The sequence below is a fragment of the Lontra canadensis genome, unplaced genomic scaffold (assembly GCF_010015895.1).
Source record: "Lontra canadensis isolate GAN:19392208 unplaced genomic scaffold, GSC_riverotter_1.0 scaffold22, whole genome shotgun sequence".
Taxonomy (NCBI): domain Eukaryota; kingdom Metazoa; phylum Chordata; class Mammalia; order Carnivora; family Mustelidae; genus Lontra; species Lontra canadensis.
Window position 1 is genome coordinate 3,005,495 of NW_022631016.1, and position 144,179 is coordinate 3,149,673.

Consider the following 144,179-nt stretch of genomic DNA (forward strand, 5'->3'; position numbering starts at 1 on the left):
TCTGCTAAGTGGAAGCACCTGCTGTCTTTAGCCTGGGGTTCTCATTCCTGATTTTAATTTCAGATATGTATTTTTATTATCATTCAAAGGAAAGAACAGGACAGTTGTTGATGTGGAATATGTGGAAATTTGGGCATATCTAATTTAGATCAACAGTTTTTAATGCAGACTTATATTTCAGTAGATAAATCTAGATTAATATGGCAAAAAATAGAGTGCTTTTTTGGGGGGTGGAGGAGTGTTCACTGTTTGCACGTTGTGTGATGTTATCCATGTTCTACAAACTTGCCCTCATGTTGCAGACTTTATGGGTTGCATATAATCAGATGGAAAGCCTCTGTGCAGATTCCTGAATGGGATGCTACTATCCAGCTCCAAAGTGCCTTTTAAAAATACTAGAAGAAAAGAACTTATTGTGAATTGAGCAGAGTATCCCATCATTCCCCTTTAAAGATGCCTGAAGTGACCTCAACAGGCCAGGGTACTTACAGAATCTTCATGGAAACAGGCAGAGTTTGGCCAAATAAAGCTACCTTAAAAAGCATACCCAAAGAACGCAAAAAAGTGTTATACCTTAAATTAACTTTAAAAGGGTAACCTAATCAGAGATGATCAAATAAGCTTCTTCCGAAGCTTGAGCACCAGGTCCACAAGGATGTGAGAAATACACATCAGGCATCACACCACCTAGATACAGAAGGTCTTCTGTTCCCAGGGCAAGTTTGAGAAACTGCCTTTTAGAAAGCACGCTGAGTAACCATAGTTTAGAAGATGAAAAGTTGAAGTGAAGAGCTTATGAAATGTCTTGATTTTTAGTGACATCTTAAAAACGACCGGTCAAATAAGAAGAAATAATGATTTGCAAATGTGAAGAGACAATACTGTTGGGTAGGTCTTCATAGGGACTCATCCACATCTTTAAGGCGTGACCATGTCTGTCAGTCTTTAATCTAGATCTTCCCTGAGAGCAAAATGGCCAACTGGGAATTATGGAGTCCTAGAAACAGAGAGGAGTAAATGCAAAGGTTGTTCATTGGGCAAGAACTGGGACCTTCAGCTCAAGTGTACAGCCAGGGAAATAAAGGTCTCATCTCACTAGGTTTTCTTCTAGTCTCTCTCTCTGCCTCTGTCTCTCTGTCTCTCTGTTTGTCTTTCTCATCTTCATGAGCTCCCCATGGACCAACACCCAAAACCAGTGGATGGTGAACTCCCCTAGAGGTCAACTCCTAAGGCACAGAACATAGAGGAGGATGGATGGTGGAGGTTAAGGTAAGTGAGGAAAGTTCATGTTCACCAGCCCACACCCCAGCAACTTCGCTGGCAGTTCATTGGGTCCCTCCACCTGCACAGGATTCCAGGATGGAGTGCATGCTGCCAAGACGCAGTGCCGCCATCAATTAAATCTGATTCCATTAAATTATGAGAAAGAGAAAGGTATTAGAAAATCAAGTAACATTGTCTGCACAACACAGTTTTATCCAGAAAGCTGTAGAAGACAGAGAAGACAGGAGCAGAAATGAATATGGACGGAAAGTATTTAGCCCCGTATCACCTAAGGTATTGAAAGCCAATGGAGATAAAAGTTACAGAGCAATAAATTGAACACATAATGTGCCAATTATAATTCAATCAGCCAAGTAAACACATTTTCAGCTTTGCCTAAACTTGGATATAAATAAAGTATGAATGAGGAAAATTAATAACTCTGTGAATAAATTATCCACCGGTGGGAGAAACAATAGCCCACAAAACAAAACTAGGCACATGCAGAGAGCATGGTCACTCTGTTGTTTTAAGTTCGCATGATTGAATATAGACCGTCTCATCCTGATATCCGTAGGAAAGAGTCATGAGCGCCACTGCTGGACTAAGAACTGTAGTCATCAGGATGTGTGATTGGGGTCAGAAGGAAGTGAGGCATGGAGGGCGGGATGGGGACACTGGGAGATGCTGGATATGCGTCAGTGCCTTGGGCCAAAACAGCCTGTTAGCTGACCAGTCCCTTGGAGGGAGGAATGGAGAGGACTTGATCTAGTTGGCTATTTCTTCCTCAGGAATCCCCTTGTTCAGTGTTTGTTCCATAAGGGAGCTAACTCTGCCACAGTCCTGGGCTGCCTCGTCTGGAGTCTTTAGCAGTCACTCAGAAGGCGAGTTAGAGACTCAGCGTGCTGTCAGGCAATCAGCCCCACAGTGATGGACATAGCTGGGCAAGCATGAAGGGCTGAGCAGACTTTTGAGGCCAAAAAAATTGGAGAGGGCATATCAAATGTGCCCAACGTATAAAGTCTTAGAACACAATGATTCCAATGAAAATTCCGAATAAAAAAGAATCCCACTTTTTAAAGTCTAAACTCTGACCCAATTTTACTAGCAGCAATTTATTTCTTATCCTCACTTTTTTTTAGAATGTTCTTATTATCCTATTATTTGTTTGCAAGTGCATAAATAACATGTGTTACTCAAAGATAATACATTTGTCTTGGTAAGTAATAACTTAGAAAAATTCTATTACACAAAGTTCGGATTTTAAAACGTCCTTACATAGTTTTATTCATAAATATGTTTGAGGGCTAATATAGACAGATTTAATTATGTCCCTAATTGACCACTTCTCATCATGTCATTTATACTATAAATTTTAGTATTACTGCAAATGAGAGCTAAATTCACATATCCCAGATCAATTTTCTCCACAATCATCCTAATCATTGTGATTTGTATCTTTATTCCATTATGAATGTTGATGAAAACTAAGACTATATGATTTATAAGGTCTTTTCCAGGAGCGTTTTAGTCTAAGACAAAGCACAAACTTTATTTAAGCCTTTACTAAATTTCCATGGCTCAAAAACCTGAAATATTACTCAGCCTGGATAAACCATTCCACACCGGAAAAATGAGTTTGGTTCGTGGTTGCCTTAGAGATCAATGATTCAGAAATATCATCATTCGAAATCATCCCTCACACAGCCACCGGAAGGAATGATGATAATTCAGAAAATCAAGTAAAATGAAGGATTTTTTTAAACCTCTATAGGAAAAAAAAAAAAAAAGAAAGAAAGAAAGAAAAAGAAAAAAGTAAAAGGTCCTTAGAGCCACAATGACCTTGGTATAGGGCATTTTCTGGGGAATTGATGATCCCCCTTGACGGTCAGCTCCCCCAGATGACCATTAATCCCCAGGCAATGCCCCTGTCGGCATTGCTCTTGCTTAATTCAATTATTTGTGGTTGTGGGCTTTCCTTTGTGAATATTTTATCGTGCAGTCAGGCTCCCTGACTTCCCTGTCTCCCTGCTCAATTCCATTTCTCTGATATAAGCCAGCCCAGGTTTGCATTCATCTCACACACCCCAAACCATATCTAATTCACAGAGAGAAAAATAAAATGTGTCTCCACAGATGCAGATGTAGTTGTGTGGGTCTTCGGGGCAGGGGGATTTATAAACCAATTCAAACAGACTATCAATGGGCATGCACACTAGTGTCATAAGAGTGAGTTTTTATACCCAAATGATGCAACACCTGTGATTTTCACTATAAGGCAAAATTTGAAAATCACAATTTAGATAAGGTTGGATTTTAGGAGTTGAATAAACATTTATAACCTTTTAACCTACAACTGGGCTTTAAACATTAGAAGCAAGGACAGAAAAAAATAAAAAAAGAAACATTGTGGCTGTGGATGGCTGTGCATGCATGCGTGTGTGTGTGTCTGTGTGTCTGTGTGTCTGTGTATTTGGGCCAGTATCCACAATGGTTCAAGACCACGTCCATTTAGACGTAGAGGCAGACAAGCCCAGTAGCTAACACTCGGGCTTTGTGGTCAGAGAGATCAGATTCAAATCTCAGCTCCACCCCAAGGCCAGCATGCTTTGAATTAATCATCTCTCTCCCCTGTTGGGAACCTGGGAAGGACGAGCTACATTCTCAGTGTTCTTGGGAGGTGAACAGGAAGCCGTCATGTGGCTCGTTCTTGTGGCTGGTTCTCAGGTGTATTATAAGGGGATGTATAACTCTCGATTGTGGATAAATATGGATATGCAGGGAATGGCTTATTATAACCACACTATTCCACTTGCAACGTTTGTTTCTGTGTAAGATGTTGTTCTAATAGTAAAATGGTTTATTGAATTATAAACTTCTAACCTCATTAAAATAATAACTGAATTGAAGCACTTTAAAATTAATTAGACATTTAAATGTAACATTTGAAATTTATTAATTTTATTATATTTTATACACGTTGCCTATACTTTATTTGTGTATAAATTTTATATAATCTAATTTTTATAAGCGTGACCATATTCCTACACTTAAAGAATGCACACTTTCAGTAAGTATATAATTAGTAGATGAACAACTGGGTTTTTCCCTACGGTGTTTCTGTGTCCTACCAATATTAAAACTCCATTTTTGGATTTTTTTCCCTTTCAGTATAACTTCCTCAATAATGATATACATACATTAGCACACATTCCAAAACAATTGATTTATTTCTTTATAGATCTATTACTTTAAACAACTAATATCAGACAGGCAGATAAGCCTTCCTGCAGAATCTATGGAAGGAGGATTCTGAGAGCCACTTGCGTTTAGTCCATTGCCTACATGCATGAGAACAGCCTCTTTCCCCTCCCCAGGAGAGAAATGCAGTTGCCTCCATGCACATTAAACACAAAAACTAATAAAATCCAACCCAATGATAAATGCAAGAAATATATTTCCACTGAGATATAAAATTTAGATATTTCATGTGCATGGAATATTGCCATCAACGCACACATCTTATAATCAGCATGTAATATAGAACTTTGTTGAAGTGATGAGTTTTTAGTAAGTGCATGTTAATCAGATGTATGAAATGGGTTAATGCAGATGTCATTCTGTTGTAAAATCCAGACATCATTAAGACAATCCAGGCATCGTCACATGCTGACAGAAAGACCGGAGCCTTCTCTCACTCGTAAAATTTGAAACTTAAAGATATTTCTGTTCAGGTTCTGAGAGTCCGGAAAACAAAGTGTTACTTCTGCCTTTTTATTGAGTCTCAGTTTAAATTACTGAGGTTTTGTCCATACTGAGATGTTTTCTCAATTTGGGGATTTATTAAAAAAGAATTTATCATCTAGATTGTAGATGGAGACATTACAGTAATGCTTAAGCAGGTGAACATTAACCTGGGAAGGATGGGAGCTGCCCTCCATCTTGACACCCAATGGACTCTTTCTTCTTTCTTGAATTAGATCAGAGACAGTAAATCAAGCATGAACCTTAGATTAGGACCCGCAAAACCGTACATGCGGGCCCTTCTGTAACCTGGTAAACAAGACTTGACTATACCACTATACCACCTTTGGGTTCTCCAAAGGCCAGTGAGACATGAATACTTGTTTAGTCTAATGAGATCTGTGGAATCTTGAGGGCTCAACTGCCACATGGCACTCACAGAACATGACTCTCTTGACCATGCCTTGTGCCACACGAGGAGAGGGGCTGCTAGCCTCATTCCCAGATGAAAGGTAGGGTCCTTGATTAAGGAGTAGGATGCCCCTAGACCCTGCACTCCTAAACACTACAGCAATTTGCTGCAAGAGAAAAGCTGAAGTCTGCCATATTCAAACTAAGAGTAGGATTTAGGTCCCACAGAAAAGAGGTTCTGTTGAACTCGAAATTTTAGAGAAACCTGGTGTCCAACACATGGCAAAGCATATGTAGCATTTGGATTATTAGATAGAAAAGCAGAATCACGTTCATGAGAAGTAGATAAGAAGTAGATAAGTAAATAAATCATGCTTAGATGGCAATCTTCGTTTGAACATCACAAAAGGTTTAGAGAATTCTCTTCTGTGTTGGCACAGTGGGTGCTTGGAATAACAGAGAAAACATTGAAGGCGATTTTGATATATTTGTTTATAGTTTCACACATTCAAATTTTTAAACTCCTAAATTCTCTCTTTTGTGGATAGCATGAGTGCATATAATAGTGTGTCAAGGTTTCCACTACAAATATTATTTCTCAGGGATTTATAACTTTCTCCATAAAATGTGACCCCAGGCATTAACTATCTTTTCTCAACACAGAGACTGACGTTTTTATGTGTGACTTTTCATACGCTTGCTGGGATAAAGCTAGCAGTTGAGCTGTTTCTAAGCCACATGTAATTACTGAAAACATACTAGTATTGTAGCTCAAGATGTCTACCTGAACCACATTTGCTGCAAGTTAAGAGCATTCGTAAAATGGCAGTTAATTAGTCTGTAATAGGGTCTAATCATATTTTATTTGAAAACACTTACACGTGCCTTGCAATGGTCTGGGTGTTACTTTTTTTGAGAGATATGAGCCCTCGCTCCCGGCTCTATCTATTTCCCCCTCTACCCTCCTCTCCTTCCTTCACACGGGACTTAGCTCATTATGCACAAAAGTGCTTTGTGGCATTACCGGTTTATGAGAAAGGAAAATATAGGCATCGAGTGCTTCCTATGAGAAATGAACATTGACTTTCTCTGAAGAAAATATAAATGGATTGACTTAATTGGACTTCGGGCATTGGAGCAATTAATAATAGATTGTGTCATAGTGAGGGCTTTGTTTGTATTTAAAGCAATAAATTACAAGTATTAAATGTATATTTATTTCAAGTTAAACTCATTTCTAATTGACATGTTACTTAGCCTAAGGCTTTTAAGATCTTTTAGTATAATTAAATTAATAGAAAGCTATAGATCACAGTATGATAAACAAACAGCCCAGACTTTAATATGACAGATATACAGAACAGGCTGTGTAAGTAGATCATTATTATCGGTTTAGGTTCAGCAAAAAAATACCAGCAGAATGAAAAGAAAAGAAGGAGAGAAGCTGTGGCTGACGCGAATGACATTCTTGCCCATAATCTGACTGGCCGGCCTCAGAAATCCCAGGCTGGGGAGCAACTTCATTATGAAAATTTCTTGGTTGGATCGATGCCTTCTACCAGAAGCTCTTAAAACCTCACATCAAACATTTAAAGGTTATTATGATCACCCCAGGCTTTGGGCAGCCAAATAGCATAATAATATTTCATGGATCAAGTGAAGCCTCCTCTAGCTCTTATTATTTTAAAAATCTTCATATTTTAAGTATAGTCCTTAGTCCGAAATGCATATTGTAAATACTATTGCCCAAGAGGAACACTGGCTTCAAGTTTTACAATCTCATGCAAACAAAACACTCAGCATGTTTCGTGACATCTGGCTTGCTTTGTTGTTGTTGTTTTGACAATATGTTGGGAAAGAGAGCTATAGTCTTCTCTAGTGAGAGGAAAAATTGAGATTTAGCCCATGTCTGTAGCCTGAATTGTTTTATTTCTAAATTGGAATGGTTTACTGCTGCCCATGATGTGGACACTGGTGCATTTTCTTGGCAAGAGGGTAACTCATCTCTGAATGTGTCCTAACGGCACGTCTTAGGTCTCCTGCTGCGCTGAGATCTGTCAGGTTCTTTCTCTGTCTTGCACACTGGACTACTTGCCCCATGAGGCTAGGAGGCTTCTTATTAATCTTTGCATTCCCAGACTTCATGTTGCCTTATATATAGTAGGGGTGTGATGAACACCTGTCTAATGAAGGAACACACTGCTCTTCTGGATTTTCCTACCAGTACCATGGTTCTTCTCCATGGAGCAGATGGGGCCTGGAGAGGAGCAAGGACCTCTTTGGGATAAAGCACTCTGCATGGTTGTGGATCCTTGGTGACATTCTACTGTGGGGGGGTTCTAAACTGGTTAATTACTTCTCAGCTACAATCAAATTTATGGACCCTAATGACTAAACCAGCATATGGGCTTGTCAAAACTGAACGTGAGTATTTAGTGAATGCTCATTTACATTTCTGAGTTTATGGATATCACCATTTTTAGTCCCCCAATGCTGTATAGACAGTGTTTTATGGGGTGGGCAACATTGAGTATTGTTGCTCCTCGTTTTTGATACACTAGATGCTTCAGTGGAGATTCAATCCTAACGTATAACTGTAGTTAGGTTTTTATGTATCCTCTGGAAGAGGGTTTTGGACAGTCCTGCTCAGTCCCACCATCTCCCTGTGTGGCAGCCTGAAGAGTGTGGTGTGCTCTGTGGGATTTTCCTATACCATGACAACTTCCTGGGGTAGTTTTCTTGAGTAAACTCTTTCTTTTAGAATAATTTTATATTTACAGAAAAGTTGTGAAGTTGGTATAGAGAGTTCTCACATACTGTGTATACAATGTCCCCATCGTTAACCTTCTACTTCATCAGGGAACATTTGTCACAACTGGGGGACCGACAGGGACACATTACTCTGAATTAAATTCCAGAATGTGTTCAGGTGTCACTAATTTGGCCACTAATCTCCCTTGGTTTTACCAGTATCCTCTCCAAGGAAATGTTGTGTTTTAAGGTGCTTGACCTTCTGAATGTTCATGGAGATGATCTCCAGGATTTCCTGACAAATCACGGGTGCCTCCCACCTCGCCTCACTTCTTGCTTCGATTATCAGCCCCCTAGTGCAGGGCAGGAGAGGTCCATCTGGGTGTTCTCAGAGCACTTGCTCTAATAATCTGTATCACTTCCACCAAAATCCAACAAGGCTGTTGTGACAGGCAAGTTAATAGGGATGGATGTTGCTTCTAACAATTTTTCTAACTTTGTACCAGCACAGAAGGAAAACCCACCTGGAAGCAGCTTAAACAATTCTAATCAAGCTATTTGTAAGGCACCATAAGGCTATTTCCGTGATTCTAATATAATGACTTTGCTTTGCTTTCTTTTTTATGCTCCATCTCAACAGGAAAGAACGAGGGTGCAGCCTCTCTGAACTGTAAATGCTTCTCACCAGGAGGAGTCAATTAAACACATCGGTACTGGCTTAAGTCAGGGGTTTCACATAATCGACCAAAAAGAGGGTTCCTAAGAAACACACTCTGTGAAAAGTCTTATACAAGGGCCATATTTCTATAGACCCAAGTTATCATAATTTTTTTAAAGATTTTATTTATTTGACAGAGAGAGAGAGATCACAAGTAGGCAGAGAGGCAGGCAGAGAGAGAGAGAGGAGAAGAAGCAGGCTCCCTGCGGAGCAGAGAGCCCCACACGGGGCTGGATCCCAGAACCCTGGGATCATGACCTGAGCCGAAGGCAGAGGCTTTAACCCACTGAGCCACCCAGGCGCCCCCCAAGTTATCATAATTTTATAACATGAATAATTAAAAATAACTTAAATATCTGTTTGTGAAGGTTTATGCCGTTAGTTGGGACATACTCTTCAGTGTGAGAGTGTGAAGTCCCTCATCACAGAGGTGTCCCTGATTCAGCCAACACGAAGTCTCACTCAGTGGGGGGGCAGGGGGCTAGAAGTGATAGACATCTACTCTTCTAATGAAATGGGTCATTAAAATTTAACTGCAAATATAGAACACAATCTTGGTTTCTAAAACCTTACTCAACAATCAGGAAAGCATTCAATTTACATCTAAGACTTTAGAAAGAGATACAGAAAAACCGTTGTGAAAGACTGTCAGATCCATCAGTTATGCCAATGTATATGAATCTCTTATTTTCTTGGTCTATTTAATTTTGTGCCTGAGGGCTTTGCAACTCGCTATTCTAGAGAATAAGGCCTTTATCTGGGAGTTAAATAGGTCATTTAAAGTTATTGTTATTCTGCACAATGATTCTAAATCCAATAATCTCTGGTAAAATCCTCAAAATACATCTCTAAGTCCAATCACTTAATTATGAATTAAAAAGCACACAGAAAAGTTTAATCTCTACAATTACAGTACTTCCTGGATGCTCTTTTTTTTTAAGTTATAAATCAATTAAAATTTCAAAATTGCTGAATATTATAATCTACTTGCATTTATTTATTTTTTATTTTTTTTAACTTGACCAATTTAAGTGTGTCTAACTACTGGTGGGAATTAAATTGGAGCAGCCTCAATGAAAAACTATATGGAGATTCTTCAAAAACTTAAAAATAGAAATACTACATGAACAAGCAATCCCCTTCTGTGTATATATCTAAAGGAAATGAGAACAGGATATAAAAGAGATACGCACCCCTGCCGCGTTCATTGCAACATTGTTTACAACAGTCAACATATAGAAACACCGGAGAGAGCCTCAGAGGATGAAGAGGTGACGCACACACACACACACACACACACACACACTCACACACACACTGGAATATTATTCAACTATGAGAAAGAAGGAAATCCTGTCATTTGTGACCACATGGATGGACCTTGAAGGCATTATGCTGAGTGAGGTAAGTCAGATAAGGAAAAGTACTGAATGATCTCACATCATGTGGAATCTTAAAGAAAATTAATCTAAAATCAGAGACTAGAAAAGTGGTTTCTTGTGGCTGGCAGGTGGGAGAAATAGGAAAATGTTGATAAAAGTCATGAGGTTACAGCTATAAGACGACAAATTTCTGAGGAGCTATTGGAAGATATGGTGCCTATTGTGATAACACTATATTGTATCACTGAACTTTACCAAGAGTAGTAGAACTTAAATGTTCTCATCAAGGAAAAATAAAAGGTAAATATGTGAGGTGATCATTGTGTTAACTAAATAAATGATGAGGATCTTTTTCAAAACATATATATTTATCAAATTACCATGACTTACACTTCAAATACCTTAAAATTTTATGTACCAATTATATTTCACTAAAATTAAAAAAAAATGTGAAAAAATGTGACTGAAGCAATGTAATTATAGATTTTCTTCCCAGTGTTTACTATCTGATACAATTATAAGTGCTTGGCGACGAGCGGTTTATAGGAGACATGGCTTTCTGTTGACTATCCCTCACGACATAGAACTTAGAATCAATGACACATTTTAACTGTTTTTATTTAAGAAAAGCATGGTGGCACCCTCGAGTTTTGACCTGCTCCATAGCATGAGGACATTGTGATGGTCAATCCAAAGAGATTCAAGGGCGACTAAACTGTATCGTACGATTGTAATTGAACGCAAATCATACATAGACCTCAGTTAATAAAGTTGGTTCAAGCAACAAAATAGATTTGCCTTGGGTTCTAAACAAAATAATGGTTTGGATTTTTGGATTGGAATAAATGGGTTATGTGGGCTGCTTCTTAAATTTCCCTGTTGGTCAAGGATGCCATCTGGAAAGCTGCCTAATGGATGATCGTTAGCCACAGGTATTAGAGCTTTTCAATGAGAGCCATAGATGACTGAAGCAGTCGATAAAAGAAAAGTACGGAGAAAATATGTGAATGAACTCTGTGTTCAATGGATTAATTGTCTCATTTATGTAATTTGTGGTTAACCTCAGTCGGGATTCTTAACATTGTTGGGTTTGTGCTTAATTCTGCAGTATTCTGCAGATCCCCATGAAACGGCACAAGAGAATGAAATCGTCAACCCCCCAGATCTTTTATCAAACACAGAATACAGTTCCTTTGCCCTCTCACTCCACATAGTAAAACCAAATGGCTAGAATCCTTTCAGGAAGGTGTGTCTGGAGACACAACATCAAAACGTTTTTCTTTGTGTTAATCTCTAAACTAAACATATATTGTTCAAATTTGCTCTTAAAAAAAAACTCTTTAAGTACTAAATACATAACTAAAACTGGTTTAAATGAGACAAGGCAGTTAGAAGGAGTTTTGTACTTTTTCTAAAACAAATGTTGGATTTTTACTCATCATTTCAATTAGTATAAGCAACTAAGATGACATGACATTTTTTAAAGTTCATAAGATGGGATAATTTTGAATTTTGAAAGAAGTTACAAAGCTAGTACAAAGAGTCCCATGTACCATTCCTTCAGATTCTCCCAGTGGTAACTTTTTATATATCAATGCTAGATCTATCAAAAGGAAGCAAATAATGTTTATATAATACTCCTAACTAATGATGAAATATATTTGGACTTTACTTTATTTATTTATTTTTTTACTAATGTGCTTTTTTTCTGTTCCAAAATCCCATCTAGGTTTCTATACTGCCTTATTCAACATGTTCATCAGCTTAGGTATGTCTGATGTTTTCCAGTCACTGGAATAGAGTTGTACATTTGGGAGAAGAAGACCATAAGGCTGAGGTGCCTTTTCATGACTTCCCATCAGGGGGTTCACAGTGGTCCCATGGCACTGCTGGTTGTGTCCTCCTCAACCACCTGGTCCAGGACATGTGGCAAGGTTTCCCCCCTGCAAACCACTCCGCTTCCCTTTCCAGATTCCTGCTTGGGAGAAAGTCAGCGAGTCTGGTCCGCCACAGTCCAGGAGAGGAGGATTAAGTCTACCTTCTACAGGGGATGTATTTACACATTTTGGAATTCTTCTTTAAGAAAGATTGTGACACATTATTTTAAAAAGAATTAGCACTTTTAATATTTTTAAAGACTTTATCTATTTATTTGTCTGAGAGAGAAAGGGAGAGAACCCAAGCAGGGGGAGCAGCATGCAGAGGAATAAGGGACAAGCAGGCTCTCCGCTGAGCAGGGACCCCGATGCTGGACTTGATCCCAGGACCCCAAAATCATCACCTGAGCAGAAGGCAGATGCTTCACCTACTGAGCCACCCAGGCGACCCAAGAATTAACAACTTTTATGTAGAAAGGATTTTGATGATTTGCCACCAGCCACTGCAGCACACACTTCCCAAACTCCGCTCTTATAACCCCTTGCAGGTGTCCTCCTTGTCGCACAGATAATTACACAGGAAAGCCAGTTAGTGACAAATCTTTCAGAGATAAAAATAGGATTCCTTTATTTTCTCTACCATGTACGTTGTCAGCATAAACCAAGATAACTGAGTAGAAACATCATTCTGAGGGAAACAGAGGTAACATGAAAATCCCTTCTGGTAGGATGAGAGCCGAGTATGGGCTTAGGCTCTCCATCAACTAACTGAAGCAGCCTGGTGTTCACCTGATTCCAATACAATAATTCTACAAACCGATCCATTAGTCTCATGAAATTTTCTCTGGGAAAGTGTGGTATCTATGAAGCCAATGTTGGCTAGTGATATTAAATCATTAAGATTTTTTAATTCAGAATAGTCAGAATAAACATTACCATACGGTATAATTTGATAAAATTTTGCCTGAAATCTCTACCAGTCTTTGAAGGGCACTACATTTTGTGAGTTGTTTTTATAAAAAAAAATAATAATAATAATTGATTTTAAATGAAGCTAAGATAAAAATATGGTATTGTATTAGTTATCTATGGCTGCATAGCAAACAATCACAAAATTATGCAGCTTAAACAACATGTATCCATTTCAGCCTTTTGTAGGTCAAGGGTCTGGGCATGCTTCCTCTCGTTTACCTGCCTCATGTACTCTCAAGGTGATGGTCAGGACTCAGACCTCATCGGCACTCACCTGGAGAAGAGATTGCTTCCAAGCTGATACGCACAGTTGTCGGCCATATTTATTGTCTCGTGAGATATTTGAAGACAAAAGTCTAAGTTCCTAGCTTGCCGGTGGCAAGAGGTCCATCAGTTCCTCAGCTTGTAGGTCCTCTCAACAGGCCAGCATGAGAGAGAGTCTGCTAAAAAGATGGATGTCATAATATTTGTAGCCCAGTCGGAAAGAAAAAAAAAAAAACAAAATCCCTCGATACCGCCAAGTCTGTGAACATCAGGAGGCAGTGGTCACTGAGGACCATGCTAGAGCTGCTTCCAACACGTGGTTTCATAAGAAGTGAGTTCTCTGCTTCGTTAGCTACCAAGTTCTGTGTTACAATTATGCATAGCTCTTGTTCTGAATAAACTCCATATTTAAAATAAAACTTTCAAACTTAGTAAAGAAGAACAGTGATTTATTAAGGTTTCTCAGGGAGGCTACACATGAATTATTATGGAGGAAGTCCATTATAAACAGAACAGCAGTAACCTTGTTTCGTTGGATATTGTAAGTCGCTCCCTGAAGAAAGAAGGGGGAGGCCTGAAGAAGTTTCGATGGCATGGTCCAAGGAAATCCAGCCAGGAGGGAAATGCCTATGACTCAATAAAGCAAAGGATGAGACAGACAAAGGTCTAATTGAGAGGGGGGAGAAAAGAGGGAAAAGCATCTTCTGGTAGAGAAAACAAACTCACCAGCAGCGATTCCCTTGCATCCCACCCGTTCCTGCAGCTGCCCCAACACTCCCCTCTGAGGAAGAGCGGGGTTTGTCCTGTTGGGCCCTGAGGTCGTGTGAGACACTTCCAGTATTTCTTCCATGGAAGCCCCGCTTACCAGGACCTCAGAGTCTGCGTCTAACAGATGAAGAGAATGGGTGCATACGGGCCTTTTCTTCGTAGCCTCTGAGCCTGCCCACCATGGAAGGTCTGTCAGAGCTTCCAGAGAAAGAAGATCCTTGGGGAGGGGCCTGGGAAGACTAAGCGCAGCTATTCTATGAGTGTTCAAGAAGTTGCTGTTGGCTCAATTTAGCGTAGCTGATTCCTCTGACGCTACCAAGTCCCCCTCCTGAGAAACACTATTCTTTATTGAGGTTTGGTTTGCACGCAGGTCCTGGCCCTCCTCACGAGACTGGACCAGAGAGCGCTCTCATGATCCCATCGCTGTGTCGACTTCAAGGATGTGGTTGAGAACACGCCATCATTGTGGGCTCCCTTTAAGAAATCTGGACTCATCCTCGAACCAGAATCAGCCGTGGGCCTCCTTAGCACCCTGTACTTACCGCTGTTTGTTTTCTATTGCACAAACACTGTGGGAGGACTGAGCAGGCTTTCCTCATTCTCCTGGCTATGGAATACATCAGAATAAACCCATGCCCATGCCTCGCAATTTTATGGATATTTATGAAATGCATTTTTATATTTGCTTTCTTCTTAACTCTTAAATGTATCATATTCCAGTTTCATCTCCTTCCATGTTATATGAATTGCCTTGCTTTAGAGTATGGTGCCCTTATAAACTATATTAATATATTTTGGCAGTCCATTGAGAAAACAAGATTATTTAGTTTTAATTTTAAAGTCAGCAGATCTCCAGCTGGGATTGATAAGATGACCAATTTATTGGTCAGGTGTCCTCCTTGTCTGGACAAGCAGAGGGGTCTGGACAAGCAGAGTATGAACAGTGAGCATATAAAGAAAAATAGTATCAATTTATATCTGTTTTTGTGTAACAAGTTATATCCATATTATTTATAGAACTAAAAAACAAAATCTTTAGAAAAAGGACCCTTGGGGCACCTGGGTGGCTCAGTGGGTTAAGCCTCTGCCTTCGGCTCAAGTCTTGATCCCGGGGTCCCGGGATCGAGCCCCACATTGGGCTCTCTGCTCAACAGGGATCCTGTTTCCCCCTCTCTCTCTGCCTACTTGTGATCTCTCTCTCTGTCAAATAAATACATAAAATCTTAAAGAAAAAGAAGAGAAAAGAAAAGAAAAAAGGACCTTTACTAAGCTGTGGAATCCAGTATCCTCATTCTCTACATAGTGTCTAGAGGGCATAACCACATGGTATATCAAGGAAGATCTGTATGTGCAGATTGGGCGGGCTTAATATATCTCAAAAAATATTAAAAATACACGCAGACTTTTTTGTGCTGTCTTTGGATTTCAAAGATTGAAAAATACTAGAAACATCCATTTAACAAAATAAATTAAATGATACTGACATGTTCTGTCTGCAGACTTCTCCACAGAGGAAAATGAAAAGAAGACACAAAGACAATGCACAGAGTTTGAAAGTAAACATTACATGTTTATATTCTGCCAAGTGTGAAGACAAGAGAAATATGTTTTAAGGCATGAGCAACCTGAGAATACAGCTGTCCTGTGTAATCTTCTTGAAAAGAGTTTCTCATTCTTCCAACTATTTTTTAAAATCCCCTGATTAACAATTCTTCCACATTACCCAGACTTCCTCACCTCTGATCCCTTGATGTTGTCTCTATAAGAGATGATCCCATGGTCCAAAATTATAATCCTTAAGGTCACACACAGCTCTGCTTCTTCTTCCTGGGTCAGCTCACAGACTCTGGGTAAGTCCACAGCTCTATCCTCTCTGCTTATGCTTCCCCATTAGAAATGCTTGACAAACTATCACATAGCCAACTTGATGAGGCTTTCATGCCAAGCGGGGTGAGGAGACAGCGCGGCACTGTCTAGGTTGAGAATATGGGGACCGTAGCCAGCATCCAGGATAGTGGACCCTGTGTATCAGGTAATGCAAAGTCAAACCACAATGAGGTGCCACTACACACCCACTGAGATGGCTAAAATGAAAAGACTTGGCCACACCGAGTGTTGGCAAGGGTGTGGTGGGGTCTGGACTCTCATTCACACACGGTAAAATGTAAAGTAACACCACTAATTTAGAAAACAGCTTGATAGTTTCTTCATAAGTGAGAAATACCTCTCCTATACCCAGCGTCCCACTCCTAGCTCTCTACCCAAGGGAAGAGGCAATAGAGCCCACACAAAAATCTACTCGTGCATGAATGTTCCTAGCAGCTCTATCTGTGAGACTCAAAACATGGAAGAACCTTGAATGTCCTCCAAAGGTGCACAAATAAGTTGTGGTATGTCCACACAACAGACAACGGCTCAGCAGGATACAGATGAATCAACTAGGGACGCATCCAGACTATGGGTAAATTACAAAATTTACCAATATGAGTGAACAGAGTCAGCAACAAAGACCAATGCATTCTCATTCATTAATGAAACCCTGGGGAGGCAACCTGATTCACACTGACAGAAAGGAAATTAGAGGTTGCTGTGGGAGAGTGTGGGGATGGACAGAGGAAGGAGTAAGTAATCACGAGGAAAGCTAGGAAGCCCTGCATGTGTTCACAGGTTGGAGTCTGGTGATGCTATCATGGGCATCGACATATATTGGAACGTATCCATTTGAGAGCTTTAAACGTGTGTGGTGACACCTACATAGAGGTGTTAAAAAAACTGGGCAGCCTATAGTTTTTAACCACAACCTAAAATCATTAGGATTTCAAAACAAAGCATTAAAATTTTAAAGGTGGAAAATAAAATGCTGTCAAGAAATTATTGTCAAAATAAGTCACTACCCCTTGATCACTGAAAAGCGAATTATTTCAAAGTTTCAAGCCACATAAAGAATAAGTTCCCAACCTACTGACACGCCTTCAGAACCATCAATAAACAGACCATATGCTGCCTGACCCCAGTGTCTGGAAGCTAGAGAAACAAGGCGTGGCCACGGAAGAGAAGCAGCCGGCCACAGTTATGAGGGACAGTGCAGACTGGACACAATACTATGAGGTCAAAGACAGACATCAACACTTTCAAACACCCTCAAAACCAACCACTGTATTCTTCAGAAATGAAAGCACCACTGACTTCAAAAAATGACTGCTTGGGGCCCCTGGGTGGCGCAGTCCTTGAGCGTCTGCCTTTGGCTCAGGTCATGATCCCAGGGTCCTGGGATTGAACCCCACATTGGGCTCCCTGCTCAGCAAGCCTGCTTCTCCCTCCCCCCTGCCTGCTGTTCGCCCTTCTGTTCTCTCTCTCTCAAATAAATAAATAAAGTCTTAAAAAAAAGTGACTGGTTATGTTAACATACAAGTAGACTAAATGAGAACCATGACCAGGATCATAAAGTCCTGAGATTAAATATCCAAAAATGTAACTTCTACTTCTGCCTCAAAATCAAAATCAATGTCTTAAAACAGCATAGTACAATGTAATGTAATGCAAATAATAATTTTAAAAATATGACAAGGAGTATCTTTCTTAAACCAGAAGCTATTAGATACTTAAAGATAAATGTTCAGGTATTCTTACTACAAATATTATCTAAAATGATTTTGAATGTTTCAGTTTATACTATGAGAAAATTAAAAAAAAAAGTTACAAATGTTACCCATAAAAATAAATTATTACTTATGAATCATTTAAGTGAGTGTTTGAAAAATTCAAGAGGATCAACTGGTAGGATTAAGATCCCTGGTTGCAAGATAACTAATATTATGCAAAAAAAGCCCATTCCCAATAGTGACAAAAATATGTACACATAGAAACCAACTTAACCACAGGAGTGAAGGACCTGTAGAAATGAGACAGGGTATGCCAGCAAATTACAGGAAAGGAGGTGAATCCACATAAGAAGCTAAAATGAATATTTCTAAATGTCAATTATTCCCACATGAATCTTTACTGTAATACAAATACAATACAATGTTGAACAGGATTTTACATGAAACCTGGCAAAATAAACATACAACTACTTCTGTAAGAGAGGCAAGGAATCCATACGACAGACACAGTGACTGTTTTCTGTATTCCCCACCTCCTTAAAGTAGCACCAGAATCAGAGAATTTGGAGAAGTGGTAAAAACAAAAAATCTCTGGGCCAAGTAATCTTTCATTTTCAGCTGTTGTAAAAAGAATGAGTTCTGACTCTTTTTGAAGCCAGCGTAACTAGAATCTCAGGTATTGTCAAAGAAAAGCACAGACCATGCTTTCGTATAAATACAAATTTGAAAACACCAGCAACAGATCAGTAAGTTAAATATAAACACACTATGAACAAGTAAAGGCTATTTCAGGAAAATATTTTACTATCCTAAGAGTTGACATGGGTTGGAGTTTCTTGATCTTGCTAAAAGATGAAAAAAGATACTTAATAAATTACAGTATTTCTTTCTAATAACAAAGACTAGTGCAGAAAGAATCTTTTATTACAATGAACAGGTGAACACATTGAAATTCAGCATGAACCATACTCAACAAGGAAAAACCATGACATTCGAATTCAAGTAAAGAACAAGAAAACAATGCTTATTTCCAGGCAACCCTTTTCGGTGGGTGTGGGGGGGGTGGGGGGTTCTTAGCCACTGCAGTGCAGCGGAAAAGGAAAGAAATCACCCGCATGTATTGGGAAAAAAGGCTTCAGGATGGTCATCATTCTTGTGGGATCACCAGGTGGAATTCTGAAGATACTCAAGAGCTTTTGGAAATGAGAGAGCTTAGTTGTGCGTCTGACAAAGATAACTAGCAACAGGGTGTGGGGATCTGGAGAGCTCGGTGGGTGTGGAAGGTGAAGCCCTTGCTCAACCAAAAATAATAAGCAGATTGAGGAAAAAACAACACAAATCAAAACTAGAAAGTGTGGACAAGAAGCAAGAGGGAACCAGGCCAAGGGAGTGTAGGCCAAGGGAGAAGAAGGGGGTTGTAGAAAAGGTTGCAGAGAGGTCGAGAGAACATTTCAGTTTGCAGAGGCCGTGAGAAAGCTCCTAGCAGAGTCCCGGGCCGGCGGGGCTGCAGGGGGTCCCTGAGACCTGGGGCCTGTGGTCCTGTGGCTGGGACGCCCAGCCAGACCCTTCCTGGTGGCGAGATTTGCACACAGGGCAGGCACCCAGGGAAGCCTGCAGCGGGTGTTCTCTAGCAGCGCTGACACCCCAGCCCCCGCTAACCCCCACTCCATCTAACGGAGCCTTCCTTGTCCACCCCTCTCGGGGTGCCTCTCAAAGGACCTGGGCTCGCACACAACTACAATGATCTACTCATATTCCAATCTGACAAAAAGGGTACGTGTTTCCAGACAGCTATGAAGGTGCCTGAATGTCACCTGTGGGCGGTCCTCTGAGCTGCGCACTGCAGAAGCGGGTGCCTTCGGGGGACCTGCTGAGCTGCTAACGGCACCACTGCTAGGCGGACCTCGCCAGGTCGTTGGCCACGGGGAGCCCCAGAGGGAATGCATCCTGTCCTGGGGGACTCTGGGTGGTTCTCCGTCCCTGAGTCACTGAGGCCCATGGGCTTAAGGGCCTCACCATCCACATAGCGCAGCGCAGGTGCCGATGGATGGGAACGCAGGTGTTCTGGGCTGGGAGGTCTGGCCAGCGCCCTGGAGGCTGTGGGCGGAGCCACTTCAGAGAAAGACTCTGCCCATGGTAGGGAGAGCAAGGCCTGTCTGGGTACAGCCACGAGGGACAGACAAGAGATGACGGAGGGTTTTGCGGAAGACCCAAGGCAGTGAGGGTTTGGCAGGAGAGGGCTATGAGGGAGTCTTGCGGGCTGGATCACCTCCTTCCCCAAGTCCGGGCACGTGGGCCCTTCTGGATGTGTGCAGGGAGCGCAGGGTCCGGAGGCAGGGCCGGTCTGGCCAGTGTCCAGGGCTCAGGTTCGCGCGCCGCCACCTCAGCCACCACGCAGGTACCCTCAGCCGCGTCATTTCAAGCTCAGGGAAGATAGTGGCAGCTGAAGATTCTGAGAAAATTTAACTCTATGAACTCCGATAGCGCCTTGTCCTAAAGCTGGGTATCTGGCTCCTTTGTATGGCGGAAGCTAGGGCAGAAGGAGAATTCTTCATGTAGGCACAAACCACCAGTCTTGGAGACATTTCTGAAAGGTGCATAAAGGAAAAACACACTTTGGTAGCACCACACTTGGATTCATGAGGTTTTTGTATAAATAAATAAATAAATACATACATACATACATACTTATTGATATATAAACAAACTAGGGCCTTCAACAAAATATTTTAAAATCCAACAAAATAATATTTTGAATTCCCTTCCAGAAGTATCTAATTATTTTTAAAACCATAGAATCTATGAAAATTTGATGATTTTTGTTTTTTTTTAAAAATTCCATTAATATAACTATTTATATTATAGTTTTCCTGAGTCTTTGAGCCAGGAGTAAATGCACTCCTGCTTCCTGAATGCAAATATAATCATTAATTTCAACTAAAATTTATACAACATAGAAATGCAGGGCAGTCCAGTTCCCTGCTGAAGGAAGAGGCTACCAGAAGGAAAAATTAGAAGTCCCTGACCTAAAGCACCGTTAAAAACATTTATTTATGCACCTAAAGATTTCACTGGCCTTATAATTGCTTATAATCTCCTGAAAGGGAATGAAGCTATCCTATGCAGATGGCAGGATTTTGCCCCATTTTTCACAAAATAAATGCCTCTGAGAGTCACCTTCATGAGTTCTAGAACATTCATGAATCAGGAGCAGCTGATGCTGGACAGGCAAGCAGACTTCTGTCACCTTCTGATAAATGGATCGAAAGGGAATGCTAGGTCTTGGAGATGCTCCTCTCCTCCAGGTGCAAACCAGCTCAGAGGTCGCTCAGCGTTTCATGCAGACCAAATCCCTGTGTTGTCTTTCCTTTGGCTCTGCAGAGGTCTGGACTCTGTCCAGCAGGTCACATTGCATGGGATGTCACCAGGTCTTCATTATCTTGTTCTTCAATCTCAAAGGCAAAGTGTGGTTTGGTGGAAAGGGTCAGATGGCCACCGGAGCTGAGTCAGAGAGCCAGCTGAGAGGGCCAGCCTGTGCCTTGAGGGGGTCTGAGAAGGACATAATAGCGAAAGCCTCCTTATGGCTAGCAGCTATTTTTAGAAGGAGTGACATGTCTCCCTGGAATCATAGAAAGAGGGGATTTTCACCAAAAGGACACATGGAGGACAATGTCTTGATTTTCAAGAGCCACTTGCTGCTAGAGGTGTAGGCTGCATGGCTTGAGACGGAAAGGTAATCTTGAGTCTTGTTTGGCAAGGATGCTACCTGCCAACCAGTGGTCTGGGAGGGAGCTGGGCCTTTTCCTGTCGTGTGTTGCCAGGATAACAGATGGATCCATATAAGGAGGAGAGCCATGAAAACAGCACTAGAACGCTGTCCTGGTATCTCCACCTTTCTTCCCAGGAGTTGCTATGAAAAGGAAAGCCCACGGGAGCCAGAGCTGGGTCTCCACAGAACTCACGGGTGAAGCTAGCTGGAGACTGAATGGTGTGGGCAAAGGGTCATCTCATCTAAAGAAACTCGGCGTGCCGCTGCCCATGCCACAAGGCTGCGTAGTCCCACATCTTTCCTTCCGACTCTGTTTCAGTTCCCCTTTGATTGCCAATGTACACAGCCTTACAGCATCTAATGTGCTTTTGTTTTGTTTTGTTCTGTGCGAAAGGTATCTTGTGCTTTCTCCTGGGAAGGCAGGAACGTGCATATTGCACCTTCCCACAACCCCGCTGGCTCCTGACTACCTTCTGGATTGAGGGCTGCCTGGTCCATCCAACCCACCACTTCCTCTTTGGTCCAGCCACCTCCACAGCCTTACTGTCAACTCTTACTCAACACGAACCATTCTTCTGTCTAAAGTGAGGGCAGGAGTTTTGACTGTGTCCCTTTGAAAGTCCCATCCCCCATGCCCTCTGCCCCACAAGTACTTCACTGTAGCAAAGTCATATTCTCCAGTCAAGCTTGGGAGAAAAGAGCTCCCCTTGAGTTTACAGGGTATTTGACCGGCCCTTTCTTCTGGGCCTCAGCCCATCAGGAAGTCCCATACTCCTGCTTGAATCATCTGCTCCATTATCTGGTCTTTCTGGATTTGATGACACAAAGAATTACTAAAAACATGTTTAAGACACTCCTTTGAGTCATGGTTGTTGTTGTTTCAGAAACAGGGCCTGTAGCAGTTTGCTAGACATTCATCTCTACTGATGTGGACCCATTAATATTCTTTGAGAACAGTTTTGTAACTAGCAACAAGTTCTTCTAATGAAATTCTGATTATGACTCTTATTCCTTATTCATTTCCAAATGATGTCATGGGACTATGTCACATGTTTTGTAGAAGTCGGCACAGTTGTGTCCATAATATCCACCAATCTATGCTGTAATGATCTCATGGAAACACAGGCTGGGCAGGACTCACTCGTGCGGAATTCACACCAGTCTTTGGAGACTTCTGACAGTTTTCTACTTGCCCTAAAGTGATCTACCCAACAATTTGTTCTAGAAACTTGCTGTGAATCAGTGACAAGAATACCAGTCTACAAATACTGTGATTCACTTATTGAAATGGACATACTTGCCCATCTTAATTTCTTTTGGCCCCTCCGTGTTTGAAGGGAGAATTCACGATACGACTTAAGCCGGTCCTTTGCAGTAATTTTAAGCAGCTAAGAGGTCTCTTGTGATCTTCTCACTGCAGATTAGGATACAGATTTACGCTTTCCCTAAATTCTTTCTATTTTTATTTCTAGAAAAATAAATACAGGAGATCACATCTTATTTTCCTGACTTACATTAACAACAAATCATATTCCTCTTTATTCTTCCTCTTCTTCCCTATTTAGATGGAAACTCAGCTAATTCTGTCCACTTGAGTTTGAACTTTATCCCCCTGACTCTTGCGAGGGGTATGGCCCATGCTTTATTCCTTTTCGGAGATAAATGACAGTGCGGTATGTTCCCGGGGGGTCAGTGGTCTCTGTCTGTAAAATCAGACTTTGATTTTGCTCCAAATCTTTCAAAATCTTACTAATTATTTTATCTGTTGGATGGATTTGCGTTCCCTGTTTCACCCAACAGGTCTGTTCTTAAAGGAAACAAAACAAAACAAAGCAAATTGGGAGGGAAAGTTTGAGGAAAATGCAGCTGAAGAGAAAAATGTTAATCCGTAAATCGCATTGTTTATAACTAGAACCCGGAGGATTTGGGGATTCCCAGTGCCAGGCTCTGCGTTCGGGTCATGCGCTGGGCAGCACACCTCTGCTTTCTCAGTCCTTGTTTTCATGTGGCGCAGCTTTCAGAGGGCGGGGGGATGCTCTTTCCAGGGGTCACCCTGTGCGCCCTGCCTCTGTCCTTCTGCCTCTTCCCCTCCCACAACCGGTCACCTCTTTCTTGCTCCCCTTCGCCCCTGTTGCTCACAGAGGTCCGAATTCATCTCACATATGGCCTGCCTCCCCGCTGCGGCGTCAATTCCAAGAGGCATCTGTTTCGCTAGTCGCTGCTTCCCCGGGACCGCAAAGAGTATCAGGCACCCGGGGGGATGCTCACAACTTAGCCGGGTCTCAGCCGGGCCTCCCTCCCAGGCCCCCGCGCCATGCGCTCCCTGCGTCCTCACACACACTGCGCAGGCGCACACTCCCGCCTGCGGGTGCACCTGCCAGCGCCTGCCCACCACGGAGGAAAACAAGGGACCGCCACCCACCAAGCGGCTACAGGCTCATGGTCCTCTGTGCTCCCGACCCTAAAGGTGCTATACTCAGCAAATGGAATGCTTGTAGGGCACCAGTGTTTAGGTAGCTGGACTCACAAGCCCTTATTCGAGTTTATAGTACCAGGTCTGGAGTCAACGGAACTCAGCAAACCATTATCTCAGTTGAGCCCCTCTTGCGCAGGGGGAACCGTTACACACCCTGGAGCTGACAGCCTCCTCGGCTGAGTCATTCGAGAACACGCAAGGCTGTTCTCTCTATAATCGCCATCACATTATATGGGAGCTTGGAGGCTGGTTTAATTAAAGTTATCTGAATAGCATACAGTATGCCAGATGCTCATAATAAATATAATGTAGCTTATGTAATGTTATGCCATCATGGAATATATTGGAATGGTTGTGATTATCCATTATTACCCATAATAAATCTAAATTTATTTCACTGTTTTTAGACATTAAGCTTTTCTCAACCACTATAAATTAGCTAAGTATTTGAACTTTGCCTTTTGCTGAAGTTTTTCCAATAGAGATAATTAAAGAGCTCTTTTGGCAAAATTAGTTCACATTATTTCCATTAGAATTAAACACACACACGGGAGACTACATTCTATGATACTGATGTTTATGATTGACATTTTAAAGTGCAAATGTCAATTAATTTTTTTTTCTTTTTATATTTTTTGTAGGGTTCAAAGGTAAAAATTCTTAATTTATTTCTGCATACTTTTATCTTCATGATCGAATGTTATTTTAACACTTTTTGAAAATAGTTAGCTGCCTAATATTTCCTGAAGTAGAAGTGCTTGGCTTAATCACAACTAAGCATCTGGAGAGCAGTCACCTTTCCTCCCACAACTGTCACCGGCACCTGCCGTGGATGTCTGGGTGGGGAACACTCACACGGAAGGACGGAGTAAAGTGGGGATATCATTGGTAGAGTGCATGCAGAGGGCAGTTGGCTTTTCTTAAAGGTGTAATTTCATAGGAAGCACACATGTTTTTAGGTTTGTTTTGGTGTTTGGAGGATTATGGCTGTTATGGGATGAAGACGGAAATCCTCTGTGCCTGTATGAATTCAGACTCCTCTGTCTCTGAAGTAGACTCACTGATTGACTCACCCAGAGGGTCTTGCTTCCCAGACTTGGGGCAGACCAGGCCTAAATCTCTTTCTTTAGCATTAGCTTCATATTAAGTGGCTTTTTGTTAAGTTTGAGATGCCAATCAGACTTTGGAGTGTACATATGAAGGCGTTTTGGTTAAAGGGTTTGGAATTCAGGGATATGGATTTAGGAGATGGATTTGGGAATTCAGGGATATGGATTTCCCCACAGGTGGTTTTTTCACCATGAACCAGGATGCGGTCCTCATGGCAGGGAGCATTTGGGGAGATCAGGTTGTGGTCAGTGAGGGGAGAGATGGGATGCGGAGAGAGACAGAGACAGTTGCACTAAAAGACACTTATTCACATCTAGGAGCAAACGGTGGGGCCTAAGTGAGGTCTTCACCAGGTATGCAAACACCACAGGTGTGTGTGGACCCGGGTATCACCGAGCCAAATTTCTATGACACCCCCTAACTGTCCAACCCCAGGGAAAGGAGTTTGCAGACACAGTGTGTTTTTCTCTTCTTAAAGCATGTTCCTTACAATCTACTGTATTTCTTAGTGACTTTTTTTTAAAGATTTTATTTATTTATTTGACAGACAGAGATCACAAGTAGGCAGAGAAGCAGGCAGAGAGAGAGGAGGAAGCAGGCTCCCCACTGAGCAGAGAGCCTGATGTGGGGCTCGATCCCAGGACCCTGGGATCATGACCTGAGCCAAAAGCAGAGGCTTTAACCCACTGAGCCACCCAGGTGCCCCGTGACTTTATTTTTTAAACACCCAGATAAATTAGCTGGAATATATTTTCCCCTGGAATATTCAGCTGGAATATTTCACTATCAGAAATTATTGATCTTCAATGCATGCTTCATATTAACTTTTAATTCAGTGACATTTTCAGTAGTTTCATAGTCATTTTCCAAGTGAACACATCGCCCAGCAGCTAAATCTTCTTGGAACTACCTGGAAAGAACCCAGCTTGTACCTGGTGGGTTCTCATGGAGGCATGTTTGGCTGGAGACTCGCCAGTGTTTCTGGCCCACAGTGAAGAAAATGAATGACACCATGAAAGATGTACAAAGGAAATGGAATTGTGAGCTTATTTTGATACACATCATTTGGCCACGGTGAGACAACACTTCTGATGGGAAGAATATGTCACAGGAACGTCTGCTGGAATCTGATACTGATGCTGGTTTGAGGATGCCTCCATTAGATGAGATAGAAAGGCTGCAGAACTCCCCTTGCCTTGCAGCGCACGGCACGCCAGCCCCTCCATCTTCTCTATGACTCTCCTACTTGTTTCTTACAAGGACCCTCGTGATGGCATATTAATCATTATATATTGTATAATACATATTATGTATTCAACACATATTCAATCAATAAAGTAATAAGTTCCTATATTGTGATTACAAAGACCATCCAGGATGATCTTCTCATTTCAGCGTCTTTTACTTAATCCTATCTGCAAATTTCCGTTTGTGATGAAATGTAACATAGTCCCATAATTTTGGCCTGTTAAAATTCCCTTTAATTATTTTCTTCCTTGTAATTTTAAGCTTAAAATTCAATGTAACTCTTGGGATCTTTATTCCACTGAAGCTGACTATCTATTAATGAAGTTTTCCAGATATTTAGGTATGTGGGGCATGGCTACCTTCTAGAGATAGTACAATCTTGGATATGGGTTTTTTTGATTCCATCTAGGACCTGACTACTACTGAGCTGGTGGAGAACGTGGTGTGGAACCTTGACTATGCACTAAGGAGGAGTCTAAGTCCCTGTAATCATCACGTGTTCACTCAGCATATCCTGATGGAGGGCCCCCTACTCCGAAATGGGCTGTGTTCCAGGGGCTCAGACCCATCCCCGGAACAACATCCTAGTGTGTGGAGGCTGTTGATAAACAATCAACATAACTGATAAGAACTACATTGTAGGTATATTTCAAGGATTGATGAGAGCTCTGGAAAAGAGAAAAAGTAGAACATATGAAGGATGATCGAAAGAAAAAGAGAGGAGGGTGATTTGCACTTTTCACAGAGTGGCCGAGATGTTCTCATTGAGAAACTCACACCTGGGCAGCTGTGAAGCCCTGAAGACATCAGGAGGAAGTTTGAGCAGACCCAGGAGTCGGACAGTGCAAAGGCCCAGGAGCAGGTTTCCAGCTGACATCCTCCTCAGATATTCTGAGTGTGGCCTCAGTGTCCTGCCAGCACCTCAGTGAGACAACTGATGAGTCACATTATGGGACTTTGACTTTCCTCTGTGGGACTAGGGGCCATGTCCCCTACCTGAGCACTGTCTGAGGTGAGGATCCTGGGGCCAGGGCAGGCAGAAGGTGGTGGCAGAGGATGGGGTCAGCAGGCCAGGGGTGGTCCCGCTCCGGGTGTTCTCAGAAGGCTAGCCAACAGGATTCCGACTGGGTTTAGGTGGGAGGCACGAGAAACAGGAAGCTGGGCCCAGACTTTGGACATGGGCAGCCAGACGGACGAACTCGCCATGGAGAGGTGTGGGAAGGCGGGTGCGTGGAGCAGCTGTGAGTGGGGAAGACTATGTGGTGCGGGCTCAGGCAAGGTGCCACATGCGTCACCAGACGGGTGCACTGTCCCTGCAGCCCCCCCCACCGCCTCACCGCTGCACAGCCCCACACACCTGCTCCGCCCAGACACGCTCCCTCTTGGCCTCGCTGAGCCCGCCCCTGCATCCCACGCCGGGCCTTTGGAGTTCCGCTCAAAGGGCACCTTGTCACTGTCACCTCACTGTTTCAGCCTATTCAACACTGCCTTCTCCTTTCAGACCTCTCAGGTCTCACCCCGGCTGACGTTTTCCTGTAACTCACCCCTGCGTAAGACTGGGCATATATTTTACTGTTTCCCTGTGCTTGTTCTCTCTCTCTCTGTGCTAGAAGGTGAACTCCATGAGGACAGGAGTTTCTGTGTTTGGTTTTGTTTTGTGGCACTTTTCTTCATAGCTTGATCCGTAATGCCTGGAGAAATGGCCAGGCGCATAGTAGATGTTCAATGAATACTGGCTGAAGAAAAGAGCAAAGGCTGTGGCTTTCTCATTTGCAGTCTTCTGAAAGTGTAGACACTGGTGAATTGCTCAGGGACGAGTCCCACGAGTGCCCCCCAGGCTCCAAACAAGATGTGGATTCTCGCTCACAGATCTTGTGTTCAGTCTAAACATGTTCAAGAAAAGGCGTCCAGTGAGACTGCCTTAAATTTTTGTACGTCCCTTTGATTCTTCCAGGCTTCATCTGCCTGCTAATATTGAAGCCATGTGCCTTCAGGAGAGAGCTAAAACTCTCCCCAGATGTTCTTGTCAATTTTGGCGGCAATCGTATTTTTACCCGATTTGAACATATTTTTCTTGATTAATACAAGAAGCCCCAAGTAGAGGGTCTTCAGATTCACTTAACAGCTGCACAGTCTTGTCAGATAAGATCATGAGCTGAATCTGCTTCTTCCAAACGGGAAGATGACATACGCTTCTTTCCCACTCACCTCCTGTATCATGTCAGTTGAGGTTCAAAGCTTTGGGTTTTAAATTCTTAGCTGCTCCCATTACTGGTATGACTAGAATGTGGTCAGAAATGTACCAAATGTGCTTGCCAATCTCAGATGTTAGGAGAACAAAACTTTTGCTTGGTGATTTTGTGTTGGGGTTTGCATCAGTTAAAGAGGGCGTTTGCCTTGACTGGGAGACCTGCTGGAGGAGAGAGGGCATCCGTCCCCCAGCTTGAATTTGAACCATTCCCAAGTGTGACGCTAACTAAGTAAGGAAAATGTGGATATTACCTCTCCCCCAAAAGTTCCCAGGGAATAAATACATATTTGCAGATATATATAAAAAATAACCAAAATTATTTAAACTGGCATCTTTCTGCTTTACCATCCAAAAACCAAGAATCACACATTTATTTACCAGTGAATTGAGGTTCTTCTGCCTCCTTCTGGGCACCACCTACAGCAGAAATGACAGTAAGGACACCACTTACAGCCATACTGGGGGCTGAGTTACTCGTTGGTGGTCCCATTTCACAGCCCAGAGGAACTGGGCAAACTTCTCAGAACGTATTGACAGAAAAAGAAGGATATTTGAGCTGGACCTCCTGCACTCCTCCATTCTTTGAGAGGTGAGCATGCTGGCAGACTCTAATACATTTTTCCTCAATTGAGAATATATAGTGTCATTTGCGAATATCTTCTCCCATTCTGTGGGTTGCCTCTTTGTTTTGTTGACTGTTTCCTTTGCTGTAGTAGCTGCATTTTCTCTATACGATTAATGAAGTGAGTTCAAGCAAAGGTTATATATTCAGAAAAAACCTGGAAGGAAAATCGGGAACATGTTTAACGTTATTTGTCATTAAAAAATTACACCCTGTCTGATTTTCTGATTGCTGAGTTCTGACTGTTGAGTTGCTTGCCAATGAATAGAACTCAAACACTGAGAAAAAAGAAAAAAAATGAAGAAAAAAGTCTGTTCCATTTGGATAGACAGAAAGGGGAATGTAGAAATATAACACCTTTAGTAACTATTTCATAAAAAAAAGTTGTGAAAACAGCTATGATATGGAACTATCATTGCAATGGAAAGAGCAGATACTTGGAAATAGGTTACTGCACCAGTGGCTGGCAGCTTATACAAGAACCACATGGCAAAGTGTCTGTTGTCATGCAAAATTATTATAATGTGAGTGACACATATTTATGTTTTCAATTTTGCAGTTAAACCAATAAAAAAAAATACAAAACAGCTAAAACTGGAGCTGAGAGGAAAACTAAGACATTGGCATGGATGGCTGATGTTCCCATTGTCAGAGGGCCATGCAGTGAGAATGATGACAAGAATCCAATAAACAAACATGGGGAAAAGACCACAGTGCACCATGACTGTGAGCACCCCTCCGGCTTCTGCTGCAGGACAAGTGCAAAGACAAGGACATACCATGGTGGTGAGCACCCCTCCAGCTTCTGCTACAGGACAAGAGACAAGATTGGGCACCATTTGCGGAAAGTGCAGTAATCTGTGTTCTCCATTATTTTGAAGTGCTGTCTAGGGCAGACCCAATGTAACCCATCACAGGGTATACGTTACAGAGAACCTTTGCATGATGAAGCCTCAGCATCAGTTTTAAAATGCACATTTTGCTGGTGTCCAGAGAACATTATTGATCTAAAAATATAACGAATATCCTGCTATGCTTTTTAATACTTATTCGAAAATAATGCTTGTGCTTTATTAAACCAAAATAGAGTAAGAGCAACACCTGAGGGACAGTACCTTTAAGTTACATTTTCCAGGTTAATATTTTATCACGGATTAGGTTACTTCCCACAATTTCATGGGCAGATGAGTAGAGACAAGCTTTGCTTTTGGAGATGACTGTATTTCCAGCTCCCCTCCCAAAGCCCAGCTCTCTGAGTCCCTTGTAGCTTCTTACACATTCTCCCATGACAGAGCCTGCTTTGCCTTGTGGGACTGCTGAACAAACTCGAACCTCAGTCATAGGTGATGTTTGCTTCCTTTCCTGTCGGACACCCCAGATTCCATGGAGACGTCAGCTGATTTTCCTTCCAAATGGGCCTTCTGGTCTCATTCTTTTGTTGTGGGTTGAAGGGTACCTCAGAAAGGAATATGTCAAAGTTCTATCTTCTGGTCCCTGTGAATGGGATCATGTTTGGAAAAATGGTCATCACAGATGTGATCAGGTTAAGATGAGGTCCTAAAGGATCAGGGTAGGCCCTAAATTGGAAGCCTTGTGTCCTTCTAACAAGGGCAAGTGTGAAGACAACAGGCACACCGGAAAATCTCCACGGATGACAGAGGCAGAAATTGGAGGGGACGCAAGCCCCACACCATGGAAGGACAAGGACTGTGGGCACTTCTAAAAACTGGGAGAGGCACCGGGCATTTTCTCCCTCAGAGCTCACCAGAGGAGTCCACCCCAGAACTCCTTGATTTCAGACTTCTTGTCTCTCACATGGGGAGAGGAGGGTGCTGCTGTGCTCACAGACGGTCCTCCGCCCCCCCCCTTCACCTCCCCCAAAGACACACCAGACACCAGAGGGGCTCCGTGGTGGCCTGGCGTCCCAAGTGCATCTCCCCCAGGCTGAAGGGGACAGACCGAGATGCAAGGATGGAAGTCTGGGGAGGAAAGGAGCAAACTGTTCCCTGGCTGATAGCAAAGGGAAATGGTGTCATCTGGACATGTTTGCAAGTGGGAAGACGTTGCCCGTGAAATAGAAGGGAGGACAAATTTACAAAAGGAAAGCAAAGCTTTCTTTTTAAGTTGAAAAATAAGTTTAAAAATAGATGTCACGTAACTCCCATAAAATTTTAATGTTTTATAATCTAACAAGCAAAGGAGAAAATAGGGGACATAAGGATTATTCTTGGATTAAAATCATAGGTGTTTTCTAATTTCCACATTTTTTATTATTATGGACGGGTAAAACTTTCTAGGAATTGTGTATGGTGGATTAGCTTCTATAGCTCCATCACAGTGAGACACAGCGAATCCAAAACCTGAGACTGGAACTTGAAAACTCAAGCACATGTCAAATATCATTGAAAAATAAGGCAGATTTTGTCCCTCATATTCCCCTTCTTAAAACATCCAATGTGGAGCTCGCCTCTGAGTATTTCACAATGTGATTTTTACAAATTAACGTAAATGAAAACAGTATTAATGACCCTCTCTTTGCCTGTGCTTGCCATCAGAAATCTCTTTTCTAATTCTGATGTCCCCCGTGATTAATGGGCAAAGTGCAGAAATTCACAAGCATCTCCTTTCCTCAAATCCCATCTCTGGCAAAGAGGGAAAACGGAGCCTCCCAGTGGTATTTGCATCCTGCTTCTGCTTGGCCAGAGATCCTGAGAGGATAAAGTGATCACACGTGCGAAATTCCTGCTGCTCCTCAGAAGTAATCTAATTTGCCTACTTTGAAGCTTTATTGAGAGGATAAAGGGAGCTCAAATTCCTGTGAAGTGTTGTGAGTGTCTCCACAGAAAGAGGCGTGTATGCTTGGCTTCTCTCATCCTGTGTATTAAAATGCAGGCGAGTTCAAGTCCAGTGAATTTTTCTTTATTTTGAAGCAATGAGAAAAGTTCTTCCCCTCTAAGATAGTAGTTGGTCTTGTGTGCTTGTGCCAAATAAGTTAATCCTCTGGTTACTGATATCATTAAATTTCCATTTGAAATAGAGGTGGAGAGGCTGGCTTTCGCTTTGGATTTGATAGCACTGCTATCAGAATTTGTTCACCAGAGCCAACTAAAAATAGAGACCAAAACAAATGCTTATTTTTTTTTTTTTTTGCAACATTGTTGTCAAAGAATCTGCCAGTGTGCCCTGCAGTTCCTTGTCTGGGTTTTTAAGTTGAAAAAAAAAAAATTTTAAAAACAGATGTCAGGTAACTCCCGTAAAATTTGTATTTTTTAATTAAAGCCTTGGGCTTTGCATGGTCATCTGTCCAGGAGGAAGACAGCCTTCATGTTCGCTTCTGGGGCACATCCCATCCTGAATCTGTCCTGACCTTGAGTCCTAGACTGCTTCTAGATCAATCCCAGCCTGGTGGCCAAAACTCTGCCAGTCTGTTCCCTTTCTCTTTTCATTCAACCAACTTGAGAAAGTCTTGGCACATGTCTCTCCTTGTACGTATTGTCCGAAGTCCTACCCAGCCTCTAAGCACAGCAGGAAATACTCAAGTCTCTCTCCTGGAAGGTTGATGTGCCTCCAGTCAGCCCATTCCAGGATTTCTGCACGGGAGCCGGCTTGAGCCCAGTCCCAGCGGAGGTGATCATTCAGGCGACCCAAAACTGCCTGTTCAAGCTCTCTGCCCGCAGGCAGCATCCTCATGGGCACACCCCACCCTCCTGGGCCGCACCCCTTGGCCTCGATCTCATTTCAGGCAGTAGTCAAATTCTGGTTTTACATAGTTTGGGAAATTCATTATAAAGATAAGAGCATGGGGAGGTCATAAAGATGGGACCCTGTGGGTTTGAAGGCAAGGGGTCTTCTTCCCTTCCTGCCACAGAACACAGGCGTGGGCTTTTCTTTACCAGAGTTTTGGTCGTAGGAATCGATACCTCATAGCATGGAAGTGGACTTTCCGGACTCTTAGCAAGTTCCTGGTATAAATTATACCCATCGGGTGTTACATTCTATTGCAGGGGACGTGGAATAGATGACAAAACATGCAAAATAATCATTAAGGGAGCAAATAATTAAATAGACACAGCACTTACCTATAAATCTAGAAAATGAAATTCCACTTTCCCAGTGAATTTCTTTCTTAGTGTTACTATACTTAATGTATTCCTGAACAATGTATAAGTTGAAACTCATTTTTTTATAAAATTAAATATACAGGAGTATGAACACATACACACACACACACACACACACACACACACACATAATCAACCTTCGTGAGGAACATTGAAAAATACTGAACTTGGAAAGCACAACTTAGAGAAGATGGAGACCCCTGGTCTGTGGTGTATGCCGCTCGGGATGGATGTCCGGGCTAGTCTGAGGGAAGGGTGTGAAAAATAAAATCAAAACTGACTTTTGACACTTGCCACCTTTCTAATCAAAATATTCCTCTTTCCCCGGGCAGGTCCTGCTGCTTTATTTCTTCCTTCAGCTATTCTGAGAAAACTGTTTCTAAGGAACCAGCATCATGGATCTCCTCCCCTTTCTATCCCTGTTTGTCAGATTTTAGGCCAGGCTCCTGGGTCATTGGTTATAAAGTTTTGTTGCACTCACCTCCCCGAGATACAATCTTGTTTCCTTCTCAGCTCTACCGTGTCTAACAAGAGAATCTCAGAGGTAGAACAGCATAATGGTTAAAACAGGCCCTTTGCGGTCAGGCTGATCATGGTTAAAATTCACATATGCACCTTACACATACACACAGCCCCCCCTTGCCCCAGTGAGATGAGCCACTGTCTCGAACTATGTGTGCTTTTATATTCCCAGTTGTAAATTGCATATAACAATGTCAAGTTTAGACAGATTTTATCACGATTATGTGAGGAAGGATATATGAAACATTGAAGGTGTTCCCTGATATATGGTAAGCCCTCAGTAATGATCTTATTATCATTATTGTCATTGTTGTCATAAATATTTCTCATGCAAACTATAATTAATTGTTTCTCTATTCAGATCATTTTTATTGGACTATAAAAAATCTTTGAAAACAAAGCCCTGGGCTTGCTTTTTCTTTTTCTTTCTTTCTTTTTTTTTTTTTTTGTCTGCCTAAGAATGCAGTCATTGCCTTTTGACGAGACAGATATATGTGTAACATGGTATAAAATGAGGATAAGAGAATGTCCCTACTGAAGAAATTCGTAAATCGAGACCTGACCATCCACCTCCAAGAAGCTTTTGTTCCTGATTTAGAACCATGAAGTGTGAACATTCCAAGCATGTCCTAAGGGTTCCCTATTGAGAAGGACAAGTCTTATCTGCGTATAGACTATACAAACTTTATTACTCTAGCCAAAACTGAACAAAAAAGAAGCTAATTCAAACTTTGGCATCCTAAATGGGTTCAGATACCCCCCCTCTTTTTTTTTTTTTTTCCTGGAAGTTACATTGTTTGTTCCAGACTTGTCATTCAGAATCACTAATTTAGTCCTCCCCCCACAACACTGCCACCTCCGTCACATCCATCCCACCCATGAGTAAGGGGATAACCTAAGGAGGGTTTGTAATGAGAGGATAGACAGTTGAGACCTGGTATCATCAAGCTAAAGCAGCTGATCATTGGTGTATAATGCCGTTTCAATGAGCTATTTCTCTGTAACCACCCATCTCTCCCCAAAACTCATTGGTTAAACAATAATCATTGTTTGTGGTTCATGAGTTTGGGAGTCACTGACAAGGACCGGACTCAGCTCACTGGATCTTTTGTGGGCCAGGAGGGTGTGGTGTGTCCCTGTAAGTTTGGCTGAAGTGAGCTCCAAGCCAATCTTGGGGACAGGCTGAAAGGGTGGTAAAAATCCAGGGGTGATTTTCTTGCCTGACCTTTGGTAACATCCCAGTGACCCAACCAAGTTATTTGGGCACCAAATCATGGAGAAGGGAAGCATACTCTGTCCACCATATCAGTCCTTTGTGTTAAACCAACACACATGGCAAACAAAACCCAATATAAATTGAATGTAAGAGTTGGAAGGGGTAGAAAGTGTGACTGTTTCTGAACATTCTAACCTACCACATGTCTGAAGATTCTAGCGAACTGTGCAAAGGCTCAGTCCTATCAGCTCTGAGCGCTGGGACATGCCAGAAAGCTTCCTGTCAACCAAAGGGCTACTTTCATTAGCAAGAGAAAGAATGTCTTAACGAATATACACCCTAATCTTACACCTTTAGTTTATTTATTTTTTTTCAACTATTGAACGAGTTCTGAATTCTATTGTTCATAATATAAAGAGGCTATAATTCCATACTATCTCTTTCTTTTTCCATTTAGTTTTCTACCTCCTTTTTTTTTTTAATTCAAAAAGAAGATAATGTTCAATGGACTTGAGTTTTAAGTAAGGAGATTAAGTTCTTTTGCGTTAAATATTGAAGCAAATTCATTTGAATCTTGATTGAGACATTTTGAAGGAGAGTGGGGAGTTGTATACTGCAAGGTTGGATTAATATAAATTGATTTGTCCAAGGTTATTTGTTTAGATAATGGAGGTAATAGAAGGAGGGCCTCAGGTCTCAGGGAATGGATGCTCTGAGACGTCCCATCCTGTCATCATGTTCAAAGCAAGTTCACATCAGGGCAACTCCATTTAGGCAGGGAAAATTCAATTAGGATCATTCTGTGGACTGAAGATTCCCAGTGGGATCTGGGTAGAATATGGAGATCTCGTTGTCTTAACAAACTCTTACACTAACAAATGACATTTTTGGCCCTGCCTTGGTCTCCCTCCCAGATGTGTGTGTGTGTGTGTGTGTGTGTGTGTGCATGTGCATACATGCATTTGTGCTTTCTGGAATATTGCCACGGTACTGTTCATGAATCAAAGTGAAATGTATTTTCATCATCTGTTTTATTCATTTTTTGCATGCCTCTTTCCATTTAGAAAATATAAGGAACTAGGTCTCCACTGTAGGTCTCTCCTTCAGCATATGTTAGTGTACGATCCTTGCTTCATGGACTGAGATATATGGGGTTGGGTTGTGTGGTCCCAGACTTCATGATGTACAGAAGTGTCTACTATCGCCATGTGATTCCGACATGGATAACAAGCTTGCTCTGTAATTTGATCATTTCGAAGTTACTTTATTGCACATGTGTATACACACATACATACACAGTATCAATCCTAAAGCAAAAACAAATTTTAAAATACATGCATGTGTTTTCCAATATGGGTGGATGGGTCCTTGTGAGGGAAAACAAACACCTATACTTTATCATAGTTTCTGAAAACAGGTGAAAGAAAACAGTAAACCAGCAAGAATGAAGTATATTCTTCCTCCCGTAATCTTTGGTTTTAGAGACCACAGAAGGTTATTTTTTTTTTCTCACTCTTCAGAGGAACAAATAGAATCATTGATTAAAACTTCACAAATAAATAAAACCTCTAACAAATAGTATTCTGGAGACTTTTCATTTTGTTACTTTGACTCACTATAAGTCACAATGAAATAATACTAAGTGACGATTGGGGACTTACTCTAAGGGAAATAAATAACACAGAAAATCAAAAGGCTTTCAACATGATTACTGAAGTGTGCCCTAATTTCGCGATGGAGGGGCGTGGTGGGCGCATGTGGCCTGGTGTGACTGGGGCGTACACAGCCTCACTGCAGAGGGCTTGTCCGGCTGACCCAAGTGGGTTCTTACCACCCCAAGCACCACCTGCCATTCAGTTGGCTCAGACCCCAAACTCAGACGGTGAGGCTCAAAGCCCACCACCCGTCTTGAGTATTTATGAACGACCTCCCAGGTCCAGAATTGTCAAAATCCAAATAATGCCAAGACTAAGATTACAGAAAGTTACAAGAATAATCAGGCATCAACAGCACTGGTCTCGAGGGTTTCTTGGTAAACTTGCTCGTGGGCCAGACGGGTCTTCCTTTGTAGGTCCTTCTTTGACTGGAAGGAAGAGGCATGGGCACTGCAAATTCTAGGGCAGCAGTGGGACGTGGCCACATATCTGCCACAGCAGGAAAAAAAAAAAGTCCGTATATCCTTCCGCCACTTACCACGTGCTACAGTTTACTGCCAACTGTCAACTACAAGCACCGATTGATTCCTCCTAAAATATGGGTCATCTCCAATCCTCCCAGCCGTGCTGCCCAGAGCATGCATTCCCTGACTTCATGTTCGTGTGTGTGTGTGTGTGTGTGTGTGTGTGCATATGTGCTTGCATACGTGTGTGTGTTTGCAAGACTTCCTCTCCACTCGGCTCCAGAGCTGCTCAGGTACCCCCAACCCCCGCACAGAGGGAGCACCCCTGACACTTGCTGCTGTTTCTCTAGGCCAGGCACTGCTGGTGACCTTGGACTCCTGCCTCGGCTTCCTCCTGACAGGGAGGAAGGAATTTGAAAGGACACCCTTTCTCTAAACTTCTCCCTTAAACCCCCACAGCACCATCTATAAGGGATTATGGGTGATGAGAATTTGCTCAAGTCCTGAGTGTGACTGGCAGGAGTTACTCCGTCTGTTTAAAAGGGTTTTGGGATGTAAAACTCTCGACAGGCCTGATTGTTTTTATGCTCCAAGCATGACAAGTCACCTGGTTTCCAGTCTTTTCTTGACTTTAACCTCTTCCTTCAAACCTGCACAGCGTGAGTTTTCATCTTCCTTTAGGGAAGGGGCTTGGGCTTAGACTTGGATCTGCTCTAGCTCTGATGTTGAGGATCCCTACGAACAAATTATTCCAGTGGATAAGTGTGTATCCAATAACATATCGTGTCAGTGGACTAAGACGACATGGTCATGGACTAGAGGAGGAGGGAGTCAGGAGCAGAATGGAAGAGAACCACAGAAGACCCACTGAAGCAGCGGAGTGGGTGGTGGTAGCATTTACTGAGATAAGGAAGAACACAGCACGTTTTTTCCTAACACCTGCACTAGCCACGGGTGGGATAAAACCAGAGTGAGCTGTAGGGAGAGGATTCCAACTGGGGTTCGAACATCTGGGTGTGACACACTATTCAGAGCAGGAAGTAGAATTCTCAGCGAATGTTCTGCCTCTTTCTCGATCGTGTAAGTTCAAGAATAAAGATCTTCAGATAGGGACCTTGTGCATATACTCACGTGATCCAAGGACCAAAGTCAATCATTAGAAAGTGTACGTTGCAGTTTCCTACTAAGGAAGATAAATCTTTCTCTTGTTGGCCATTCTTAGCTACAGAAAGACAAGGCACATCTTAAAACGGCAGCTTTGTGTGTGTGTGTGCTCTAAGCTAGATAACGTTCTTGTTAAGTATTCTGTTCCCATAATTCTCTCAGTAAGCAGTAAGGCAAAAAATAAAGTGCATTTTCCTTATTTTCATACAATCCCCAGGGGTTGGTGATGGGACAGGGCTGTTACAATTGTGCTCCTACTTAGCAAAAGAGCCACACAGGTGCTCTCGAGAGTCTCCTGCTAAGAAGTCTCCAGAACTCAGGTACCGGCCAAGTAACTTGGATTCCTGTGCTCCATAGACACAGCAACTGTGTGAGGGCCTGAAAGGAGCATCTTAGCAAACAGAGCTGGAACCTTTGAAATATGCCTAACCTTCCTTGTTTCAAAGCCAGTAAGTCATGGTGTGTAAAACAGTCATGACTCACCTAGGAAAAACAAAATTCACTCCAGGTATGACATGGGGGAGAACCACCTGGACACCAGGTACCCAACTGTCATGCAGGTTACAGGGCTGTGGGGGGCCCAATCCCCAAGAGCACTGCTAGGATGGAGCTATTTAAAATGACACACTGTTGCAGACCTTCTATAAGCGTCCTTTCCTGTATTTATGGCAGGAGTATTTATCTTTTTAAATGGCTGCAAACCAAAGCATGTCATGCTTGACTTGTTAGGTAAGTAACAGCACAAACCATAACTTGGAAGGGGGTTTTTGTCTTTCTCCACTGTGTTCTTATAGCATGAAACATTGTGGTAAGGGATGCCAGTATCTAACAATCTGATCTATTGTTAATGACTTAATGGGTGAACTTTGGTTGTTTTAACTATTAATAGAAAAATTGAGTCCTTTTCTTAAATTCTCTGATGTGAGTGTATTCCCTTAGAAAGGGTTTGCTTTTCTGTATTGCCTGCCCGTGGATGTAGAATTTCCCTTTCTCCCTATTAAAACACAGTAACAATAACCATATGCATTAATTGTAGTAAACTAGTACCTGTCTTTTTCTTTTTTTTTTTTTTTACAAGTATGACTATACTCTAGAGACAATGTCACCTGGGTTTTCAAACAAATTGGCAACATGGTCCTACATTATCCCCACGCTTCTAATACAGAAAGGTTTGCAACGTGTCATAAAATGTTCATTTGGTTGGCTTGTTCACCCCATCTGATGTGGTGAACTTTGAAATGCAACCTGGATTACTTCCGTAGACTTTCATTTCCAGTGATAATTCTGTATTGTAAAACTAAATGACCCTAGAATACATTTCATGTAGATTTGAAGGCAAAATGCGTAAGCAGTTAGAAGATCTAAATATAAGAACATTAGGTCACATTCTACTTTCTAGCCATCTCAAGTCACCCCTTCTCCTCCCGTTTGTTTCATCACACTTCGGAAAAGTTCGGTACTCATTTCCTAGAGGAGCAATTGTCAATAAAATGGTATGAGCAGGGCAAAACTCTAGCGCTACAGGGATGGTTGCTAAACATTCAGTTATTCTGGGCTTTCTTACCCATCTTCTGGAGGCCAAAGGAAGCAAAACGGAGGCTATAAGTAATCGGGCCACGGACTACAGCATTGGCTGAGGCAGCCCGTGGAAAGCGTCAGTGCAGTCCTTGAGCAAGGCACCCAACCCCCGAAGTCCCTCTCACCTTATCCCTGGGAGGGAGCCCTCAAGCCTCAGATACCAAGAGAGATGTCTGCAGTATGAAATTCAGATAACTAGAACTTTAAGTTTAAAATAGGTAATGCTTTCTCTGAGATAGTAATGTTTTATGCTGCTAGAGATAATTTTTAGAGATAATTTTTAAATTGTATTTATTGCTTTACTGAAATAGAACTCAAATAAAATTATATATGTATATGTACAGTGAAGCTGTACAACGTTTTGATACAGACTGTAAAATGATCACCACAGTCTCACTAATTTATTAGCACACCTGTTACCTCACAGAGTTAGTTTTTGTGTGTGTGTATGTGTCAGGAACACTTATGGTCTGCTCTCTTAGCAAATTTCAGGACACAATGCACTGATGTTAATTAGAGTCACCACACTGTACATTAGATCGCCAGAATATATTCATCTTACAATGGAAACTTGGTACCCTACGACTAACATCCCCCCATTTTCCTCAACTTCTACCCCTCAACAATCCTTCTACTTCCTGGTTCCATGAGTTCAGCTACGAAGAGTCAACATACTAGGGAGTCATGCAACATTTGTCTTTCTGTGTCTGGATTATTTCACTTGGCGTAATGTCCTCTAAGCGTGTCAGTGTTGTTGCAGAGAGCAGACTTTCCTTCTTTTTAAAAAGTTGAATAATATCATATATATATATATATATATATACATACATACATATATATATATATATATATATACATACATACATATATATATATATTTTAACCACATTTTCCATTTTTTCATCCACCCATGGACACTGAAGTTGTTTTCACATCTTGGCTATCGTACATAATGTTGCGATGAGCATGGAAGGTCAAATACCTCTTAAAGATACTGATTTCGTTTCCTTTGGAAATAGACCCAGAAGTTGCATTGCTGTACAGTGTGAGGGATCTATGTTTAAACTTTTGAGGACTCCCGTACTGTCTCCCATAGGGCTTGCATCGGTTTATATTCCCACCAATGGTACACACGGGTTGCCTTTTCTCCACATCCTTGCCGACACTTGTTATCATTTTTCCATTAGGTAATAACCGTTACAGCAGGTGTGCGGTGACACTACATCATTGTTTTGACTTGCATTTCTCTGATGATCTGTGCTCTTGGACATCTTCTCATATATCTCCTGGCCATGGTACGTCTTTCATTAAGAAATGTCTATTCGGGTCTTAGCCCATTTAAAAAAAAAAAAATCAGGTTATTTGTTTTGATGCTTTTGCTATTGAATTACTGAGTTCCTTACATATTTTGGGTATTAACTTTTTATTATACATATATATATTGACATATTGTGCACATAACCCCCCATTCTATAAGTCACGTTTTCGCTCTGTTGATTATTTACATGGCTACGCAGAAGCTCTTTATTTTTCCGCAACTCCACTTGACTATTTTTGCTTTTATTGACTGTGATCTTGGTGTCATGGCCAAAATATAATTGCTCAAGCCCATGTCAAAAACAGTTTTCCTCATTTTGTTCACAATAGCAACTAAAAGAATAAAACATTTAGGAGTAAACTTAACCAAAGAGGTCAAAGATTTGTATACTTAATGTTATAAATCATTAGGAAAATTTTAAAAGGCACAGATAAATGAAAGCACATGCTGTACTCATGGAATGAAAGAATTAATATTGTTAAAATTTCCATATTGCTCCCAAATGATCTATAGATTACATGCAATCCCTCCCAAAATTCCAGTAGCATTCTTACAGAAATAGAAAAAACATCTTAGAATTCATACAGAGCCACAAACACTCCATATGAAGCTAAGCGATCCTGAGGGAAAAGAACAAAGCTGACACCATCAGGCTCCCTGATTTCGTAAGGTAGTTTTGCAGGGTACTAGCTAATGTAAAGCAGGCATATAGAAAAATGGGACAGAACAGGGTCTAGAAACAAATCCGTAAATCTAGAGTTAACTGATCTTCGACAAGAGTGCCAAGCACACACAATAGGGAAAGATAGTCTATTTAGTAACTGGTGTTGGGAAAACCGGATATCTACATGCATGGGAATGCAATTGGACCCTTACCCGACACCATACACAAAAATCAACTTAAAGTGGATTAAAGACCTAAGGGACACACTTGAAACAGAAAACTACTAGAGATACTGATCTTAAAGCTTTACACAGGCTGACAAATTCAAGATCCATGCCAATTCTGCGAGTTTCATGATGTTTCTACTCCCACTGTACTAAAGAGGAAGCTGAAGCGCAGAGTGCTGGGTGATTGGCCCACGATATGCAGCACACATTGAAGTAACGATTTGAACTTGAGTGATCTGGGGTCAGAATCTGGGTACTTGTGCTCCCAAGTATAGGCACGAAAAGAATAAAGGTTTCAAAAGTAGTCAATGAACTGGCAATGAACGCACTTTGCAGCTTGAAATATAATTGTCTTAATATTCCAAATGAGGCAGTAATACAAAACTGGCTTTTACACGAGAGTTAAATTATGCTCTCACCGTACAGTAGCCAAGCAAACATAAATATTTGACATGCAGACTTCACACACACACCCTGATTATGATTGATTAGAGTAACACGAGACTTTTGAGTGTGACCTTCAGTCCACATAAGCATGTAAGGGGTTGGACAGCAGCCAAAATATCTTCCAAATTTTAGAACTTGTTGAACAAGCAAGTGTGAGCTGTAGTAATAAGACTTTCTAGGTCATTCCATCAATACTTGTTTGGAAAATTACAGAGGGGTAGAGAATAGTTAAAATTCAGTAGATTATTAGGTTTAATAAGCCGTATGGTCAATGGATATTAGCCCTATGAAATCAGCATTAAAAACCCAAAAATGAATTATTCTGACCATACAATGCTAGTGTTAATATTCTGTGATTTGAAGAATGTCACGATGGTTCTTCGTTTAGAATCAGAATGTCCAGGTAATGAAACAATGTGATGGTCATCAAGTGTGAAGGTTAAGATGATTGGACTTCTGGTGTGTAGGTTGATTTAACAGGTTTCATTAGCATTTCCCAGGAGTGGCACTAATTTGAGCTAAAATCTTTTCACCAGCTGTCGGAATATTTCCTTGCAAATTGTTGTGTAGGGCAACCTCCCTACATGCCTTTTATAACTTTCTTATTTATTTTATTTTTTATTTTTGGTAATGACTGTCACTCTGGCTGAGCCCAAGTTTTACCAATCCCAGTGCTCCGTCTCAGTGGCTGGATTAAGATATGCATGTGGGAGAATGCCCTGGTACCAGCTGGCTGCCAGCGTCCAACATTTATGAGGACAGTCCCAACCAGACAGTGTCTTGTGGCAATTGCGCATCTGTTTATCCAAAACAAGCTCATTCCTTCCTCACTGTGGACTTCGCATGGGATAAGCAGGCAGGGGCAAGGAATGCAAGCAAATTACATGATCTGATTAAATACAACTATTTAAATATTCTAATCTCTTCATAGTCAAAAAGGCAACAAAGTGATCTAATAAAGGAGGGGCTCCCATGCATAAGTGCCCCCATCCTCACGCATCTGGAGGAGCACAGAGAGCTGTCCTGTTCTGTTTCTTTACTCTCTGAACAGCCTGGGACTCTGTGGAGGCCCCTAATTGAGTTATAGCCGCCATCCATATATTAGATTCCAGCCCGAGCCATGGCAAGTCTAAGTAATAGATTGAAAAATACAATTATTGCTTACCTACAGAATTCCTTTGCTCGAGAGGTAAGGCATATATATCAGAAAAAGTTGTTGTGTTTTTTTCCCCAGGCCTATTCAATAAATGAACATTACACCAGGATTCTTACACAGAGTATCTCTGAAATGGGTTTTGTATTGATTTTTGTAACTACCCTGTTAGATGACGTTATCCCTTAGTGTGTCAGGTTTAGACCAGTCCGCCCGGAGCAGGTCATTGAGGTGATAACTGTCATTTGGAGGGACAGAAAAGCAATCATAGCTTTTTCATTACTTACTGTTTTCCCCGTGCGAGTGTGGGATCATTTGACATATTATGGCTTCTGTGATTTAAGCTGCATTCTGAAATTAAGTGCTAGAATATCACGCTGTGGGTCTAGAAAAATCAACTCGATGTCAAAGAACTGCAGGCCCTGTGGGTCGCACATACCATGGCCCCTCAGGAGGTTATCACAGACTTTAAGGAAGAGAGGTGGTTAACTATGCAGATAACACAGACCTCCATCTGGATAGCACTGTATGGAAAGCAGAACTAATCCAGCGCATTCTAATTTTCTCAGGGCTTCTGTTGTTGTTATTTTGTAAGTATGGCTGGAAAAATGCTGGAAATTACAAAGCCAGTTTTATCACAAACACTGATTAAATACGGACGCATTGTTAAAATGTAATGGTAGCGATTTTTGAATTGCATACATTTCATGAAAGACACATGTTTTCCCTAACAGCCAGAGTTGGACAGTCCAACCCAAAGACATGAGGGCAGCCAGAAACAATGAAGAAATAAATGTGGGACAGACCGAATGACTACCTCTAAGAGCAAACAAAGTGAACCAAGGGGTTAGAAAAGCAGAATATAAAGTAAGATGAAATCAGAGAGGGAGATAAACCATGAGACTCTTAACTCTAGGAAAGAAACAGGGTTACTGGAGGGATGGTGGTGGGGGCTGGGTAACTGGGGGCGGGGCATTAAGAAGGGCAAGTGATGTGATGAGCACTGGGTGTTATATGCCCCTGAGGAGTTGCTGAACTGAACCTGTGAAACAAACAAACAAACAAACAACAACGACAAAACAGGCGAATATACAAGAGCACGTCCACATAGAGGGGCACCAGCCTGTTCCTTGACTGAGTGTCAGCGCCCCCAGCCCCACTGTCCTGAGCTGCAGGAATCAGCCTGAAGGGCCAGAGAGACTCCTGGGCACATGGACATGCTCAGGACTCAAGTGCCATTTCTTTAGCACTTATCATGATTCGTTTGCCAGAGAGCCCTGCATGACTTTCTTTCCACTCTGCCCTCTGGGTCTACTCCAACAATTGTGTATATATATATGTGTGTGTGTGTGTGTGTGTATATACATATATATACACACACACATATATATATATATATCTCAATGTTTTCAAACTCATACTAATAATGCTCCCACACTAGCACTTTCCAGCAGTGCTCTTGACTAAGTATGCTCAAGTCATTCCCAACTGGACATTGCCCAAACAACTCCCTCTCTCAATCCTAATTCATCCCTGATAGTAGCTCTCATGCACTTTTCCCCTTTTCTGTTGTTCACATCCTGTTCTTTTGCGTATTCCTTGTTTCACCACCATCTTCCTCTTCCTTTAGCTAAGAACACCGCCCCCTGAACTGGAAAGGAAGTAAAAACATCCTCCCTATTAGACGGAAGCTCCTCCTTGGTGAATTTTCCGTTCTCTCTCAGTTGACTTTTCTCTAGCATCCTGCCCCTTATTTTGGCCTTGAACTTTCCTCTTTCAACATGTCATAAAGAGCATGGTCTCTTGTTCTCTTCCCCCTTCTTGGGTCACTCTTTCAAAATGCATTATACATGTTCTTTTTCTAGTGTGGCCTTAGTTATTGAATGAGGCCTAACAAATTGCCCCAACTTTAGCAGCCTGAAATACCACAGATCTATTATCTTACATTTTAGTGGGTCACGCATCTGGCCATGACTTCACCAGACCCTCTCTCTCAGTTCCCCACAGGCTGGAGTCAGGGGCTGGCTGAACCTGAGGTCTCATCTGAACATGTAAGTGGGGAAAGGCCTGTTTCCAAGCTGGGAAATCTGTCAGTAGAATTCAAATCTTTGATGGCTGTTGGACTAAGGATTAAGTTTTGGTTTAGTTTACTTTAATTTAGTTTCTTGGACTCCCAACATGGTGGCTTGCTTCATCAAAGTATGCGAGCCAAGAGGACAATAAGGCCAGCCTGCTAGCAAGAAGATAGGAACAGTATTTTGTTACTTGATTAAAATGGGGCATCCCCTCAGCCTCACCATCTTCTGCTGGTTAGAAGCAAGTGCACATGAAGAGGACATTACACAAGGCCATGAATACCAGGGGGCAGACATCACTGGGGCCATTTTTAGAGAACACCTACTATGATCAGCAACCTGGGAGTTGTAATTCAAAATCACTCCCAGTTCCTTCCCCCATCAGTACTCCCTTCGACTGGTCAGACCGTGTTTTGCAATTTCTACTCAGATATTGTCCTACCTTGTCTCCAGTTTCCTTGTGTCACTGTGTCAACTCCTGCATTACCAGCATGTTACCGTCCCACTTAAGAACCCTTCAGGAACACCACATTATCCATAGGCTGAAGCCCAGAAGCCTGAATTAAGTGTTAAGAGCACATCCCTGTCCATAGTATATTGCCTTTCTGGACTCATCTCCCTCCAACTCCCATCTCCAGCTAAGAGAAACCACTTGAAATTTCCCAAAAGGTGGAAGTCATTTAGTGCATGCACGTGTGCATGTGCACGCACACACACACACACTTTTTTTTTTTTTTAACCGCTCATACCACTTGCCCCTCCCTAACTGCCTTTACACACCTCCCAAGCCACTCTTCCCCCAGGATCCTGCCAGGCACTCCTTCCCTTTGTATCCTGGGCTTGTCCTTACCCGGGTACTTACAGAACAGTTCACACACCACAAAACTGTTTTGTTTTTGGGGGGGTTTTCTTCTGTTTTATTTTTGTTTTTCTTGCCACACCTTGATACACTTGTGGGTAGGTTTCACCTTCCCCTTATTTCTCTACCCTGAACACTGAGCACCGTGAGTCCATCTAATGGCAGTAAAACATAAGCATCTGGGGGATTTAAACAAATGACTCACACGTGGCTTGTTTACCCCACACTCTCGCAAATGCTGCAATCCCCCCTTACCTCGTGGAGAGAATGATTCTGACAAGTTTGTCAGATGAATTGTTTACTGAAATTGACATGTGTGTGAATGAAATAATACTCAGAAATTAGGACAAAACTTAGAGGAATTAAATATAATGCAAATGTCCAATTTGGTTATTTATAGGCCTTTCCTCTTAGACAACCATATGGTTTACACTTACCGTATTTTAAAAAGGAAACTAAAGTGCACCTCTTTCCTGTTCAAGAGGCAGAAAATGTCCCAAAAGGGAAAAACAACCGAAATACCAGTTAAACATCGGTGGTTGAGAGTTTAGACCATATTCCATGAGTGATTCCAGTAAAATGACCTTGGACTTTCCACCATTCAAGAACTGAGTTTGATAAAATAATGTTAGCAAGAGTTTCAGGTGAAAAATCTTTGAAAGGATTAGCTCTTAACAGAAATTTTGAGAGACAGAAATTTTATTTTATTTAGTGATTATCTGGTAGAGAATTTGAACATTCTGTTCTTTTGGAAGATGCAATCGTGAAGAGATACAGAATTATTTTTAGTTGGGATAAAATATCTTATCAGCAATGCTTAATTGATGCCTACTTTTAAAGCTTGAACTGATAATAGAGACACAGAAAGCCAATGTCACAAACATCTGTTTCAGCTGAGTATTGGGGTCTCTATATTAGAAAATGTTCTCTGTTCTCTCGGGAATTTATGGAAGCTTCCCTATTCCTTCTAACAGATGAACTCAGCTGTGAAGTTGTGTACAAAGAGATGACGTCTGAAGCTTTGACATTCCAAATAAGGTTCATAAGGAAATTCTTATCTTCTTCTTGTGAGCATATTGTATGATATGACTTGTATGTGGTGAACGTACACTTTTTCAAATGTTTCAATTGAATTAACAAAAGTGTGTCTTTTAGCATAATAATATCTCCTTGAGAACTTGATTTCAAAAGTATACCTAAATAACTTAAAATCTGTATTTACTATCTTGAATAGAAACACAGAGGATTAGCTTTCAAAAATTTAAAAATACGCCCTGATCCATGGTGTGCTTGTAGCTTATGATGGACCTTTCAGTAGAGATCATCCTTCCAGAAACAGAACCTGTTCCCACATGGAACTGGGGCAGTGGGTTTCTCTGTGAGGTTCTATGCATGCAGGCTTCCAACATTCACACAAGACAGCAGTGTGACTCTCTCCACGGATTTTCTTAATCAGTTCATCTCCATTCAGGAATGTAAAAGGACTTTAAAGTAGCTTTACTTGGACTGCGAAACCGGGCAAGAAAATATTATAGCAAATCTTCTCAGCACCTCTATTATATTTCAATTGGTCCTTTTAAAAAATGGCAGTCGGGGGGGGGCGTGGGGGAAACTTTAGGCGACACTTAGGAAATCTTTCAAATGTATAAATTTCAAACTTTGAGAGGCAGGATATGTATTTTTGTTTTAGCCACAGATGTGATTAAAAAGTCAACCAGTAAGTTTCCCTTAATCTTTGAAAAGTGTTGGGGCGCCATGGAAACCGATTTCCCAGAGCTGACTTAATGCAGTGCATTGGGAAGGAGAAGTGATGTTACGAAACTGTAATTGTTAATGGCGTCAGGTCGTCCAGAATGGGGCAGTGAGATGTTCAGCACATCCTCTGCCCCAGTCAATAATCATCCTGGACAAAATTGTCAAAATCCATCATTTTAGAACTCTAGATTTTGGCCAATGATATTCAAACTTAATAAGCATTTATTCAGGAAATAATATCCAACTTGGAGTGAGAATAGCAGTATTCTGTTCCTCACTCCAGCATTTTTTTGTCCCGAGAGCCTCCCAAACCATCCTCCATCCATGAGTTGCTCTTATGCAAGCTGTGAGTGCAGCGGCTGCTGCTGGAGGGAACTGCCTTGATCTGGAAGAGAACCCCAGAAGCCCCAGGTGCTCAGTGGCTGCTCAAAGCCGTAGCTGAGTCAGGGGAATGGGGACACTGAAGTTACGGGTTGTCTGCACGTGTGGTCCTGATTGGGAGATGGAACACTCCAGCGGACCAGCCAGGATGTTGGCAGGAAGATGCAGGAATGAGACAGACACAGTGTGTGTGGGCGTGGGGGGAGCCGTTATCAATGCATATGCTTCGTAAGTTCCCATATTACTCTGGCCTGGAAGGGCCCAGGGTCGATTGCAAACCAGAGAAGCCTTTCACAAACCTGGTCTGGATGTGCTCTCCTAGGCACACGCAGATCTGGCCTACATCCCGTAAGTGCTCTTGAGGCCAGGTGCTTGAATAAACACTCTGACAAGCTGATTGACCGGATATTAGGCGGCGCTGACGTAAGGCGACCCCCGAATTAAATTAGAGTCAAAATTAAACACAAGAACAAGAATTAAACAGTAAAAATTAAACAGTAAAAATTCAGCAAAGACATGAACAGCTGCTCATGCTGGAGAGACAGGCTTCACAGTATAAGCCCAGGTACGTCGTTAATTAAACAAAAACCCAGCAACAGCGACCATTCCAAGAGGATAAAAGTGGATCTCGGTGAGAGTCCAGAATCTAGAATCATGACACTCTTACCTAAATTGTGTGATCACCAAATACTGTAAGACAAGCAAAGGAACAGGAAAAGCATTACAGTCAATAAGAAGTTTCTCGGAGAGGATCCCGATGTTGGACTTAGGAAAAGAATTGAAACCACATTATAAACATGGTTTTTTTTTTTTAATTTTAATAGCCATGTTGAAGGAATTAAATATATATATATATATATGACACTGACTCATCAGATAGAAAATGTCAATAAAGGAAGGAGATATATATATCTATCTATCTATATCTATCTATCTATCTATATATATAAAATATATAAAATATATAAAATATAATATATATAGATAGATAGATAGATAGATAGATAAAATTAAAATAATGGCATGCACATTGCAGAGTGAAGAGTACCTTTAGGATGTCCCAAGAAAAACTTGATGAAATTCATGGTGTATGGGTAGGAATTATCTAACTTGAAGAACAGAAAGAAAAAACAAGAAGGGAAGTGGATTGTCCCAGGAGTCCACGTGGCACTGGCCCAGAGCACGGTGTAGACTGTAAGACTCCCAGCGGGAGTGAGGAGGGGGCAGAAATGATGCTTCTGAAGGGAAAAAGGCAAGGAAAGCATCTCGCCACACAGCAGGCAGGACCCACACCTGCACACTCCCGGTCTCACCACTATAAACTCAAGCCCAAGAGAAGATCTTGAACTCAGCGTGAGAAAAGTGACTCCTGAAGAGGAGAATTCTGAGGAGACAGTGAGCAGCGAACTTCTCAGAAGCCACAGAGACCAGCAGGCAGCGGGAGGGCGTATCCCAAGTGCTAAAACGGGAGACAAATGGCATCAAATACAAAGTCTGTATCCACAAGATTCTCCTCCAGAAATTAAGGTGAGGATTCTAGGTTCAGTCTGACATGCCAAGACTTGTCCCCCGTAGAGATTTGAGCAGAATGAGTGTAGAACGGGACTGAGGAGGTGGCAGGGGCAGCCCCACTGTGCTAATTCTGGTGAATTGCTGAGGCCCAGGAAGTAAGGGGTTGAGGAAGTCCTGGCGGCCCCAGTCCGAGGAGGACTCCCACGTCACCAGGTTCTCACGGTGATGATCATTGTCAAACCCCATAGAACTTGACAGAAGAAAAGCCAATCTGTGTGCATAGAAATGCATATAAATGAAAGAAACAACCACTGAAGGTATCATGGGCCCCCAGCGCAGGCGTGACAAAGCCGGATGGGTGCAGCACTCCCTGGATGGCTGCATGGAAGGGACAGCCTATGTGACTGACAATGAGGCAAGTATGTGAGCCAGACCACACTTTGCATGGGTGTCGTGGTCTCTGGGGCCTAGCAGTTGTGACAGCGCCATACACACACTGGCATGGAAGAAATAAGCAGTGGATGGCAGGTGGCTGGCTTCTCGGGGTTAGGGGTACAGAGGGCTACAGCAAGGAAGGGAGGGGATCTGAGAACCCCATATGCCAGCTGGGGAATGTTGAGTGTGGGCAGGAACTCTCGCTTGGCCTAGCATAGGTTCAGATGGTTCCGTGTAGAAACCTCAGATGTGTGAGTACACGTGTCAGAGTACACACACACACGTCCTGGGGGTGGGTAGTGAGCTGGGAGGGCCTGGGAGCAGTATCACCCCAACTTCCCGGTCTCAGAGGCTAGCATGCTCCATGATGGGGAGAACCAGGGCTCCTTAGGGAAATGGCTGACTTGGGGGCTGGGGCCTAGAAGGACATACACACACACACACACACACACACACACACACACAACCATCTTCTATGCCAGAAAGCAAGGCAGTGCTCAGAACTAACAGAGACAAAACCCGTGATGATGGGGGTGTGTTGAAAGGATGCACGAGCCACAGGAAAGATGTCCAGTCACAACAGTGAAACAATTTTTGTGACAAAATAACTAGGGTAGTTGGGCTCTAACCACAAACCTATGTGACAAAATAACTAGAGTAGTTGGGCTCTAACAGCAAATAGCCCCCGTTTCCCTGGAGACTGGCCACCCAAGGTCAGGGTGCCGGCGTGGGGGTCCAGGTGAGGGGCCTGGTCCGGGTGTCAGACGGCCCACTTCTCCTCTAGACTCAGAGGGCAGAGAGCCTGGAGGGGAGGCAAGCTGCTCCCCACTCAGAAGAGCACAGGACCCATCGCTGAGGCCCTCACGACCCACCTAAACCTACATGCCTCCAATGACCCACCTCCCACCGCTCTCACGTTGGAGGGTGGGGCCACAACATATGGATGTGTGGGACACAAGAATCCATAATGAGTTAATGCTGGTGTGATTAAATGAAGAAATAAATAAGCACACGTGGGAGAACAGATGACGGTCCTGTGTGGAAGATTTTACATGTCACATCAGCCCCAAAGAGGTGGTCCTGTTACCACGGTACTTAGCCTGGGTTTTGCCTAGTACTCTTCCCATTCATGGAGCACAACCCACAGAAGACGGAAAAGAGTCGTTTTGCCATGGAGACACTTGAAAACATTGGCTAAGCGAGATAATCAAAATTAAATTCAGCAGTGGCAAGCGGGCTGATAGCATGTGCCTTTGGTACATTGGGGTGAAATAGTTCTCGCCTTTCTGGCCTTTCTCCCGAAACACATGACCCCAGGCTAGAGGAGAGTAAAACATCGACTGATCCAACTGAGGGACACCCTGTAACATACTTGGCCACGACTCCTCATTCTGTGATCAAAAGCAAGGACAGTCCAGGAGACCATCAGAGCCAAGAGGAGCCTAAGGAGAAAGGACCATCAGTGTGATGGTGTCGTGAGTGGAACCCTGGCACAGATCTCAGTCATCCTGTCGTCAGTGGTAGAGGGTTATGGGACATGTACGTGTCACAAGGAGAGAAGGGAGTTTCTCTTGGCATGCTGGGCCCTGGAAAATAAAAGCAGCCCTGCGTGAAATTAATTGAGTCCAACGGGCATGTTCTGTAAGTGGCCGCGTCTGCCTCTTGGCTGCTCTGGGTCTCCGTGCACAGCCCAGGCTGGAGCCCTCTCTCCTTGTCACGGTTGTGAAAACCACATCTCTGGACATCTCAGCTTGGCTCATACAGGGTGAATAATTCATATGTTGTCAAGTCAAAGGGGTTTGCCTTTATGTTTTGACCTTTTAACTCTAGCTCTGGTTCTTTTCTGACAAAATACAAAGAGAAAAAGTTTGAAGGATATGAAAGTGCATCTAAACCCGTCTGCCCAGATGTGACCAGCCACAGCTTTATTTTCATGCCAACACCCTCTCTGTCCTTACCGTCCCTTTCAATAGCGAGGTCCATTCAGTGGCTAGAGGGAAATCATGATGGCCGCCGCTGGCTTATTTACCATTCACTGATGAGAGCACCCTGTTTTCCATTTTCAGGGAATCAAGTTTAGTGAAATAGCACAGCGCTCTGGAAACATGCATCAGGCCCTTCCTGTGTCAGGTTCTGTGCCAGACACAGGGAGTTCAGAGAGACCACAGTGGGCCCATTATGAAGGTGTGCCTGGGCAGAGGTACATGTGAGACCTGTGGGGGGAGGTTGGGTGGGGGGACAGAGACACATGTGAGTCCAGGAGACATGTGGAACTTAGGACACATCCGGGATCTGGACTCATTCCTGTTGACAGTGGGAGAAGCTGGGGGAATTCAGACCTGTGTATGACTTCATCAAGGTTTTACTTTAATTATAACACTTTGGTCATGAAGTGAGGAAGGAGATGTGTTTGCTCCACTAGGAGTAGGAGGGGAGATAAGAAACAGGATATCGGTTAAAAGGTCATTTTCACAGGCCAAGTGAGCAGTGAAGATGTGTGACATGATGGAGCAAAATTTGGGGAGAAAACAGAATCCTTTGACCCCAGTGAGGTAAAAGCAGCAGCTCTAAATTTTAGGTTATGAGGTTGAAAGTGAAGGCAAAGGTGTGATCCAGGTCAGGGGGAGGGAGGCAGCATGGAGCTCCAGACCCGTGACACTGTCCGGTGCTGGAAGAAAGGCAGGTGAAGACCAGCTCCTCTGGGCTCTCTACCAACTGAACTGAGATGAGCTTGTGTGACCATAGGGGTGCCATGGTGTGCTTCTCTGGGGTCACATTTGAACCTACAGGACAATTTTTTGTTAATAAAATTTGAAGAAAATATAAACATGAAGATGACAAATTCTCGGTTCAGTAGAAACTGGGTGGCTGGGACTCAGGCTGGGCTCCCCGAGTGCCATTACCATGACAGGGTCTATGCATGTCAGGCTGGAGGGTCTGCCAGGAGGGCTCAGGTCCAGGCTATGACACCCTTAATCAGACACCGCACAGGTAGCTTGATGAATGTAAGAGCGTTCCATCGAAATCCTTAAATATGTGTATATATCTAAGCATACAGAGATCCCCATAGATAAAGTGATAGGCATGCTTCTCTTTTTATAAACAACCCCTCACGGAGGATTCCTTCCACTTCAATAAAGGAAATTTATACCAGAGGCATAGGTGGTGACAGTTCAGATGAATTCTCCCTTCAGTCCTTGGCATCCTCCAACCCGCTTCCCACTGCCAACCTAAAAAACAACAAAAAAAAATGTAAAGTTTGCTGTGTTCTGTTTGCTGGGATGTTGCTTCCTTGCACCTCTTGGTTCCATTCAGTGAGTATCGATCCCCCCAGATGTCCAGTGGACACAGCATGCAGCATCGCACTATTACAAAGCAAGTTGTCCATGCACGTGGCCACAGTCATAGGACTGCTTAATGCTGAGGTTATTGATTTTTATAAATCAAAGAAGCCTGAAAAGTTTATTGAGGATATTCATTTAAAGTAGTGTTGGTTGATCGATGCCAATATTTCAATTTGTTGCTATCAAGCCCTGGGTAGTGAGGTCAGTCACAACATCTTCTGTTTCGTGCTTCTTCTGAACAGCCCTAGAAAAACCACAAAGGGTCTGATATTACCTCCCCATGACCTTTCAGGGGCCAGTTGCACCTCTAAACATGTCACTTGGAGGAAGGGCAGAAGGCCTACAACAGGGCCACAAACCCATATGGCACAGGTCTTGAGGAAATCCGTCTTCCTTCAAACAGCCCTACTTTATATTTAGGCTAAATAACAAAAAACATGGAAGATGCTTGCTGAAGCCGAGTATAAAATGAAAAGCAGAAAGAAGCCAAGCCCTAGAATCTGGGCTTCAGGGACCAGACATCAGGAACCCCCAGACCCTGTTTTCTTGGATGTTTTCCAGATACTTGGACAGACACCTGTCCAGTGAAGACGCATGTAGGGTAAACATCCCCTTGAGAAGATGCTCTCTGTTATTAACCATCAGTGATATGTGCATTATCAATAAGGTATGTGTAACCGCCCCCAGATGCAAACAACCCATATGACGTCTGCAGGTAAATCGACAAATGAAATTTGGTGTGTTTGTATGATAGGACACCCTTCACCAATAAAAACAAAATGTACGACTGGTAGATACAACATCATGGCGGACTTCCAAAAATTGTTCTTGAGAAAAATATTTTAAAAATTGCTTGTTTCCATTTACATAAAATTCTGAAGTGGGGAAAATGGAGCCTTGATAATGGAAATCTTGTCACTGATGGCCTAGGCCCAGGAGAGGGGGTTGGGACTGATTCAAAAGGGGGACAAGAGAACCTTGAGGGTGGGAATTCCACTACTTCTTGTTGTGAACCTTACATGAATGGACACAATCTTCAAAAGTCGATGAACTCTCCGTGAAAATGGGAACAAATGTATGCTTCAATATACCTGATGAACTTAAATGTAAGGAGCCAGTCCATTTTCATACACCAGAAGAGAGTTTACCAAAGAGGCATTGGAACACCACTGCCATTATTCTGGAAGCTACAGAAGCTGGTAGAAGATTGAAATACAAAGCTGGAAAACACAGCTCCCTGGCCTGCCACACACAGGGGTCCTGTGTTAATTAGCAAACTACCAACTATTTCAACTACTTTTTATTTATTCATTTATTTATTTATTTATTTATGACACAGACAAAGACAGAGAGAGCAAGCACAAGCAGGCGGACAGGCAGGCAGGGGAGAAGCAGGCTCCCGGCTGAGCAAGGAGCCTCATGTGGGGCTTGTTTCCAGGACCCTGGGATCATGACCAGAGCTGAAGGCAGCTGTGTAACTGTGTGAACCACCCAAGGTCCCCTCAATCTCTCATTTCTGAACCCTTGTCCCCCTAAGTACATCTAGTGTGATGGGCAACTGTTTTATAGAAGTTTCAAGATCTTCCTGCGGGGGCAAAACCAATTTTCCTAAGGAATCTGATGTTCCTACGCTCAGTGTGCTTAACAATTTTGGCTTCTTTGTACTATTAGTTCTCCTGTGAGGGGTCTCATTTATGGACAATTGGTCTGCCTCTTCCTATATCTAAGTATATTCCTTTGGTATGGCTGATGTCCCTGCATCACAGTCTTTTTCATGCCACGTACACCTCTGCACTCAGAATTTCCTCAGGGAACACGAGTCTGCCTTGGGACAACATGTAGGCTTTATTCAAGGCAGAAAGGGGAGCTAAACATATTATTTTTTAAATACATTCAATAAAATTCTACTCTTTGAAGGTCAGAATCCGAGTAGCTGTTCATGTGTGTGTAGATACATCTCGCCACATGGACAGAGGTGCAGAGCCACAGGCACCCCCTGAATCTCATGCTGAAGCCGATGTTCCTGTGTCCAGTGATGATACATGAGGAGCCCTTCAGTCGCGGTACATTGGTTCTGAAAATGGAAACAAACCTTTAGACAAAGCATTAAACAGAAACAAATGGATAGTTTGTTAGGAAGGGAAAGGACGTCGCTGTCAAAATCTTGCACATAGAGTTTGGTCCTGTAATGGCTGTTTGTGTGTTTCTCCCCTACCTCTGCCCTCCTCGCTCCCACACGGGGTAGTGTTTCCTTTTTCATTTTGACCACAGTTCTACCATTTTGGTCTTATCCCAGACTTGTGAGTGAGACGAAATGCATAAGCGATGTGCGCAGTAACTAACAGAGCTCTACAATTGTGTTCTATGTCTCTATCGCCCCTAAATTGGAAAACAAGCAAATCAAATAAAGTAAGACAAAAAACAAGCCCCAAATCCTCCTTTCAGTGACACTTATGTATTTTCCCCACTCTGTCTTGTCACATTTCTTGTCTTTTCATCCTTCAGGGAAATCTTTTGAAAGTACTAATTATTCCACATTTTTAAGTGTTTATCTTTTCCTTTTTATAACACATTACCTCAGGTAAGAATATATTTCTTCAGCAGTAAACAGAAAAGGAATCGCAATGACAGAAACCTGCTCTTCAGTTAACAGCTCTCCGATGCTCCCGTGTCACTCTAATGGCCAACATTTCAGGGTTCTGAAAGTCCTTTCAGAGATAGTTTCCCCACCTCCCTCTCAAGATAGTCTCCAAAGACCCATTTCAGAGATGAGATTTATTTTTTTTCATATTCATATTATTCATAATAAAGCAGCATTCTAGCCCTGAAGACTGTTCAAAGGAGAAAACTGACATCTATGTACTACCTAACTAGAAACAAATTGATAAACTTCTGAAACACTCTTTGAAAATGAATGCCAGCAGAGTCGATTTCCAGAGCAGCTTTTATGCCTCATCGTGGTACCCTAGAAACTGCTGTCAAGCTCCATTTTATTCCATGTGTGGCCTGACAGTTCTAAGGGGAAAGTGTATCCTAATTCTTCCAAATAAATTAGATTCCAGCCATTTTAAAATGAAAACACAGCCTCCGCTGAAGTTATAAACAGACCCTATTGAATAACGTACTAACAGAGTCTCACACTGTTATCTCTGGCTGAGGTTCAGCACCAAGAGACAGCAACACGCTAATCGTGTCTTTGTAGTCCCAGTAATGCAAATCAGTCAGCACCTCACACAATGGAGAGCAGATGCTCCCATCACAGTGTATTGCACTTTTCCTCCAAGAAGAGAAAAAGGGAAGAGAGGGAGGGAGAGGAGAAAGTGTAGAGGGATGGAGAAGGAGGACAACTTGAGGACGTAAAGAATCAAGTGTATTTTTAATTCAGATTTAAGACATGAAGCAAATAGTTAACAAACCCACTTGAGGGTGTTATGTGTTACCCAATCACATTATTTCCTGGTAAATGCACGTAAATTCTAACTCTTAATTAAAGTCTATATTTTAATGCATATAACATGTGAGATTACTGGAATTTGGAAATATATTAGAAAAATAATAGAGAAACAGATATTTTCCTAATAGGATGAGGGAATAAATAGACAGTTGAAGAATATTAAGTTAGATTTAATGAAAAGATAAATAATAATTCAAAATGATATTAGGGAAAATAATAATAATTAAAGGATATCCTAATTAGAAAGGGAGAAGTAAGACAGTCTTTATTTATAGACAACATGATCTCAAATGTAGACAATCTTAAGAACTCATCAAAAAAAAAAAAAACTATCAGAACTAAGAATCAAATATAGTAAGATTGCAGGATATAAGATCAACATTTAAAAATGCATTTTGATATATAAGCAATGAAAAATCTGAAAATAAACCTAGGGATACATTTCCATTAACAATATTATTAAAATAATGTAACACTTAGGAAACTCTTTTAAGATGTAGATCTTGTACACTGAAAATTACTGAAGAAAACTAAAGCAGATCTAAATAAAATAGAAAAGAATCCCACATCTATGGACTGGAAGAATTAATATCATTAAGATGGGAACCCTTCTCAAATTGTTCTTTAGAATCAATAGAACAAATATAAACTCTGTCTAATTCTTGGCAGGATTTTTTGCAGAAATTGACAAGTATATATTAAAATGTATATTAAATTCAAGTTCATCTGGAAAAGCCAAAATATTTGAAAGAAAAATATCTTAATTACAAAGATTGTGTTTACTGATTTCAAAATTAATTATAAAGCTACAGTCATTGAGACATTGTGGTTAATGATAGGCATGTAGATCAAAGACATAGAATTGAGAGTCCAGAAATAAATCCTTATATTTACAGCCAACTACCATCAATACAGTCAATTCACAATCAATTACAGACACAAAAGTGCCAAGGCAATTCCTTGAGGACAAAAAGTCTTGTTAACAAATGGTCCTGGGGCAATTGTATATCTACATGCAAAAAGATGAACTTATTCCCTCACCTTATGTGATACAAACAGATTAAATCAAAAAGGATCATAGACTTAAATGTATGAGATAAAACAAATATTTTAGAAGAAAACAAAGGAGAAAAATCAAGATTTGTGGTTTAAGAAGATGTCCCATAGATGTGATAACAAAAGTATGGTCCATGAAAGAGAAAAAAAAGGGTTACATCAAAATTCAGAACATTTCTCTTCAAAAGATACCATTAAGAATATGAAAAGACCAGCCTTGAAGTAAATATTTTCAAAACTATTATTCATTAAATAACTAGTATCCAGATTTTACAGAAAATTCTTGTAGGCAACAGAAATAAAGAAATGGTTCAACAAAGAACATATTTGACCATGGTCAGGTAACATTTTGCTCTTACTAGAATGGCTGTAATAAGACAGATAGTAACAAACACCGAGGACAATGTAGAGAAAGGAAAACTTGCATACATCTCTGGTGGGAATGTAAAATGGTGCCACCATTTTGCAAAAGAGTGGCAGTTTCTCAAAAAAAGGTATGTATAATATTACCCTACTTCCCAACAACAGCATTCCTAGACATCTACCCTAAAGACATAAAAACATATCCTCACACAAAAACTTGCATGTGAATGTTCATAGCAGCATCATTCATAACAGCCAAAACCTAGAAAGGGTGGAATGCCCATCCATCAGTGAATGGATAACCAAAGGGAGGTATATCCATACAGCTGAGTACTATCCAGCACTAAGAAGGAACCAAGGACTAACATCTGTTATGCCATGAGTAAACCTCAAAGACATTAATTAAAAAAAAATATATATAGATATAGATATATAGATATCTCAGACACATATGGGATAATTCACTCATATGAAGTGTTCAGAAAAGACAAACTTCTAAGACTAGAAAGTAAATCAGCAGTTGCCTGAGGCTGCAGTGGACATGCAGATTCACTGAACGGGCATGCAAGTTCTCACGAGGGGATAGTATGTTCAAAGTGATTTGTGGTAATGATAGCACCACCTGGTATAGGTACTAAAAATCATTGATTTGTATACTTTAAGTTGGTGCATTTTTTAATGTGTAAATATACCTTCAAATAGCTGTTAAAATAGAAACAAGGTAACAAAAGTGACTTCTATTTTTGACCAAGATGAAGGGACTTATCTCCCTCCCTAAAGTTAAAAAAGGACAAAACTCAAGAAGTAATGGTCTTTAAGACAAAAGTCATCAGGCAATGAAGGACAGTCATTTCTGAGAGATGGGAAATAAAAAAGAACAAAAAATAAAGACCTGCAGTTCCTCTCAAAAGCCTTGAGAAAATTTTGAGGCTAAGTCACATGGTCTAAGAACCTAGAAAAGCCTGATAGATGCCCTGAGATGCAAACAAAGCCAAGAGTAAAAGACCAAACCGATGACTTTGCTGTTTGGAGTAGTAGACAGGAGACAGATGCCCAGAGAGAGAACCCTGGAGATCTGAAAAGTGTTATTCTTGAGTACTTTGTTGAGTACTTATCTGCTCATGTCTGTGAGAGAATTACCCATGGCCAGAGAAAGAGCCACTAGAAAGGATTATAGACCAATACTCTCATTCATACAGGACCAGGGAGAGTGCCTACTGCCATCAACCAAATAAAAACTATCATGTTTCCTGGGGCATTGGGCCAAGTACACAGAGTTGTTATATGCCTCAGTAGAGGGGAATAATTAGCCTAGACTGAGCACTGCCCCAGTTCCACCTAACAAGTCTTAAAAGCAACATGCCAAAGGATCAAACTATTGCCAAGTAAAGTGCCTGGGAATAAATCTTAATAATATTTATAAAAATACAAAAAGTAGCCAGCCTCCAACAACACCTGTCATCCATTCAAAGATTACCAGGCATGCAATCAAGCAGGGAAATATGTGCCATTATGAAGAGAAAAACCAATAAATTAAAAATTCACATAAAACTGACACAGCATAGGATTTACAATTTTCAGATAAGGGCATTAAAACATTAAACATTGTAACTGCACCCGTGCATTCAGAAGTTAAGTAGAGACAGGAAAGATCCAACAAAAGACCAACTCCGATGTTTGGAGATGAAAACGAAAATGTGCAAGATAAAATACATATTAAATTGGATTAATGGGACATTAGATATTGCAAAATAAACATTTAGTAGACATGAAGACATGGGAAAAGTTATCGTAATTGAAAGGAGAAATGAAAGAATTAAAAAAAATGGTATTAGTGGACCATAAGGCTTCAAATAGCCTCTTATATATGTGATTTGTGTGAGTGAAGGAAAGGTATGTGAAATAATATGAAATTATAAGGGGTATATGTTCTAACATCTGATGAAAATAATAAACCTAAGGGTTCAACAGGTCAACAACTCTCAAGCACAAGAAAAAGGAAGAAAATTATACCTGGGGTACATCACATTCAAATTGCTCAAAACCATTGATAACAAGAAATCTTTTTTTTTTTTTAAGATTTTATTTATTTATTTGAGAGAGAGGAAAATGAGAAAGAGTGTACACAAGTCAGGTAAAGGACAGAGGGAGAAGCAGACCCCTGGCTGAGCAGGGAGCCCGATGTGGGGCCCGATCCTGGGACTCTGGGATTATGACCTGAGCCAAAGGCAGATGCTTAACCAAGTGAGCCACCCAGGTACCTGGATGACAAGAAATCTTAAGGCCAGCCAGAGAAAAGGCAGGTTATATAGAAAGAAATACAAATAAGGATGACAGTATTTTTCTCATTTGAAACAGTGCAGAGGGGAAGGCAGTAGAGCAACATTTTAATATTGCTGATAAAAAAAAAAGACAAAATGAAACAAAAAATACATAAACCTAGAAGTTTTTACCAGAAGAAAACAGGCCTGAAAAATGTTTTCCAATATTCAAACCTTAACAAATTTGTCACTGACATACCTGCACTGCAAAGATAAGGCAGACAACACTCTGCAAGCAAAAGAAAATGAAACCAGATGGGCTTATGAAGAAAAGTACAGGCCTGGAGATCCATGGGAATAATAACTATGCACATAAACAAAAATGAGAACAGTGCAAGGTTTTATCTACAATAGGTAAAGGCAAACATGTTACCAATAGCATGAAGGGCAGAGAAGTGGAAAATGAATTAATGCTAGTATAAGATTCTTATTCCCTTTGTGAAGTGCTGTAATATCATTTGATGGTAAATGGTCCTCAGTTAATGCAGTCATCAGATAAGAAGCCAGTGAGTTATAGTCAATAAATTACAAAAGGGATAACATGGAATCATATAAAAATAAATTCAAAATAATGGCACGTCTCTCATCGTGACTCATTCAATACTATGCTGGAGGCTGTAGCCAGTGCAATAAAACAAGAATAAAGAAATGCAAACATTAAGTTTGGAATAAAGTAAAATTCTGTCTACTGATAGACAACATGCTCATGTGTGGAAATAATCTCATGAAATTTACTGGAAAACCTACTAGGACTAATCAGTGAGTGTAGAAGAGGTGCAGAATATAAGATCAATGTACAAAAATCAGCTTCATCTTTTTATGTAAGCAATGAACAATCACAAACTCAAACAAGCAAGACCACATACAGTATCAACAATAAATATGAAATACCTCCTTCCCAACAATAAAGATGAAATGCAAGACCTAGGCACTGAAAATTACAGAAAACAGCTGAGAGTAATTAAAGAGGTCTAAACAAATGGAGAGATGTAAATTTTTCCCAACTAATCTTTACATTTAAAAAATTTGCATTTTTTCATAAAGTTTTCAAACTGATTCTGAAATTCACACTGAAATGCCAAAGACTTAATGACAGCATGAGTGGAAAAAAGAAATATGAAAGCATAAGACTATCTAATTTCAAAATTTATTATAAATGCATATTAATCAAAATGTGATAAAAAGTGATATTGGCTTCAAGTTGACAAAGAGATCAATGGAACATAATAAAAAATCTATAAATATACCCAAAATAAATACAGCTAAATGATATTTAATAGAAAGGCAAGAGTAATTCAATGGAGAGAGTACAGACTTTTTAATAGTCAGTGGCATACTTGGCTATCTATGTTCACACACACATAAAAACACAGTGCAATCCATATCATGAATCACATATAAAATGTAACTCAAAGTGGATCATAGACCTACATGCAGAATCTGAAACCCTGAAATTTTCAGAAGTAAACACAGGGCACAAACCATAACCTGGGTTTGGTAGAGAGTTCCTATGTTCAAAATCAAAAACATCATCCATGAAAGAATATACCAATGAATTAGATTTCATAAAAATTAAGAATGTCAGCTTGAGGAAAATACTATTAAGAGAATGAAAGACACAGCAGATACTTGGAGACACGTTGTAAATCACAAACCTGATAAAGAATTTGTTTATTGATACATACCACCTGTAAAGAACTCTCCAATCTCAAAATTGAAGAAAAAATTAACCTAATTGAAAATGGGTAAATAAGTTGGACATTTCATCAAAGAAGATATATGGAAAATAAGTAAGTACATGAAAAATGCCCAGCTACATTAATCATTGTGGTAACACAAGGTAAAGCCCTTGAGATAGCATTACAGACCCACGAGAGAGGCTGAAATTAAAACCACTAAGCATGCTAAGTTTCAGTCATATATGGAAGAACTAGAATGTTCGTGTGCTGCTGGAAGGAATGTAAAATGCACAATGGCTTTGGAAATCAGTTTTACAGTTTGCTAAAATGTAAATCACACTGTAAACACAGGGATACGTACTTACGAGGCATTTTCCAAAGACTAAAAAAGCATGCACCCACACAGTGATTCCTACACGAGTCTTCACAGCAGCTTTCATTTAATAACCGGAAAGTGGAAACAGCTCAATGCATAGCAACGGGTGAATGGAAGAACCAGTATGATGAAACATGACTTAGCGCTAGCACAGCAATGCATTATGGATTCCTGTTATAGTCTGAATGGACCTGAAAACAAACAAAAAGTGCTGAGTGAAAGACGCTAGAGAAGTAAGTGGGAATGCTGTATGATGGCCTTTATATTAAACTCTGAGATGTGCAAACTGATCTAAAGGGACGACAGGAGATCCCCAGTTTGCTGGGGTCAGGAAGAGGGTGTGAGGCAGGGAGGAGCAGGGGGAGAGATGAGACAGAGGCATGAGGAATGTTTTGTTGGTGATGGAAATGCTCATGTTCTTAACTGGGATGACATTTCACAGTGAGATATATGTCCAAACCCATCACCTTGCACACTGCATGTCAAGTGCCCATCAATGACACTTCGTGTTTATAAAGAAAATAAACAAGAGAGGAGGAAACTGCTATCATCTGAGTGTCTTATGATGCTCTACTGCCAACACAAGATTGCATAACAGGGATCCCCATCCCCGTTTTCCTAAATAAGTAATTTAGGCCTGGAAAGATCAAGCATGAAAGGTTACAGGAGATATGATAAGAGGCTGCTTTTGTACTTACAGCACAATTATAACAAAAATAGATCTTTAATTAATTGTACCAAAACATGTCTGGTGAAAATCTGGAAGTTCTTATGGCACATTTTTTTAAATCTATAATTCTAAAGAATTCTATTTGGAGGTTAATAAAGAAAATGGTAAAGAACTGAAAATTCTCTGCTGTGTCCATCAAGAAGCACCACTGTTTTTGTTTTGTTTTGTTTTGGTAGGTCTTTTTTTGGAGAAAGGCAGGGTGGAGAAGAGCTCCAAACAGGTACGAGAGGGGGAAAAGAAAGCAACAGGATTGGAGCACTGGATGGTCTGTAATTCAGTCCAAAGTTCTTTCCTAGACAAAGTCCCCAAGTTAGTTTTATTTCTTTTTTTCCACACACCCAGGCCTCCTTCCCAAACTGATGGTCAAGCCTGGGTTCAAGCAGAAAGTCACACTTTAAATGTGGTCTTCAGTTAATGGCTGAGCCTAGTGGGGGCCTTGGTTATTTATGGTTTTTTTTTTCAACCATTTTCCAACTGTTTAAGATCTAGAAAGGCTTGGCTTTTCAACCCATCAAGGCCCCACATTTTTTTACTCTACTTTTTTCCATGTGTCCTTGCAAGCTGATCACGGTCACACTAGCACGTTGATTTCAAGCATGCCCCCAGAGCTGCTGACTCATTTAGCTCATGATTTGCTTCTTTGTGACGTGCACCAACATCTTTCAAACTCACATGGGTGCTTAGTCAATGTCCACTGCCCAACTGCTAAGTCAAAGCCATGAATTTTACACGTATTAGCATGTATTTCAAAGTACCAATTTCAGTATTAGTCAGGGTAAGCAACGTTATATTCTGTAACAAATCGTGCGTATTACTAGTTGCCCATAAAGGAAGTTATTTTTCATGTCACAGTTCATGAGAGTTGATGTGGGTGGAGATGGGAGTGGAGAATGTGTTGCTTCACACCGTCTTGTCAGGATCTGATCTGACACAGCTTATAACACTTGAGATGTGTGTCCCAATATTTCATTAGGCACTAACATTGAAAAAAAAAATTGGCAGGAGATAAGAGAAAGAAGAAATAGAGAGGGACTTTTTTTTTCCTAACCAGCTTGGACTAAAATAAACATGATGCTGACACTCACAGTAATGTGAGCACCAGCCACAAGCTCCCCTCCTCCCAGAGATGCAAAGTAGCTAAGACATGAACTGGGTTTGTGTGCTCAGGAAGAGGTTTGGGGAGCATCTATCCAGCAATGGTACAACCACACTGGATATACTGCTGTGATAGGACCCAAGTGGTTTTCCTGTTTCCATCCTCTCCATTTCTCTACAATCAATTTTCTATACAGGCCAGAGGGATCTTTGAAAAAGGTAAATTATGTGATTCTGCTTCCCTATGTAAACCCACGAGCTACCTACACTACTTGAAGTGAAAGCCAAGCCACTGAGGTGGCCTACAGGAATTTCCTTGACATGAAGCAACACTGTCCCACTATCCCCATTGCTTTCTGTCCCCTCTCACTGACTCCCAATGTGCGTAGAGACAGCTGAGTTGGCTCCCATCTCTGGGTCTCTGTTCTTGTATCTCTGTATCTTCTGTATCTTCTACCTGGACATCTGTTTCTTCAAGTCTAGGCAAGAATCATCACTCACTCTCTTTAGGTCCTAACTCAGTATCATCAGAGGGGTGTTCCCTGCACCTGCCCCAAATTTGCACTTCCTCGTCTTCCTTATACTATTGTATATTTGCCAAAGTACTTCTCATCATCTGATAGGTATGATGTTTTGATTCATCTTTGTGCATTTGTTCCATGAAGACACGAGACCCTTAAAGAATCAGAGTCTGCTGGCTTCATTACCAGAGTTGTGGCTAGACTTACCATCAATACTGTTGAGAGAATAAGTGAACAATGAATAAAAGAATGAACTTCAGGTTAAATTAATTATGTTATTTACTCAAAGTCTAGTTGAGATTAATGTTTAGTTGAAATCAAACACTAAAATCAAAGATTCTGAGGATTAGCAAGGACTAGCCTCAAGGACCACTGTATTACTCAGAGCCCCTGCAGGAAACCAAAGGCACATTCTGAATGAGATGATTTGGGAAGACTTTAATTAAGGGTATTTATGTTGGAGTGGGGAGATGTCAGAGAATCGCAGAGATGACACAGTGCCTAAAGCTGGCAAACAGCCAGGCTTAGTTCCATCTGTAAGAACTGAAGAACCACTGGAAAGAGAGGCACCAGAAACCAGGTATGAGATGTTAATGAACTACCTGAGTCTATGGCTTGCACTTCAGGGATTGATCTAGCCACAGAAACACCACAAGGAAGGATACCTCAACCTTGCTATCTGATGTCCCTCCAAATCTGTGTTGGTTCTCCCTCCTGGCAAGACTCACAAGAAGCTACAGAGTAAAGGACCTCCTTGACGAAGTCCAAAGTGCTCTGCATGTCACAGCCCAGAACAAGCTAGCAAGGCACAGAGAGCAGGTGGGAGCAATGACAGGAAGACGCACAGAGGTCATGTGACTATGTCTTATACAGGCAAAGATGGATCAAGGCTAGATGACATTGGAATGGGGGAAATGTAAAAGGCAAAAGAAAAAAAAATCAGAAAAGGATCTACTTAGAAGAGCAGTACTGATTATCCCACTTGCTGTATCAGCTTTGGACTTCCCAAGAGATATGGTTGTGAAATCCCAGGGGAGTGAGATGGAGAGGTGCCCAAATGTGGAAGCAGAATATTTCTAGGACTCGTATCCAGCTCTGGATTCCCAAACTCATTCTGGGTGTAGTGCATACGATGAGATTTGCTGCTTTGTGGGAAAGTGGAAGGCTTGAGATGTCTGCAGAGATGCTTGGAACAGTAGCCCTATGCTTGCACCGTGTGCAAGGAGACCACAGGTAGAAGGAGATCCTCTGTCAATTGCAAGTCAGGCTTTCCTAAGACTTTACCACATCTCTCCCAGAGACTGGAAGACTGAGCCTGAGTCCACCTGGAGCACAAGTCAGGGACCAGGTATAAGCAGATTATGAGCCAAAGGCAAACCCAAGATGGACACATGAAAGGAATTCAGGACCCCAGATGTTTCTGTGTCACACAGACCAACTTTCCCACTACCCACCCATAGAGGAAAGTGTGACCGCTTACCTGATTGTCCAGGTTCCAGTAAAGGGTGCCTCTCTGAAATGGTTGTAAAATATAAGTATTCAACATTTAGAATTAGAAGGTTAGGCACAGAGCTAAACATAAATTAGAACATGAGAAAAAACGAGAAAAGAGAAAAACGAGACTGAAATCAAGTACCATAAAACAGCCTTCAATCTAGAATGTAGCTGTTGCTTCTTCAAAGCTTGGAAATTCTGTCTCCTCAACAAAAGTTATGGTGCTTCTTTATGTTAAATATTTTGAAGAGATTAGGTATGAGAACATATTCTCACTGGATTTCAAGAGAGTGCCCAAAACCATTAAATAAGAACCACACTGTGTAACATTCAGTGTAGCTGAAAATGACATCCGTACATTAAAGACTATTATTTTTAAAGTTACAGATAAATTGAGAAAAATGTGCAATCCTTCTGTTAGCATTGATACGAGGGTGATTCTTTATCTCTTCTCTTCCCTTCTTTAATACATGTGCATTAAAACTTCCTTGTCCATAGCACATAGCCCCAAAAACATGCAGGGACAGAAGCACATGGACAAAATCCGGTCTAGCATGGACCCAGACATGGAGCAAGTTGGCCCTGTCCTAGGGAGGACTCGCTTGCTACACAAAAATCAGACTTCTGTTATTCAACAAACATTTGAATGTCCAGCATCCAATACTTAGCAACCATTTATTTTGTCACCATGGAGTGAGTGCTAATCTCTGTAATGGCTTTCAGTTCTGTGTTTCCATATATAGAAATATTGAAGGTGAATGCAATGTGGGTGTTTAGCTATCTTTCAAAAACTCTATGGCCAAATTTTATCACATTTTTGTAAAGTCTGACCATGAGCTCCTTGTAATACCTTCCTAGCTCAGAAGTAGAAGAGTAGATTTGTGAGGAAGGCGTTACACTGCCACTACTATGTACTCATTAAGGAAAGAGGGAACTTATGTGAAATCCTGACATAACTCACTATGTTGATGGAGATTATGATCTCAATGACATTGTATAGATACATTTATGCATATGGATCTGTAGATACACAGAGATAAATGATGCAGATGCAAATTACATCTATGCAGGAAAGAGTTGGATGTACACACATGTGTGTGTTCCTACTTTTGAGACATGGGTTAGATAAGGAAGTAGACACAGATGTAGATGCTGATGTTAATGTCATTGTCATGGAGATGTAGAAGCAGATATAAAGGCGTAGACTCTAGATAGACATAGAGACCAGCTATAGACATACAACAGACAGAGACACGGATGTAGATGCAGGCGTGGATTTCCACATACTTATAGATATCAGCATATGTCAACATCAGTGTACATATAGACATAATTTAGATATAAATGTTGATGCAGGTGCCCATGTCATTGTTGATGCTGACAGTGACATTATATAGATACATAGTCAGGGACAAAGACATTGACACAGATGAGATGTAGATCTAGAATGTTGCATAGAGATGCAGATGTCAAAATGACCACAGACATAGGCATGGATCAGATGTAGAGGTTGATGTGGGTCCTGACATCCATGCTGATGTTGACACAGGCAATAACGTAGTTACAGGCATAGATCAGATACAGGAAACAGAGATGGGTAGAGATGTGGGTAGTGATATAGTTGTCAACACCAATGCCAATGTCCTTAGAAAGACACACATTCATAAAGCCACAGAATTAGGGTGATTATAGATACCAATATTGATGCCAATATCTATAGTTAAATGTACAAACACATATGTAATTACAAATATAGACAAAGACACATGTTCCACATAGATGTAGATGCAGGTGATGATATAATGTTGGTGGAGATGTGTGTTAGAGTTGTGTAGACATGAGTGTTGATTTTGCTACCAATACTGAAGTAGAGATGAGGCCTATGGACTTACATTAGGTATGGGTGCATATATACATAGATATTAATAGTTATATCCATGCAGGGAGAAACAGAGTTATTGATTAGGTACAGAAATAAACACAGAAGTTTACACACATGTTGATGTTGGCATCAATACAGATATACACAGACTTAGACTAGTTACGAAAGTAGATTACAATGTCGGTGTTAGATGCTGACGCTGATGTCAACATAGGTGGGAGATAGACAAAAGCCAATATCAACATCTGTATCAATATTGGTATTGACATAGAGAGAGAGATGAGATGTAGGTACAGATGTAGATGTTGGATGTTCTACAGACACAGATGTGGAACTAGATAAAGATACATTCCAGAGGAAGCACTGATGTTGTCCAGGTCTGTACATAGGTATGCAGGTCCCACAGAAAGAGCGTACTTGGAAGATGACAGCATCGACCTCCCACTCCCATGCCCTCCATTTAAAGACAGTACCTCATTTTCCTAAATTGTCCCTGTTCCACACAGGTAGGTGTTGTGCATGTATATAGCCACAAATGACCCCACCTTTAGCTTATTCTCTTCTCATGAACAAAGGTGTGATGGTGGGAGGGCAGCCTAGTCCTTTCTCCAGAATCATTCCATGAAGGTACTTATTTCTATGAGTTGAGTGATATAATGCACTGAGAGTGTTAGCACCCAGGACCAAGCATGTGCTCAGTATGCACAAGTTAGATCATGTTCCTTGCTCCTACAGATTTCTGACCATTTCCTCCAACACTGCCAAGGTTGTGTCTTAGGAGCCTGAATGCCTTAATAAGGCTGAGAAGCACAGAAATTTCTCTCCAATCTTTAACTTGACAGCTATGGTATCTTTGCTCCTGAAGGAGCATAAAACTTGCTAAGAATCTCATGGCCTTGAGAGTCAAAATGAGCAAGGTCAAAACCTCTTGCTTATTCTTATCCATTAATTCCCTTTCTTAAATTACACAGAGGAGTCCCACTTGGATCCCAGAACCAAATTAAACATTCCTTCAGAGTTTTCAAGAGAAGGATGGGATGAGGCCAGAACTGACCAACATGCATGGTCAGCATGGCTAACGTCCCAACTGGCAGAAACAAGGGACACCAGGACCGTTTTCAGAATGATGGTGTTAGAAAGAGAGAGGCCAGGCTTCTAATGTCACACTGTCTCAGGCTGATCAATTATTATAGCTACATATTTAAAAGCCATCATGCAAGAACTCACAAGAGTATGCACACACATTAATGGGTGCTTGAAAATGAAGGTTTGGCATTGTCTTACGAGTTTCCTTGAATGTGGAAGGAACAGAGACACCCAAGGGCAACACAGACACATGTGAAGAAGCATTTGAGAGGAAGGCTTGCCTAAGTATTTACATGTGCCAAGCACATAGGCTTGCCCCCCTTCCAACTGATATTTTCAAACTGGAAAAACCTTAAAACACAGAGATACTGTGGTTGATAATGATACTTTTCTCAAAATGTTCACAACTTGAAAAAAGACATCTTCTAGGAGATGGTTAGAAGTCACCAAAGGAAAGAAATGTGTGTAATAGAAACTATGAAAATACAACTCCATATTCAATACAACCCCTTTCAAGTGTCTCTACCTTTGATGTCAGCAGTGGTGCCAAGGTCTATGGTTTGCAAACTATTAAACATTAAAATACAGCACATCTGTAATTTCCCATGACATGGACCCTTCTTTGTGTCTCCTGGGGCACTCAGCAGCTGCGACAGGCCAGCCCACAACCAGCTTTGGAGGAAGCTGCCTTTTCTACTTTTCTGTGCTGCTTGCATTATTGTTTCAGAAATAAACAGGAGGGCAAGGGCTACACTCTGTCCTTGTTTCTTCTTTTGCAACCTTCACATCGTTGCCCTGATTTTGTTGGTTTCTCACAGTCATTATGTTCATCACCTTCATTACGTGGAGATTAACCAGAACACTAGAGATCTGTTTTTATTAAAGAGTCTTCCAAGGTTTTCCAAGCACTTGATACAGGCTAATAGGTTGTGAGGGCGGCAGGGAAACTATGATTTTCTCCATTTTTAAAGATGATGAATCTTCAGCTACAAAACATTGATTATCTTGTCCAGGGTGGCATAGCTAAGAGCAGGGAATTTAACGATTCAGATTTTGAGTCCCCAAAAGACCTTGCAATTACTCATAGTTTTTGCTAGTTTTTTTTTTTCTTCCTCCTACCCCTGTTCCTTCTCCTTGTGATTATTTCTTTCGTATCAATGTTAGAACTGCCAAAGAGATCACTATCTAGAGTTTAAAGATCTGATGAAAATCTATGTAAATAATCCTTTTAAGCTCATCAAACCTTTATTAATACATAATATTTTGATGAGTTTCTAATAATGTCCTAACACATTTCAAAAATAAGAAATATCAAAAAATGGGTGATTGTAAACAAATCCTAAACATGCCCTCAATTAGAATTTTGACCAAATATCATGTTCCTTATAGCTTTAGGTTCAGCTCACTGGAGCAAGCACAGGTGACATTTGCCCTGCCTTGCCACCATGTCAAAGACAGTTGAATAGTTATGGCTAAAACCCAGTAAAGCAGCTTTTTGACTGAATCAATGTCTGTGTGAACACTTCAGTAGCTACTAACCTACTGCCTCGGGCCCTGTTCCCAAGGACCTTGAATTACATGGACCAAGGAGATTGGACCAGTGAGTTAAGCAATTTACTTTGCCTCAAAAATTAATGCTCTTTTGCTTTGGACAGTGTTTTCTCTACTTTCAAGAAACCCTGCACTGAAATATACATTGCATATAAATGCATGCTCAGTGTGGACTCAGCCTTTCACAGTGAGTTTGGGGTTTAGTTATAGAAAACGAAACAAAGAAGGACCTTTGCCTTCCCAATGCAATGTTACAACAGTCATATCAGCAAATGCACGGAAGTGTTAGTGGCTCCCTCCTGCTCTCTGAGAATCTGGATGTTGTCCTGATCAGTTTCCCCAGTCACTGGTCCTAAAAGGTTCAGTGCAAGCATCTAGCACTTCTCGCTCTCTGATTCTCTACCCACCACCCCAACTCTTGCAGAAAAAGATGCAAACATAGTCTTATTGCTTCCTTCCATCTACCTCCTGCTTAATCCTCATGTGCATGGCAGATATCTGAGATTGCTTCACCTCGGGCTATGACCGGGTGAGAACATTATTTGACAGATGTTGATTTATGTGAAAGAATGGATTAGCATGGAAAGAGTTCAACAGAGAAGCATCAGGGAGGGACTTTACTAAGGTGAGATCATTTGAATCCAGTGATACAGTTCAGTTTCTCTCTCTCTCTCTCATACTCATAGACATATGCGTACATGATAGGCCAGTTTCCTGATCTGTAATCACACTTTTACTAATGCATTGATGTGTACATCTGATTTTTTCATACTATTCCCAACCAACGTCATGAGTGTCAGAGCTTTGATTGATTAGTTCGAACAGGCATTTAGTCTAGTGGAAAGTGATGATTTTATCATGCTAGCTCCATGTCCATGAGGTCGATTGGTTGAATATAGAGCAAATGGAGATTTCAGTGTCCTGAAGGTAAATAAACAAGGCTTCGGGTTAATAGAAAAATTTCCTTAACTAAGTGCAAATACCAGGGTACTCTAAAATTTTCTTATTTATTATGAAATGCTTTCCTAAATGCAAGTAATATTTCATATTTAAAATAACTTTCCTACAGTGATCATCTAGAAGTAATATTAATAATTTTACCGATAAATAGTATTTGAGAGCCTATGCTTGGGGTGTTCCTGTTTCAGTATTAGAACTAAACAAGACAGTTAAGCCAAGTCTTCTCTCTGGGCATTGTAACCCAGGGGAAGGAAATCAGTTAAGAAAATCCCACACTGCACAATACTGTCACAAATCTCAAGAGCTTTAGTTCAGCTGCATGAGGAGACTCCTGTCAACACGCACATGCCTCCATAGCTGGTCTCTTTACCTTAGTACATATACTATGGGCAGTTTAGTTCCACTCTTTGTTTATAATTGGAGAAAACATATTCCTTCTGATGTGGTAAGAAATTATTTATTTTGAATATTGTATTTTAATGATTGCTACACATAAATGCACATTTATTCAATACAAAAACAATATCCCCAATGCTGTCTGTAAGTTCCTACTCTTTCCTTAACAAAGTTAGCTAACATTGCCTGGTATTAATAAGTTCTTGAAACAGATTATATTAATGTGATTTAATATCTGACCAGGAGTTCTCTACTCATCATTCATTGTAATTAGAAACATATTCCTCTGGGACATCTGGGAGGTGTAGGACTCTTGACTTCAGCACAGGTCATGATCTCTGGGTTGTGAGATAGAGCCCCAAATTGGTCTCCATGCTGGGCATTGAGCCTGCTCTAGACTCTCTCACTCCCTCTGCCCCTCTCCACTCTCTCTCTAAAATAAATAAATAAATAAATAAGTAAACAAACAAATGAATAAATAAAAAGAAAAAAAAAGAAAAAAAGAAACATTCTTCTTTAAATGGAAAGGACTCTTACGGAATCAAACTATTAAAAAAACTAATATAATTAAAGGCAAGAAAAGAACCAAAGGTGCTGTCATTTAGCTATTCTATGCTAGAAAGGCATAGAACAATATTAAATGTTAATCTATAGTTTTATATTTGGATTGGATTTCAAGTTTTATAGTTTTATATTTGGATTTGGATTTCAAGTATAGCATCTTCTATACTGAATTAGAAATAGTGGAAAAAAATCAGTTGTGCCTATCAATAAAATCAGTGTATGTGTGACCACAGATCAGGAATCTGAGTTATCGTGTGTGCATGTGCATACGAGTATATATGTGTGTGAGAGAGAAGGAGGCTTGAAAGGACCCTGGATCTTTGTTTCCTTGTCTTGTATTTACAGATAAAGGCGTGATCCCCAAGGATACCTTTTCTCCCCCCATGACCACACCACTCACTGCGTCCTGGGCAACTCTTACCCATGACTCCCCTTGTCCTCATCAGGGCTCACTTTGACCTTCCCTTGAGCTGGGTCCCTGGGTTTCGCTCTTAACACATTACTGTTCGGGGGACTTTGCTTGTTTGCTGTTTCCCCCCTTGCTTTCTAGTTGCAAAGCACGAATACTATGGCTTGTCCTGTGTCTCTCCCCAGTGCCCAGCACAGAGCCTGGATCAGTAGGGCCACTCAATGAACAAGAGTACTTTCTATGAATCATTAGTTCTCTGAAACTGTTAGTGTCAGGAGGATATTAATAATGCCAGCAGCATTTGAAAATCACAAATTCCACTTCAGGCCCAGGTGTATGAGGATCAATAATCTTTACTTTCCTTTTCTTTTTTTCTCTTCTTTTCTACTTTTCTTGTTCCTCTAAGTAATAAAGATTGTAATATTTTAGGTTACCTTCTTGGTTTGTTAGTGTCACTTTATTTTTTGTCCTTTGACCATCGAGTATATTTCTAAACTTTTCCAGTCATGCCATTCATCAAAAGAGAAAAGGAAGAAATGTGTAGTTATATTTTCACTATTCTAAAAACCAGCCTGAATGATGTGATGTGGTGGTTTCTTGTAATTTAAACACACACACACACACACACACACACACAATCTGTGACAGTAATGTTAAAATAGTTCACCAATTCGGGTGATGGCTCTTTTTACATGCACTGACATTCACAGTCTATACTGCAACACACATTTTCTGGAATCAGCAAAGATAGTGGACATGATTCATAGTTATTTGAGTCGTATAATTCAGAAATGTTAGCCATTGCTAATGTAAGCCACCTAGACTTTAAAAACCATCTCCAGCATGTATTTTTTGACATTACGTATATCAACATTTATTTGCATACCCTTCAAATCAAAGGAGAAGAAACAAAGGGCGTCCCTCCTGCTTGGAGCCCAGAAACCTTGCAGTAGGGAGACCGGCATACAAGCGCATCACCAGACAGCATCAAATCCAGAGACTCCTGAGAGCATTCTGGGAGGACTGTGCTGACCTGATGACCTGGAAGCAGAAATGCTTGTGAGATGTGATCATACAGATCGCAGAGTTACCTGTGTTATCTTCTGAGAAATATTTCTGTGGTTTTTCTTCACACCAAAAGGGCTCAACCCACGTTGAGGCCTGTTTTTCTGAATAAGGTGTGTGCTTGTTCTACCAAGGATATACTGATAATTCAAGGTAATCAACAGAGTACATTACAGGGGAAAACCTGAACCAACAAGCTGTACAAACAGAATAGCAATCAGAAGATGTAATGCATTTCTGATGTACATTTAAGGCACTGACACTGGGCCACAGATGTACATGTGTTGTGTTTTATATTGCTGAGATATGGCCTAGGAGAACCTATTATAGCATATCATCATCCACACTGGAGGGGCTGCTGGAGGAAAAATTCCATCACACATTACTCCTGCGGGTGTATTAGAGAAACAAATTGTACTCGGAATTGAAAAGTCACAGGCTTATTCTGTCTTAATAAATTCCTGCCAAAAGGCTAAGTGTAAGACTAGAAATACTTCCCAAATGCTGTTACTGTATTATCATCTTTGACATCTCAAGGGCTGTTCCAAGAATCATCAGATATCAGTTCAGGGTTCTTAGGATAAATTCCTTTCTCTCTTCCTTCTTTTCTCTTTTCAAACAGTTCTTGGTTTCATGTGGCCATTTTGAGTTGTCTGTACCTGAGATATAAACCTCCCTTTCACTAAAAGAAAGGATTCGTTGAAAGATGTTTGTCACTGTTGCCATTGGTTAATCTAGATAGTTTCATAATTTAAGGTGCTAATCCTCCCCCTTAAATTTCCCATCAGACTTATCAGAAGATTTTTCTGTTCTGTTGGAACAGCTTAAAAAATGGTAAAGTCAAAGGATGAACTGTGATCTCCTTGAAAGTAGATTCTGGGTCCTAATTATATCCACGGCTGGAGAGCCTAACATTTAGTGGATATTCTGCAAATATCTATCGAATGAATGGAAGAACGGCCATATGACTAACCATAATCATGATACTTTAACAAATTCTAATGACATTAATGTAGTAATATATTATAAACCACCATAAGTGATATCAGTTTTATCAAGCTAAGATGATGATGATTAAGTAGTTTACTTTACATCAGTCTTCTAAGACTTCTTTTCTTGAGAGTGGACAATTCTAATCTTTGTCATCCAGCACCGTATTTGAAATCTAGCCTTAATTCTAAAATGAAAAGAATAATTGCAAACACCTTACAGAAAGAAATGGTCATCAAATCCATAGGTCTATACTTTTCTATAGACGTGTTTACTAGTTAATTAGTGGTCTATAATCAATGATCCTAACAGGTGCTATGCCATAAATACCAAAGATTATTATCTGACAGTGTCTGTGTGTCTGGACACTGTATATAGCTTACTGGGGTCCTTTGCTTGGGATCCCATGTGAGGCTGCAGTCGAGCTGCTATCAGTGTGGTATCCAGGGCTCTCCTGGGACTGGACAATCCACTTCCCAGCCCCTCCAAAGTGGTCCCGAGTCCTCAGGGTACAGTAGCAGGTGGTAAAAAACACAGTTCTGAAGAGGACCCAAGATAGAAGCCATCGCCTTCTTGTGTCTGATCTCTGAACTGACATCCATCAATTCTGTATGTGTTTTCATGGGAAGTGAATCACTAAGATCTCCATAATTGAGGGGTCAGGGATTGCACACAAGCATGGACACAGGAGCTGGGGTGTGTACCACAAAGAGGGTCAGCGACCGATTTCACTTTCAAGAAACAAACCGCGTTGTAAAATGATTTGTCATAGTTCATGACAACTTCAGTGGTGTGAAGGTGAATGTGAATCCTGCTCCCACAGATTACAATGAGAAGATCAGAAACACTAGAGCCCAAAAGGGGAGTTGGGCTTAGCCAAAAAGGTTTCAGTAGAGTTGTATATATGGCAATCCCTTCTGAGAAAAGGACTTCGCTCTACATTAAACATATTTTACTAAGAAAAGGTCTTACTCTGCATTAATCAAGCTTCACCTTTGCCAATAACGTTTTAAGGAAAATGATCACTGGAGGACATTGATTCTATAAATGACTGACAAAGGAAAAATAAGCATTTTTGATTTAAAATATGAAGCCATTAGTATTAAAATCTCTTAAAACTAAGAATGAAGAACTCTCAGAGTTTAAGGTAAAATGATATATTAGGTAATTTTAGAGACGGCACCGACCCAAAATTTGTGAATGTGTGTTAGTGAATGAAACGTCCCATAGGAAGGAGCCATATGCAATGGGGTCATATTGTGAAACGTATTTTCAGATAGCAGAAGGGCGGAGAAATAAAGCAACAGGCTCAAGGGCAGCCGTAGTATTCTCTGATGCCAACAACTTCTTGCCTCAGCTGCAGGACACACGCCCACACCTGCAGGATAAACCAGGACACGTTGTGGCAAAGGCATCATTAAGACACCTGTTTATGTGCTCACACTGGCCTTTGGCAGCCTGTCCTGTGAACCTGTGGTCCCACCAGCAGCGAGCCATTGTGAGTGGTTTCTCACAGGAGCGCCAAGAATGACCTCCTTCTTCCCACCTTAACGCAAAGGTAGCATTTGATTTGAGCTTTCCCTACAAAAAGACTTGAGGAGAAATCAGAAACGAAGAGTTAGTTTCTCTACCCTCTACCTCTTTAAGGACTGGTTCTGAGGACTCTTTTTAGGGAAGCCTATCATTGGCTTTAGCAAAACTCTTTATTTCTTTATTTTTTCAGCTTTATTAACAAATAATTAACAAATAAAATTAAAGACACTAAAGTACACAACGTGATGATTTGATATCCAATATCCATTGTGGAAGTGTGTCCCCATTAATTTGTCCCTCCAGTCCTATACATAGCTTCCCTTGGTGTGTGTGTGAAAACACTTAAGTTCTACTCTTTTAGAAAATTTTAAGGGGCACCTGGGTGGCTCAGTCGGTTAAGCCTCTGCCTTCAGCTCAGGTTATGATCTCAGGGTCCTGGGATCGAGCCCCGCATCGGGCTTTCTGCTTGGCAGGGAGCCTGCTTACCCTCTCTCTCTGCCTGCTGCTCTGCCTGCTTGTGATCTCTCTCTCTCTCTCCCTCTCTGTCAAATAAATAAATAATAAAAATCTTTAAAACAGAAAATTTTAATTATACAATACAGTGGTATCAACTATAGTCTACACATACTTTTGCTTGATTATTTTTTTTAGAGAATGAACAAATAGCTCATTCTCTTTTTTAAAATTAATTAATTAATTTGAGAATGAAAGAAAGCATGAGCGGGGAAGGGAGGGGCAGGAGAGGGAGAAGCAGGCTCCCCACTGAGCAGGGAGCCTGATGCAGGGCTCCACGCCATGACCCTGGGATCATGACCTGAACGCAAATCAGAGGCTCAGTCAAAGGAACCACCCAGGTGACCCCCCCACCACGTAAGTTTAACATGAGAACCTCAGACCTTCTCCATCGTATAATTAAAAGTGTAGGAGTGCCTGGATGGCTCACAAGGAAGAGCATGTGAGTCCTCACCTTGGGGTTATAAGTTCAAACCCCATGTTGGATGTAAAGATGACTTAAAAGTAAAGTCGTAAAAAAGAAAGTTTTAAGATTTTTTCTTTCTTTAGAGCTGGTGGCTGCCTAATCTGAAAGGATTGCCAATTCTTTATAATCTTACTAATATAATGGGATGTCCTGTAGACCACTTGCAAAGTCAGAAAATGTAAGTCCTTACCCATGAGGATTTTTCTCAATTATGTAGTTTCATAATGTCTTGCTGAATACATGCGATATGTAATGTCCGTGGGGGAAAAAAAAATGAGATCTTCTCCTTGATTTTCCCATTATTTATATTTGTGCAGAATTCATTAGCTCAAAGGTCCTCAGAGGTAAACACAGATGTAAAGAATTACTAATGATCATGCTCATTACTTAGTGTTCATAATAAACAGGGCCTTCTTTCAACTCTGTGAAACAGTACTACAAACTATTATTCCCCACTTCGAATGTGTCTCCTCATATATAAAGACGACAGAAAAGTAATTAGGAGTTAATTGAAACTACTGTAAGCTAATGTTGACTTCCCAGGATGCATGGAGTTGACAACAGACCTGAGGCTTTTTGTTCCCTCTCTCAAATAAATTTCACACTTACCATTCCTGGCAGAGTGGATTTTTTTCATGGCTTTGAGGGGAAAACAATGTTCCCACAAAACTGAAGTAGGTTCACGTTAGTTGATCATAAGAGAATAATGATCATGAGAAGAGAATAGGAAGACAAAAAGGGAGTTATCTTGATTTTTTCCATTTTAAAAAGTGATGTTGAAAAAGTCATGTTAGGAAGAATACTTATTTTTTCGCTAGAGAAATGAAGAATGCTCTTATCCATGCTCACTCATTTAACGCAGGGTTATTTTTCCATACATTCTTCAGATGGAGACCTGGGTTAGTGGGACACAGTTAGAGAGTTGTTGCATCAGTAAGGATGGGTTCGGCTGGACTCACAGAATATGGACACATAGCTAACTGAAATGCTGGCTCAGTGTGGACCTGCTGGTCTACTTAAGAGCTCACTTCCAAGTGGTGGCTCAGGGGCTCAAGCTATCACAAATAGAAACCTCATATTTGGAGTTATTTCTTCCAGACTGGAGGGCTGGGGTGGGGGATGCAGGGGGGGGGGAAGTGTCAGTAAGCCACACATACTCTCAACTGCATTGACCTGGAATGACCCATCATTTCCATGCTAGGCCCATAGGCAAGAATTATGGGTATGACCCCTTCCAATGCTTAGGGGCATGAAGATAGAGACAACCACTTGGCTATTGGATGGGACTATTGCTTCTGCCATAGTAACAGAATCTGGGAAATTATATTGTTTGTGGGGGATGCCAGTGATAAGTTCAGGGAGATGAACATTTGTCCATCACCTCCTCTCCCTACCTGTCATGGACCATTGGTATCTAGAGCCCTCAGCTGAGGAGAATGCACGTGGCACTGTGAGAAGGTGAAGGACTGGACCCTTCAGAGTTCTCTGCCTATGGAAGTGGCAGCATCTCTTGGACAAGGATGGAGACAAGGAGAGTATGCTTGTCCCTGTTTCCTCCAGGAAAAATATAACAGAAAGCCAGCGGTGCCAACTTCATGGCCTTCGCACATTGCTAATACCATGGTAACATCCTGTGTGTGGGGCTTAGACTGGCAATTGCTATGTTCCTCCACACGTGAGTGGATGGAATCATTAAAGGGGTGCCCAACAGGAAGCAAAACCCTGGGAAAGCTTTTAGCAATTCCCATTTGCAATTCATGTGATGCTGGGCATGCCTCGAGGACTAGCGTCTTCAGGGTCCTGTTTGGTTTAAAATGTAACTCTCAGGGCCTAGGAGGTGGAGCAGTCAGTTCTCAGCTGGGTTTCTCCTGAATCCATTAACTTTCGAATGGAAACACACTTCAAGTAGTTTCCTGTGTCTCAGGCTTCTCTCGCACCATCTTCTCCAGAAGCAGCACCCCCTTTGGGCTTGAAATCCTGGAGAACCCCTGTCTTCTCTGCACATGGGCTCTCAGGGTACCCCCTGCCTGCCCCTTCTGCCAACGGTTCTTTGACAACAGGGTTCTGAGTCCTTACTGTCTCTCTGTCCACATTTCAACTCCCACTCCTAAGCACTCCGTAACTACACATTATTCTTTCTCACTGCTAACTAAAGATAACACAAGCAGCTTGGTTATGCTATTATTTTTTTCTTCCCGAGTTTAGGATGATCTGAGATCAGCTAGGGGAAGACATTGGAACAAATCCTCCTACAGACCCTCCCATCATAAGCAGAGCTTGACATGGGCTGGCTGAATTTCAGGAGCCCTACGACCGGCCCCAATCAAAGCAGGAGATTCAGAAAAGAATTTCAAAACAAGGCGTGGAATGTGTGCCATCCTGATGCGTCGCCAGCTGCTTCAGAGCACCGGCATTCACCTGAGAAACTGTGCATACCCAAGTCACCTCCATCCATTACCTTGTCCTCAGAATTACCTCCAACCCCAGCACTCAAGGGCAGAGACTATTTGCCCCAGGGTCACGATTGTTTGTTTTTTATTAATCCTTTTGTCTCTTTTCTAAGATCAAAGAAAGAGGCGATACCTAGTCAATAAAGTATAACACATTTTTAATGGACTGATTACAGTAAGTTTCTCCTAGCTCCACTGCTGCTGGCTTGCGTTGCCTTTCCTTTCAAACACATAACAGTCCAGCCTAATCACTACAAATGGAAGACGATTTCAGGGACCTTTACAGTTACAATCAACACACACCAGCGAGGTCCCCTACGTTAAAAAAAAAAAAAAAAGAATAAAAAAGAAACATAATACAAAGGTGGTAATATGAACACATATGCGTCCCCCCCAAGGCTCTGCAATAGACACTAGGGGAGAAAATATTTTATGGCCAGTGACTGGTCACAGGGCAGTTGAGTCTACACGTTGTCAACATCATAGCAGGAGTAGGGGAATGAAAAGTAAATTGATTGTTAAGTACTCTGATAAGCCTTCTTAAAACTCATAGACCTTCTGCCCACAAAGGTACAAGTCTAGAGTCATATGATTACAGCATACACCTGCAAACCCCATTGTGCTGCTCAATCTGTATATTTTACTGTAGGTCAAGGCAGTTAATCACCAGAAGGCCTCAGGGCAGCCACATAGAAGCTTATTTATGGGCAAATCAAGAAACCGAAATACTGAACCGTGCCTGATTAGCTGCACTAATATGCTACTTGTGGCTAATTTCTGAGCTGGTTAACCCACAGGTGTTTGCCCTCACCCATAAATCATGTGTCCGCCTCCTCTCTGTGCTCCTGGTCCTACCATGCATATAGATAGCCTGTTTAAATGACAGGCAGGGAATAATGGATGACGCACTAAATCATTCAGTGCTTAGTCAACTGTCTCTCCTCCGAAACAGGTCCCACCACGTTCCCACTGCCCAGCTCATTTCAGATGTTTTTGTAACCCAAGTCCCAGGGGCTGCTGCATGCAACCTTTCAAAGGTACAAAGTGTACATTTCCCCATTTTTATTTGTTTTACTTGTAGAGCACACCCTTTGCATAAGACAGCGCCATTAAAATTTCCACAACAGCCGGCAGTGCAATGAAGCAGAACAGAATTCCAATGACTTAGGTGCTGAAAGAAAACCCTCGCTGGGAATTTAGCAACTATGGCTCTCCATTTACCTTTAATTTATTTTTTTTAATTAAAGATGTTAATTAAATGGATCACAAACCAAACGACCTAAACACTAAATATTATGGGCAGGAAGTGCTTGGTTTGCATATAATTTGATTCTCTAGAGTAGTTCCTTATTTTAAATCAACTTATCAGTCAATATAAAAACCAGTAGCTGGGAAAATACTTATTTCAATATATTTACACTGTGCGTCTATGTCTGGAATAGAGGAAAATGGAGGACTTGGTAGAAGATCCCCCCCCCCAAAGATCTGGCTAAGAAAACTGTTAGGAGGAGGGGAAAAAAAAAAAGAGAGAGAGAGAAAGGAAGGACGTAAGGAAGGAAATTGTTAGGAGGAAATACCAGTGAATGGATAACAAATTAAATTTTATCTATAAACATGATAGATGACAAAATAGTAATGAAAAACAATGGTGTGGCTTCACCATATTAGAACAAGTATAAGGATACCTGGCTGGCTCAGCTGGTAGACCATGCAACTTTAGATCTCGGAGTTGGGAGATGGGTGTAGGGATCATTTAAAAAAAAAATAAAACCTGGGGGCAACTGGGTGGCTTGGCCAGTTAAGAGTCTGCCTTTGGCTCAGGTCATGATCCCAGGCTCCTGGAATAGAGCCCCACATCAGGCTTCCTGCTCAGCGGGAAGCCTGCTTCTCCCTCTTCCACTCTCCCTGCTTATGTTCCTGCTCTCGCTGTCTCTCTCTTTCTCTGTCAAATAAATAAATAAAATCTTTGGAACTTTAAAAAAAGTACAAGTACAGTAATAATTTCAATGTAATAGACATATAATGTAAGATCTATTCAATTCTACTGGTCTCTGAAGGATGAATTTTGAAATTTCCAATTACTTTTACAAATTTGACATTCCCCATCCCTAGAATAGATTACATTATAGGAAACAAAACGAATTATTTGTTATTTTTAACCCTTTCTAATTGAGCTCAAAGAGTGGAATAGAATAGGATTACGGTCGTTAAAATATATGTGTTTCAGGATATACCACCTCAAACCACGCTGGAGTAACAAGGAGTCACATTAACCTGATACAACTTAAAACAGACAAACTGTATGATTATATGGTTTTCAAGACACTGGACAATAGGCAGTGAAGATACTTAAGATATGGGAAATAAACCTGGCTTGCCCTGCAATGTCTTACAGTCACCTTAACTTAAAGCTTGCAGCCTTGAGAGAAGGTCAAGACCAGAATGCTGGGAGGCAGAACTTGATGGGTCCTGGTGGACTCCTCTGGGGAATTTCGTAAGATTCTTCAGATAATTTAGCTCAACTTAATCAAAATATACAAGGGAAAAGACTCCTAAGGCTGAAAAGGAACTTCCTGAAAGGATGGAAGGCAGTGGTCTTGAGCATGCATCCAGGTCGTCAAAGGGACCTAGTTTAACCAAACAGACCAGAAGAATTCATGATCCATGAGCATTGGGTTGTATGCTCAGGAGGGTCTCACGTGAGCAGGGAGAAATAACCAGCCACAGACTGAGCATAGCTCCCATCACACCCAGCAAACTCTAAAAGCAGGACCTGAGAGTATCAAACTGACTTCAAGTAACATAACTGTGCCAAGAACAAAAGGGTCACTATATTGATATGAATACAAAAATGTCTAACAGCCAGAAAAGTAAAACTCACAATGTCCATCATCCAATTAAACATTACCAGACATACAAGGAAGCAGAAAAACATGACCCATGATGAAGAGAAAAATTACTCAACCAAAAATTACAGATGTCAGAATTAGCAGACAAGGACATTTAAAAATTTCTTAAATTGTAATCTGTATGTTCAAAAGGTGTATAGAAACATAAACATGAAGAAGATAGTAATTGAAATTTGAGAGCAGAAAATTCTATTGTTGAAAAATTCATTGAACTGGATTAATTTTGGTTTAGACATTGCAGAAGAAAACATTTGCAATCTTGAAAACATAGCAAAAGACATGACATAACATGAAAGACCGAAAAGAGAACTTAATAAAAATGAATAGAGCCATCAGTCATCTGTGGGGAAACTGGAAATGTATCAATATACATGCACTTAGATGCTCTGAGAACAGGGGAGAAAAAACAAAGATCACTAAGGAAATAATGGTAAAATGTTTTCAAGTTTCATTAATATTACCAAGTAGCAGATTTGAAGAAACTCAACAAATTCCAAGGATAAGAAACATGAAAAAAGAGAATCCACACCACGTCACATCATAATTAGATTATTAAAAAAAAAAATCTTATTAGCAAAGAAAAAAGACACATTACGTAAAAAGGAACAAAGACAAGAATGATTGCACATTTCTTATTGAAAATAATTCAAAAACACAAAAAAGAAAGGAAAGAATCACAAATGTTTAAATTACTGAGAGAAAAAATAAACTGTCAACATAGAATATCTGAAGAAAATATCTTTCAAAATCACAGGTGAAATAGACTTTTGATACATTCAAAAATGGAAATAATTTATCACCAGTGGATCTACACCAAAAAACAATGTTTTGGGGCAGAAAGAAAATTATAACCCACAAAATGGGATTATATACAATAGAATCAAAAGCACTGGAAATAGAAAGTGCATGGTAGGTTTCTTTCTTTCTCTCTTTCTCTTTTTTTTTTCTTCCTTCCTTCCTTTTCTTTCTGTATTGTAATTCAACTTCTTTTGAAATAAGTCGGTTATTTGTGTAACAATAACAACACTGTACTACAGCATTTATAAGTAAACCTCATATGTATGGCAATAATAGCACATTTGAGAAATGATAAGAAATGAAAATTTATGATTATGAGATTATTATTCTGTTATAAAGTGATTCAGTGTCACTTATAGTGAGACTGTGATTAAGTCTCAAAAAGGTGTCGCTGTATGTCAACTATATTTCAATTTAAAAAAAATAATAAGTAAAATTAAAAATGTGTTCTATCAATCCTAATACAACCATTAACACAGCAAAACAAAAGGGGCGCCTGGGTGGCTCAATGGATTAAGCCTCTGCCTTGGGCTCAGACCATGATCCCAGAGTCCTGGGGTCAAGCCCCACATTAGGTTCTCTGCTCAGCAGGGAGCCTGCTTCCCTCTCTATCTCTCCCTTCCTTTCGGCCTACTTGTGATTTCTGTCTGTCAAACAAATAAATAAAATCTTAAAAAAAAAAAAAAAGAATGTTAGCAAATAAGCCAAAAAGACGATCAAATGAAATCATAAGAAATAATTGATCATTTCAAATGAAGTCAGAAAAAGATGGTAAAGGAACAAAGAACAGAGGGGACAATTAGAAAGCAACTAGCAAGATGCTAGACTTAAGCCTGACAATATCAAAAATTACTTTAAGTATAAATGATTCAAACACCCAAATTAAGAGGCAGAGATGATCAAATTTAAAAACATTGGGAGAGACATACCAAGCTACCCTCTGTCTGTAATAAACACACTTAAATATCAAGACAGAAATTGGTTAGAAAAAAAAGAAAAAATGGAAAATGTCATCTGTCATGCTGACAGTTTAAAAAAAAAAGTATCTATCAGAGAAAATCATATTACCATATATAAAGAAAGTCATTCCAAAATCACAGAGGAGTCTATATATTCAGAAGAACCAACAATCTTTAAGTTCTATCAACCTAATAACAGAGCTTCAAAATATATGAAGTAAAAAATGATAGAACTATAAGGAGAATTAGGAAAATCAATAATTATATTTAAAGATTTTAATACCTTTCTCTTAATAATTGATAAGCCAAGTGGAGAGAAAATCAATATGGACACAGAATATTTAAACAATACTACCACCTAATTTTACCTGAGTGACATTTCTAGAGCACCCTACCCAGCAAGCAGAGAATACAATTGATTTTCCAATGCATAGAAAATATTTAACAAAACAGAACATATTTTGGGTCATAAAACATGTCTCAGTAAATATAAAATAATTTTATTCATACACAATGGATTCAATTAAAAATCAATAATAAAAAAACTCTAGAAAATTTAAATATTTAGGATTTGAGATAACTTGCTTCTAAAAACCCCACATATCAAAGAATATATCACAAATTAAGATATTATAAGATAACAAGATATTAAATAAGATATTAAGATATTGGAAAGAATTGAGTCTAAATAGAAAAGAAAATGAAATGTACCCTAATTTGTGGGAGGTAGCTTACTCGGTACTCAGTAAAAAACAGAGTAAAATATAGAGCAATAAATTTCCAGACCAGAAAAGAAGAAGTATCTCATGATCAATGGCTTCAGCTTTCCCACCGAAAGAGCAGGAGTAGAAGGGGAAAAAAGTACTGTAACAGAAAGGTAAATGATAAAGAACAGCAGATAAAAATGGAATAACACCAGAAAAATAAAAGAGAAAATCATTGAAATCAAAAGCTGGTCTTGAGAAAATTTGTATAAATTATATAGACAAAATGAATGAATATTTTGTGTGAGAGAGGTTAGATTACTATAGATTCAACTAGGATAATTCTCTTGCCTCAAAAAATACCCCCAGACAATTCTGAGATAGAACAAACTTGAAAGATTAAAATTACCTGCTCTTAATATTTGCTATAAAGTTACGGTCATCAAGACAGTACAATATTGATCAAAAACAAACAAACAAACAGGTGGAGCAGAATACTGTCCAAAAGTAGGTTCATATGTATGTGGGACAGAGCTCTGACAAAGGTACAAAGACAAATCAATGAGGAGGCATCATTTCTTTCTTTTCTTTTCTTTCCTTTTTTTTTTTTTTCAACAAATGGTGCTGGACTGAGTGCATATCTAGGCACAAAAATGCAAACAAAAACATACACACGAAATCACTAGCAAACCCAGCATAAATAGCTTGCCGCATAGACACAAAATAATTCTTAAGGGAACATAGATCTAAATGTCAGATTTAAACTATAAAAGTCTAAAGTTGTGTCCTCTTCAATTTCATGAATGCTATTCGTGAAAGGGCTTTTCACTTTTCCTGAGCATCACCCACCTGTTCCCAGACATCTAGGTCTATCACCATATGTCAACCTCTGACTGTAGGAAAGGAGAGCAGACCATCTCTGTGAAAAATATGAGATGCGTCTAGATGTACAACTTGAGACACGAAACACCTAGACTCCCATCCCTCTATGACACTAAGTATAATCACATCCAATCTTCATTTTTTTAAATTTTATTTTATTTTTTCAGTGTTGCAAGATTCATTTTTTGTGCACCACACCCAATGCTCCATGCAATCCGTGCCCTCCTTAACTAACCCACCACCAGGCTCTCCCAACCCCCAGCCCCCTCCCCTCTAATACCCTCAGTTTGTTCGGAGTCCACAGTCTCCCCAAGCTTCTTAAACCCTGGAAGCGCTAACTCAGCTCTAGCCTGAAACACCCATGGTGTTTCTTAACCATGACCACATCTCTGCTTTCAGGGCACTATCACAGAGTCTGCTTAAATCTCCTTGCATGGAGCACTGGGTGTGGTGCATAAACAACAAATCTTGAAACACTGAAAAAATAAAATTAAATTAAAAAAATATCCTTGCATAATGCAGTTTTAGGGACTCATGTAAGATTCTGTAAATATGTCAAATTCTGTATTAATCTGCTAACCCTTGTGTCAAGGAACTTTATTTTATCTGTTTATTTTTACATCTTTCAAAGCCCAAGCAATTTCCCGTAATTGTTGTATTTCAGGATTTTTAGCACAAATTGCTATCACATTGTTCTTTTCTTCATGTCTGTAAAAACTTTGGGTTCTTTCATTATTTTTCCGTAGGGAAGGCTGCCTTTCAATTATGAACTCTTCTTATCTTAAAGATACTTTAGATGACAAGTGGAAGAGTCTTCTCTAGTACACTAAATCATAGGTCATTGCTTAGAACCAGAATGTGTTTGGCTGTTAAATGGTCCACACTAACCCTGCTGTGGTCCATGCGCTGGTGCAACAGAACCCGATCGACGAGCCGGCTCGCGTCCACGGGTCATCGCAGGTGGAATGTGACCATGTACCTACAACACATATCTTAGGGGCACCGGGCAAGCATGCCACTGTGGATTTCAGCTCAGACCATGATCCCAGGGTTGTAGGATCGAGTCCCGAGTGGGGCTCCATGCTCGGGGAGTCTGCCGGAGAGTCTCTCTCCCTCTCCTGCTGCCACTTCACACTGCATTCTCTGTCTCTCTCAAATAAATAAATCTTAAAACAAAACCCCACAGATCTTGAGAGTGGTCTTCAGGCATGTGATGATCTTCCCACTGCCGTGGGAGAGGCAAGAAGAGTTGGAATCCTCTTGACATGTAACCAAATCCAGTTCCATTTGGCCAAAATGAACTCACTTCCTCCTTTCATCATTTTGACATTAATGTCAACAGTGCATTTGGTGACAAACCGTGTTAGCACAGGCAAGTCGGTCTACAGAACTCTCTTGGCATAGCTAGCTTGTGTTGTGCGACCTGTAAAAGTTCTACATCTTGCACTTTTCTCCAGATTCCTCTCCTCTCTCTGCTCTCTGTCATTATGTACACCTGACGCACCCCCTCTGTTTTATGTTAATTCTGAACAATTATCTCAAAAACACGATTGTCACTGTATTCCTATCTACTTACTGTTCACCGACAACGTCTCTTTACGTCACCTGCAGGGCTCCACCCCTTAAATTAGTTCTGTGTTCTGAGTAAGCCTGACCTGCTGGACTTCAGCACGCCCCTGTTCCCCTGGAGTCCAATCCGGCCACCAACAATATCCACATTCCAGCCTCCAGAATCTAGAAGCATCTTAAGCTACATTAAAAACAGGAATTGTGTTGCAGATGGAATTAATGGGGAGATCATCCTGGATGATCCCAGTGGGCCCAGTGCCATCACGAGGGTCTAAAAGTGGAGGAAGGACATAGGAGAGGAGGAGATGGCATGTGTGCTCCTCCTGCTGTTGTTGGCTCTAAGGTGTGGGGGGGTGGGAGGAGCCACAGGGCAAAGGACATGAGCAGTCTTTGGAAGCTGGACAAAGGAGAAAACAGATTCTCCTCTAGAACCTCAGAAAGGGAACCCAGCCATAGTGACAGCCTGATTTTGGCACAGTGAATCCTGTGTCAGAGTTCTTCTGATGTACAGAACCGTGAGATAAAAATTGGTATTGCATTACACTGCTGAATGTGTTGTGGCAGCAATAGAAATCAGTGCACACGGCTGTGCCTTCCTCTTCCCTACAGGTTCCGTGACTGGGCTGCCCTTCTGCATGAGCCTGTGCTTTCTGTGAGGCCAGAAACCCTGTCTGTCCTGTTACTGCTGCCTCATGCATTCCCAGAACACAACGCATGGTGAACGCTACTGGGAGATAGAAGGAGGTGGTATAACTTTAGATGGAAGTATTACTTCTCTGAGGTTTTTGTTTTTTTTTTTTTTTTTGGTGGTTGTTTTTTATGTTTTGTTTTGTTTTGTTTTGTTTGAGATCATATTTCCTATTCTTTGAAATAGCACAAAGTAAAAACTTGTGTTCCTTTATATTTGATGTCAGGAGACCTTCCAAGGGGTATCCGATCACAATGTAGATTAGAAGGGGCTAGAAGGGACCCAGGAGGTAGGGGGGGGGGTGCCGTCTCTGTGCTATGAGGACAGCCTTGTTCTTCCATGACACCAGAATAGGTTCCCATCTGCCTGTCTTTATATATGGCTTTTTCCCTCACTAGAATCCTGTTTCTTCCCAAATGGTCCACTCACCAGATTGTCCCCCTGTCTTCTGATCACTTCCCTGTGAGGCTTCTCTTAACCCTCCAGAAGGAAGCAGCCAGCTCCTTCTCTGCTGCCCCGTTCCTGCCTCACTTCTGTGTTACAGCAACAAAGCTACCTCCCCCAGTAGCTATAGATTGGTTTAACTTATGGGCACTGTGAAAACAAGTTCCTGGAAAATGAGAGGCACTCAATGCATATTTAGACCAATCTCTCTCTTTCTATGTATTTGTCTCTGTGTGTGTGTGTGTGTGTGTGTGTTTTACTTGAAAAGCAATTCATACTTGTATTGGTAGTCTATGTCCTAGATCTATTCTCATGAGCTGACATTTCAAGGAAGAATTAATTATATATGACATCTTTGAGGACCCAGGGAGTAGAATAAAGTAAAAGAACCCTAGTTCTCTAGGAAATGTAAAATCATCTCCAAGAAACAATGAGTTTTTCGTCTTTCTACAATTGCCATTCTGAGATGAATTCAGAGCCCGGAGATGTGTCAGCAACACGGTAGGGACCGAAGGCTCACTCCGTCTTTCAGTGAATGTTTACTGAGTGACTGTTCTGCCCTGTGCTTCTGTAACTGCTAGGACTAAATAGTGCGCAGAAAGGACTCCTGTCGAGGGGCGGACACGCTAGCGGAGGAGCCCGTGTGCTGGTCTAGTGGCTGAGAAGGACGACAAGGTGAAACGGTGAACAGAGCCTGACCTGCTCAAGGAAGAAAGGGAGCGTAGAGAAGGTGCCTTGACACAAGTGAGTTCTAGAATGCACACGATGATACAACTGTGCTCAGGATACAGAAAAACCCATTACCGCTGTAGATAAGAAGAACACAAGAGATTTTCCTGAGTATTTTAACTTGACGCCTAAAGAATGCAGACTAACTTCGTAGGCGGACACAGATGAGAACTCCACTATTCTCAGAAAGGAGAGCTTAGAGGAAGAAGGCAGGGAGCGTCTGGGCGTGCGGCCCCTGGGTCCAGCTTCGTTCTTGATCCATTTTCAAGGTCAGCGGGTTCCTATCAAGTGTGTGGCAATGCCTTCATGGAGGTCTGCCCAGCCCAGGAGCCCATCTCTTCTCTGAGAAACAGTTTCTGACTAATAAGGATGGCCTTGGGGCAGGTTACTCATATTCCATGACCCCATTCCCTGCCTGCAGCTTATTAGGCTGGAAGTGGATGCAGGGCATGTGAGTAACCACGCCCTGACCGTGGACAGAGAGGCAGGACGAGAAGTGCATGACCCTGACTGGCAAGGGAAGCAGGGAGAATGCAGAAAGAGAGTCTGTGTCCTTCAGGGGTGCCGAGTTTCAGGGCTAGCCTCTTCCACGGGACCCACTATATTCCTGTCCCTCCTGCGCTACGGTAAAGCCTCCACTCGTACTTAGTTAAAAAAGGAAAAATGGTTTCTGCAAATTGAAACTAGATTCTAAGTTAATGCATGATTTAGCAAGTCTCAAACCTATTTTTTCAGTGTCTTGTTTTTGCTCTTAAGATCCCAATAGACCTATGCCAGCCTCCATCCTGCGAGTCCAACACCGCGAGCACAACCCATGTTTTCCTCAGCTTTACTCTGTGTCGGGTTAAACTCACTGTCTTGCCACCCACACTTTATCCTCGCGTTCAGTTTTCCTTGTATACTGAATCACCACCTGGACCAGCAAACAAAACAAACAGCCCTGCAGCCATCCGGGACCCTCCCACAGCCAGCTCCTGTGCCATGTCGCTCCCACTCGCCGTCCACCGGGTCCGCACACCCGGGGTGCTGGTCGCATGCTCTCACTGGCTGCCATTCCATCAGTGTGGACACTCTCTTGTCTGGGTCCCCCTCTGTGGTATTCACTCCCCTCGTTGTTCCACACTCATCTTCAACAATAAGGCTCAAGAATCACCTCCTCCACAAGGACCCAATTTCTGTGAGTCACATTTATGACTCTGTAGTGAAATGACTTTAAAACACTTTGCTGCCGTGTCCACAAGTGGTGGTGTGAGAGAAGAAGCAGGCAAGGGCCCTGACGATCAGAAAGGCATGTTTGCAGAAGGTTGAAGAGAATTCCAGGCCGGGATGGTGGCATTATGACAATGACTGACCGGGCATCAGTGGGGAATTGGAAGGTCAGCTTCTCTGGCTCAGTGAAGGGATCTTGGGAACACCAGAAGGACTAAGTATAGACTGAGTACAAAAGGAAGGCAAGGAGAGAATGAAAAGTGTGTTAATTGGGACGGAGGTATAGGAGAGATGACAACTGCGGTCAGGGGTCGAGGTTTGAGCTTCCTGAAAGTTTAAAGCAATTTCTAGCCATCATGGTGATGATGGCGCCGGGTGAAAGGGACAAGAAAATTGTCACAGTGGGAGACGTCAAGTAATCCTGCCTCTAGGACTCTACCAGTTGGCATTCCAGGTGCAACTGTGGGGGCGAGTGGGACGAGCACAGCCACGGAGGGAACTAGAGAAGTCTGAAGGCAGGCTGCCCAGAGAGCCGCCTGTATCCTGCCCAAGGTCAACATGGAAAGTCACTTTGTTTATACCCATTTTCAGAACTGGAAGAAATTTATTCATTTATTCCGTTTGAATAAAACACTCTCCACATCATCTCAACAGGATTACCATAATCAAACACCTAATTCTGTCACCCTCCAGGCTAGCATTAGGCTCCTGCCCAGGAGTGTTTTCTGGTTGTGGAGGAAGATCTTCTCCGTAAGCTCTCCTCAGTCCTCCCAGTGTGCACCAGCAGGCAGGCCCGCCTCGCCCATTTCCTGACTTCTTCCCGTTAAAAGCTGCCCGTCCTGCCGGCGTTACATACCCACTTGAAAGAAAAACCGAGCATCTTGCGGAATGGAGTTCATCATAGAATTCCTTTTGTTAAAGCCAAGGAGCTCATTTGAATGTGGCTTTCCTAACAATAATGCTAGGGACTTTACAGTTTCTTGTATATTAAACCATTTAAGTTATTGACAACATGAACATCGCAACCTAGGCTGCAGCATGAGACTCTAGAGAGGGGGCAGTATTAGCTCCGGGGCAGGTGGAGGCCGCCTTCAACGGGATTCCATCATTCTCTGGGACTGGGTCCTGTACACAGAGGTTTTTAACCCACTGACAGCGGGTGGAGAAGGTTCACCCTCAGGTCACCCAGTACAGCAGGACAGAGCTGTCATTCCCTTAAAGAATGGGTTACAACGTGAGACAACCTTAGCGGAATAATAGTATGGTCCACAGTCAGTCGAAGGCCCTTCCCACGAGTCCAGGCAGGACTTCGAAAGTGAGAGAGAGGAACCCCATACACACCGAAGAGGAGAATGGGCGTTAGGTACTTGGATGTGGCCCTAAAACTGTAGGCTTCAAAGGGAGGTTCACAGGACATCCATCAACCCACCCTGTGCAGAGGGGGGCTCCAGGAGGATGTCTATATGTTTCCATTACACTGACTTTAGATTTCTTTAGGCAAATAACTATGAAAAAGTCAACTGACAATTTCAAAAAGAAAAATGTGTGAGAAAGCAAGGGAGTGGCACACGTAAGAGTTATTGAACTATCTTGGACTGAAGACGTGAAAACAACGGGGTTGGCAGAAAGTATATCCAGGCAGGCAAGGTGGTTCCACTCTGGGAATTAAAAGGGCACCCGCTAAATCTGTCAGAAGGCACTTTCAAGATGTAGCACCGAAGAATTATATCGCAAAGGTCACTCAGAGAAATACGAGTGTCACAAAGTTAAGTACATCTAGAGAAGATCAGATAATAGGAAATATCTTTTTTCAAAGCTGAAATGATAGATTGCAAAAGTGGTGAAGTGAAGCACACGGCAGATATAAAGGGAAATCAAGGCGATGGGAAAGAAATAAAATGGAAGGGTAATACAATAGAAGTGACGCTGTAGAAATCATAAAAGGAATGCTTGGAAACAACAGTGAAACTTATTGAATAAAGTGAAATTTATTCAGAACATTCAGATGGCAAGATTCAGAAAAATAACCCACGGAGTGGCATTCTGGCTGATTGCAAGATGCTGTGAAGAATACATTTCAAAAAATTGTCATATGTTCTCATAGAACACCATATGAATAATTTAACAGGAAAGCCAAGATTTATGAAAAGAGTATTAGCAGTGAAATGTTAATGCCAGCCCCCAGTATCTGTTTTTGTTGTTGTTGTTGTTTTGTTTTGTTTTGTTTTATTTTGTTTTTTAGGTGATGGTTTGGTCCTAATCTACATTATTATTTATATTTGCCTCCCCCACACCAAAAATGGAATAGAAAAAAATTCAGGAGAACCTTAAAACACGAGATGTGGTCTAAGCTTATTATCTTGATTACTCAGAACCTGTCTTACCTGCTAATTGAACTTTCCTTGCGATGTTATCGGATTGACCCGCCTCCTGCTTGGCTGTCTGCACTCCTCTCCAAGGCGGTCACTAACAGGATTTCCTGGTGTTAACCAAGGGCTTCTTTCGCACACTGTGTCAGTGGGATCACCTTCGTTACCAGGCAAGGCATTACCAGGAGGAGACTTTCTTGGAGGAGGAAGATGTAAATAACTGAGCATAACTGGCATGTCCTGTAGCCAAATATAAGGAAAGCAGCACAGGGATGCTTACTGGCCAGAAGCTTGCCGAGCCACTGACCATGTGGTGGGGGAGCACAATGGGTCACCTCTGACCTTCTGCGGTAACGGCACTAGCATATGCATAGATGGTCATTGCCATGCACTTATCCTGGAAAGTTACTCAAAATCGCCAGAGCAGAAATGCAAACTGGGTATAGAACATCACAAAGAGAAGGTCAAAATCAGTTTCATTTGTACGTCAAAGAGTGTGTCTTCACTACCCTTTGAGAACTGCAGTCAGTGCTTCACGTTCTGTCGCATTGCAGAGAAGTCCTACTCAGGACAAGCGTTCACTCCTGGCGCATGTGGCATGAAGCACTGGGCGATTGGATTCATTCTTGGGCCACCTTCTGCCCTAAGCTAATCTGTGCTTTATGCACTGATGCAAAGATAATTCAATTTATGGAATGTTATGCAAGCACTCACTGAACTTTATAGGACTCTTAAAAATCACTGTACTTACAATGGAAGCCAAGGCAATGGGAGAATTGCTCATGACATTGACTCGCTGACATTTTACTTTCAAAAACATACGAGTAGATAAGCTTTCTATTTCTACCACTGCATAGAGGCTGGACATGTTGCCTCAGATAAGACCAATTTTTTCTATTTCTTAATGAAAGAAAAACAAACAAAGAACCCCCAAAGATTGCTGAAGGAGACAGGAACTGACCATTCAGGTCCATGAAGACACGTGCTCTAAAACTAATGGACAGCGGTGCATTTCCTCCAAACTTCCCACCACTGTGCTCTACGGGGATGATTTTCAGATGGAATTGTTAGTGCTTTGGAAATAAATATCTCATAAACATGACTGAATTTAATTAATAATGCTTGAAGCATGTGCTTCATGGTCTACCATAAAACTACAATGGGTTGGATAGAATTAAATCGTGTATATACAAGCAATAATGAATAAATTAAATGTACAATTCTCAATAAAATTCCAAATTTATTATGACTCAGGAACTGTGTGTTGATTACGAGTGAAGTGTCTGTTCATGCTTCCAGCATGTCTTTCCTCAGGACGTCAGTGGCAACGTTTCAGGCACACGTTGCAGCATGTTGGCAAAAGCATAGATGGTTTATCCTTACAGAAGAAACATGGTATGTCAGCAGATAAGGAAACATTGAAAAATAAATTATGTATCTTTCTATGTCTGCTATGGTACAAAATAGTTATACATTTTTTAATCACAGATGTAGCTCAGGTTGAAAATAGAAGAAATCCTTCCTTAATATACAAATTACTTGTTTGTAATGTTGGGGAGTGCTATCTCCTTTCCTTCTTCATTAAAATAAGCCATGTGGACATCAGAAGGCTCCAATCACTTATGCTGTGAAGAGACTTGCTACCCCAACAAGAGCATCAAAGTTTCTGTCCCCATGGGGGGAAACGAGAAAGAACTGAGCCAAGTATGGCACTTCCACAGTGACGAGTAAAGAAACCCTCTTTCACGCTCCCATTCTTTCCTAAAGTATATGAGGTCCACCCTCTGTCTGCTGCAGGCACGGCAGCCGCGGCACACCAGCTCTCACCCACAGCAGCTAGCACTGACACATCACCTCCGTGTGTCCTCCAGAGCCCTGTGGTCAGCCAGCTGCCCCCTGTCCTCTGTGCAAGGCACTGAGCAGCCAAGGACAGGGCCGGCACACGGCAAGTGCTACAGTGAGTTGTGGGGATGCTATCATTCTGTCCCAAAGACCCCCAAGGGCAGCTCCATCATCCCCGGCACCTCCATCCTACCGTCAGCCCAGCGCCAGGCCCCCTCCTCCATCAGTACTGTCCCTGTCTCCTACTGGCCCACCAGCTACACTCCTTCTCTATCACTGGGATCCCTATCTCTACAGTCCACAGCAGGCCCATGTCCCCTACCCTATCATCCTTACAGGTGTGAAATGATATCTCATTACAGTTTGATTTGTATTTCCATAATAATTGGGAAGTTGACCGTCTTTTTATATGCTTCTTGGTCATTTGTATGTATTTGGAGAAATCGCAAAGTTCTTTGCTAATTTTTTTTTTTAATCAGATTGTTTTTTGTGTTGTTGGGTTGTAGGAGTTTTGTGTGTTTTATTTATTTTTTTATTTTTTTTAAAGATTTGTTTATTTATTTGACAGAAATCACAAGTAGGCAGAGAGGCAGGAAGAGAGAGAGGAGGAAGCGGGCTCCCTGGGATCATGACCTGAGCCGAAGGCAGAGGCTTTAACCCACTGAGCCACCCAGGTGCCCCTGTGTGTTTTATTTTTGATATATTCTGGATGCTAATGCCTTATCAAATACATCATTTGCAAATTTTTCTGCCTTTCTGTAAATTGCTTTCCATTCTGTTGATTATTTTCTTTATTTTTTTATTATTTCATTTAATGTGCAGAAATTTTTAAAGTTTGTAGTTCCACCTGTCTAGTTTTGCACTTGTTGCCTGTTTTTGGAGTCATGTCTAAGAAATCATTGCCAAATCCAGTGTCATGAAGACTTCCCCTGTTTTCTTCTAGGATATTTTGTATTTTGGGTCTCCTTTTTAAATCTTTCATCTTTGGGGTGCCAGGGTGGCTTAGCCAGTTAAGCATCTGATGGACATGGAACCTGCTGAAGATTCTCTCTCTCTCTCTCCCCCTCTACCGCTCCCCCCAAAAATATCTCTCAAATATTTTTGGTTAATTTTTGTATACAATGTTAGGCGAGGGTGCAGCTTCACTCTTTTCCAGAGGTTATGCAATTTTTCCGACATTATTTATTAAGGAAACTATTCTTTCCCCACTAGAGGGAGAGGGAGAACCTGGAGCAGGTGCCATGCTGACTCTGGAGCCCTCCTGAAACAATGCAGTTGGGATTTTAACTGGGATTGTTTTGAATCTGTGGATTAATTTGGGTAATATGGACATTTAAACAAAATTAAGTCTTTTGATCTATAACATATTTCAATTTTTTGTGTTCTTTTGCTTTATTGTGTTATGGAGTGTCCTTTTGTATATACATACTGACTCATGCAGTTAGTGATTTAATGAATCTGTTCAATTTTGTTTTTAGAAGCAGTGCTGTGATAAATAACTACACACACATGGTTTTTCTGTTACACAAGCATAAATTTCCAAAGCTGCAGCTGCTGGGTCAAAACATTAAGGCATTTGGATTTCTGATGGAAAATGCCAAAACAAGGGGGTATAATTCACACTCCTAATCGCCATGGATAAGAATGCTTCCTTCCTCACTACTTCAACAAGAAAGGGTATTCTCAAACTTTCAGATGTTTCTGATGCGGTGGACAGAACTCAGTATCATTTTAATGTGGATTTCCCTTAATACGGGTGAAGTTAAATATCTTTCCTTCTGTTTTTATTTTCTCTCCATTGAAATCTCTGGTTATGTATTTTCTTTATTTTTCTGTGGGGTTGTTGACGTCTTTCTCATCAGCTTGTGGAACTCTGCATTTGGGAGAGTAGTGTTTGACTTGTGATAATGAACCGCAGAAAAGTCTTTCTAGTTTTATATTTCTCTCAGACTTTGAGTTCGTTCTTTCTTTCTTTCTTTCTTTCTTTCTTTCTTTCTTTCTTTTTCTTTCTTTTTTTGGTTTATACATAAAATTTTGACTTTTACAGTCAACTTAAAAATCTTTTTTATGGCTTTTTGATTTTTATTTGAGTCTTCCTTTCTCTAAGATTATTAAGGAATCTGGCCATTTCTCTGATCCTTTAATAGTTTACACTTCATAATTAAATCTCCAAACCACAGGAATGCATTCTTGGGTATGGTGTATAGAACACATCCAACACTAATATTTTCTTAAGTCAAATTAGTTGTCCCAGGACCACTTATGGAAAAGTCCATCTTTATCAATCTCTATCCCTTATATTTTAATTGCCACAAAAATAATATTCCAAAGTCCCAGTGCATTTCAGTTTATTTTCTTTGTATGTCTTTTTATGTGCCAGCAACACACTATTTTCATAATGGAGATTTTATCATGTGTTTTAAGATCTGGTAGTGCTAGCCTTCACCACGTTTTCTCTCCTGCTATTTCTGAATCTTATCTTTCCATGTGAGCTTTGGAATCATCTGGTCTTATTACTCCCAAAATATCTGTTGACATTTTTGTATTGGCTTTATGTGAAATTTGTAAATGAAATTGTTAGCATTTTATATACCCTTGATTTTGACTATTCTTGTGCAAGAACTTGGTGTATCTTTTCCTAAGTTCATTTCTTTTCCTGTTCTTCCATAATGTTACAAAGTTTGCTCCAGGGAGATACCACCACTTTCCTCTTAACTTTTTTCCTCTTTATGTTTTGTGTTTGTTATTTTTAATGAGGACCTTTTTCCTTCATAGATGTTATTTATGGGCATTACTTAATTTTCTACATTGCACAATTTCTAAATTCTGATATTGTTTCCAACAGTATTTCAGCTGATTCTGCTATAGTTTTTTTTCACATTATGCATATAGTGAGAGTTATCTCATTTTTTCCCAATTATTCCATCTCTGTTCGTTTTCCTTTTATCTAGTTGCATTGGCTAATGCTTCCCACACATTTTTAAATGAGGTTGGTGATCACAAGTGTAATGATAGTTAAATGAATGATTTCACACACACAAAAAAAAATGTTATCAGCAATCTCAATAAATACTAGTGCAAAATCCTAAGTGAAAAGTGAGCAAATGTAATCAAAGAGGAATTTATAAACATAATCACTTAATAATTAGGTTAACCTGATTCCAGATAAAGGGATGGTTGAATTTTAGAAAAACTATTGATTCCATCCATAATATTAAAAGATCTAAGGAAAAAATATGCTCATCTCTGTAGATGCTGACAGGCATTTGGAAACATTCAACAACCATTCATAATTTTAGAAATATTAATATATCAAGAACATATGTCCACTTCCTAATTGACAAAATGTTTCTACCTTTGTCTAAAAGCGAGACACATGAAAAATCACAAGTTCTGCTCTTTTCTTTGTGCCCCAGTGTCTGTGCAATTTTAGTGAACATTCCATGATCACGTATCAAGAAGACATTCTCTCCATTTTTAGGATACAGTATTTGTTACAAAAGGCAGATCTCCTTTGGTAAGTATGGTGTTAGATTTCTACATACTCATAGTTGAAACTTGGTCTGTTGTGAAAGAAAAAGAAAAAGAAGCTGAAATGCCCATACGAGTGTTTCTCCTCTTCCTTCTTACAGCTGTACTTCCTGCCCTACTAGTCCAGCCACTCTCCCGTTGCTGGCATGCATTCTCATGGCCGCTGCATTCTGCTCAGCAGCAGTTAATCTTTGAACTATAGTTTTTTTCATTTTTCATGTCTTGTTCAAAGGTCTCACCTAAACTCCTTGTTTTGTATGACATTAAGATCATGTCTCTTATTTTTGCCCCCTCTTTCTTGCATGACTTCGCCTACCCTTTGGTTTTCTTTTTTCTTTTTTTTTTTTTTAAGGTTCTTAAGTCACATTGTTTTGTTTTGTTTTGTTTAAGATTGTATTTATTTATTTGACAGACAGAGATCACAAGTAGGCAGAGAGGCAGGCAGAGAGAGAGGAGGAAGCAGGTTCCCTGCTGAGCAGAGAGCCCGATGCGAGGCTCGATCCCAGGACCCTGAGATCATGACTTGAGCTGAAGGCAGAGGCTTAACCCACTGAGCCACCCAGGCGCCCCAAGTCACATTGTTTTAAGAATATTTCACTAGACAGCATAAATTTGGTCCTTAATTTGTAAATTAGCTGAATTTAAAAGTGTGTTCTTTGACATTTATTGAAATAAGAAATAGGTTTGATTTTGGTTTTGCCATATTATTTTGTGTATTTTTCTATGTTTATAGAATTTTAAGTCTTTAATTTGTGTATAACTTCTTTGTACTTTTTCTATATGAATAGAATTTCTGATATTTAGGAAGTTTGCTATTTTTGTTTGTTTTAGTGGTTATCTCTGTAATTATAACGTCACACAATATCTCCATCATTCAATTACTCAGGCTGTATACATTGGTCCCCTCTTATAAGCAGTGATAAAGATAACACCTTTTGGGACATCTGGGTGGCTCAGTTGGTTAAGCAGCTGCCTTTAGCTCAGATCATGATCCCAGGGTTCTGGGATCAAGTCCCACATCAGGCTCCTTGCTCAACAGGGAACATGCTTCTCCCTTTGCCTGTCCCGCCCCTGCTCCTATTCTTTCTCACTCTGACAAATAACTAAAATCTTAAAAATAAATAAATAAATAAATAAATACAAAGATTAGATCTGGAAAGTCTCTTTTGTTTTAAAGAATTTTTTCTTCTGTTTCATTTTTGTATTTTATACTTTCAGAGTTTCCTATGGTGGGTATATTGTATTTCCACATGAACTTTAAACCAGCTGTTGATCTCAACAAATTACCTGCAGAGATGTGGAGTAGGATTGCTCTGAATTTATAAATCCATTAGGAGAAGATGAATTAGGACTTTCAATTTATAAAGATTTTTTAAGTCAATTTTTTTAAGTCCCTCTTTGATTTCTTTCTTCCAAGTTTATATTTTTTGTTGTACAACTTCAAACAAATTTTCAGTAGATCTATCCCTAAGGATTTCAAGATCTTTTTGGTCTTACCATGAATTTTTAAATTTTTAAATTTTCAGTATCCAGTTTTTCATTTCTGTTATATGAAAGTACCATTGATATTTGCATGTTGACTTTCTATAGAGCAACATTGCTGTGCTAAAACATCATGCCTAGTAGTGTTTTCTAAGTGCTTTGGCATTTTTCACATAAGCATTTATATAATCTATGAATAAAGATCATTTTAGTTCTTTCCTTCCAGTTCTTGTAATGTCACTTTTTCCTTTTCTTGTCATATTGTGCTAGAGAGTTCTTCCACTATGATACTGTGATAGGCAGAATAATATCCATCCCCCACCAAAAAGAAAACAAAAAAGATACCCACACCCTAAACTCCAGAATTTGTGAGTATGTTGCATTAAGTAGAACAAAGGACTTTGCAAATGTGATTAAGAGTGTAGACCCAGATCTCAGTCTTACATCACAAGAAACTGCCAACACTTCCAGTAATTAGGACATGGATCCTCTCCTATGGCTTCCGGGAAGGAAAGAAGCTCCACGGACACCTTGACTTTAACGTCATGGGTCTGTGTCAGATTTCTGACTCACAGATATGTAAAATAATAAATATACGTTGTTTTAAGCCACTCTGGTTTTGGTAATTGGAATATTAATAAGATATTGAGTAGGAATGGTGATGGGAAACATCCTTACTTATTCATCTCAGTCTTAGGGGCAAGCCTTTCACCATTAAGTAGGACCCAAGTGGGACAAACTTTTCAATTTAAGGAAGTTTCTATCAGGAGTGGCTACTGAAATTCATTAATGTTTTTTCTGCATTTATGGAGATGATGACATGGTTTTTCTTCTAAAATGTATTTATATAATAGATGGCATTGATCAGTTTATGAAGGTTGAACCAGCCTTGCATCACTGGTGTAAACTCTACTTAATCATGATCTATTATCCAGGATTTGATCTGGTTATATTTTGTTAAATACTTGTGTGACTATATTCATTAGACTTTTTAATCTGTATTTTCTTTTTCTGATGTATCTTTGGTTTTGATATCAGTATAAGATTGGACTAATAAATAAATTGGGAAGTTTTTCCCTCTTGTATGTAAGAGGTTATAGAACTGGTGTTATAGTTGGTGTTATAGTCTTGAATGACACAAATGTTTGGGAGACCCACCTCCCGAAGAGTTGAAAATCCATATATAATTTTTGACTCCCCAAAAACTTATCTATTAATTCCCTACTGCTGGTGAGAAGTCTTACTGATAATATAAAGAGTTGAATAACAGACATTTTGCATGTTATATATAGCATTACAATAAAGTAAGCTGGAGAAAAGAAAAAGTCATTCAGAAAGTCATAAAGAAGAAAAAGTGCATTTACAATAAAATCTGCATGTAAGTGGACCCACACAGTTTAAACCCATGTTGTTCAAGGGTGAACTACATTTCTTCTACAAAGAAGTGGTACAATTGCCAGCAAACAACGGTGTCCAGGGTCTTTGTTTTGTCTTATGATTTTGTGGGAATATTTTTAACTAAAAATTTAATTTCCTTAGTAGGTATTAGAGTATTCAGGTATTTATTTCTTCTGAATGAGCTTCACAGTTTGTATCATTCAACAAATCTATTTAATCTATGACATGTTTTTGGGTATCTTTAGTAATATCCCAATATTATCCCTTTAACATCTGCAGAACTCCAGAATTCTTTTATTTCTAATATTAATAAGTTGTTTCCTCTCTCTTTTATTTCTAATCAGCCTGGCCAAAGTTTCATCAATTACATTGATCTTTTAAAATTTACCTGTTTTGATTTTGCTAGGCTTTCCTTTTTTTTTTTTTTATTTCTGTTTTTAATTCCATTGATTTCTGCTGTTAATTTTTTATTTTCCTTTTTCATGATTCATTTAGGTTTAGTTTTTCCTCTTCTCTAATTTCTTAATTTGGAAGTTTTTAACAATTGATTTGTAACATTTCTTGTTTTAATTTAAGCCTTAGTGCTATAAATTTCCCTCAAAGAACTTCTTTATCTGTATCCCACGATTTCTTTTTTCTTTTCTTTTTTCTTTTTTTCTTTTTTTTTTTCTTTTCTTTATGTAGGTTCCAGTGCGGACCCTGATGTGGGACCATAACTCATGACCCTGAGATCAAGACCTGAGCTGAGATCAAGAGTCAGATGCTGAACTGACTGAGACACCCAGGCACCCCCATATCCTACAAATTTTTATATGGCATGTTTTAGTTGTAACTCACTTAAAATATATTCCTGCTGGTGGGTATTAAGGAGGGCATGTATTGCATGGAGCACTGGGTGTGGTACATGAACAATGAATCTTGGAACATGAAAAAATAAAATAAAGTTAAAAAAATTCTACAGTTTCTACAAAAATATGTTAGAACTAATAAAGAAATTTCGCAATAAAATAAAATAAAAAAGTAAGATAAAATAAAGTAAAATAAAATAAAATATATTCTAAATCTCCATGTGATTGCTTCTTTGGATCACAGGTTATTCAGAAGTGTGATCTTTATTTTCCAAATTTGGAAGTGGGAAGGGTGATTGTCCCATTGCCTGATACTGATTTCTAGTTTATTTCCTTGTAGTCAAAGAATACATTCTGCATATTTCAAGTATTTTATGTTTTTTGAGGTTGAATTAGTATATTTTTATTTAGTAACTCAGTTTTCTCAAATGCTGTTTTGTGAACATTCTATTTTTTCCACTAATTTAAAATGTGAACGTTGCCATATTTGTTAATTTCATACGTTTTTGCCAAATTAAAAATATTGCAGGGGCGCCTGAGTGGCTCAATCAGTTAAGTGTCTGCTTTTGGCTCAGGGCATGATCCTGGAGTCCTGGGATCGAGCTCCAAATCCAGGTTTCGATCAAGAAGATTATTTCTCCCTCTCACACTTCCCTTGCTTGTGTTCCCCCTCTCACTGTCTCTCTCTCTTTCCTTCAAATAAATTAAGTTTTTTTAATTGCAGTGTTTAATGTTGCTCTGAAAAAATATGTAATTTGTATCTTAGCTTTTGCATGACAATTATGTTCCAATGAAAATCCATTATGGCACAAAACTATGAGAAATTCTGTACCTAGCTTTTTTCCCATTTTCTTTTAAATAAAGCTTAAGAATTTTTCGGAATCTAGTCATATCCTTGGAAATAATCATTTTATCTTTGCCAAGTTCACTTTTCTAACACACTTTCAGATATTCTGGGCTCTTTCAAGCTGTATGAGTTCAAAAACCCTTTATGTAATTAAAGGAGGGTATTGTCTTCGATCTTGGCTTGACTTGCAGAATTCTGAATGTCAAGATCATGAAGATACTGTTGATTTAAGATCGCACATGTTACTGTAATTCGTGCTATACTCAGAAAGAATGTTCAAGTAATACTTCCCGTTCCAAGGACAAAGGTGAAGATGTTTTTCAAAAATTTCTGGTAATTTATTTTTTAAAGCACTTGACAAGGGTAGTCAGCGATGCACAAAAAGCACAAGACTACTTCTCGCCCTCGGGGACTGGCAAGACAAGAGGCAGGCGTGCACACCAGAAGGTGACACGGAGAGCAGAAGCCCTGCATTTCCGTACCTGCATCTGGATCTGCCCCATCTCTATCTATATCCACTTCTGTCTCTATTTATACACAAAGGGTACAAAGCCACCCTCTGAAATAAATCCTCACTGTGAAAGATTGAGAAAAAGCTTTCCTGAGAAAGTGCTTTCAAATTCGCAGTAGCTCAGGGGGCCTTAGAGAATCTGCCTTAAGAGAGAAATCTGAGCTCCTGACAGAATGAAGAAATGAGGCTGTGAGCTAAAAATCACATTATTGTAAATTGAAATGCTCCTTCTAGAACATAGGTGTACAAAGGAAGAAGCTTTTCACAGACAGGAGTGTCCTTCTCCTAACTTTTTTTTCTTTTTTTTTTTTACTTTACTTTTTTTTTTTTTTTTTTTAATAGAGGTACACGTAAGGAAGTGGATAAATTGGAAGGGAACAAAAAGAGAGCATACATTCCTGGAAGACAATTCTCAGTAAAAGATCTCCAAGTAATGACTCCATCCTTCCAGTTCTTCTCTAGAAAATTGCATTTATTTTTTGAAGACTCTTTCTCATAGCTTTTCCCATCATTCTCACATGGTTTTGAATATGTAAGCACATGTATATAGACACATATACATGATTCCTTCTCTCTCCCTCTCTCTCTTTTTATATCAGGAAAACATCTTTGCCCCTAGATGACATTTCTTACTGGCAGTACCTTCCAGAATTTCTGCTCATTGATGATCAGGACCCCACATTTATGGAAGGAACATTTTCTATACATACCTCACGGCATGACTATCTTGCATCTTTGCAAACTGCCCAGGGCAGAGTACTCTGGCGTTATCTGTTCATACCAGAGGTTCTGCATTACATATTTTATGTTAAGATGCAAAACAGTGTCACCTAGGGGCCTCAGATCTTTGAGGAAAAATTATATTTTTGTAATGAGTGTGTGCCTTTCCTTCATCAAGTCACTTTTCCAAGCATGAAGGGATGTTAATTTTTGACCCTTCCTCCGTGGTCATATTAGGAAGAATTTCCCATAAAGGATTTATTGGCTGTAGTTAAAGTGAAATAATGCATGAATTAAATGCTGAGAAAATGGAAAGCCCAAGCTGTGAGTTTCTTGAGTTTATGGTTAATATTTAAATATATTCTAGGGAGCATGGGTCCACTTTATCTATTATTTTGACATAAACTGGAAATGCTGGTGACTAGCCTCCTAACTGGGTTTGTCCTTATTCCTCCTGAAGGGTGACAGAGGAGGAAAAATCGCTGTTGCTTGTATACAAAGCAGGCATCTACCAACCACCAAAGAGTCACAATTTCACTATTTTATTCTAAATACAATATCAGCTGTGCAAAAACTGCGTGTGTGTGTGTGTGTGTGTGTGTACACCTCACTGGGTAGGGGGACTTTAAGGAAGCCACAAATGACAGTTAGTTCTGACTGTCAATCGACACGTTTAATGAGAAACTCTGCCTGGTTTAATGAGTCCTGGTGGTTCTGTCACCATCACTTTAAACAGAACGTGCACCTACAACTCCGTGCTGTCAGTTTTCGGCCCTCCACCTGGCAGTTGGACGTTCTTCTAATGGAAGGAGTTTTATTAAGCACATGGAAGCAACCGCTACTAATGGGACAGAGAGGGCAAGGAGATGCACGTGTGTGTGCGTGCATGTGTGCAGTGTGTGCAAGTGTGTGGGGTGGGGGAGAGGATGTGCACGTGTCTGAGTTGTCCAGAGAGTAAGAAGAATCATCGGCCCTGCAGACTGTACTGTGTGAGCATCAACACAGGGAACACAAACAACGAAGACACTAAAAATAGCATTTTATGTCAGGAGCGTAGTGAAAAATCAAAGGCTAATCGAGCTCCAGAAGGGAAAGCCTGCACGCCCCCTGCCGCCTCGAGGGTCCAAGGTCCTTGTTACTGACAGGTGAGTGTGAATGGGTGTGTGCATGTGCCCTCATTCTGCTGTCGCCTGTTTGCCACTCCTATCCCACCGTCATGGCTGCTGGGGTTGTCTGGGGAGAGGAAAATGATTTTTTCCTCTTCCCTGGGAAACTGCGTGGCTGGAACATGCTGGGTCACGCCTGTGCTTCTCCTAACTGTGTGACATGTGACTCAGCTGTCCATTCCAACGTGGCCCAGACTCGGATGAGAAAGATCGGCCAACTGCCTTTCATCTCCATCCCCACGGGAAGAAAGGCAGGGAGAAAACCCTTCTAACATACCCGGGGTTACCCCATCTTCAACATTAATGTAAGGTTTTATTCCCACTACTGATGCCATTTGTTTCTGGTTCAGTTTTGTTTTTCTTTAGCGTGAGAGAGGTTGGTGTTGTCTCTCCAAGACCACGGTCTGGTAAATTCCAGGTGAAGGAATTCAGGTTGGTGTCAGGCTAGAAAAACAGCGAGTGGAAGGAAAAGTTCAGATCAGCCAACTCCAAGTGCCCGGTGACTAATGACTAGATGCAGTCACAGGCAAGCAATGCAGCAGTCAGGAGGTGACAATAAATTCTTGAAAGGTCGAAGCCCTCCCCCTACGTGAAACTTCCTGCAGGAGCCCAGTGTCCCTGCCCGCCTGCCCGGCTGCCAGGCCTTTGACAATGCTGCCACCTGCTGCTGCCTGGCCCTGCGGGTCCCTGCCGCACGGGAGCACCTTCCTCCTGGAGCCAGTGCTGGGAGGACAGGTCTTTGTTCAGTCTGCTTCCCGGGTTTCCCTCACCCTGCCCTTCTCCGAGCCTGACTCAGATCTCATAGGGCTGGTGGGCGGGCCCTGGAGGAGATGAGCCCTGCTCCCCGCAGGTGCACCGGCTCAGGTGAGAACCAGACTAGGAGAAGGAGCCAAGGTGGCGTGCATCCCTTAGATCCCTTGCATCCTTCGCAAAGTTAGTGGAGTGTGGGCACCTCTGGTCCAATAAGCATGCCGTGCTGTGTGTGCTTCTGCACCAGTCACAGCTTCTGCTCTGCCTCGGAACAGCTCCCCTGGAGACAAAGTGCTGGAAACAAAGGCCCGGGCGCTGCCATTCCTTTTCTCTGCAAGGTGGCCAGCCTCCTGGGAGAGTCTCCCTGGTCCTGTCTCGATGAGGAAATATGGCTGTCCATACTGAGACACCGCCCAGGTGTGTAGTCGGTCAAAATGTGCCCCAAGGATGAGCATGGAATCCCAATAGCCCAGAAGCCAGCCTCCACCTGCTGCCAGCCTCCCACGCTCTTCTCCCTCTCTGCGAGAGCAGGCACCCCTTCTTCCACCAGCCACCCAGTCACTCCCCATGCTCAGTCCCTGCCTCATTTTCGGATCGCTCCCTGACGTGCAGGTCTGCCACCAGCAAAGTCAGAGCCCTCTGATGGAAGAGGCACTTTTGTTACTTTTTATTTCATTTATTATTATTATTATTATTATTATTATTATTATTTAGAATCCTATTTGGAAAAGATTCTCAAATATTTTCTTATCATTCTCTGGTCAAGAAAAAATAAAGTTGGTACCCTTTGCACTTTGTGAATGGAAGACGAGTGCTTGAGTAATCTTGCAAATTTACTAAAGTTGACTTAAGGACCTAATGTCAGGGCTATAGGCCAGGGAGGAAAACACCAAGCGTGTGGACAGGGAGAAGCAGGATCCTGTGATCAGCAGTGAGGGGAGAACACTCGGGAATGGGCAGAGAGAAGGGAAGTTCCCCACCTGACTTGGGAAGAATAGTAAGGAGACCCCAGTCAAGTGAATGGAAGAGTGGAGCAGGTGTTTGTAATCACTTTCGTAATATTAAATAGGGGAAAAGAAGAGATAGAAAAACAGAGGACCCAGGTAAAGCAATTGCTACAAAACCTTATCATCCACTTCTAAGGACAGTGGGAGTGAGCGTGTCTCAACGGCTCCGAGGCTGCCCCCAGCCAGCTCAGCCGCGCTTCCGTGGAAGAAAAGACTCCGAGGAATTCCTGGGAAACTGGCTTCCGGAAAACACTTCAAAGTGCGAAATCTTATTTTGGTTCCCGGTGAAAATGAGTGCTCTGGAATAAGTTACTTAATGAAATATGTATTTATCATACAGAGAGGACGCTTGATACTAATAGAGAGAACCTCATTTTCATTGTATTCCTCCTAAATCAAACATGTAATTATTACCTGAAAAAGAAAAACAAACAAACAAACAAACGGATTGAAGTGTGATGACAGTGTTTGTTAAGCATGAGAACAAAATACACTGTCCTAAGTCTTCATCGCGCTCTGATATTTTACGCTAGGTAGTAGGTTTTGATTTTATTAGGAGAGTCAAAATATCATGAATTTCTGAAAATTAGGCCTGTCTTCAGTCTCAGACTCACAGCACAGCCTCTAACACGCTCTGTATTCTCCTGTCTTAAAAAAAGGTGACGACCCCCAACTCAGCTTTCGCACGCTGCTAATCATGCATTTGAACTATAAAACACATGAAATCTAATGCAATGATAACACATTTGAGGCTTTTAGCTGCAAGTCGACTGCTCTGTGTTGGTGCGGGATCGGTACACAAACACCTTCTCATTTGCTGTTGGAAACTGGTCATTGCCCGAGTCACCATTAGAAGCAGTAAGTACCTGTCCCCAGGGGAAAAAAAGATGTGCACCCAACTCAGCTCCTAGGAAGGGCTCTGGGAGATGATGAAGGCACAGCTGTTTGGAGGAAAATCATAATAAATTGTTGCAAAGCATCATAAACTTTTCGTTTAATATAAACACTTATGCTCGTGTGGCATTTCACTTCCATAGGTAAATAGGGTTTTTCTTTGTTCTCTGATGCCAACAGATCTCAAGCCTGATTGATATTGACTTTATTCCCAGGGGTCAGACTGTCAAATAGATATCCTCTAGAATAAAGTATGGAGCCAAGTGTGTGGGAAAGGAAAACGCCGCTGACTGTACCTCCCGGGCTGTGGCGTCTCACTCCCCTCCTGGCCGGTCTGTTGAGAGCTCCTCTATCAGAGTTAGTGTGTGAAGATTTGACCCCTCAGGTAATTCACACTCCAACATGGCCAACATTTACATAAACTGTGCATTTATTTTTGAGTTGGCTTTTGCAATGTCCACATACAGCGTTCACTGGTTTTAACATAAATTCTTTCAGCGTGTCTTATTTTCTGAATCAGGGAACCCAACAAAGTCTCCCTCTTTTAGCCAAACAAATGATGCTTTGCTTAATTTGCCTCTTTTCAGTTTCTTCCCAGTCTTCGCACTTTTATTGTTTTCCAGATATGTTTCCTCTAAGTTCATCTGCCAACATATTCCTGTTTAGAATTCCCCCAAAGTGCTCCATGAGAAAGACAAAATACAATTCACTATTATCTGTGGTTCTTTTCATTCTTCCTCATAAATCAGTCCTCTCAGCTGCTTTATCATTTCTGCTTCTCTCCTTGGTGCTTCTTAGTTTGTCAATATCATTTTGGTAACGAGGCACATGGACTCAGTGTGGGTCTAGAGGGGTGATAAATACCAGGGACTCACAACCTCACAGCACGGGAGCACCTTGTAGGGCTTCACAGCCCCCCAGTGCACCCCCCCACACACAGGTGCGTGCTCCCATGCACCCATGCCAGCAGATCAATTTAAAAGCCTGTCTTGTTTTAACTCTCAGTAGAGAGGCCTCTCCACTGCAGCTTCCTGCCAGAGGGCTTACACACAAACCTGCTTGGCTTGGAAATCAAAGAGAGAGGAGAGGAGGTCAGGTGTTCTCATGCTGAGGGACGAGGCTCGCCAAGAGACAAGACTGGACTAATAAGGTCTGAAACCGGCTTTATCTAGTTAATAGCAGCCTTTGACATCCCAGGACAAGATGCTATTTCCTTGTGTTTATGTCCTTAAGCACTGACACGGTGAAAGCGAACATAGGAGATTTTAATCTGTGCACTAATGCACCCAAGAAAACTGCAGAGAGAAAGGAAGATATTTTACACCTGTTCCCTGCACTCCCGTTGCAGAGCAGTTAGTCAATGATCCTGAGTGAAACTCTTCAGGGATGATTATCCAGTTTTGTCCTCTACATTTTCTTAGGATTTCCTTTTCATCCCGGAAGTCACAAATGGCCCTTCAAAGTTTATCCCTTCTTTCTTCTTTTATTTTTTCTCCTTTTTTTTGTATTGTTTTTGTTTTTTGTTAATCCCTTCTTTTTGTTTTGTTTTGTTTTGTTTATCCCTTCTTTCTGAAATGTGGCCCACCCCACATGGTGCGACCCTGAGAGTTCAACCACACCCTTCTGCAACAGCTACCCTCTCTTTTTCTGCCTGTGGGCACCTGGCCAGTGCCAGCCAGGGACATCCAGATGGGTTTGCCTGTTCCTCCCCTGTATAAACAGCACTTGGAAAAAATGCAGTTTGGACATGAACATAATTGATCATAACACATAGGCCAGAAATCTTGTTGATATCAAGCCTGCAAAGCTAGTCTTCCCTTCATTGCACACTTTCAAACTGACAAAGAATTACAGTGTCCTGGAGTAAAAGTAAACTCAATTGCATTCAGCCAATATTCATTTCATGCTCACTACATGCGTGTATAAAACCTGGCAAGTCACAATCCCAGAACTAAATAATCTAATGCTTTGATAGGGGAGGAAGGTACAATCAGTTTATAGGTAACAGCAGGAAAAGTCATAATCTATGAGATAGAGTGAAAAAGGATTAAAATTAATTTCCAAGAACACTTTTAAAAACACTTAACATTCACTTACATGCATACATTATGCATACATTTATTTCTTCTCCCTGCATTTATGGAACTTCTACTGGATGGGAGATACAGTTCTAGGATCAGAGACACAGGAGCAACACATACACACATGTACACACACGCACAGTTCCTCCCCTTCCTGCAGACTGGCCAAGGAATTTGACAATAAATAATTGCCTCATTTAATTAATTCCCGCAACAGCCTGGTATTATAATCCCCGACCTCTCTATGAGATCACTCAGGGTAACCCCAGGGAGGTGGCCTTCCCACAGCTGCTCTTAGAGTCAGGAAAAACCCCGGTGTCAGTGCTTAAGATTTGGCTACACCAGCTCGAATGTCTGAATTTCCACCCTGGGCTCCACGGCCTGATCAAGGTCACTGTGTGACCTTGGGCAAGTTGCTCAACCTCTCTGTTTCAGCTTCCTCCTGCCGCAGAGGTTTGTTGTGAGATTTAAGTAAGTTAATCCCGGTCTACCTAGTTTAGAAGCTATTTCTTGTTGCACCAGCTGTCCCCTTCCTCTTCTCTTTTGAACTGGCAATAAGTATAATTGTTCACTTCGTACAGCCACAGAATTTACTGGCAGGTATGCTCTTTCCTTTCACTGATTCCCACTTAATTCATTAATATGCCTTCCGGGAGAGGGGAAAAAAAAAAAAACTCACACCATTTTAAGATTAAAATGATCCAAAAAGGAATCATATTGTAATATTTTACATTTTGGGGAAACTTTTTTTCTCATCCAGAGATTCAGTGAGGCAAGTCAAAATTTTCAAAGGGCAGCTAGTCTAGATTTTAATAAAAGTGACAAAGTAATTGATTTCTGATATCCTCATGTTACTTCTTTAAAAAGGGCTTGAATGACTCTAATTGTTTTTAAAATAGTTTTTTGTTTTGAAGAAAATCTGATTTACCTGATGATGAATGAAAACAGACCAATAAGAACATTTGTTCTGAAAAATGCTCAGAGTAAGTTCATGACATGGGCACAGTACAGAGGTGTATCCAGAGGGGCTCATCACTCAGAGCTCTCAGGGCTACATTGGCACCAGGGGTGGGGATTCGTGTGTCTCCAACAGAACCTGATCTGCAAGACATTCCTTACCCGTGAATTTGTCAACAACGTCCCCCAAATCTTACATTTGCAAACAGGAAAGCAGTGAACACATTCCTGTCATTCATAAATAATACCCAGTTGCTTGTGACTTTATGAAACAGACAAATGTTCAAAATCATACCATTGGAAACATTATCATTATGCATCTATGTATCTAAAAATCTTTGGTTTGGATAATCAGCTTATGTAAAATATACAACGTTAATCAATTAAATGTAACACTAGAACAACCATAAAGGTAATCTCGTAATATCTATAAGAAACAATCTTTAACAGTTATTTGAAGAATTTAGGGACCTAACTCTTCTCCCTGTACATTTTACTTGTAATGTATGAGGGGATCTTTGTATCTCATATCAAAGCTGGAAAATTAATTAGGATAGTTCAAGTTGGGGAGAGAGTTGTCTGTTAATGAAAACGCTTAAATTCAACAATGGTAATTTATTTAAGGACCTATGGAAATTACCCATAAGAGTAATATGAAGATTATTTGATTTTATCATTTTAGAGATATGATTATATCTTACATAATATATGATTATATAATATATGATTATATCATATATTATATGATTATAGTTTAGAGATATGATTCCTGATAAAAAGGAATAATTTGTTAAAACACAAATCAAAAAAATAAAGTCTGCCCAGTCACGAACAGCCTAATTACCATCAGCCACTTCATTACGATGTATTATAAAAGGAGTTGAGTGTATTAAATAATACACGTTATATGTGAGATGGCATAATTTGACAACTTGTAGCATAATGTTATTTACTCAAAAACCTGATAGTCTTCATGTATATTCAAAACATAGGTAGCTACCTGATTTTCATAAGTAATTTAAATACATTTTATGAAATATGTACTAAATTATCCGATTTCTAAATGGATGCTGAGAAGAGGAAACTTTTTTTTCCTGTACCAGCAAATACCAAATTATAGCAGAGTTAATAACTCCCATTCAATTTATGTAATTTGAATATTTTATCTCTGTAAAATTTGTGATCATTTCTTGTTAAGAATGTTTTATTTACCAGATGAAGATACTACTGCATGAAATAAAAATTTTCAAATCTATGTCAGTTCTTTTTGGTGTTGAATTTTAAAACCGCCCTAAGAAATTTAAATAAAACCCAAACAATTCCTATTCATGTTGTTCCATTAGGAATTGCCTTGATTTTTAAACTTGCAAGAGTAATAGTTTGGAATAAAGTCACCGCCAACAACAACAGTAGAAACCACGAAATCGAAATGAGCTTGTAAAGAACCTTCTATTACGCCAAACGTTATGGAGCTCTCTTCAATAGTTCTTCCTAGCTAGCCCAACCATTACCATTCTAAGACCTCGTCTAGCTATGGTATACACTTGCATTTAAAGGTTATTTGAATAACCTCCTAATTAAAAAGCACAAATCAGACTCCTACACAAACGCAAGTGGGTCAGGGTTCCGCTACTCTGAGCCTCTTCCGGATGAGTCTGGGAATCCTGGAGCACACGGATTGCATTTTAAATGGCGCCATTACGCTGGCCCGAGGTGGCCCTGTGGTGGTCATACGGGGGCGGCATTCCTAGCCACACTCCCAGCACACGAGCTTGGAACTGCAGCCGGCAGGAGGAGATACAGGGGCGATCGGACCCTGTTGTCACTGATGGCTGAATTCAAACACTGGCACATCTGGCAAACGATCCAAAATAGCATTTTCCCAGCCCTCTGAACAGGAATGAGGCTGGAACAAAACTGGGGTGCTGAAGATGGAGATGAAGGAAGTGCGTTTTTAACTCCAAAGGAGGAGCCCCCACCCTTGGAGAAAGTGATGTGCCTGGGAAGAGACAGGTCGTAATGAGGCAAGAAAAGGCGCCTGGCATTTGCATGGCCCCGACATGGAGCCCTGACTTGCAGAGGGTGTAATTGGAGCTCTCTCTGTGCAGGAACAAAGGCCTGTCATGATGAAGAAAAGCTCCAAGCTAAGCAGAACCCGGCCACCTGCATCTTTCAGTTCCCTCTCCGCGCCTTGAAAAAGAGAAATATAAGAAACCAGGTATGGGGGGCGGGGTTCCTAATATTAGGGAGGGAAGGCACCCTCTGGGCTGATATTATTGTGGGGTTAATTACGTGGTTTTGAGGCGAGGGACAATCACCATTCCTGGGGACAGTTTGCTTCACGAAGAAATGGCGAGGCTAACACACAGCACGCAGACTCCCTTCCGTTCGCTCGTTCCTCCAAGATGCCGAGGGCTGGTCTGACCCGTCCGCCTTCGGGAGGTGCCCTGTGCTTGGGCATTTCCTCAGCCCCTCAGCGCACGCCAAGGGGAGACGCCCCGAGCGACAGAGGGCAGCAGGTGGCCGTCTGCAGCCCTTCCTTTCAGTGCCTCGGTGTGCCGGGCAGGGAGACCGTGCTGCGACTCGGAAAGCCAGGATTTTCAAAATGAATTTCTGTTTACATGCTCCATTAATTTTAAACAGTGGCGAACTCTGCTTCGTGGAGAACTCCGCTCTCTGGCCTGGGCGCGCGCTTACAATCTCCCCGAACGCGCGTCGGCTCTTAGGTCCCTCGGGGTAGAAGCCCCTCTTCACTGAGTAGCAGATAGAGCTGTTAAACTTGAATATTTAGATTCCTCACTTCAGTAAATGTCATCAGGAAAAGCTTCTTTTCAGGGGATTAGAAAAGGTTGTTAGGCATCGTCAAAGGACAGCCACAGGAAGCCAACAGTTTGCATGATGCATTTCCATTGCCTTCCGTCCTACACAGGATTGGGTCGGTCAGACTGTATGTTTATGCTCTGATCCAGCTCCCTGGGCCACCTCCACAGCAGTGGACAACCGGCAGTGTCCCACATAGAGATTTGTCTCCCAAGCACACAGCACGATCATAAATGGGGAGTGATCAAGTAAAGAGTGTGGAGGGCTTGGGAAAACACGGATGCTGTTTACGGGTCCATGATGTACCAACGTGACATCTTTACTGTGTCAACTTTCACATTTCCACAGTCCTGGAAGACTATGGCAGAAGGAGGGAGGATCTCATTCATCTCCATTGTGCTATTTTTATATGGTTTTCATAACAGATTATTTTGGAGGAGATAACGCATAAAATCATAAGGTGGATGCTATTTTATTAGTGACAGAATTTAGTGACTAAATTATTTATAGTAGTAACAGAATTTTTATATCTTGGCCAACATACCATACCTCTCTTTACTGTGCATAAATAAATTTCTATGGCAATACCCCTAGGTGGCAGGGTAATATTATGATACTTTAGTTCTGAAGATGCTCTACATTCTAACCTTAAAAAGAGAGAGAGAGAGAATTAGAAATAATTTCTTGAATCCTTAACCTTGAATGTAGATATCTCTGAAAATAGAAAGTCTAAAAAATTGGTTGGTAGCTGGCCCTGAGCATGTTTTATCATCAATATGGAACCATATGTTTTTGCATATTCCAAAACTTGTCTGAATAAAAATAAGTGTTTTGGGGCACCTGGGTGGCTCAGTGAGTTAAGCCTCTGCCTTTGGTTCAGGTCATGGTCTCAGGGTCCTGGGGTCGAGCCCCGCATCGGGCTCTCTGCTCAGCAGGGAGCCTGCTTCTCCCTCTCTGTCTGCCTGCCTTTCTGCCTGCTTGTGATCTCTCTTTGTCAAATAAGTAAATAAAATCTTTTAAAAAATAAGTTATTCTTTTATATTAGGAAAGAGGAGGGAGAGGAGAGGCCCCGGAACCCATTTCCTCTTCCCAGGTAATCAGAAGCTCATGTTTTATATTATAAATTCTTTCCAAAGTATCTCATATCATTTATTAAGACTGATTAAACAAAGCCCAACAAAACAAAAGCTAAGCAATAACGAGGACACAGGGCATCAGAGATCGTTAACCTGTGTTTTATTTTGCCAAAATAATATTTTAGAACATACAAAATATTTTCCATTACAGGCGTGGCTTAAGATCCTCTGGCACCTACTCATATAAATGGTTACAATTATGTAGGGAAGTCATTGGACATCTGAACAAAAAACCTCAAAATACTTAAGAACTTTGACCTCATGCTTCTGCTTCATAAATTGATCCCAAGGAACTGAAATACAATAGCAACAGTAACCCTTATGAGCATCGGTGCACATTTGAAATGATACAGAATTTGTGAATCAAAATAACCAGGAATTTGTGCTATGAAATAGTATATATTCATCAAAATTAGATTTACACATAATATTTAATATACTGGGAAGTGTTTATTATAGTATTAAGTGAAAGATCAGGATTCAAATTGCAAAATTCAATCATAATAAGATACTCAAAATAAAAGGATTGCATAAAAAATCCCAAAGTAGGTACAGGAGTTTCCACTAGATGATAGTATTGTAGGTGAATTTTTTTTTTTTCGTTAAATTGTTCTAAAATTTTTAAATTTTCTCCAATGTGTTATGTATTTTATATTTTGTTATATAATAACCAAACAATTTTAGTTCATGTGTTTCTGTGACTATGTGCAAACACAAAACACATTTAGATCGAGAACTAAGATGTGTGTATATAGGGGTCTCTGTGCATGTGTTTGTATGTGTGTGTAGTGAGAAAAGTGTTCTGGGTATTTCTATATCAATATTGAGACTGAAGTAGATTATTGAACTTATCTGAGTATATTATTTGATTTTTAAAAATCTAAATAGAATGGCAATCAGTCAAAATAATCATTAGGATTTTAGAATTCTAAATTTAAGGATTAACAATATATTATACTATAAATCTGTAACAGAAGTGCCAACTCTTAAAGCCTGAATTCTTGTTCATGAGAATTAAAAATTCATAAATGTGGTGTTTTACGTTGTTCTTTTTCATAACCTTACTGAGCTATATACTTCTGTTTTACCATATTATGTGCATTTTCATGGCTTATCAATAAACAAAAAATATTCTTAAATGTTCATACATTTGCAAAATATCAAAAAATATATTCCCTGTGTTGACTGAGACCCTTTTTTCTTTCTAGTGTTTTCTTTAAATAATATTTTTCAAAGATTTTATTTTAAGTGATCTCCACACCCAGCTTGGGGTTCAAACGTAAAATCCTGAAATCAAGAGTTGCACACTCCTTTGACTGAGCCAGCCAGGTGCCCGTTTTTCTGAAATATTTAGAAGATACCACAAGGGTCAGATCTTGAGGAACCTCGGGGGAAGCCCTCGGGGTGGGAAGATGATGTCATCTGTCTGCAGTAACTAAGGCTCTCATCTCAGCTCCCAGTCCCTGTTTCCCTTACCACCTACATCTGTAGAAACTCACGGTTTGCTAGTATCTCCGATGTCCTTCCCTCCTACCTACAGACTACACAGTAATCATGAAACTTGGCTTACATTTCTCTTTCACTCCCATTTTGGTTTGTATTTCTACCTAGGTAGATAATGTTCTTCAGTGCTACCATATTTGCTTTAATCTTAGATTTATGATTAAACTCATTCAATTCTCATTATCTCTTCTTTTGCCAAAATTTTCCAATCATCTCTTAGTTGGATGAAGCTTGACCCCTAGGACAATGCTCAGAAAAAGATTTTGAATACAAAGTTTCTCAAGGTCTCGGATGTTTAAATCTGAAATCCTTGGTGCATCTGGGTGGCTCTGCGTGTTGAGCATCTGACTCTTGATTTCGGCTCTGGTCCTGATCTCAGGGTGGTGGGATCAAGTCCCACATCATCTCCCTGCTCATCGAGCAGTCTGCTTGAGATTCTCTCCTTCCTTCTCCCTCTGCCCCTCCCCCTTGCTCACAGGCACTCTCTATCTCTCTCAAATCAATAAATAAATCTTTAAAAAACAATCTGAAATCCTTGACTCACACTTTTATTTTATTGAGATACAACTGGCATTCAGCATTACATTAGCTTCAGTGTGCGATATAATGATTGAGAAAAGACCACGGCCACCCTTACCAGCCATCACTGCAGGGCGGTGATGGAGATGAGTGCGGATTGTAAGGAATCAGCAGGAAAGGGAGAGAAGAGGGGAACAGATCCTGCATCTCTGGCTTGGGCAGCTGCCCATGCCAGGAAAAGCAAGGAAGCCCCGGTGGTGAAATTTAGAGAAGAGGATAGCTTTGATTCTGGACATGGGATGCATCAGGTTAGCATGTCAGACTGTCATCCATGAGGACAGTGCAGGGTGTGGACCAGATGGGGACGGCCGAGGGTAGTGACAGAGGTTGGTGATTAAACATCAAAGGAAGGAAGTTGAACCCACAGAGGTGGATGGACATACTCAGAGTGGGGAGTGGAAAACAGGAGCCACACAGGGCAGGGTCTGAGGGACATTGGCCTTCACAGGAGTACTTGGGGGAGCGGCTGCATGGGTCGACCTAACCTGGGTGACAGAGAAAAAGTCACAGAGAGAAAGAGAAGAAGACATTTGAAGAAGAATGGAATGGCTGACCTTATCAAAGGCAGCTGAGAAGCCAGCTGAGTGAAGAAGCCAGAAGAGGTCTTGGAGTAGAAGACGGTAGTACCATCCACACACCAGTGGAGGTGGACACATGAGTGGGAGATGAAAACATTTCTAATCTTCACCTAAGTCTAGGCCTGTGTTGCAATCATACCTATGTCACCAATGTCTGTCCATATCAATATCATGTGTACATATGCTTTGATCTATATGTACATCTACCTGTGTGTATCATCTACACACAAGTCTACATTTGCATCTACATATCCTGTACATGCACACACACATATTATCTACATGTACACGTGCACCTACATACCATGCACACATCTGCATCTACATAGCATCTACATGCCATCCACATGTACATATCATCTACATATGCATCTACATATCATCTACACATGCATCTACGAATCAGCTACATGTACATGGACACCTAGATCAGTATTTTAATTGCAGGTGGATTCCTAATTGGCTCCACCACATGGATAAATGCTTCAGTCTGAATGGCAGAAAGAACACCGTCATTGGCATTACTAATACTTGTGTTCTCCTGAGTCATGTATTCTGTTTCTTTTCCTTTTTTCCAGTTTCTGCCCTAGAACCAAACTTGTCCCTTGAGACAAAGGAAGAGCTTTCATATTCTGCAATACTGAGAATCAGCCTCATTCCTGGCTCCATCCCATTTTCTAAATTTATCCTCTCTATAGTTACTCAATTATTTGAAATTTATTTAAACATGAAGCAAGGGTGTATATATTAACCATATTAGTAGGTCTTGTTAAGTGAATTACTAACACTAGATGATTTAGTAAGCTCAAAATGTATAATGGGCCAAACACAATAAAAGCAATATGTTTCTTTTTTCAATTCAAGCCCAAAAAGGTGATCCTGCCTGGCAACAGCTGTGTTCTAAGCAGTGATCCGAGGACAGCCCACTTCCCATGCATGATGTCCAAGCTTGGTGGGCTCTCTGATCAGTTGGCAGAAAAAAAATACCATAGACTATGTGGTGAGAAGTTACATGGGGGCTTCTGGGTTCTACCATATGTGTTTGCTCCCAGGCTCTGTTGAGGATAGTGTGGGATGGGACCTGGGTTATTTACCTGCCTCAAGTCTTCCTTTGTAAATGGCAGACAATGGCACTTAAAGCTTCTGGTCCACAGGAGAATCAAAACAGTAAGACTGTACATGAGTCCCAGCTAAATATATTAGGGATCTTTTATATTAAATGTAAAGACTGAGGCATGATACCATCAAAGCTCCACAATGATGATGCTAAGAGACAAAAGGATAAAGGGACGTCAGTGAACAAGGGCAGCCCTTGAAGCAAGAAAGACTATTTTCCACCAAATGAAAAGAAACACCACTGTGACCAGCAGGCAATCGGTGGATTAAACTCCAGGCTTCCCAAGAGGCTTTTCAGGGTTCCAAACTCTCAAGATCAGAAAATGTGGCAATTCATTCCATTAATTTGTAAATGATGGATTAAAATGGAATGTTCTTAAGAGAAAGGAAGGGGAGTCTCTGAGTCCTTTGTTTGATTTTACAACTTAATGTTCCAGGAAATGCAGAGAGGATCCTGCCTGGGCTGAGAGTTGAAAGACCTTACTTTTCTATTGGTGGAAAATACATTTATATATCATGTTTATTATGCTATATTTTAATAAAATAGAATTTAAAGTTATGTTACATACATAAACATATGATGTGTATGTTGACAAATATGCTTGCTTCTTGGACACACAGGTTACGTTTCATGAAGATATCAACTCTTCTCAATCTGATTCATATGTGTTATGGCATCCTAAGAGAATGCCACTGGAATTTTAAGAACACAGTAGAAATAATTCTAAAGTGAATCCTGATAATAAATATGTACAATTAAGGTTGAGAATTATGAAAGGAGCTGCAAGGCCACCACCCAACTTCCCAGGTAATAAATGCATTTTTAAGATAAATAATTAAAATGTGAAGGGGTAGTATGGGTGTAGGGATTGATGGGTGAGATTAGAGAAAGAGAATTGAGAGTCTAAAAATAGATCCAGTTTTATATGCAAATCTAATATTTGACAGAGATGGCCTTTCAACTCTAGGGAAAAGTTGAACTTTCAGTGAATGATGTTCATTCAACTGACAAGTATTTAAAAAAGACAGAAATTTAGAATGCTCCTCATCCCTTCATGGAAAATAAATTCCAAATGAAAACACACAAATTTTGTATATTTTATTCTAAAACATTATGTTCTATGTTCTAAAAAGAACATGGACAAAAGTTATGAGTTAGGCACATATTATAGCTCAATCAATATTTGCTGGAATAATTTCAAAAATATTCTCTTAGAAAGCAGGTGGATAATTGAGTAAAGACCCAGAATTACCTCCTGCTCTGAAAAAATAAAAAACACAATAAATACAAATGGCAAAAACAACTCAACCAAAGTTGAGACAAGCAAGTAACTGAAAAAGAGATTTGATGCACCAACTAAGATTTGCTGACTCGTTTCTGAATTACTCTCATTGATGTCAATGAGAAGAAACCAACATGTCAACAACATCAGAAGAAAATGAGAAAGGACACCAGGAAGTAATTCACAGAAAACACACCAACAAACGAGGCATTCGTGGAAATACACTCAGCCCCAGAGGTAATCAAACAAATGCAAATTAAAACAAAGAAATATGTTTTACATCTCAAGTTAGAGAAAGTTTAAAATGGCAAAAACCACAACAGTAAAGTAATGTTAAGGATAAGTTTATTCATCCAAAGGAATTTATTGAATGCCAATATGTGTTGGGCCCTGCTAAAGACACCTGGGGATAACGCTTCTTCTGTTGGAAATGAGCACAGGTGCATTCCCTACAGGGAACATGTCTGTATGAGTTTCTGGAATCCAGTTTCAGAGACCTCAACTGTGGACAACCTAGCACTGAGGAAGTGACCTTTTGGGAATGTATTCTAACAAAATATGCACAAGAAATTTCATCACAACTTTGGTTAAAATAAGAAGACTAAAAAAAAAAAAAAAAGGAAGAATGGTAATCAAAATGACTATGTGTCTATAAGTGATTTGCTAACAAAATTGAATTATGGAACGCCCTTAAAATGCAACTGTATACAGCCAGGAAAAGGAGCCGAAGTGTGGTTTGTTGGTTGGTTTTTAACCATTGAAAGATACACATGCTACACTATTAAAGAAAGGAATTTGTTAGGAAGAAACATGGATGGTGCAGCCTGTTAGTGGGGGTCAGAGTCTATAAACTGTTAAGTGTGCATGTGACAGACCTTAGTAGCAGAGAGTGCAGACTTCTCTTCACTTTGAGCGGGGAAATAGAGATGTCGCCACTAGGAACAACATGCTTTCGTTTAGAAGGCACAAAATCAACATGATAGAGAGTAAAATTTTCCTTTCAGTCCCTTGACTTTGTCACAATAAGCGAGTTATGATCAGATGTGTGTGGACCCCATGCTCCTGAGGGTCTGTAGTTGGGACCAACATAACCTCCCTGCACTGTCTGATTCCAGCCTTTTCAAGGGGAGCAGAATTCCATTCTGATTGAAATTCCCTTCTTCTGATTTTTTGAAGGTAAGTTTTCAAATCTGGGAGAAAAAAAAATGTCATGAACTCTAGAAGGCAGAGCACAGCCACATAAAAGTCTTGACGTACAAGTTTTGAGGTCTGAAAGAATATATTTCTCCACCAGGGAGGAATCTTCCAGTCCCCCAAATTGACTGTAAGGTATGTCATGAGCAATGCGTTGGGTCCGCCTGTCCTAATCTGAGAATCCCATTCAGGAGTCGAGGTGTGTGTGAGAGATTCCTGGGAAGAAAGTCTTCTGAGAGGCGTTGTGCATGTATCCTGATCTCAGCCACAAGGGTTCACACACTCACCAGCTCACTGTACTAAATCTTCTTTAATGAACGAGATGGAAAGGTGCTACAAGCCACTGAGCAGGGGCAGAAGGGAAACTGAGATCCCTGGCAAACCTGAAATAGGAGTTGCATGCCTAGAGTCACAGAGGAAGCCTGTCCTTAACACACAGGCTATGGCACTCACAAGGGGTATCATGAACCTGGGAAAAGCAGCGGAGCATCTTACATACTTTGCAAGTACCCTCAAGTTAGACTCCTGTTTTAAACTGGTATTCTTTTTACTATAACATTTCTAGATTGTAAATTTGTTCGCGATTATACTCAAGTTCATTTAAATAACATCATAGTTTTTTGAAAATAAGAATTAGCCTCATGGAATGGATGCCTTGGGGGTCCCAGACTTCAGTGCAGAGATCCTGGGGTCCTTGAAAGCCTTCTGGGTTCTAGTGTGCCAGACACTAGGCAGGAGTAAGTGTGTACAACCTACCTCACACACCCTTGCTCACCGCTACTGATCACATGGTAAAATTTGTTTGGAGCAAGTTACTTAACCTCTCTGTTTTTCAGTTTTTCTTATCAATAAAACAATAGTAGTAGGAGTCATCATAATAAAGTTACTCTCATTGTTATTATTGTTACTATCATTGTCATCCTGTTTACCATAAGGACAGTGGTGACAGCTCAAGGAGTTCATAAGTCTGATAAGCTTCCTTAAGTGGTAGCTATTATTATAGTTCAAAGAATGTTGTCATTTAAAGTGCTTTCTTTAAAAAGATTATTACTGGGGCGCCTGGGTGGCTCAGTGGGTTAAAGCCTCTGCCTTCAGCTCAGGTCATGATCTCAGGGTCCTGGGATGGAGTCCTGCATCGTGCTCTCTGCTCAGCGGGGAGCCTGCTTCCTCCTCCCTCTCTGCCTGCCTCTCTGCCTACTTGTGATCTCTGTCTGTCAAACAAATAAATAAATAAATCTTAAAAAATAAATAAAATAAAAATAAAAAGATTATTACTAAAACATAGGTCTTGACTACCTTGCTCCAAAAAATTAGCCACAGGCAAGATTCTGGTAAAATCATAATAGCCTACCTGGTGGCAGTTTTCTAGACTTAGGGGCACAGAGCAGGAAAATCATCTGCTGGAGCCTCCCAGGTGACCGCTGGACATTGACAGAGAGCCACATGCTTCCCATGCCCCAGGTTGTGTTTCCGTGCTTGTCCTTCTTGGCTTTTGTGCTATATGACCTTTTCCGTGCTGTTCCCAAATTTATCAAAAGTTTGGGGGGGGGGGGCGGTGGAGACCAAAATCAAAAAGTGGAACCAATCAAAAGGAGTTGATAAAAAACCAGACCCAAGGTAGATGTTTAAGAGTATTAGGGCTTTTCTTTCCCTTTAAGATGTTTGTTCTATTATCAAAGAACCACTTAGGTACTTCTCCTAAGTGCTTTCATCATAATATTGACTATTGCTAATAAAACAGTTACTACCAACAGGCCGTTGGTGGGCAGTTACCCTCATCATTCATTTCACTCTTGACACACCTTTGTAAGATCAATGCCGCCTCCAGGGTCCCAGGACGCTGAGTGTTAAGGAAGTCTACACGCTGGGCTGCCCCACCACAGTCTGGTCAAAGGAAGTGGCCTCCACCAGCGTGCCATTCCCCATTACGTCCCAAAAGGCTCTTACTTGTTTTGGCTTCAAGTATTCTGAGTGTTTTCATTTCAACCCACTCATCGTTGACGATTTTCCTTTAACCTTCCATAAGTTTTGTTACTTTCACATAGGAATAGGGGTTTTGTAGAAGTAGGCAAAATACTGACACTCTGAGCTATAATTCTCCTGATTTTTATAAAACTACTGTTCAACAGACAACACACTTTAAAATATGTTAGATAGCTTAAAATGCCATAAGGCTAGATTACCTGTGAGGATATGGTAAGAAAAATCAAGGGTTCAATTACAGGTCTCCCCAGGCCAGGTGATCACCAAGGTGTATTTTTCCAAAAGGAAGAGGATATCTTGGCAGTTCCTGAGCTGTTAGCCTTCCTGGATGTTTGAGAATATCTTGGCGTCGGCGAGTTGTCGAATGTAAACCCGCAGATTAAAGCTTTAAGTGGTGGTGAGCTTCAGGGGATTGAAGAGAAGAAAGGAGAACACAGTGTTTTGATATTTTGTTAAATATTAAATCAAAGAAGGCACAGTTCTGGTGTGATTGTGTCTCACTTAGCATCACACACCTGTACGACATCCCTCTGTCGAGAAGACTTGGCTCTGGGACGCGAGTGCAGGCTTCCCTTGGTTTCAGAGGGGAGCTGAGTGAAGGTGCCATGAAAACAGTGCGGCAGACGGAGGACGGGGTGTTGTTTACTCCTCTTGACACTTCCGCTTACCCAACAATGTGTGAATGAGTCGAAATTTCACACCTTCTTTGGAGAGAAAAATAAAACAGAGCATCTAAAGGCATGCTCCTTCACAGAGAGGGTAACATGTCCCGACACAGACCCAGGAGAAGGTGTGCACTATAGTCTTACTTGTCTTTTACCGGTGACCTTGAAACGCTGAGGGAAAGCTGGAGAGAAAAGCAATTTCATCTTTGAAATTACACACCACTGTTCTCATTCATCTTGATAAGCACTTTTAAGGAATAAAAAAAAAAGGCAGAGGAATATTGCTTCTATAAGGGTTATGGAGACCTTCCTTCTGCAGAGTCGGTGTAAAGTAAATTTAGATGTTCAGAGATGCATTTGATTTCTATTGGGAGGCTCAATTGGCCACTTTGAGAAGGTTGAAAAAAAAAAAAGAAAAAGACGAAAAGAGGAGGGAAACTTGTTTAAAAAATGATTGTGTAATCTATTTTTAAGATACATTTAAAATGAATAGTTCTGAAAGAAGATCCTCAAGGAATGATAAGCAACAATCAAAATGTTATCAAACTCTGAGAATGAAAGAAATGAATAATGTGGCAATATCATTAAGACATTAAACAATTTTCTTATAAAAAAATAAATACAAGTTTTAAAATGTATCCCGGTTGGGGCGTTTATTTAAACAAAAAGCCTGCTAGCTATTTTGTTCTTATATTTCTGCTAATGCTGATTTGGTTTGCGTGCAAGGTGTGAGTGGGCTTTCCCTTGCGAGAAACCTCTACTTGCTCACCACTGTGACCATCAAGTCTTTGAACCTCACATAACGTGGGGTTTCTCTCAAACATACAAAATAATGCAATGCCTTCCACAAAATCTGCTCTTCTCCCCACAGTCTGGAATGTTTCTCTTGTTATAGGAACAGTATGTCTCTCCTTGGAACCTAACACTTGATAGTACCCTCCTCTGTTATCAGGAGGGCTTACTGTGAGCAAAGAGAAAGCTAAGGTTTCAAACCCAAGAGGGAGCCACTCGGGGCAGAAATGAAAAGCCAAGGCAAGCGAGTTTAGTTGGGAAGGGGAGGGTCTCCCACAAGGAGGGCAGGAGGACTTGTCCTGCAATTAGAAGGGGCTGGACAAGCCCTGCACTCACACTGAGCCCAGAGAAAAGGAACCAGCCTAAGCTTCCACTCCCTCAGCAGAGAAAGACAACAGGGGCTCTATTTGGAAGTTCTTGGCAGTTAACAGGTAGAGAAAAAGAAAACAACTTCAAAAATCATCCCTTTCCTTTACTGAAGGCTCCCTCAGGAGCGCTGCTGGAAGGAATCGGGTTGACCCGCCATGGTTGCAGGCACTCAGCCACCGGGGTACCGGCTCCCCAGAATCCGCTCCACTCTGCACACCACATCAGGGCTTCAGGGTTGGGTGAGGGGGAACACACTCTGTTGACAGCTGTTCCGGAGAGGTAGTGATAGGGAACAAAATGCCTAATGGGCCCCAGAATCTCCCACCTCGAACAAAAGCCGGGAAGGGAGTGGGCTTTCTTCAAGCAAGAAGGGAGTCCGCGCCAGTCCCCCAGCTCCTGCCGATGGCAGCCTGGCTCATTGACACTTTGTCCGCCATGCCCGTGTCAGGGGCTGGGCTGCACACATCAACAGGCTGTCCTTACATGGAAAGGTCCTCCTGCTTTGGCCAGGAGACAGGGAGGGTGGCCGTGTAACCAACAGGCTAGCAGACCACATCTCAGAGACATGGGTGTCCGGGAGCCCACCCTTTGGACTCAATGTAGTGCTTCTGGGTCCCTGAACCTCCCACCTCCATAGGCTGTGCACATGCATACAGAAAGTGTCTGGTGACCTCTCCCTGGTTCCTACATGGACCTTCCTCCAACAGACACAAGCCTTGGGATTTGGGGTGAACACATAACCTCTTTGCGTTCCCTTCTTTCTTCTGGCTCGCGAGAATGGGAGTAATAGATACAGAACAAAGTCCGGGAGGTGTGATGTGCTTGTGGTCCTGTGTGATTCAGGTCCATACCGTGAGTTCATTTCTCTTACAGCGATGCACAACCCCAGAGAAAATCCCCCTGCAAGAGAGGACCCTCCTGCTTTCTCCATCTTCTTGCACCCAAAACTTTAAGGGTGATGTTGGGACAGCTGATAACAGCAGTGAACAACGTTGTAATCAGAAGAAGACACCCAGCTGAGTGGGGAACTCAGTCACCTGATTGACTGTTGTGCGGCTCTAGAGCGGGTCATAAGACCACCACTCCTGGACAACCCCCTTCTCAACTCCCCTCCTTCTTCACCTGATACGTTTACTATACTACAAGGGTGTGTGTGTGTGTGTGTGTGTGTGTGTCTATAAGTGTGCCCTTATATAAATAGAGACACACTCAATGTAGAAGTTATGGACTCACTACTCAAAATTACAGAGATGAGTTTCACCAATTATTTTATCCTGTCCCTTTCCAGTCTGCTAAAGAGACTTTGGATTTGCCCCGAGAAGGAGAACGTTTGCCGGAAATCGTCCAAAGAGAACTGATATCCTTCAGAAACCTTGCGGGGTGGGGTGCAGTCACAGCTTGCAGGAGGTGTAGCTGGTGCAGTGATAACACCCCTTCTAGCTACTTCCCTGCTTACTCTGGGAATTCCCCTGTCGCCCTGTCTGCAAACGTCTTGGCACCTCTAAGTGTCCAAGCAAACCTCCCCGAGGGAGGCAAGCATGAGTGGTATTTATTGTTGGGTGAGTATTTATTTCTCCTTTGAAGGTAATCATCCTTTTCAGAAGGTAAGAAGCCACCCTCCCTTAAAATCACAAAAAACCCTTGTGAAGATCTCCAGATCTGCATCGTTTACCAGATGGCAGACATCCATTGGAGTAATTTTCCCAGCTAAGAGTCTCAGACACGAAGAGCTGATTCTTTCAGCCTTGGAATCTCGAAGCTGGTGAGACAAGTTCTTCAGTAGTTGAATGAAGAGATAATCCACAGATTGAATTTGAGGGGCTGGGAACAGAAGCTGACTCCTTGGGTATCAGGAACTCATTTAACAGTAAAGCATATTTAATACCGAAAACGACATTTTCAGTAATGCTTAGAAGTTAAGCCCTGAGTTTAAATTACTCATGCAGTCACTCATCCTTGATGAATGACTAGCATAGAAGGGTACCGAGTGTTTAATTTCTTATGAAGTCAACTAAGTGTGCAAACTGTAGAAGACAGGATTGTTACTAAAATGTGCTCTAACTCCTACGCCAACGATACCCACCTTCACTGCAGGTGGGATTAATTGTTACACAGGCACGGAAGTGAGCTGAAGCCTGTCCCTGTGCAGGACATCAACTTTTTCATGCATCCTAGACACTTGTGAGGTGTGGTGGAGACACCAGATACCAGCACATGGGACTGGGGCACCAGGGCCAAATGTCCCTGAGGGTCTGCTGGGAGGAAAGCCACAGCCACGTGAAGGCCAAACAAACTCAGGTCACATATGAAGATCCTGCCATTCCCTGGATGAGATGGGTAGAAAATGCTAAAGAAAAGTCAGAGAAGTTTAGACATCTGACAGTTGCTCTATCCTTCCAAAGTGAGGGCCTTGTTGACAAAATCTGGGGCACCAAGTCTCTTAGCTGCCATAGCAAAATACTACAACCTGGGTGACTGAAAGAACTCACATTTATTTCTCATGGATCTGGAGGCCGGATATCCAGAACTAGGCGCTGGCCTATGGCTCCTGGCGAGGACTCTCTCGCTGGGACACAGACAACCACCTTCTTGCTGTATCATCACATGGCCTTTCCTCGCTGTGAGTGTGTATTGAGAGAGAGAGCTAGCTCTGGTCTCTCCCTTGTCTCCTAAGGACCCTAATCTCCTCATGGTGGTTCCATCCTCATGATCCCCCCCAATCCTCTTTACCTTGGAAAGGCCTTGTCTTCGAATACCATCACCCTGGGGACTTGGGCTTCAACCTATGAATGGGGAGGCACAAATTCTCCATCCATGACACTGACCCATGGGCTGGATGCAACTCAGAAGCTACTCCCAAACAGTCTGAGTCCTGAGATGTGTCAGAGACTTCAGAATCTGTAGAATTGCTCTATCTTTCCCAAGTATGAGGCAGGACACCTCCCTATGCTGGAGGACAGTGAAGAAGCTTCTCCCCTGAAAGGAAAGGGGTGTCCGTCAGGATCTGCCTCTGCACATTCTGTGGTCTCAGTTGGTGGCTAGGTTAAGCTGCAACATAATTCACCCAGGGATGTTTAAAGGAGGTGCTATGGGTTCAACTGTGTCTCAAAGAGAAATATGTTGGGATCCTAACCCCCACACTTATGGACTTGACCTTATTTGGAAATAGAGTCTTTACAGGTACAGAAAGTTAAAGTGAAGCCATTAGGATAATCCCTAACCCAATGTGACCAGTGTCCTGATAAGAAGAGACATCACCAAGTGTGATAACTGACCACAGGGAGAAAGCCACATGCATTCAGAGCCAGACGGGAGACAGCAGTCACAGGCCGAGGGTGGCCAGCACAGAGAGACTGCCACCATCGGAAGCTGAAAAAGGCAAGGGAAGATCTACTCAGAGTCTCACAGGGAGCGTGGCCCTGCTGATATCTTGATCTCAGAGTTCTAACCACCGGAACTGTGACAGAATGATCTCTTTGCTTTAAGCTGCCCAATTTGTGGAAATTTGTTACAGCAGCCACAGGAAACCAATACAGGAAGAAAGAGATTAAACCCCCAGGGATCTTCAAAAGCTCAGAAGCTTGTATCAGCAGACACAGGGAGTACATATAGGATTGGAATTTGTAGATGCTTGATCAAGGGCATGTCAGAACATAAAGCTGATGGGGAAGAGTATATTGGCTTGAGCTCTCTTCATGCATATAGAATTTGCCATCTTTGCAAGGACGCCAGGGATGGGGCATACTTACAGGGAGACACAGTGCGGAATCCTCCACCCAGAGAGCCTCTCTGCACTTCCACCTCAACCCCAGGCTCAGGGCTCAGCGGCCACTGCGTTTTGTCTCCTTCTGTGCTTTATGCCTCCATCCTCCACTCACCCCACTCAGTGCTGACTTGTCTACTTTTGCACACAGTCTGAACATCGCTTGCAATAGAAAACGTGTCTTATTGCCCGCCTCCAGGCATAAAGCCCGAGAGGTGGTGAGTAAATGTATGTGGATGATTAGGTGATCTTCTATGTAATTCGCATGGCGATTTTTCTTTTTAAGATTTTATTTATTTATTTGAGAGAAGTAAGTGAGAAAGACAGTAAAGCAGCGGGGAGAGGAGGAGAGGAGGCCAACAGTTACCTTGCTGAGCACGGAGGCTGATGTGGGGCTAGATCCCAGGTCTCCAAGATCACGACCTGAGCCGAAGGCACAGTCTTCCACCGTGCCATCCAAGCCTCCCTGCATGACAATTCTTAAAATGCAAAGTAGTACGTGCACCAGTGCAGTTGACTAGTGGTGTTTCCTACACAACAAAGCCTGTGTGGATCCCCTCCACCACTGTTTTGTGGGCGTGATCACTCTTACAGAATGTTGAGCAGGATCGGCCGGGGTCTCAGTGTCCTCCTCCCAGGGAAGCACCAAGCTCCATGGTGGGGATTTTTACTAATCCGCATTTCCTGGATGAGGAAGTGAAGGCATGAGGAAGTCACGCTAACTTCAGAGAGCCAGGATCTCAACCCACTCGACCGCTGTGTCAGCTGAGCTGGAGCATGCGTTTGATAAAAACCAAGAGGGAGACAAAACATGAGAGATCTTAACTCTAGGGAACAAACTGAGGGTTTCTGGAGGGGAGGTGGGGGGTGTGACTGGGGGAGGGGCACTAAGGGGGGCATGTGATGTGACGAGCCCTGGGTGTTGTATGCAACTGATGAGTCATGGAACTCTACCACTGAAACGAATGGTATGCTATATGCTAAGTAAATTGGATTTAAATTAAAAAAAAATTAAACTAGAATACAATGGGCTGAGGGGTGTAGCGCTCCCTCCCAGAGCGCTGTGGGCACCTCACGAGTCCCTGAGCGCGCAGGTCCTGCTGGGTATCTGCTGACTGTGTGGCGGAGGAGTACACACCTGCCACTCCCATCCCAGCGCTTAATCTACAACTAGGGAGACTTTGAGCCAATTATTTAAATTTCAGTTCTGTCTGGAAACTGCTGATGATGGTCTGAGAGATTTGTGAGGTTAAAGAACAAGCCCTTGGGGACACACTCAGGCCTAGTCTATGGTTCGCGCCCTCTGTCTGGCTTTAAATTATCAGATAGTATTATGTTATAAGAAATGCTATGCAGGCAGCCCCATTAAAGACATCTTTGACTCTTTCTATTCCAAACAGTGCACGTGGAAGCTCAAGCCCTCTTTCACCCATTGTCTACCCTCTGATACTCTGTTTCAGATAAAAAGCTGACTGTGGTTACAATGTGTCCTTCTCTCGCTCACGCCTTCAGAGGGGGTCTCGTGGGAAAACCTCCTCTCAGTTTTCTGCTCTCCCATGGGGCTCTGGCCCTCACCCCATGGCTCCCAACTCTCTTAATGTTAATAGCTTACTAGAGGGAAAAACCTTGACAGCGGCAAGGCCTCGGGTATCGGGTATCTTGGTATTTTGTAGGTCCTCTTTAGCATGTGAAAGTTCTTTTGAAACCTCCTTTTTTCCTTACCTCCCCCAAGCGCATCTATATAACCTGCACCCCTCACAACCGGGGCCTCAAGTCTTCCTGCCCAAGGGTCCTGTCCCCATGCTCGAATAAATTACCTTTTTGCACCAGAGATGTCTTAAGAATTCTTTCTTGGTCCTCAGATCATACCTCACTCATATTCTAAAACTTCATCACCTCTGTCCCTCGAAGCTCCTGGTAACCACCACCATCGGGGCACCACGTTGGATTTCTGCAGGAGCAGGACACAGCCAGTCTATCATGGGCTGACTGAGGTCAGGGTAGTGGCTGTGCCCCAGGTGGGGGGTGACGGGCTACTGTCAAGGTTTTTCCCTCTAGCAAGGTATTAACATTAAGAAAGTTGGGAGATTCCTGGAAGACTGTCATACTTGCCCCACTCAGGAGTGGGGGTTGGGGAAGGTTGCAGGTTATCCGCTTGTGCTTTGTCCTCAGCCAGCCTTCTCTTCCCTCATCAGAGGGAGGAGAGGAGGCCAGGTGTCCCCTCCCATGAAGAGTTGGGCCTTCTTCCTAGACGCTGACTTACCTAAAAATACTACATTTAGAACACGTCCCGGGAGTGAGGCCATCTGGCTTAGACTCCCTTTTGTCCCCAGTTCTTAGAACACACTTTCTCCAGCAAGGCCCTGCTCTGGGGCACAATGGCGGGGGTGTCTGAAAAGCTACTCGAAGGTTCCCCCATTTTTGTGTCCTCCAGTAATAACTCTGACAGAAAGGATCCACTAGAAGGATTGTGACTGATTCGATGGGAAGCTATTACCCTAAATATAATTTCTGAAAGAGATAAACAAACTGCTCCCTTTACCCCAAACCAGGAGTCTGTGTCTCCCTTGCAAGGAAGCAGCAGGGTCTCACGTTACAGACAGAGGAGCATTCTCCCAGCATCCACCCTGCTCCTGTGGGGAATGAAGCCGCCGACCGTCCCTTACTGGAACCTGGTAAGAACACACGTGTCTGTGTGTCTCCCAGGTTCTGACGGCTCAAGTTCAGATCTAAAGTTAAGACAGCACATTTTCCACAGGAACTGGATCTCCTTTGACTTTATGGCAAACGAGGGAGCTGTGATCACAAAAGCCTTCTTTCACAGACAGGAAGGGTTTTCACCTGGAAAAATAAACTGACAAAGACAACATTTACATATTGCTGATGATATAGTGCCCTTGGAGGAAACCCTATACGGCCTTTGAGTTAATGGTGCATTTTAAAAGACGGAGATGGCTGGACATATTGTAGTACATAATTTGTCTGTTTCCTGTTCCAGTTTCTGTGAATTTCCCACAATGTGGTGTCCATGTGACCATCTCGCTTCCTCCATTGTACTGAACCCACATCTGCTCTCACACACGGGGCCACGGCTCAGGCCATAGATCTTCCAGCAGCCAGCCTTGTTCCCCATTTCCTACTTCCTCAAAATGCTGTGCAGTGATTTGTGGTACTGAAGAAGACTACAGATCTGGTAACTTGTCTTGCTTAACTTGTGAAAAATTAAAACTAAGAAAAATAAGCAAAAGGCAAGCCCTCTGCTTAAGACAGATCATTCTGAGCGTTAGGAAAGCAAAGTGCCTGTATTATTCTATGAGGGAGCAAATCTCCAATAATATGAAATTAACCACCGGCAACCACCAGAAAGGAGTCTGCATGTGGGTGTGTGGGGCGGGAACGTAAAGAGGGGCTGGTCCTATCCATTATCACAGATGAAGGGGAGAGGAGAACTTGTCTTCTGCCTTCTCCACCCAACCTCTACCTTCTAACCCCTTCCAGATGTCCCTGCTTAAGTAAAAGCACTGTGGTGCTGTAGTGATACTGTGATCTCTCTTGAGACAACTCGATGTTTCTAAGAAGGTTCTGAAGATGGCACTGTCATCCCGAAGCAGGGGCTGCCCTGGGTTGGCCCTTCCATCGGATGCCTGTTGCCAGGCCTCCTCAACAGTGAACACTGTGGGCCCCTAGAAAAGTGCTCCTAGACTCAATGGATTCTTCATAAAATGTTGAGACTTGCAGTGGGTATGATTTAGAGGGACAAGATGTATCAGAGCTCTGGAACTTTGCTGGCCTGGGGTGACCCCAGAAAGCCCTGCACTACTCTTCTCTCTGGCATTTTACATCAACATGTTGTGTCAACGTGCGGGGTTCTGTCATCTCCTCAGTAAAGAGCAGCCCAGACTCCAGCCACACATGACACCCCTGCCCCAAGCCTCTGGAAGCCTTCAAAGCTTACTTCAAAAGCACTAGTTAAACCTACAATGCATCTTTCCAAAGTGGCAACAGAAGTCCTTTTTATCCCTTGATCAGTGAAGCTCAAGTAGGAAATGTTACACCTTTTTATCAACCCCATAGATTGTCTTTTCTGTATAAGCTGGAGACATTCTTCACAGGCTTACAGCCACTAACGCCTCCCAGGAATGCTAGGTAGTGCCCTGAGCACTCGCCCATGCCTCTGCATGTTAGGGAGCCCGCCAGCGTCCAGCACAGTTTCCCTGGATGCTCACAAGGCTGATTTATTGAAATGAGCAAAAGCTTATATGTTGGCAGGGTAGTCCCTGACACAGATGTGTACAATAAAACACATTTGATGTTTTCAAATAAAGACCTTGCCTTAAATTAGCAAGCTATTGGATTACTCTGACAGGCTGGCAAAACAAAGCATCCGTCAACAGCTGTCACAGCCTCTCCAAAAGCATCTTACTGGGGTCGGGCCAAGACGCTCACCAGAAAGTGCGGGGCTGGGCGGGGACAGTGAGTGGGAAATGCCATTGCTCGCACTGCATCTCCCTTCTTTCTTTCAGAGACGCTGCTGAAACCAAACTCTCTTTGTTTTAAAGAACTTGCTGAAAACATTTTGTTTTTCCTGTGCTGTTGGCCACTACAGAGTAGTTTGCCCTCCGTGCCTCCCCTCCTCCCTCCCTTCTTCTTTTCTAAAGAACCTAAGACTCAAATTCTCTCCAAAGACCAGTCCTCTACCATCCTGCATAATAGCCATCACCCTTTCCTGTCTACAAGAAAATGTGTTCTATTAGCAAGCACCGGCGTGAACGTCACTGTCACATAACCCACCTCCGTAGGTGGGTAAGTCTCCAGAGGGCCCTCCTCGCACGTTGACTTGGATTTGGATTATTATTATTATTATTATTTTCAAAAGGAAAGTCACTGGAGCAGGAGGTAACACACTTGGATGAGTTAAATATTTACCAGTAGCCAACAACTGTGCTTGGCTCCCCTCCGCGTATTACTGTCACCGTTCATTTGCAGGATCTCTTGTCACATCTTTCCAGTTCATATTCTAGGTGTATATGGTAGGTAAATGATCTGTTGATGGCAACAGAAAAGAAAAATGGCATTATTTGCAGGCGTTTGGGAGGATGTTACCTTGCCTTATCTTTGGGTCTCTGTAGTTCCCTCTCTGCATTGGGGAGAGAGTTCAAGACTTACTTTCCCATCGCAGCAGGATGCTGGGTACAGAGAGGTGCAGCGGACCTATTTGCCCAGTGGGTAAGATCATACAGCAGAAGTGGACTGGCAGGTGCCCCCCATAGTAACACCTGGGCTTGTGTGCATACCACCTAAGTGCAGAGCAAGGAGGTCCAGATCCAGAGACAGTTTTGGGCTGAGTTTTGGGGAAATGTGGTCCAACCCAAAAAGGGGACGGTTCACTACATGCCTGCTGCACTAACTCCCAATGTCTCTGGTGATCAGAATACCTGGACATAAGAGAGGACATTGAGGGGGCGGTGGTCTCCTTTCACCTGGGATTACCTCTGTTGGATTTCATATAAAGGAGGACGTGCCTCCACATGCCTGGGAGATGAGCAGGTCTCACGTGCCCTGAGTTTCCAGGGAAAAGCACATTCACCAGGGGTTCCGAGCAGCATGTCAGGGGCAGGTGGATTTTACCTTGAAGGGCATAGCACTCCCAGTGACCTGCCCCAGTGGAGGTGCTCCCAACAGAATCCAGAGAAATAGAGAAGACTCCTTCACACATTTTGTATGGGAGCTATTTTCAATACACTGATAAAAGTAACTTCTGGTAGTTATTTAATTCAGGCAGTTTAATTACTATAATGACTCCATTTGATAATCAAACCCAGGCCCATTTTCTGGAAAAATTAATTATTTTAAGAAGCTGTCATGCATAAACTCCTAGAAAACTCCAAAGGTTGTTTAGTCACGCATCACCCTATCCAAACACTTCATTGTTGAAGTGACAACAATACTTTAAATCATTATGGCTTGGGTGATGGGCATTAAGGAGGACAGGTGATGAACACTGGGTATGAAACGCAACTGATGAATTATTGAACTCTACCTCTGAACCTAATGGGCTATGTGTTGGCTAATTGAATTAAAATAAAATAAAATAAAACAAAACATTGTAGCAACTCAAGAATTTCAATTTCATCCCTAAGGCTCCACATCACCCATTCTTGGCCAAGTGCTTCTGTGACGTTCTCACTGCAGGCTGGTGCCCTGGGACACAGCAACCCTCTAGAAGATTTCCCAGATTCATCACTAACAAGCAGTCAAGAAGGTTACCCTGAACCTGCAGGTTCAGGTTGTTCCTCAGGGATGACTTTCTACTCTCAGCTGAACCATGGTTATCATACATTGTCACATACTGTTAGACGCTCTTGTATCCTGCACTCGTTCTACCCGGAGTGGGCCTCGTGGGCGATGCAGCAGTTTGGGGTCAGCTCCACAGTGACTATCCCATGACCTCCTCCCTGAGTTTGCCATGCCCATGAATGGATGGGGATGGAGGAAAGTGGTTGTGGGGGCTGCTTGAGTATGGATGGTCCCTGAGAAAAAGAGTATGTGGGTGCTGGGGGCTGGCAGGTGAGACAGAGAAACCATATTCCAGCGGGAGAGTCCCTGAGACAGGACAGACAAAATTTGGAAGTGAGAGCTGGGTGTGGAGTGTGGTCTCGAAGGTCCCAGACCCCACAGTGAATGGATGGAGAACCCATTGTTGACAAAGGAACTGTGAGGAGATACTGGGATCAGCTGCACTACCACAGTAAGAGGGTGGACAAGTACCACCGCTGGCTCAAGCCTTCAGTACTGCAGCACTGGCCTGGTGAGATGGCCCGACATGAGGGCTCTGAGACTCTCCTGCCCTAGTCACTCTTATTAGGTATACCAGCTGGGGTAATTTTGTAAATGTTCTGTGCCTCAGTTTCCCCATATACAAACTGGGCATAAAATGGGATTTCCCTCATGGGCTAGGGAGAAGCGTAAATGAGTTAGTGTGCATGTCCTGTTTAGCACTGAGCCTGGACCATAGTCTGTGCTGAATGCACATTTGTTATTAATGGTTTCACTGTTTGTATGGGCAGCTTTAGGTCTCTCATCTTAATTTATTGGCACATTTTAGAAGATTTATTTATTTATTTTGGGGGATGGAGCAAAGGGAGAGAGAATCTCAAGCAGACTTCCTGCTGAGAATGGAGTCGGATGCAGGGCTCAATATCATGACCCTGAGATCATCACGTGAACCAAAATCAAGAGCAGGATGCTTAACTGACTTAGCTACCCAGGGACCCAATTATTTGGCATCTTAAAAAAAAAGTTTATAAATATTTTGGGTGTGTGATAAAGAGTTCTCTGCATGGTGTTCTTATATATTTCACTCCACAGACAACTCAGCCTGTGAGTAACTCCTGTCTTTGTCACCCGACACCTCGTGAGCCCCATGAAATGGTCCAACAGTGACCACTGCAAGCCCATCCGACACATGCAGAGGGGGCAGCCCTGCCCTCACACAGGATGCCTGCAGGGGACCCAGATGTGGACCAGTAAACATGAACACTTGTAAGCCATAAGCATTTGGAAGGGAAGGATGGGGATCGTAAGGAAAACAGAGTTAGTGCTCGGGGTGGGGAGGGACCCAGTTTAGAGGAGACACCAGGACCTCAGGACAAGTCCTCAGTGTGTGCCCAAGCCACAGCCAGACAACTTTGGACATGACATCCTCAGAGCACGGGATCACTCCAATATCCCCAGTCACTCCTCACCAACTATGGATACCCAGGAATGGCCAGATGTCCACCAAGGCATCACTCAGAACTTTGTACAGGCTTATACAGTAAAGCAAGAGTTATCTTTCAGGCACCACCTATGCTTTCCTGCCATGAGGATTCAGAAACCATGGCCCTGGGACCTGGTTACCGGTGCTGTCTGGTCCCTTGACCAGCAGGCTGGGAGAGTGGAGAAGTGCTCTACCTATTCTCTATTATGAGATAAGGCTGGTGAAAGTAGCTTCCAGATGACCTTGTTTTAATGTGTTTTGGTGCATAAGAGCTCTGCTTAAGGTCCAAAATTTTCATGGATCAACCTCCAGGTCCACTGTGTTTATGAATACGTCCAGTTTGTGTCTAGTAGTGTGCATGAGAAAGACCAGCATATTAAAATGCTTTCTTCCAGAAGAGTTAAGGGACTCATGATTGTCCAGACACATCACCAATATCACTACGGACCATGTGTGAGACTCAGGCCAATCCTTCCATGCTGAGCAGCACACTTAATGCCTGCCACCTCCCCGTGGCAGCAGGAAGCCCTATGGGAGCTGTGGGCTGGGACCCGCAGACACAGAGCCATCAGCAGAGGACTGGTGTGGGAGCAAAGATCATGACTCATCCCTCCAAACAGCACTGTCTGGCCCAGACAAAACAGAGCTGTGTCCATGTGTGTGGAGGGCAGGAGGCCATTAGTCAAATCACTTATTCAAGGGGCAACTCCAGAAAGAACAGTTGCTTTTAAGAAAAAAAGAAACTAGATAGAAGAAGGTAGAAAAGAAGAAAAGGGTAGGAAAGAGGAGGGGAGGGGAGGGGAGAGGACAGGAGAGGAGAGGACAGGAGAAAGAGAAAAAGAGAAAGAGAAAGAGAAGAGAAAACAGAGAAAAAACAGCCTGGTTTTCCAAAGTTGACACAACTCAAAAGTGTATTTCTGAGCTTTTCCTCTAGAACAGCAAACAGCAGTGTTTTGTTTTCCTGTGTGACTTGCTCTTAATTTCTTAGTGAAATAGGTCCAACAACGGAGAGGGACAGCCCAGCCCCTTAGCTCCCAGGAGCCTCATTGGCAGATTCCTCTTGAACCCTGCGAGGTCACCAGACATCCATCACCTGCCTCCTGTCCCCTAGGCAGACGCAGGGGTGGACCTGCTGACAGGCCCTTCACCTGACATCACAAGCAATCCATCTTCTGCAGATCCGGGGCGGGTCCTTGTTGAAGCCCAGCCCTGGAGAAGGCAGCGCTCAGCATGGCAAGGACTCCCATCCAGTGGGAGCTCACAGGTCACGCTCCCGCTCCGAGCTTCTGCAGCAAGTTCCCAAACTTCAGCAGAACCCCCTCCCTGTGGTCCTCCGGGCCACTGACCCTTTGCCTCCCCTCAAGTCCCCCCAGCTCACATGGTGAGTGGAAGGCAGGTCATTAACTCCCTACCAACAGGACTGGCTTTTCATTAATGAATTGTCTGTACCAAGACCCAATTGTATTGTTAAAATATAGGTCCGACTATCTGCACCCCCTCCCCCCAGACCCATGCTGAAGCCCTAACTCCCAGTGTGACAGTCTCAGGAGGCAGGGCCATTGGGAGGCGGTTAGGCTTTGCTGAGGTAATGAGCCTGGAGCTTCTCAGAGCGCTTAGCATCCCTCTACGGAGAGGAAGAGACACCAGCTGCATGTCAGTCATGTGAGCACCCGTTAGTAAGCCAGGAAGCAAGTTCTGCATAAGTCCAATCAGCCGGCACCTGACCTCAGATGTCCAGTCTCTGCACCCTTGGGAAAGAAGTGTCCGGCTTTTGCATCCCCGCCTGTGGGCTTCTGCGATGGTAGCTGGAGCACAGGGACCGTTTTAACAATTTCCGGTGGCTTCAACAACAGATATCTATTGCTCACAGTTCTGGTGGGGAGAAGTTTAAGGTCAGGGGGCCAGTAGGAGGTGGGTCTGTGAGGTCCCTCTTCCTGGCTTGTAGATGGTCACCTTCTTCACCCAGCAGAGAGAGAGAGAGAAGCAGGGACTCTGGTTTTTCTTCTCCTTATGGGGATGCTAATCCCATAATAAGGGCCCCACACTCATGAGGGCATCTCTACCTAATACCCCCACAAGCCCCACCTCCTAATCCCAGCCCTACAGGGTTTAGGACCTCAGCTTGTGAATTTTGGGAAGGGGATGCAAACATTCAATCCATTCTGGTCTCCTTGATCGAACCTGCCTGAAGGTGCTAGATACAAATGATCATTGACTATGGCCTCCAGCTAATTCTAGGATATAATTGAAGCACGTGGATTAAGCTTTGTAACTGGAAACAAACCACCCAACTATGAGTTTGGGGCGCCTTGGTAAGGAGTGTGCAAACCTGATTTCCTCCTTGGGAAGGATCTTCTTTCCTAGGCATGATCATCTCAGGAGACAGAGTTGCTCTGGTAAAACCCACAGTGCTCAAGTTCACCTACAAACTGTGACAGAAGTATTTTTCTTTCATTCCCATCAAAGGATAAAAATACCTTAAACGCTCATGTTAATCTCTCAACGGAGATAAGAACATCTTTGGTAACAAAAAAGGCAATTTTCACTTTAAATAACCACTCTAACTGGCTGGTACTCTCACCTGCCTCTGCCAGGACTCTAGCAGGTGAGTGAGCCCATTCCCTCCGCCCAGAGTCTGTCCATTCCCTATGTCACCCCATCCATATCCATGTCTATAGGCTTCAAGGAGGGGCAGAGATGCATACGCAGGGTGGAGATGCTGTTGGCAGACCTTCTCTACTGTTCTGCTCCCAGAATGTGCCAGCCCCAGGATGGCAGGCCCCTCCAGACAGCTCGGCATGGGGACGCTAACTGGAAAGATGAGTTAACAATGGGATTGGAGGTAGTTCTGCCTGCCCTCCAGAGCGATGGTTCTCAGCTCCATTAGAGCACAGCTCCCACTGCAGCCCAGGGCTCAGACGCCCACACCAGATCCTAAAGCTCTGTGTGCAATTCGTAGAAACACAAGAAAAAGCAAAGCAAGAGGTGTGGGTCCCGTTCTGAAACTGTTCATAATTTAAAAATCTCTGTTTCGTGCCTAAGTTGCCTGCGTTGGAATGAAATGCCAGCTCAAATCAAATCTAGCACAAAATTACAGATCGAGTTACTTCAAGCTTAGCACAGAGATGATGCAGAATTTCATAACTAAGCCAACTGGGAGGACCTCTTGAAAGAATGCAGTGAGGACAGGCCAACTGGGCAGGGACCACTAGCGGCCCTCTGAGGCAAGAAGTTGCAAACACAGACCGGGAGGGACGGGGATGTGACTGTCAGACTTCCTGCCCGGAAAGAGTGGGTGGGTTTGTCACATCACTGAAGATGATACTGATTCCATAGGGAATGATTTTTAAATGGGGAAATTTGTCCTTGATTTTTTTTTAAAGATTTTATTTATTTATTTGACAGACAGAGATCACAAGTAGGCAGAGAGGCAGGCAGAAAGGAGGAAGCAGCCTCCCCGCAGAGCAGAGAGCCTGATGTGGGGCTCGATCCCAGGACCCTGGGATCATGACCTGAGCCGAAGGCAGAGGCCTTAACCCAATGAGCCACCCAGGCGCACCTTGTCCTTGAATTTTAACTGATGATGCATTTCAAAACTCTTGAAGCGATTATTGTAATTTCTTCTACCTGGATTAATTCCTATTCAATTTCCTCATCCCACCTCTTCCCCAAACTATGATGTAGTAGGAAAAACATCAGCATTTACTGAAGTTTCAACACTGAAGACCTGATCTTATTTTGATTTTTCAGATAATGCTTTATGCAGACGTGGATATTATTCAATTTTTGTGGGTGAGGAAGCGAAGGAGTAAGGGAAGATAATTATATACCTTGCTGAGGCAGGGGTTATGTGCCAAATCTAGACTTGGAACCAAAGTTCCTAGCTCCCAGCCAAATAAATGCAGTTTTTACAACATACATATAAATTACGGGTGTCTATCTTTGCTTCTATCATTGCTGATGAAATAGACGGACCTGTTCTTAAGAAATCTCGACAAATGAAAATCTTCAATTGCTTTCCTCTGATCTTGCATGAGTTTTTTTTTTTTTCACTTTTCCTACACTTGACCCACTTCTGTCTTAACACAGTTTTTAAAATTACACATATGTAATTAAGTTGTCTCACTGGTAACATTCTGGAGGGAAATCTTAAAGTAAAGTTTAAATTCCTGAAAACAGACATGCAAGAGATTCCCCAAGCCCTACGTTTGGGTACCACCCCCATCAAATATTTTCTTGGAACATGGACATGGATATGCCTGTTAGCAGTTCACTAGATGAAGTCTGCTGCTGAAAACTGTAACGCGACTGTATGGCTGTTATAAAACTTCCAGAACTCCTCCATGCCCCCCCTGACCCCCTATGCAAATATTATTCAAGCCAGTGATTAAAGCTAAGATCTGTTTTTCATAAATAACTTGCATCACAAACCAAATTATCCCTGTTACTAACCATCCTCAGACCAGGTTCTAATTGGACAACGGGATAGAGTAATTCAGATGCCAGAGTAAAAAACCCCCTCCCCTCCCTTTCCAGTTAATACTGACAACTCACTGGCCACAGGCAACTCTCACAGTGCTTTGCCTGACTTAATTTTGCTTTTAGCATTCAGTGCCAGGAATACCTAGAAAATTATCTACTAATTATCTAGCATTATCTATGTTGGTTCATGTCTAAAGAGCAGCTCATCTAATTACAAGCCCCTTTGCTATTTGCCTCTAAAGTGTGGGTTTAACTGAGAATTTCTCCAAAAGGGTTTGCACTAAAGGCTGGTAATTATGCGCCTTGCATTCTTCGAGGCCGCTCTCTCAGGTATCAACAACAAACAGAGTCACTCAAATGATGCTTTCACAGCAGGTAAGCTGTAAGCAGTAATTACATCTTGGCATTTTAAGTGTTTCCTTAAACTGGACAATTAGGAAGCAGTCAGCTGACCCAGTCCTAACATTCCCTAGAGAACTACAACCACGCACCCCTTCTGGAAGCTCATGGACTCTTTCTTCCATTGTACGGTCAGAGCACAAGCTCATCCGCTCTTAGCAGGTGTTTCTTGAGCACGTTTAGAGTCAAGGAAATAAAACATGGTTTTAAAGCAGGCTGGCATTGAATCATAGTATTTTATTGAAAATATGAATAATTATAAAACTTCCCAGTTACGAGGACCAAATGCATGGGACACTTTATCCATTAATAAGCAAGTAAAAAACAGTTCCTCAGCACCTGAAACATGCTCGAAAACCCTGACAGGGCAGCTGATATACAAAGCATTTTAAGTTATGAGGAAAAGCATACAAATACTATTATTTTTCAATTTTAAAATAATTAAAAACTCAAAGAAAAGTTAAAAGTATGGTTAAGTCACTTTTATTCTTGAAACATCAGAGCAGAACTTGCTGTACAGATGCTCTGTCACACGGGTTATTACTTGCCCATTTTCTACCAAAAAAGGACATTTTCTTACTTAATGGAAGCACAGCGGAGAAAATACTCTATACACTACTGTAATGGTGGGTTCATGTCATTATACATTCCTCCAAACCCATATACTGTGTAATGTGAAGAGTGAACCCAAATGGAGGTCACAGACTATGGCGACGACGGATAAGGCAGGATAATCACGGCAAGTGCATCACCTGGGATGTTGATAGTGGGTGGGGGGGGGTTGTGCATGTGTTAGGTTAGGGGATGTATGTACTGTCTTCTTAATTTTTTGTGAAGGTAAATGTGCTCTAAAACATAAAGACTTTAAAACAAACAAACAAAAATTAACCATAGCTTTTGGGGGAGGTAGTGATATAGAAGGGCCACCCTTCTTTAATAGTACTCTTTGCACTTTGGTGGGCTCTCTCCCTTCCAGCTCATCGACAGAGGAAGGAAAACCATGAACAGGAGATTATTTGAAGAGGGTTTAATAAACAGGGCTTGTTTGTTTTGTTCTGTTTTTTTTTTCTTTTTATTCTTATCCTTGTTGTGTTTTTTGTTTTGTTTTGCTTTGTTTTTCTGTTTATCTTTGATAGATTTGGGGGACTGCTAAAAGAAGATAGATTGAGCCACTATTTCTCTGCTATTTTAGGACAAAACTATCTCATCCATTCTACATCTGTAGCTGTGCCTTTTAAAAATTAAATATTTAGTTTACTTTTATAATTGTTATTTTTATAATTGCTCTCAATTAATACTATTATTATATCAGACATTGAAAATAATTGTTTTCATTATAATCCTTTATTGTCTGTTCTCTAAAGCTGTTTATGATCCTTAAAATTGTTATTT